The 141,660-nt window shown below is 32.9% G+C and overlaps 15 protein-coding genes and 2 non-coding genes across 31 annotated transcripts; 2 read left to right on the forward strand and 15 right to left on the reverse strand.

The window, feature by feature from the left end:
• The first annotated feature begins 1,401 nt into the window (after window positions 1-1,401).
• Window positions 1,402-2,219, forward strand: LOC131612822 (uncharacterized). Of its 3 annotated transcripts, none has more exons than XM_058884572.1 (2): window positions 1,402-1,506; window positions 1,819-2,219. In XM_058884572.1, the coding sequence occupies exon 2, from the start codon at window positions 1,822-1,824 to the stop codon at window positions 2,032-2,034; it is 213 nt and encodes a 70-aa protein (XP_058740555.1). In that variant the 5' UTR covers window positions 1,402-1,506; window positions 1,819-1,821; the 3' UTR covers window positions 2,035-2,219. The 3 variants fall into 3 exon arrangements, with proteins under 3 accessions (XP_058740555.1, XP_058740554.1, XP_058740556.1); XM_058884571.1 differs by having other exon boundaries at window positions 1,405-1,506; window positions 1,816-2,219; XM_058884573.1 differs by having other exon boundaries at window positions 1,474-1,528; window positions 1,816-2,219.
• A 1,933-nt stretch (window positions 2,220-4,152) lies between these two features.
• LOC131612823 (large ribosomal subunit protein eL22z) lies at window positions 4,153-5,573 on the forward strand. The gene is made up of 3 exons (XM_058884574.1): window positions 4,153-4,273; window positions 4,599-4,850; window positions 5,237-5,573. The coding sequence occupies exons 2-3, from the start codon at window positions 4,621-4,623 to the stop codon at window positions 5,379-5,381; spliced, it is 375 nt and encodes a 124-aa protein (XP_058740557.1). The 5' UTR covers window positions 4,153-4,273; window positions 4,599-4,620; the 3' UTR covers window positions 5,382-5,573.
• A 5,530-nt stretch (window positions 5,574-11,103) lies between these two features.
• LOC131610575 (large ribosomal subunit protein eL22z-like) lies at window positions 11,104-12,958 on the reverse strand. Its single transcript, XM_058882549.1, has 3 exons — window positions 12,829-12,958; window positions 12,249-12,494; window positions 11,104-11,390 (listed from the first exon to the last, which is right to left on the reverse strand). The coding sequence occupies exons 2-3, from the start codon at window positions 12,476-12,478 to the stop codon at window positions 11,246-11,248; spliced, it is 375 nt and encodes a 124-aa protein (XP_058738532.1). The 5' UTR covers window positions 12,479-12,494; window positions 12,829-12,958; the 3' UTR covers window positions 11,104-11,245.
• Window positions 12,959-17,346: 4,388 nt separating this feature from the next.
• LOC131612824 (uncharacterized) lies at window positions 17,347-20,450 on the reverse strand. 6 transcript variants are annotated; one of them, XR_009287484.1, is made up of 7 exons: window positions 19,969-20,076; window positions 19,431-19,560; window positions 19,174-19,294; window positions 18,954-19,067; window positions 18,772-18,865; window positions 17,982-18,663; window positions 17,347-17,869 (listed from the first exon to the last, which is right to left on the reverse strand). XR_009287484.1 is itself a non-coding variant. In XM_058884576.1 (6 exons), exons 2-5 carry the CDS (start codon window positions 19,189-19,191, stop codon window positions 18,623-18,625), a joined length of 267 nt encoding a protein of 88 aa, XP_058740559.1. In that variant the 5' UTR covers window positions 19,192-19,294; window positions 19,431-20,070; the 3' UTR covers window positions 17,347-17,869; window positions 17,982-18,622. The 6 variants fall into 6 exon arrangements, 2 of the variants coding, with proteins under 2 accessions (XP_058740559.1, XP_058740558.1); XR_009287485.1 differs by having other exon boundaries at window positions 18,947-19,067; XR_009287486.1 differs by having other exon boundaries at window positions 17,982-18,206; window positions 18,472-18,663; window positions 18,954-19,294.
• Window positions 19,721-19,854, reverse strand: LOC131615437 (small nucleolar RNA snoR127). Its single transcript, XR_009287849.1, has one exon. It is a non-coding gene; the product is annotated as a small nucleolar RNA snoR127 (small nucleolar RNA).
• An 8,202-nt stretch (window positions 20,451-28,652) lies between the features above and the next one.
• Window positions 28,653-34,876, reverse strand: LOC131610576 (E3 ubiquitin-protein ligase RFI2). Its single transcript, XM_058882550.1, has 6 exons — window positions 34,441-34,876; window positions 33,912-34,084; window positions 32,611-32,669; window positions 30,754-30,779; window positions 30,285-30,669; window positions 28,653-29,418 (listed from the first exon to the last, which is right to left on the reverse strand). Exons 1-6 carry the CDS (start codon window positions 34,580-34,582, stop codon window positions 28,956-28,958), a joined length of 1,248 nt encoding a protein of 415 aa, XP_058738533.1. The 5' UTR covers window positions 34,583-34,876; the 3' UTR covers window positions 28,653-28,955.
• Window positions 34,877-40,325: 5,449 nt separating this feature from the next.
• Window positions 40,326-43,182, reverse strand: LOC131610577 (uncharacterized). Its single transcript, XM_058882551.1, has 13 exons — window positions 42,914-43,182; window positions 42,684-42,821; window positions 42,515-42,596; window positions 42,274-42,350; window positions 42,050-42,168; window positions 41,852-41,969; window positions 41,618-41,734; window positions 41,414-41,505; window positions 41,244-41,310; window positions 41,081-41,162; window positions 40,893-40,984; window positions 40,659-40,802; window positions 40,326-40,483 (listed from the first exon to the last, which is right to left on the reverse strand). Exons 1-13 carry the CDS (start codon window positions 43,040-43,042, stop codon window positions 40,337-40,339), a joined length of 1,404 nt encoding a protein of 467 aa, XP_058738534.1. The 5' UTR covers window positions 43,043-43,182; the 3' UTR covers window positions 40,326-40,336.
• A 353-nt stretch (window positions 43,183-43,535) lies between these two features.
• Window positions 43,536-46,319, reverse strand: LOC131610579 (uncharacterized). 3 transcript variants are annotated; one of them, XM_058882553.1, is made up of 6 exons: window positions 46,196-46,308; window positions 44,944-45,072; window positions 44,688-44,826; window positions 44,495-44,608; window positions 44,310-44,403; window positions 43,880-44,201 (listed from the first exon to the last, which is right to left on the reverse strand). In XM_058882553.1, the coding sequence occupies exons 2-6, from the start codon at window positions 45,006-45,008 to the stop codon at window positions 44,038-44,040; spliced, it is 576 nt and encodes a 191-aa protein (XP_058738536.1). In that variant the 5' UTR covers window positions 45,009-45,072; window positions 46,196-46,308; the 3' UTR covers window positions 43,880-44,037. The 3 variants fall into 3 exon arrangements, with proteins under 3 accessions (XP_058738537.1, XP_058738536.1, XP_058738535.1); XM_058882552.1 differs by having other exon boundaries at window positions 43,883-44,201; window positions 46,204-46,319; XM_058882554.1 differs by lacking the exon at window positions 46,196-46,308 and having other exon boundaries at window positions 43,536-44,201; window positions 44,719-44,846.
• Window positions 45,413-45,546, reverse strand: LOC131615438 (small nucleolar RNA snoR127). Its single transcript, XR_009287850.1, has one exon. It is a non-coding gene; the product is annotated as a small nucleolar RNA snoR127 (small nucleolar RNA).
• A 4,766-nt stretch (window positions 46,320-51,085) lies between the features above and the next one.
• On the reverse strand, window positions 51,086-55,253 carry LOC131610580 (F-actin-capping protein subunit alpha). Of its 2 annotated transcripts, XM_058882557.1 has the most exons (11): window positions 55,030-55,253; window positions 54,833-54,948; window positions 54,557-54,646; window positions 53,425-53,489; window positions 52,457-52,618; window positions 52,251-52,329; window positions 52,087-52,164; window positions 51,824-51,898; window positions 51,709-51,744; window positions 51,510-51,624; window positions 51,086-51,451 (listed from the first exon to the last, which is right to left on the reverse strand). In XM_058882557.1, exons 1-10 carry the CDS (start codon window positions 55,136-55,138, stop codon window positions 51,517-51,519), a joined length of 918 nt encoding a protein of 305 aa, XP_058738540.1. In that variant the 5' UTR covers window positions 55,139-55,253; the 3' UTR covers window positions 51,086-51,451; window positions 51,510-51,516. The 2 variants fall into 2 exon arrangements, with proteins under 2 accessions (XP_058738540.1, XP_058738539.1); XM_058882556.1 differs by having other exon boundaries at window positions 51,086-51,624; window positions 55,030-55,251.
• A 1,548-nt stretch (window positions 55,254-56,801) lies between these two features.
• Window positions 56,802-61,731, reverse strand: LOC131610582 (uncharacterized). Its single transcript, XM_058882558.1, has 7 exons — window positions 61,348-61,731; window positions 61,133-61,251; window positions 60,529-60,594; window positions 60,232-60,429; window positions 58,929-59,047; window positions 57,916-58,021; window positions 56,802-57,599 (listed from the first exon to the last, which is right to left on the reverse strand). Exons 1-7 carry the CDS (start codon window positions 61,580-61,582, stop codon window positions 57,054-57,056), a joined length of 1,389 nt encoding a protein of 462 aa, XP_058738541.1. The 5' UTR covers window positions 61,583-61,731; the 3' UTR covers window positions 56,802-57,053.
• Window positions 61,732-65,943: 4,212 nt separating this feature from the next.
• LOC131610583 (uncharacterized) lies at window positions 65,944-71,423 on the reverse strand. Of its 5 annotated transcripts, XM_058882559.1 has the most exons (8): window positions 70,913-71,421; window positions 70,492-70,569; window positions 70,262-70,404; window positions 70,071-70,141; window positions 69,869-69,985; window positions 68,925-69,020; window positions 66,453-66,545; window positions 65,944-66,343 (listed from the first exon to the last, which is right to left on the reverse strand). In XM_058882559.1, exons 1-8 carry the CDS (start codon window positions 71,336-71,338, stop codon window positions 66,261-66,263), a joined length of 1,107 nt encoding a protein of 368 aa, XP_058738542.1. In that variant the 5' UTR covers window positions 71,339-71,421; the 3' UTR covers window positions 65,944-66,260. The 5 variants fall into 5 exon arrangements, 4 of the variants coding, with proteins under 4 accessions (XP_058738542.1, XP_058738543.1, XP_058738544.1 ...); XM_058882560.1 differs by lacking the exon at window positions 69,869-69,985 and having other exon boundaries at window positions 70,913-71,420; XR_009286534.1 differs by lacking the exon at window positions 65,944-66,343 and having other exon boundaries at window positions 69,869-69,906.
• A 6,087-nt stretch (window positions 71,424-77,510) lies between these two features.
• On the reverse strand, window positions 77,511-82,295 carry LOC131610584 (ATP-dependent Clp protease proteolytic subunit-related protein 3, chloroplastic). Its single transcript, XM_058882563.1, has 10 exons — window positions 81,921-82,295; window positions 81,549-81,653; window positions 81,301-81,423; window positions 81,079-81,138; window positions 80,496-80,592; window positions 80,331-80,404; window positions 79,622-79,675; window positions 79,441-79,524; window positions 79,086-79,207; window positions 77,511-77,780 (listed from the first exon to the last, which is right to left on the reverse strand). The coding sequence occupies exons 1-9, from the start codon at window positions 82,200-82,202 to the stop codon at window positions 79,115-79,117; spliced, it is 972 nt and encodes a 323-aa protein (XP_058738546.1). The 5' UTR covers window positions 82,203-82,295; the 3' UTR covers window positions 77,511-77,780; window positions 79,086-79,114.
• Window positions 82,296-97,360: 15,065 nt separating this feature from the next.
• LOC131612826 (protein RALF-like 33) lies at window positions 97,361-98,046 on the reverse strand. Its single transcript, XM_058884577.1, has one exon. The coding sequence runs from the start codon at window positions 97,970-97,972 to the stop codon at window positions 97,595-97,597; it is 378 nt and encodes a 125-aa protein (XP_058740560.1). The 5' UTR covers window positions 97,973-98,046; the 3' UTR covers window positions 97,361-97,594.
• An 11,433-nt stretch (window positions 98,047-109,479) lies between these two features.
• Window positions 109,480-114,573, reverse strand: LOC131610586 (uncharacterized). Its single transcript, XM_058882564.1, has 11 exons — window positions 114,291-114,573; window positions 114,034-114,153; window positions 113,837-113,945; window positions 112,730-112,981; window positions 112,549-112,661; window positions 112,293-112,357; window positions 111,289-111,539; window positions 111,056-111,212; window positions 110,762-110,802; window positions 110,503-110,677; window positions 109,480-109,775 (listed from the first exon to the last, which is right to left on the reverse strand). Exons 1-10 carry the CDS (start codon window positions 114,393-114,395, stop codon window positions 110,538-110,540), a joined length of 1,353 nt encoding a protein of 450 aa, XP_058738547.1. The 5' UTR covers window positions 114,396-114,573; the 3' UTR covers window positions 109,480-109,775; window positions 110,503-110,537.
• Window positions 114,574-117,604: 3,031 nt separating this feature from the next.
• Window positions 117,605-119,375, reverse strand: LOC131612827 (heavy metal-associated isoprenylated plant protein 36-like). The gene is made up of 3 exons (XM_058884579.1): window positions 119,087-119,375; window positions 118,909-118,984; window positions 117,605-118,824 (listed from the first exon to the last, which is right to left on the reverse strand). The coding sequence occupies exons 1-3, from the start codon at window positions 119,180-119,182 to the stop codon at window positions 117,839-117,841; spliced, it is 1,158 nt and encodes a 385-aa protein (XP_058740562.1). The 5' UTR covers window positions 119,183-119,375; the 3' UTR covers window positions 117,605-117,838.
• Window positions 119,376-131,472: 12,097 nt separating this feature from the next.
• On the reverse strand, window positions 131,473-136,682 carry LOC131610587 (respiratory burst oxidase homolog protein B-like). The gene is made up of 9 exons (XM_058882565.1): window positions 135,962-136,682; window positions 135,494-135,653; window positions 134,783-134,831; window positions 134,230-134,343; window positions 133,309-134,124; window positions 132,881-133,195; window positions 132,677-132,750; window positions 132,021-132,535; window positions 131,473-131,865 (listed from the first exon to the last, which is right to left on the reverse strand). Exons 1-9 carry the CDS (start codon window positions 136,494-136,496, stop codon window positions 131,756-131,758), a joined length of 2,688 nt encoding a protein of 895 aa, XP_058738548.1. The 5' UTR covers window positions 136,497-136,682; the 3' UTR covers window positions 131,473-131,755.
• Between the last annotated feature and the right edge of the window lie 4,978 nt (window positions 136,683-141,660).

Below are 141,660 nucleotides of genomic sequence, written 5' to 3' on the forward strand. Positions count from 1 at the left end.
ATATTTACGTATGGGAAAAAATATATTAACTATTCAAATATTTTTATATGCAAAAAATATAAAGGTAAGAAGTTTTTAAATCAAACAAATGCGTGTTCAAAATTATAATAAAATTTTAATAAATTGGAACAACTTTACTATTGATCCAACTTTATTACGAGCAAAATGAATATTAATATTTAAAAATATTTTTTAACGGGACATGAAGTTACTTAATGTTGATTATTAACGGGACATGGAGTTACTGATCAAAATATTTTTTATTAACGCGATATGAAGTTACTGATCAAAATATTTTTTTAACAGGACATGAAGTTACTTAATGTTGATTATTTATTTCCCAAATAATGATTATTAATTTTAATTCAAAAAAATTTATATTTAAAAAAATGTACATCTAATATTAAAAAAAAATGTACATCTGAAACGGAAGATGAAGTTATTGATCAAAATATTAATTATTAATGGGACATGAAGTTACTGATCAAAATATATTGCGGATAACTTGACATTTTTTATTAAAAAATATATATCTGAAACAAATACGCTTTCCGTACCAGAATCCGTGTCTGAAACGGAAGATGAAGTTATTGATCAAAATATTGATTATTAATGGGACATGAAGTTACAGATCAAAATATATTGCGGATAACTTGACATTTTTTATTAAAAAATATATATATGAAGCAAATACGCTTTCCATACCAGAACCCGTGTCTGAAACAGAAGATGAAGTTATTGATCAAAATATTGATTATTAATGGGACATGAAGTTACTGATCAAAATATATTGCGGATAACTTGACATTTTTTATTAAAAAATATATATCTGAAACAAATACGTTTTCCGTACCAGAACCCGTGTCTGAAACGGAAGATGAAGTTATTTATCAAAATATTGATTATTAATGGGACATGAAGTTACTGATCAAAATATATTGCGGATAACTTGACATTTTTTATTAAAAAATATATATCTGAAAAAAATACGCTTTCCGTTCCAAAACCCGTGTCTGAAACGGAAGATGAAGTTATTGATCAAAATATTGATTATTAATAAGACATGAAGTTACTGATCAAAATATATTGCGGATAACTTGACATTTTTTATTAAAAAATATATATCTGAAACAAATACGCTTTCCGTACCAGAACCTCGTGTCTGAAACGGAAGATGAAGTTATTTATCAAAATATTGATTATTAATGGGACATGAAGTTACTGATCAAAATATATTGCGGATAAAATTAAAAAATATATATCTGAAACAAATACGCTTTCCGTACCAGAACCCGTGCGAACGCACAGGTTTGTCACTAGTTTTACAAAAGGGTGTATAAATAAACAACTAAAGATTGCAAATAGTAAAATAAAAATTCAAGCATGTAAAATTACCAGGTAAGCCCAATACATGACCCAATCTCAAATTCACGGTAAGTATCCATCTAAGCTGCTTCATCTCCCTTCGCAGCACTCGCCGCCGGTTTTCTCAGAATCCATCGAACGGTAACTCTCTTTCCATTCTCTGGTATGTTTACCGTTACCTCTATTTCTTCAACAAGAAAAACGATTCTGCTAGTTCTTTTCCTTTTTCTTTTTTAATCAATTTATTGTAATACTTCGTATTTGAATCTATCAGTTCTGTATGATTATATTTATGTTAGTCAAAATCACGATCTTGCTGTTTCTAATTAGTTTTTCTCAATTTAATATTTTAGTTGCTGCAATTTATTTGTACAATTTGTGATTGTTGCATTGCCTGCAAAGTGTTTGATAAAATGCGTGTTTTGGTGATATGGTTTTTCAAACTGGTAGGAGGAAATGAAGAAAGGAGTGCATCCACAGAAGCAGTGGATATCGTATGTTACTCAATCTGGTAGGTTGATGCATGTGATGATGACAAAGATACATCCTGTTGGTAAAGTCTATCATTTTCGTGCTAAGCGTCAAATGGCTGAAAGTTTGGGACAAATTGCCAAGTTCAGACGTCGTTTCGGCTTGGAAAATCCTGAGGCCGCCGCTGAAAAGAAATGACTTTTTTACTGTCTCATTAAGGGAGATTTGGTTTTGTATTTCATGCAAGTTTATTTTGGAAAATACCAAGGAAAATGGTCATGGTCTGAAGTAGTTTTTGTTTATTTCAGTATCTGGCATATCTGGTTGAACTACAGATATGTTTTCATTTTCAATTCAATATTAATTGATCTTTTAACTGTTTAGACAGCTTCACGTTATGTTTCTTGGTGCTAACACTTTTATGCACTGTGAACTAGCAAATAACTGCAATCAATTGAATTATCATGTCTGGTGTCGCCCCCTTAAATGAAAATGCCTTTGTCTTAACCCTTGAAGGCTAATCATCATGGGAAACATGTAGGAGGAGGGTCACTCGTATTGTATTATGTTAATGACTTGTCGTGGAGTTTTCTTTCTGTGCTTATCAGATAACCCACCAAGGCTGGGCTAATTCTGCAGTAATGTAAAGCTTTAATGCCGATCTGACTTGCTAATGTAGGTTTTGTTTGAATTGATGGAATTAGATAGAGCGGCATGAGATTGAATGAAATGATATTTTATTGTTTTGATCATTTAAAATTGGATGGAGTGGAACATAATGGAATGATGTGGATTTCATTGCATTTCATCACTTGCCACCTTATCTCTTTCCCCTCGATTTGGGTGGAACATAGAATTTTTTTTGTTTCGTCCTAAAATTTCAAGTTCCATTATGTTTCATTTCGCAATGCTATTTTTTCATTCTACTTTGTTCATATTAAGATAGTCAAACATATTCTATAGAAAGTTCATGAGGTCCATTGCTGTCATGAGAAGGGGATGCAGTGAGAATGGAAGGTTTGCAAATGTTTCAGAACCAGACAATGGGCTGTTAACATACAATATAATATAATGATTGATACGAAGAAGATGCAATATGGGTGAAGATTGAAATGTTCCCATTTGGATTTAGGATTGTTTTGTGAATAAGAAATGAAATCTTGTGGGATCTTTTAACAAGTTTGCTGGATATTTGAATATATGAGTAAGATGGTCTAATGCAATTCATGTATAATTTCTTAAGTTTTCATCAGTCAAAAAGATATCAAGTTTTAGTCAAAGTTTTAGAAATTGGTAAATAAAACAAAGGAACTTGAAGATTTGATGTTGTGATTTAAAAATTTGAAGATTTGATGTTGTGATTTAAAAATTTGAAGGTGTGAAAGTGTAAAAGTTCACCTGGTCCTGGTCTTCTGTTAATGTTTTTTTTAGTCTTGATCAACTTGTGAAAAGCTCTAGCTTAGGTTTTAGGTTTTGAGTTGAGTCCGTATAAAAGTTATGTTTGATTGTTAAAGGTTGTTGGGTTGATTATGTATTAAAAATAAGTTGTTAAGAATTTTTTTTTGGATTGATCTTGTGAAAAGCTCAAGATTGTTTTAAATGGAAATCTCAAAAGAAAACTCTTGCGGGACTCGAGTAGACTAAGTGGTTAGGTCAAACTACTATAATTATCTAGTGTGATATCTCTATTTCTTCTCTCATTATTTTATATTGTTTATATTAGTTCGCAGCTTATCTCTCTGACTGCTATCTTTCCGCTTCTAGATCTATGTTTTCTTATTTCTTGTAAAAATAAATATTTTAATAACAAAAATTTCTATAAACCAAATTTTTCTTTTAAAATTAAATATTACAATTCATCATCTCCTTTTATATTTGAAGTCACTTGATCATATAAATGTATAATTTCTTAATAGGCTGGGGAATGGGTACATTTAGCCCCATACAATAAAGAGTATGCACTCTAATAGCGGGCCAAACTATAGGATAAAGTCGAAAGAGCCTGCCCAAGTGAACAGTTTGAAGTTTCTAAACGGTAATACCAAATCAAAATATTTTGGTTTGGCTTGATTCCGAATAAATTGAATCGATTCTATTTAGTGGGAGTGACTTTTGCTATAATTTGATTTAGTTCAATTTGGTTTGTTTATTAAACTAAAGCATGAACAATCCTAGTTGCACATATAAATTTTATTGGTACGAAATATGTGTCACTTTTTCTCTTATGAAATATGTTTTATTTTATAAAAAAAAAAAAGGCGTGTATATAGAAAAGAGAAGTGCTAAGAGTAAAATATAAATATAACCATATAAATAACTAGGTGAGCCCAATATATGACCCGATATCAAACCCACCATATAGATAACAAATACAAACCCTAAATATCTATCTAAGCTGCTCTCATCTCCGTTCGCAGTCTTCGCCGCCGGTTGAACGGTAGCCCTCTTTCTCTTCTCTGTTTAGAGTAGCATCTAATTCTCAACGAGAACAGTGTTTTTGCTCAGTTTTATAATAATTTTTTTACGAATTTCTTGTCATACTTCATATTTGAATCTGCTAGTTGAATAATATTAGATTATTCGACTGAAATTTGAATCTGCTTTGTAAGATTAGATTTATGGACCGAAATTTGAATCCCACGTTGAATTTCAATTGATTTTAGTTAAATTTATATGAACCCTACATTGTGATAATTTTTTGATAGTACGAGAAATGAGAAGAGTATGAATGTTAATATTTTGTTTTGGATGTTATGATTCAGATTTGCAAAAAGAGAAGGAAAAATGAGTCGGGCTAGTGCAGCTGGTGCCAAGGGAAAGAAGAAGGGTGCAACCTTCACCATTGACTGTGCTAAGCCAGTTGAAGACAAGATCATGGACATTGCTTCCCTTGAGAAGTTTCTTCAAGAGAGGATCAAGGTCGGTGGCAAAGCCGGCGCTCTTGGTGATTCTGTCACTGTTACCAGGGAGAAATCCAAGATCACTGTTACCTCTGACAGTAATTTCTCCAAACGGTAATTTCTTTTCCAACCGTGATTTTATGTTGCGTTTGTTTATATATTAAACTCTTGCATTTATTTAATGTTGAATCATTGTTGAACTATGTTCTGCTTTGATTTTATAAGCTACCATTGATCTGTGGCTAGTTTAGATAATCAAGTAGGTTGAAGTAATTGAGTTTATTGGATCATTGCTTTGTTAGATTACATTTTGGAATGCTTTAGGCTTGTTATAGTCTATTGCACTAATCTTTTCTCCTGGCGATTGGTTACCTCCTTGTAATTGATTTTTTTTCTGTTGTGTTAGCAAAACTAATTCATTGAAGGATATCTGGTTGGCCAAATGAGTGCTTTCTTGAATTTACCTCGCAATTATATGTTTTATATCTCATTTGTTGCAGATACTTGAAATACTTGACAAAGAAGTACTTGAAGAAGCATAATGTCAGGGATTGGCTGCGAGTGATTGCTTCAAACAAAGACAGGAATATCTATGAGTTGAGATATTTCAACATTGCTGAAAACGAAGGAGAGGAAGAGGATTGATTGTATGGTTAATTTATTTCTGAGAGCTGTATTTTCTTTTGACAATTACAAGTATTGTATGAGATATAATGCACTGTTTAGACTTTGTGCAATTTAACAGTTTTGATTATTTAATGGTTGTGTCACTCTTTAAGAATTCAGAATGGTTGTGTCACTCTTTAAGAATTAAGAATGCAGTTTTCATTTTATTCAGTTGTTTTCATCTTTAATACAGATGCTGTGCAATTGAAATTATTTTACTCAATTAGCTATCTTTATTTTTCACATGTTGATTTAGAATAATTTTATGATGTTAGGAGCAACATCTTTCTGCTAATTTCATATACATGGAATTTCTTTTGTTTTTATGTGAGGAGCTAGTTTTTCTGTATATTCATATTGTGATTGGATAAGCTGTCTATAGTTACATTTTAAAAATTTATCTATCAATTTCTTATCTTTTTCTCACTTTTTAGATAGGAGCTAGGTCCTCTAAATATAGTGTGAACATGAATGAGGGTAGCTAAAATTCTGGTGTGACTATTTGCCTTCATGCAATTGTTGATTTGTCTCAGTGTGTCTTAACTATTTTCTCATAATTCATCAAATTTTATCTGTCCATAATCTGTAGTGTTATATAACAACCCTTTAATATTAATACTATTTTGGCTATTCTAAATATTTATTTATTTCCCCAATCAATCTTAATTTCAGTTGATTACTTCAAATTCCCGTTAACTATGTCTTCTTTTATGTACTTTTTTAAATGTGTTGCAACACTTGAGGAATTCAAGAAAAAATATTGCTTGAAAGAACATGGTTTTTCAAATATGGATTTTTAAGAAAAGAAATATTGATAATGAATAGATGAATAGTGCACCTTATAGAATGGAAAAACACTATAAAAGTTCAAAAATGCTTTTCAGATTTTGAAAATGTATTTCCTGACACATCATAAAATTAAGATGTTATTAAGAAAACGAGTAAATTGTATATTTAAGGTGTTTTGGGATATTTTTGTATTTTCACGCAGTGTATTAAGAAATTCTCACATGAAATGTAGGCTTAATACATGTTTTAGTCAACTTAATTTAATGTTCCACTTTAAATACCTTCCTTCCATCAATTTCTAGCAAAAAAAAAAAAAGGATGTACAATAAGACTTAAGATTCAAATATGATTCAATATTTAGGTTTTTAAAAGTTTTAAAGTTGACTTGATTTTTAAGAAGTTTTGAAGTTACAACGATATTTAAAAAATCCTATATTATGCATACGGCGTTGTTTTTGTTATTGAGATCGAATTATATAATCGAGTTATCCGATTTTATTTGGTTGATCATGCACTTTATAGAATGTAAATGAGCATGATATTCCTCATATGTTATGACAAAGCTAAAAAAAATTAATGAATCCTATAATCCGTAAGTAATACTGTCACAATACAGAAATATAATGCTCAAGTATTCTTCAGAGTTCAGATGTACTACCTACCTTTTGAGATAATCAAATGCTCTAATTCGGATACTTTTTAAAAATACTACAATCGCTTTCATGAAAAATAACTCAAGTATGATAGTTTTGACAAAGTTTACAATAGAGAAAATAAGGTTGGCCACAGAAAGTGGAACAGGAAATGGGGCCACAGAGAATCACCTTCACACCCCATTGATCCTAACTAATTAGTGCTGAGTGCATGACTAAAGAAGACAGCTGGCATAGGAGTGCACTACTAAAGGACAGCTGGCATAGGAGAGAGAAAGTAGATCTCAGACTACATATAGGAGAAGAATTAGTACCATCAGTATGCATGATTTGAGTGAAGAAATTCCCTAGGAGAGTCAGGCCTCTCGAAGTGCCTATTTTCATCTTTTTCCTTTCCTTTTTCATGCTACTATGTAGCAGCTAGATCCCGTTTGAACTCTAGCTCTTAATAACAATCAAATATTCCCCTTTAATTCTCTGTTTTACTGTTTTATTCGTATTCTATGCTAAATTGATCCTATCAATTTGGTATCTAGAGCCTTGGTTACGTTTATCTACTGAATGGTCATTACCTACTGAATGTTCATTACACAAAGCATTATGGAAAACAGAGTCAACACAATCGAACAGAGGATGGATAGCGTCGAAGGAACTATGGCACAAATTTGTGAGTTGGTGTTGGAGCAACAAGCACGACCGCAGGTGACGGTGGAGCAGATTAGACAACTGATTCAAGAGCGACCTGCTCGAAATCGTAGACGAAATGGGAGAGGTTACGAGGAGGAAGAGGACGATAAAGGTAGTGACCGGAGTACGTTGTCAAGGGAGTCACGACCACGTCACAACCGTCTTGGAGGTGGAACCGGTCCCTGATTCTTCGGAAGTAGGCGGAGGTTGGAGATTCCACTCTTCAAAGGAGACGATCCATATGGTGATGAGAAGAACGAGGTGGTGATGAGAAGAGGAGCCCCATGGAAGGATAGAGGAGGAAGTGTAAAATTCAAGGACCCCGGTGATTTTAATGGAGCCAGGAAGGACATGGAAAAAGGGGGTCCAGTTACCCATGATAAGTTTAGGGGTAGAAGGTTAAACCCAGTTGAATTAGAGGAACACAGTAAGAAAGACTTGTGTTTCAAATCTGGTGACAAATGGAATAGGGAGCGTGTTTGTAAGTTCAAGCACAAGAAGTTAATGTTATGTGAAGGGAGCAGTGAGGAAGAGGCGGAAAAAGAAGTGATGACTGACCATAAGGTTGAGAAAGATGATGGAGAAGAATTGAAAACCTTGAAATTGTCCTTGCAAAGTAAAGAAGGGGTCACTTTCAACAAGTCCTTCAAGGTGTGGTGTGTGATAGGGGAAAGAAAGGGGCTGACTTTAATTGACTCAGGAGCCACAAGTAATTTCATAGCTTCTGGGTTAGTGACTGAGTTGAAGTTGAAATTGGTGGATACTCATGTGTATGTGATAGAAGTGGGAAATGGAGACAAGGTCAGAAATCAAGGTGTGTGTGAAGGGTTGAAATTTCAGATTCAAGGAGTGGAATTTCAACAACATTTCTTCTTGATGGAGTTGGAAGGATCAGAGATGGTACTAGGCACGGACTGGTTAGCCAACTTGGGTAATATTGAAGCAAATTTTGGGAAACTCTGTTTGAAATGGGAAGTGGCAGGGGAGAAGTATAACATACAGGGTGACCTTTCCTTATGCAACCGAAAAGCTTCATGGAAGGCCATGTTGAAGGCTCTAGCAAATGAAGGAGTAGGTTTCTACGTGCAGTCACTGAAAGGGAGTAGGATTAAGGGTCCAAAGGTGGAAACCTCATCTGAATGGGATACACTTTTGAAAAAATTTGAGGATGTTTTTAGCATGCCTGCTGGTTTACCACTTAAGAGAGAGCATGACCATGCGACTGTGCGGAAAAATGGTGTCACTGTTCCAAACCTGAGACCGTACATGAACCCTTTTTACCAAAAAAATGAAATAGAAAAGATAATCAAAGAAATGCTACAAGCAGGGATAGATACCATCATGGTGGTGGTGGACAGGCTTACTAAATATGCTTACTTCTTAACGGTGATTCATCCCTATACAACCAAATACATAGCTGAATTATTTGTCAAGGAGGTAGTGAGACTGCATGGATCCCCTAGTTCCATAGTGTTTGAGAGAGACAAAGTGTTTTTGAGTAGTTTCTGGTCAGAGTTATTTAAGCAAGCTCGAACAAAACAGAAAAATAGTAGTGCATATCACCCTCAGTCTGATGGACAAGTTGAAGTGATCAATCGATGTGTGGAGACATTTTTTAGGTGTTTGACAGGGTTGAAACAGAAGCAATGGCCTAGATGGTTATCATGGGCAGAGTATTGGTATAATACTAAGTACCATGCTTCTCTGAAAAGTACTCCTTTTGAAGCACTTTATGGTAGAGTCCCTCCCACTTTAATCAGAGGTGATGCACACCCTTCAGCAGTTGAGGAAGTTAATAATCTGACAGCTGAAAGGAATGAAATGATCAAGAAGATGCAAGAGCAATTACTGAAGGCTCAAGGTCAGATGAGGACACATGCTAATAAATATAGAAGGGAGGTAAAGTATGACTTGGGAGACATGGTCTATCTGAAAATAGCACCATACAAGCTCAAGAAGTTGGCCAAAAGAGTTAACCAGAAACTGAGCCCTAGGTATTATGGGCCTTATGAAGTAATACAAAAGATAGGCGCAGTGGCCTATAAATTGAAGCTGCCAGAAGACACTAGATTCCATCCAGTGTTCCATGCATCCTTACTTAAAAAAGTCGTAGGTCCGAATACAATATCTCAACCCTTACTAGCTTGTATGAATGAGGATTGGTGTCTGGAACCAGGTCCTGAAGAAGCTTTGGACACTGGAAGAAATGCACAAGGGGAAGTAGAGGTGTTGGTCAAATGGAAAGGTTTGCCAGAATTTAAAAATTCATTGGAAGCAGTGGGCATACTAAGGAAAGAATGTCCTGGATTCCTCCTTGAGGTCAAGGAGAGTTTTGAAGGGGGAGGAATTGATAGTTTTGACAAAGTTTACAATAGAGAAAATAAGGGTGGGGCCACAGAAAGTGGAGCAGGAAATGGGGCCACAGAGAATCACCTTCACACCCCATTGATCCTAACTAATTAGTGCTGAGTGCATGACTAAAGAGGACAATTGGCATAGGAGTGCACTACTAAAGGACAGCTGGCATAGGAGAGAGAAAGTAGATCTCAGACTACATATAGGAGAAGAATTAGTACCATCAGTATGCATGATTTGAGTGAAGAAATTCCCTAGGAGAGTCAGGCCTCTCGAAGTGCCTATTTTCATCTTTTTCCTTTCCTTTTTCATGCATCTGTGTAGCAGCTAGATCCTGTTTGAACTCTAGCTCTTAATAACAATCAAATATTCCCCTTTAATTCTCTGTTTTACTGTTTTATTCGTATTCTATGCTAAATTGATCCTATCAAAGTACTCTTCCGATCCAATACCAATATCTTCATTATTCTTTTTTCTTGTAAAAAATGGTATCCCTGCACACAAAGACTATTCCCTCAAGTAAAGACAATGATATCTCTGCACATCATTCTGCACGCAAAGACCAATCCCTCTGATCTAGGAACATAACGAGCAAGCTCTTCCTCAATCTTTTATTAGTTAAAATACAAAAAACCTACTAGACTTATATTATATACACACAATTTAGACCACTTTTATAAGAGAATAATTTTATAATAGAAGATAACAAGTTAAAAATAATGTATAAGAATATACATTGCTAGATCTACCCCAAAAAAGTATATATTGATAGTTAATCTATTTTTTCAGTCGGAAATTACAGAAAACGGAAAAATGGATATGTAATGCAAACACTTATAGTTCATTAATAAGAGTTGTAAAATGAAAATTTAAGTATACTAGAATTTGATTCAATATAAGAATTGAAAAATGAAAATTTAAGTATACTAGAATTTGATTCAATATAGGAAATACGGAATATCAAATACAATAAAAGTCAAGATTAAAATTGCTCAATATTCAGGTTAATTCAATTTCATTCAAGGTATGTGTATGCTATTTATGAGATGGACACATAACTGAAATTACCATAAATTATTTTTCAGTTGTTAAAAGAACCAAATATTATATGGGATTGGTCAATTGAAAAGTTAGCATAATTGTTATAGTTTGTAATCTGAAACAAAATGCAAATAAGAAACACAGCAACCGGTATAAACACAGAAAACAACACAGAATAAAATGAAAACTGTATTCTGAATTTCATAAATGGCAACACAATTAAAACTGTTAAACTGCAACAAAGATGGATCATAACTCAAGCAATACTTATACATGCCAAAAGAAACACTAGCTCTAGGAAATAAGTTGATCATACAATTAATCTTCCTCTTCTCCCTCGTTCTCGGCAATGTTGAAGTACCTCAACTCATAGATGTTTCTATCTTTGTTTGAGGCAATCACTCTGAGCCAATCACGAACATTGTGCTTCTTCAAGTACTTTTTTGTCAGGTACTTCAAATACCTGCACCATTTGTTATGGAAATCAAAATGAATTAATCCAAATACATAGACAACATGATGTATCCCAGCATCTGGCTAGTTTGTAAAAGTACTTAGAATATATAAAACATAAAGTGTGCTGGAAATTCAAGAGCCTACATCAGATAACATGGATTTAGAACAACCACCAACTAAAGAAATTTCGAGTATCAGTGGTGAGAAAAAAGAGAAAAGGGATTAAAACATACACTATAACATCCAATAATCCAAGATAGTCCAATAATCCAAGTCACTTAATTATCTTAACTAGTCACAAAAAAATTGTTAACTTATTAAATCAAAGATAAACTAGACCACCCTCCCTTGAGGAGCGTTCAAATCCCACTAATAGCACTCGCCTCCCTTGCTATCTAAGGTCATCAACCTGCCTCCCTTGCTATCTAAGGTCATCAACCTGCCTCCCTTGCTAACTAAGGTCATCTAACTACAGTTAGAAAAACAATCCTATTCTATCTTCTATAATCTGCCTGCGTAATAAAAGATACCTTGCGTAATTTAAATCAAGATAGAAAAACATAAATCAAGGTAAAAGATGAAAAATTAGCTCAATACACGAGACACTACACAAGCATGAAAAGAGTAAGTGAATTTGGGCATATGGATTGAAGACAGTAAATTGATGTGGGGGCCAAAAGAATTCCAACTTGTAATCTCTCAATTCTAATAGTACTCGTCATTTTCTATTAACCCTTAAAAATATCACAGAAGATATAGTTCAACAATGATTCAAAGTATACATAAACACAACAGCTTTAGTATATTAACACAACAGAGATAAATTACAGTTGTAATTGTAAACAATCATTAACAATAGAATTACCTCTTCGAAAAGTTGCTGTCAGAGGTAACAGTAATCTTGGATTTCTCCCTGGTAACAGTGACAGAATCACCAAGAGCGCCGGCTTTGCCACCGACCTTGATCCTCTCTTGAAGAAACTTCTCAAGGGAAGCAATGTCCATGATCTTGTCTTCAACTGGCTTAGCACAGTCAATGGTGAAGGTTGCGCCCTTCTTCTTTCCCTTGGCACCAGCTGCACTAGTCCGACTCATTTTTACTTGTAAATCTCTGAATCAACACATCCAAAACAACAGATAAACATTCATACTCTTCTCATTTCTCATATCATCAAAGAATTATCACAATGTAGGGTTCATATAAATTTAACTAAAATCAATTGAAATTCACTGGGGGATTCAAATTTCGGTCAATAAATCTAATCTTACATAACTAGCAGATTCAAATTTCAGTCAATAAATCTAATCTTATAAAACTAGCAGATTCAAAAATGAAGTATAACAAGAAATTAGTAGAAAAATCTTATAAAAATGGGCAGAATCACTGTCCTCGTTGAAGAAATAGATGCAATTGTAAACAGAGTAGAAGAGAGAGAGAGTGTTACCGTTCAACCGGCGGCGATGACTGCGAACGGAGATGAGAGCAGCTTAGATAGATATTTAGGGTTTGTATTTGTTATGTATATTGGTGGGTTTGATATCGGGTCATATATTGGGCTCACTTAGTATTTCTATATGGTTAAATTATGACTTTACTTGTTGCACTCTTCTTTTTATTTTATACACTCCCTTTTGTAAAATAAAATACGGCGCAAATACATTTATACCCCCTGTTTCCCTAACGGAAGCACTTTTCTTCTTCAAAATTTGAGTTTTTTCGGAGATACATCTAGGGAAGTATTTTATATTGGAAAGCATTCGGGAAATCTCCTAAATAATTCAGTTAAAAAAAAGGTTTCGTAGATGTATCTACGGAACAAATCAACGTAAAATTAAAATAAGGCGCTTCCGGAGATACACCTCCGAAAGCAGAAGGGAAAATTTGGCAACGCACATGGTGTGTGAGAAACTTATAAGGTAAATAAAATAATCTCTTTCAAAAACTTTTTCTCAAAGTATTTTTTTTTTTGTTATTACTGAATTTGACTTTTTTGTATTTGCAGGGAGAAGTATTAATTTTAGTTTTCACAGACTTATAAACTTTCTTAATTTGATTGAAGTTTCTATTTCATATTTGCTCATTGTTTTTTGGAGTAAATGTTGCAAAACTTCCTCTTAAAATCGCTCCACTTAAGTATGAGTTATCAAGTGGATCGTTTTTGCCATAGCTTTACTATGAAGAAAATGGTCAAGGGAGACTCATTCATCCTAGAATCATGGAAAAAATTGTTTGCTCCATTGGTTATCCCTCTTTAATTAGTCACTACGTACTCATGTCATCACCCACCTTTATTGAGTAAGGTGGGGTTACCTTGGGAGTGTCAAACCCAATAGGGCGACATGACTTCAAGTTTGTACAAGTGCGTTTGGCCTGTATTGGGTGAGCTAAGACTCTGCTATATAGCTTACAATTCTCTAATGTGTTTAACCTTCCTTCCTTTCATGGGTAATCTCGTCTTAGGGCCCAATAAATTTATATCAATACACAGCCCCTCATGCATGAGGGCTTAGAAAAGGTGAAGTGATTTGATCCGAGCAAATGTAATTTATTTTTGGGAGAGACTAAGATAGTTGAGTCCTTCGAGCAAGACTTCAAGCTGAGTCCCTCAAACGAGACTTTAAGTTGAGTCCCCCCAGACGAGACTTTAAGTTGAATTTCTCAGGAAAGACTTTAAGTTGAGTTCCTCAGACGAGAATTTAAGTTAAGTCTCTCGGGCAAGACTTTAAGTTGAGTTCAATAAAATAAATGCGGAAGTAAAATTATATAATTACCTCTAGCCATTGTTACGCACTGCTCTTTGGCGTACTTATACTAACATAAAAAAATAAACATCATACATCTAAAAAAATTAATCTCATGCAGGATAATTTAAGGAGAATTAAGGAACACAAACACCTTATTTCCTTCCTCTTAATTAATAATTCGTCGGCTTCCGACAGGCTCAAACTGCTAACAGACTTATTTTTACCTTCTCGAATATGTGGCCACTGGGAGCATGTGGTGATCTCCTCGCTATGGTTTCAAGATGACTTAAGGTTTAGGTCAATTTTACCATGTCTCACGGTGGACGCAATTTTATTTGCTAAAAAAAGTACAACGAGATAATCCTATGTTTGTGTGGTTGCTTTATGTGTTTATGATATTTAGACAACACATAAGGCTTGCTCATCTAGAGTGACCATAGGGCTAGCTCACGTATGTATTTTCTTAATGGAAAATTTTAGACCGACGTATTTTAAGAGGCCTTCTTGGGCCTAGGTTACTAAGTGGAGCAGTTTTGCTCTAGCTCCACTACCAATAAAATAGTCAAGGGAAACTCATCTTTCTAGAATCATAAAGGAAACAATTTCCTTGATTGACTGGCCCTCCTCAGTTAGACATGCACCCACGTCATCACCCATATTTATTGGGTGGGTGAGGTTACCTTGGGCGGCCTGAATCTAATAGGGGTGGGTGTGTTTGGCTTGTACTAGGATAGTTAAGGCTCCGTTGTGTAGCTCACTTTGGTCAGTGTGTGTTAGCCTTCCTTCCTTTCATGGGTTATCCCCTCTTAATTATAATTATAATTTACACATAAACTAAAAACGAAACAAATATTTTTATTATTTAACTAGTTAAGAAAAGGTCAATCCTAGGTTACTTATTAGTTAAAGGTATAGTAATAAAAAAATGAGCATTTATCTTTTAATTTTTATTTTGTAGTACAGTAAAGACTAAAAACAAATACCAGTATCTTTTATTTTAAAATCACTTATACCGAAAATTTTTCAGCAATAACCATGTTTTTTAATTAAATTCCTTCAGTAACCAAGTTTTTCCATCATGTAGTTAAATAACCAGATTTGGCTCTGGTTTTAAGTGGCGGCCCCATATGAGATGACACATGCATTAAAATTTTAAATGGTGGCACCGTATGAGATGGCACATGCATTAAAATTTTTAGTGGTGGCGCCATATGAGATGGCGCATAGGTTTGGAGGATTCAACTCATGTGATCCTAATTGTTTTATTTTTTAATCTATTTAAATAATACTAAAAAATTAATTAAGAAAAATTAAAAACAACTATTTAGACTTTTCACACAGATTAAGAAAAATAATAATTGTTGTATGAAAATGAGAAATTATGAAGGTTTTTACAAAATTATCCTTCATTAATGACATGTGGAAGATAAATTTATATAATTGAAAGGAGAGAGAATAATAAATATTTAAGGATATAATAGGAAAAATAGCATTAATTATTCATTGGAATTGTAAAGCGACTTATATTAAAATACAATTTTTTTTCCAAAATGACTTATAATAAAAAACGGAGGGAGTATAACCATTATATTCGGGGAATAAAATTACATATAATTTAATTGCCCTGTGGTTGCAAACGATCATCGATTCTGCACCCCCTGTGTTACCCTAATTCGTTGTCCCCTACTTAAATGAGGTTCCTGTTGTGTTTGGGTCGAGGGCCCTTGTTGTCCCCTACCCCTATGAGGTTCGTGGTGTATTTGGGTCGAGGGCCCTCGTTGTCCCCTATCCCTATGAAGTTCCTGTTGTGTTTGGGTTGAGGGCCCTAGGAGGTCAATGCGATCAGGGTCCATGTAATCCGTCAGCCCACTAAATAGTCTTGAACATCCACTGTCAAAAAGTAAGTTGCACATGTCCTCAAAGTTTGGTCGTGTTGGTGGGGGGTATGTGTATGGTTGGTTGGGGTTTCGCTAGTACTGGTCAATTAAATTAGGAGGGTAAAAAGCGAATGTTTCTTGTGTTTGGTAGTCATATATATTTGTTGGGTGCTACGATGTTGTGATGTTTATATTTATGTTGGGTATCTTAGGTCATATTCCTCATGTTAGCCCAAGTCGGGGATAAGTTGAGATTTGGAGGGGCCTATATCAGGTTGTTGGTTGTATGATCTTTGTGTCTTGGTATTGTGTTTGCGTGTGTGGCATGTATTGGTCTTGGAGTTATGGTTGGGTGTTTGTGGATCAGTAACGTTGTTGTGTTGGTTGGGTGGGGGATGTGTGTTAGGCTTGTTTTTTGGTGGTGGATGTATGTTGGGTTTGTTGTTGGGTGGTGTATGTGTGTTGGGCATTTGATGACAATGCAACTCGTGTGCGTGGGTCGATCAAATACCTCGGGTGAGACAGAAACTGCTGAGGTTTAGTAATCGATTTGTACCACCTCATATAATTTTGAGTTGGTTTCATTTCATAGGGTGCGACGGAGAATTGTAGAACATGTTGACGACGCCTCTTCCACATTCGACATCATTCGGGAGCACATTGTTTTCAATTGGTAAAATTCCATTGGGCGTCAACCCTAAGAATATGCCATGGTTCCAAACACGTTAGGGGCATGAGATTTCTTTATGCATGCCGAAATGCAGTTTGACACGGCCATTATGGTGCATCTCCATAACGTTGAACCGTATGATCCTCATTTTTGCAGTCCAAACTTCTGCATCTTTGGGGTTGGGTTGATGGTCCAGACTCATATATGATCTCCAAATAAACTTATGATCAAGGACCTCTTAAGATGCTCCATAGAACGTATGTTTCAAAATTTCATTTTAATCGGGGATTTGGTAGCCGAGAAACAAACACACCCATATCTTTTGAAAATCATGTTAAATGACATGAAGAGAAAATTAGAGAGAAAGTGAGAAGAGATGTGAAGAATGGTGGAGGAATGGAGGTGTTACTTATAAAAAAAATGTAGTGTTACTTACGCTTATACGCCATATGAGATGACGCCTCTTCACAAAACTTGTATGCATACGCCATTTCATATAGCGTCTTGGCTATGCATACGCCATTTCATATAGCGCCTCAATTGTTTTTTTAATGCATGCGTCATATGAGATGTCACTACCACTTAAAACCATAACCAAATCTGACTATTTGGGTAAATAATGAAAAAAAATTGGTTATTAAAGAAATTTAATTAAAAAACATAGTTATTGCTGGAAAATTTTCACTTATACCATTGCAATAGCAATAGATTTTTAGTTGTCTGAAGCGGGATTCTAAAATATAATTTTCAATGACACAACCACTTGATTAAAAAATAGAAGCTGAATTTTAAAACCATTTTCTTTTATTTTCAATGACACAGCCACTTAATTCTTACACAGAAGATGAATTTAAAAATCACTTATACCATACCTCAGCATTTTAAAACCACTTAATTCAAAAATATGCCCACAACCATTATACCATAGCGCAATAGAATTTAAAACCACTTTAATGTATAAGATTAGAATCATCATTTCTCAAACACCAAACACTTTTTCGCCACACCAGATAAAAAACAGCATGCACAGCCATTATGTTTAAAGTTCAAAGCTTTCAATATATGCCCCAATTGGTCCAACATCCCTGCTAATACAGCCCAAAATAGGATCTCGGCGAAGATCACGTACAGTAAGACGCCTGCTCTCGTTGAATGCCAAACTTTAATGAAGACGTGCTCTTGGATCCAATAGACCTGTTGACAAAACACATTAAACATCGACAAATATTATATTGATAATAATTAAATCCCACCAGAGTTGTTGTTAATATAATTGAATTGTTATTCAAGGCACTGGTGATCTTACGTTTGTTTCAACTACGGTTCATGCATTGTATCCAAGACTTCAGGAACCAAAGTAAAGAAAATCAGTTAAGATGAATGTATATGTTTATTTTGAGGGCCATCATAATAACACCCAGTAATAAATCCTGCAAAGATACCTCCAGCTGCCATGACATAGACAAGCATGTCATTCATGCCAATCCTTTTAAGGAGGGATGAACAATAACTTTAATCCACAAATATCAACCTGCAATGATAGAGTACAATTTCAAAATCATATAATGCTATGGTATGGTATAAGTGGTTATAATTTCTTTTATTAAGGTAGGTAGCATAGCATATCTTTTATTTTAAAACCTTTATAATAGCATTGCCAAGATGATAGAAATCTTGAAATATTAGCGGTCACAAGATGATAGAAATCTTGAAATATTAGCGGTCACAAGATGAATTCTAAAATAATATTTTCAATGACAGGAAGTGTGCCTCAGCATTTGGATAGACACTCATACAGTAAACTATATCATCTTGGGAAGCTTGTCAAGAAGTTTTCGAAACACGGTCTGATAGTAGAGGTTGGTTCTTTGGTAGCAAATACAATGGAAGAAAACAAGGAACAGAGAATGCAATTCCTAGACACAGTAATGCCAGCGCCACAACCCATCAAGCTTTGTAGGGTATACCCAACAGTAGTTCATCGCATACTGTTGTATCAACAGAAGAAAATAAGAACAAGGAAAATTAGCAATGAAGCATGAGAAACAACAATTACTCACTTCAAAATTCTTAGTACATATTATGCATAATATTACCTATGTTAAAAATAATAAATTTCCTCTCGGGTACATGCTGTTTTGCAGGGAACCCCTCGGGCTCCACAGTTACTAATACTAAATGAGCTTCATCCTGAAAAATCAGTCAAGGTTGTATAAATAAAGCATAATAAATTTTAGCCCGGCAAATTTTGGAGTAAGACTTCATACTCACATTGTACCTGATCACTATGGGTTTTAAAAATTAGCTTTTCAGTGTTGAGCAATCTCCTACTATTGTTCAGCACAACATCTGATTTGTTTCTCTTCAATTGTAACGAAAAGCTAGCGGGTATCTATAATATATTTCGTGTATGTATGTTTATAGAGGTAAGATCGTCTGTCAAGAATTGAAAGAAGACATGATATAATTCATATACATCCAGACGCCGGATACAATACCTTCACTTCATACCACATTTTAGGTTTCAGACCTTGTAGTTGATAAAAGCAAGAGCCACCTTATAACGGCAGAGTTTCTCTCCATAGCTCTTCTCCAACTTTCAAATTGTTGTCCTCAACCCTATTGTAATAATAATAATCAAGCGACCACTATAATAATAAAGTAATAAAGTTAAAAACACAGATTTATGATTTGAAAGTCCAAACCACAAATCAAGAAGATGAAGACATGATTGAGGATTTTTATACACACTCACATATTTCCAAAGCAAAGAGTTGGACTCTTTAATGATGATAACGAGAACGTAAAGCAAAATAATCATATTGCACAGATAAATGGCGGAATAATGCGACAATGAAGACGTCACCCAAATCAACAACTCAAACCTGCAAAACTTCATCTATTTCAGTATACATTGAACCATTTCAAATTAGATAGAATTTAATATAGCAAGAGACTCATTATGAACCAAAATGCTACCAGATATCAAATGTTAGTGAGGGTAAGTAGAAACTTCTCAAGTAAACACAAAAAAACGCAACTGATTCTGGTCAGGAATAGAAAAACCAATCTCTTTGTTTATCATCAGAGAAATGCGCTTCAACATGATCGAAACAAATAAAGCTGGATGCGTCATGGAGCACAATAATGTCTGATTTGGCTAATTCACATCATTCCAGAACCAGGTAGGAGACTTTTATATCAAAATTTACTATAGAATTGAATCAAGATTCACCATTCATTTAGATCTTCGAAAATGACAGAAAGTAAACAGAGAAGAGAAGGAGGGTTACAGTTGAAGAGAACCGGCGGTAGAGCTGCGAACGGAGATGAGAACAACTTAAATAGATATTTAGGGTTTAGGATTGGGTCATATATTTGAATCTAATGTCTGAGTTTTCATAATAATAACCGTCACTTTGTTTATAAAAATATTTATTTTATTTTATTAAAAAAATATAATATAATACTTTCTCCATCTTCTTCAATATAATATAATATAAAATTACCATCCAGAAAAAATACATAATACACCATCGTAATTCATCTGCTTTGTTCAGCACAATAGACATAAAATCTTAATTTCTAAACCCTGATTTCTAAGACTTGTTACATACCTGAATGTGTATTTTAGGTTCTGCTTTAAACTTCCCTTCTCTGTCATGGTCGGAAGAAACTTATTACAACAATTTGATGGAAGTAAGGAAGAAATTTGCTACAACAATTTCATGGAAGTGTATTTCTGGGTTCAACGGGATTGTGTTTGTTAAATGTTTTAAAGTTTAAGGATGTTATAATAATTTTGCAATAATAAAAAAATAAATCTCTTTAATTTATAAATCAAATTTCTAAATAAGCATCGTATGCGGTTTTTTGCCACATCAACGTTTCCAAAAGGGAAAACTGGGAGTAAGAACTAAAAAAAATAAAAAAATAAAAATTAGTATAGGGACTCATTTGTTTGATTTGAAGAAGTCATGATCAATTTTATGAGTTGATCAAAATACGAGGACTAAAAGTATATTTATGTCAAAAAAAATAAAGATAAAAAAGGAAGAAAAAATAATAAGATATAAATCTACTTTTAATATAATAAAGTAGATGACATATGAAATCCTATAATTATCCCTCTAATCACCAATTTGAGGGTGATAAACGGGGACATAGATGTAATTGCATCTCCTTTAATACTTTAATTAATAAATAAATTTTTTAATCATTTGATAACCTTTCAATTATCCATTTTTTCCCATCATTATTACTAACGTGATGCCCTTTTTTTGGAATTGTACAATCTTCCTTGGAATACAGCAAAACCTAACTTTGCAACCATTCACATACCAAATTAATTGTCTTTTTCCTTTAAGCAATTTATCGATGCATTTTCATTGGGTCATGCACACATAGAGCCAAGTGAAGTCTGCATAGTTTCAAATTTGCAAACCCTTTCCCATTCCCCTCGTTCAATTTCGTTTGCCTCTTCAATCCTATAATAACTGCATAATGCAAACCCTCATCCAACATCAACCACCCTAAACCCTATTATTTTTCATATCTGATTAAATCAACTTCTTCTTTGTTTCCCATTCCTCTTCCTTTTCTCTCTATTATCCCTTTTCCCCATATTACAGTATCTCAATGTGTTTCTCATTATATTTGTCTAATTGGGAGTTTTGAATGTTGTTACAATTTCAATGTTTACTTCGGTTATTTAGGGAAGTCCAAATTTGTTGAAACATAGATCTTCTAATCATGTTTAGTTTCAACTACTAACATGCTTTTTCTAACATTTTCGCTATGTTTGCAGATCAAAACAGGTTCAATGTCGATCACAAATTTTTTCTAAACGTTTTTTATTTTCATCATCTTCAAGTTCAAACCAAACCGGGATCGTTGTTTCCGATTTCTTGGAAACATTCACACACCCTATATTTCTTTTCCTATTCTCTATTTTTTTCAAGAACCCTACAATTGAATGGATATTAGGGTTGGCATGTGACCTGCCAAAACACACTTTAAGAGATTATATAAACCTCACAGTGCACATCTTGAATCAGTATGTGACAAAAGAGTTTTCGTTCATGAAAAGAAAAAGCAGCGATTTGAATACATTGTAAATGAGGTATTTCTTAATTCATTATTATTATCATATTTAATAAACTTGATATGTATGATAAATAAGAAATTTTGTTCTTTTGCACTTTCAGAATCTAACTACACCGGATGATACAAATGTTGTAACAAGTGGAATATAAGTTGGAGTTATCAACTGTAAGTCAATAAGTTACTATATAGAAATTTAATGTTGAACACTATTTGTATACCCATTTATTTAACTATTTTCTTTCAATTTTTAGCAAACTTTGTCTGCGTGAGGAGAAAACAGTCCTGAATGTAACAGTGCGATAACTCCGTCCAAAGTTGTTTCAAATGGGGAAAAAGATAAACATGTTAATTGTATATCATACGGAGCAAATCAATTTGTTGGTACCAAAGCAACGAAGAAAGTGAAGGTTAAGCCAAAGAACTGATAACATTCAAATTGCATTTGGATTAAGGCTTATGTTTGGGTAGCCATCAATTAGGAGGGTGTTTAATATAGAAAATTTTCATAACTTTGGTTTGACTATTTTGAAGTACATGAATGACTTACTGTTAAATATCATTTGGTTGTTATTTCTGGCATTTTAGAATGTTAGATTTAATGTATTTTGGATCATTTGCTTTTATTGTTGTTTGAGGATCTTTTTAGTTAATTATTAATATTTGCATTTATCTTAATATATCAGTAGAATTGTTTGTTCATATTTTTTTGTAAATGCAATTCGAATTATGATATTATCCATATGTTAAAGTTATCTGTGATATTTCATTTACTGTTATATTCATTGTAATACTTAGGAAAGTAGATGTCAATGCATCAGATTTGAATAACTAATATGTTGCAACATTGTATGATCTATGAAATGATTACAGTTGCTATTGTAAATTTAGTTACTACAATGTAGAATAGAATTCTCCATTTATACTATGTTATCTTGAATATTATGAATGAAATGATTATAAATTATAATCCGTGAGTTTGTTTGGGACACTTTGGTAAATAGGGTTTATTGATTTTGAGTGCAACACTTTAGTCAAAACAATTTAGAATATAATTCTCCATTATACTATATTATCTTGAATATTATGTATGAAATGATCATAATTATAACCTTTGGTTAAGAGAAAATGGGAAAAACCAGTTTCTAGATGGTTTAGGATTTAAATATGGAGATAGAAGATTTTATTTGTATAAAAATTTTATGATAGTTTTTTCTACTTATTGATATTATTGATATTAGCTACTCATACTTATGCTAAATAGACGGTTGAATAAGAGAATGTTGTGTACTTGAATTGTCAGTCTAATGCAATAATTTTAGTTATGTTTGCAGGTTTCTTTTTGGTATATAATTTTATTTGTAATTTTGTAGTTTGGATTTAGGAAGTGTAAGAATAAGTTTGGTTATACATCTGACCTTAAGTTTTGATGATAACTTTATATGTTATCTTAAATAACAATTGTATACACTGACGGTCATTTTCTTGCAAAATATTATAAATGAGAATAAGACAACTTTTTTTTATCAACTCTAACAAATTTATTCTAATTATTATTGCAGCTAGAGGTGTCAATTTAAGAGGCCAATTAATTTGGGCCCCAGCCCTATAATAAAGGGGCCTAAAAGAAATCAATGAATACTAAGCCCTCAAATACATAGGCCCCAAAGTTAAAAGGCCCCAAAATTTTAAAGAGGGCCATAAGGCCCCAAATTAAAATAAAAAATTTAATTTGAAAAATAAAATAATTCAAAATTCAAAAAATAATAACTTTTAAATTAAAAATTAAAAAAGTAAAAAAAATATATTAAAAATTATAAAAATTATATTAAAAGTAAATAAAATATTAAAAAATTATAAAATTATATTAAAAAGTAAAAAAAATATATTAAAAAAAAAGTAAAAAATATATTAAAAAGGTAAAAAAACTATATTAAAAAGTATTAAATATTTCAAATTCTATTCAATTATGTGACTTGTTAGTGTATATATATATATATATATATATATATATATATATATATATATATATATATATATATATATATATATATATATATATATATATATATATATATATATATATATATATATATATATATATATATATATATATATATATAATAGCATCAAAATAAAAAGTATTTATTATTATAATATGTTCCTAGAACTTGAAGCACGAATACAATTATCATAAAGGTCGAGACAGAACTGAATTCAAAATGTTGCTAATGGCAAATTATGCAAGAGTCTTCACACACCACAATCTTGTTTTTCACTTTTCTCAATTCCATTACTTTGTCACATAGACCCGTGAAAACAATTGGAACATTGTTAGAAGGAAATTTTTTTATATAAAGAGACAAACCCATGATTTTGTTACCATTTCCAAGTGTAAGAGTCTCTTTGTTGCATATCAAAATTGAGTCTCCGTGCTACAAGAAATGGATTAAGTATGGAGTCTTTGTGTTTTTCTTTTTTTTTGAATAAAATAAGGCCCTCTCAATGGGGCCAAAAAAAAATGCATTAGTTAAAGGGCCTAAAATTTTAGGCCCTAAAATAAATCTCAATAATTAGGGGCTTAATATATTGGGGCTTTAGTGGGGTCAAATAGTTAGGGCTTTTAATTATGGGGCTTATTTGACAGCTCTAATTGCAGCTGCCATTTTTATTTTTTCAAGGGATTAAAAATGTGCATTCCTTCCAACAATTTTATTCTAATTATTATGGCAGATGTCATTTTTAATTTCTCAACGGAATATAAATGTGCAACAATTATCGTAGCTTTTAAAACAACACCGATTACAATTGGGGATTGTTTTTAAGAACATCAATTTACAAGATATCAATTTTCATTAATTTAAATAATCAATTTACAAGATTTTTTAAGACTGCGTTAATGTTTCTAATCTAATATATTTATTATTTAAGATTTTTTAAATATTTTCTTCCTTTATTTCAAATGGGTGCATTAATGTTTCTAATCAAATATAATTATTATTAGATTTTCTAAATACTTTTTTCTTTTATATAATCATCCTATTTTATAATTTTTTATTATTGCTATTTCAAATAAAAATATGACTGGTGTCCAAGATTATAAACGAATAATATGTTCAAACTGATCCAATTAAACAATTATTTTTAATTTTGTGAGATAAATATGTGTTATTAATAACTATGTTTACATTTATTTTCTATTAGATAATAAAATCATATAATATTAATAGAATTCATAAATTTATAATAGAGAAAAATTTAAAAATTATAGGCATGCCCGACGGGCCGAACCTATTTTTGTGACGGGCCGACAAAATATTTACTTAAATTGAACGGATGTTAGAGATCATATGTTTAATGACTTCCGAATCACTATAGTATATAACTTTTAAATTACTACACAAATTTAACAACATAATATTATTCAATTCATTAAATCTAATCAAATTATTAAATCAATATGAGTAATTCTTTAAATTTTCAATGCAGAGATAAAACTTATATTTTGATTTTATTCAAATTATTTTATAATAATTAATTTTATATTTTGATTTGGTCTTAACAATATGCAAATCATATTTACACTTATTAATATGCAAATCATATTTACACTTATTAATATACTAACTAGCCCATGATTTAAAATATCTTGACTTTTAATAATTATAGTTATAATATATTTATTTTGGGAAAGATAGTATATTAATTTTTAACGATAACATTTGTTTTTATATTAAAAAAATCAGATCATTTATATTATATTTATTATTTGTTATAATAATAAATATATTCATTCATTACTGTAATAAATCTATACATTAGTATTTTTCAACTATTTAAAAAAAATGAAAAAAGAGGTACTTTTTATTATAAAATAATTATCTTATTTTTAATAAAGACTAAGAGAAGTGATTTATTTATATAATTTTTTAATTATAATATTCATTTCAATTACATAAACTTTATTCTCTCTCTTTTTTTTTAACCTTTTTATTATAATATTCATTTGAATTGAAATATAATTCATACATATTAATTGTCAAATTTTATTAATATTTTAGACTATTGATTTACCCAATACATTGTTTCACTACTTTTATACCATTGTTTCACATTTTACTGTGTGTCATAACAACCGTAGAAAAATATCATTTATTTTGTATTAAATAGAATGAAATCTTTTTATGTCATATTTTTTTATCTCATTGAATAGTATATTTTTTATTTCATTAATCAGTATATTAATTGTAATATAATTAATAGTGTATATTAATTTTCAATTTTTATTAATATTTTGGTCTATTGATAAATTTTCAATGCAGATAAAAATGTTCTTCAGTTATATTATTTATATTTTACTTTTAAATCTACTAAGAAGGTAAATGCCTACCATATTTATTTTCATTTCCTAATTAAAACTAATATAATGATGACATTTATTTTCATATTAAAAAAATTAGATTATTTATATTATATTCATTATTTGTTATTGTAATAAATATATTCATTGATTACTGGAATAAATCTATTCATTAACATTTTCCAACTATTTAAAAAAAAGAAAAGAGAGGTACTTTTAATTTAAAATAATTATCTTATTTTTAATAAAGACTAAGAGAAGTGATTTATTTAATATAATTTTTTTAATTATAATATTCTATTCAATTACATAAATTTTATTCACTTTTTTTTATTATAATATTCATTTGAATTACATAAATTCCATTCTATATATTTTATTATGTATTTTTTTCAAAAAAATGCCTAAATTGATCAATTTACTTTAAAAAAGTGTTAGTTACGACTATATCAAAAAAATAGATTATCAAGACGATTGAATTTATAATTATTTTTTAGAAGAAAATGTTTTAAATTTATAAGAAATTTCTTATAAAAACAAAAATTTATTATTCTTTTTGCATTTTATACACATTTTTAACCATTGCTATATTATATTAATTTGCTATTTATAACGACATTGTAAGAACCGTGCGAACGCACGGGTAAAATGATTTATTTTTTTATTTTATTTTTCTATTAATATATATTTTTTGACGGGGCAAAGCTACTAAATTTGTATATATTTTATTTACATTTTTACCCATTATTACATTATATTTATTTACTATTGATAGATGACTACTTAATTATTTCCTTTATTTTTTATTTTTCATAAGTAAATATTAACCTATAAGTGAAAACGATTTCAAATGCTTATAATAAGATAGGGTACGAGTGACAACGAACAAAATTTGGACAAAAAATTTGGTACCTGTTACCAAATCAAATAAATATATATTTATTTATCATTTATAACATTGTGCAATCTGTGCGAACGCACGGATAAATGATTAGTAATGATAGATTTATAACGATATTGTATGATTCGTACGAACGCGTTCGCACGGGTAAATGACTACTAATGATATATTTATAACAATATTGTATGATTCGTACGAACGCACAGGTAGCTGATTACTCATGATAGATTTATAACGATATTGTATGATTCGTTCGATCGCACGGGTAGATGACTGCTTAAGTATTTCATTTATTTTTTCTACTAAAGTATATATTTATAACTATATTAAATTAATATTTATATGACAATTATAATTTCAAATATTTTTTCTTTTAAATTTACATATTTTTTATATATATTTATTAATCATCATTATATATTTATTTATTTATTATTTATATCGACTTTGCGTGACCCGTGCGAACGCACGGGTCCTTTACTAGTTATAAATTAAAATGCTATTTAAAATAACGTTTGAAAAATAAGCTATAAGCTAACAAATTAAATTATACGTTCGTGATAAAAAAACCTTTAACAAACAGATCAAAATTACTATTTAAGCTTATAAGCTATATGTTATCAGACTACAAAACTGTAACAAATACTCCCTCCATCCCAAATTATAAGAGAAATTCATTTTTTAGATTCATTGAATAATTAGTGTATCTGGTCTTTATATAGACCAGATACATTAATTATTAAATGAATCAAAAAATGAATTTCTCTTATAATTTGGGACAGAGGGAATATAATAGTACCTTAATATAAAATTTAAATATATGTCTTAACAAGAACAATTTTATTTTAATAATTGATCAAATAAATTTGAAAAAAACAAATATGCAAAAAAAAAAAAAAGAAGAGAAGTTGAAATTTTCAAATTTTAATTTTAGAATTCTTTTTGTATGTAAGATTAGTAGAAAAATCGCTTGAAAATAAATCACTCCTTTCAATGTTTTTCCGCTGCCTTAGATCATTCTATACAAAACTTTACTCTGATTTTACATAAGACCCCAACTTTACTCTGATTTTACATGATGCCTTAGATCATTCTATACAAAATTTTATTCTAATTTTACATTAGATCATTCTATACAAAACTTTACTTTGATTTTACATAAGACCTCGCAAGTAGACACTTTACTTTGATTTTACATAAGACCTAGCAAGTAGACGGTACACTTGATTTCTTTGAATCAGCCGCAACCCGAATACAAAACTTTCAATGTTTTTTCAAAATAGATATCATTTTCAATTTGAAATCAATATTGACTTTTTACCCTTCTAAATGTATCATATAATTAAGAACTTATAACTTATATATTATATCCCAAATTGCATTTATAAAAAAAAAAACACATTGATAACTTATAAAAAAAATAATTTGGTAAAATTCATATTCCCTTTAATCTACTTCTTACATTTTTTAATACATTTAAACAATATTTTAAAGCTGGTAAAAAACTAGCGACATTTGCAATGAAATGGCGAGAGATAATTTTAAAGCGCATTCTCACAAGACATTTGCATGAGAGCTAAGATAAGGAAAGTAAATCGATTACGCACTACAAATCCAATTACTGCATATTCACTCGATTGATAACTTGAGAAGACAACGCCTCAATATTTCTTTACAAAACCTGATATTCCATCTAGATATCATCTTATTTTATGCCCTCCAAAGCATTAAACCAGAGGAGGCCAATGTTCATTCACAACGCCCCGTAGCTGCCAGAAAGATCAATTCCATGGCCAGCCAGAGTATATATAGAGTCTAAGATCACACCAGCCAGGCCAAAGCATTATGTAACATTTTTTAAGCATAAATAAATTTTGATTCACCATAATAATGGTAGTTTGGTATTAACAAGTGTGTCACCAATTTTGTGAAGATGTTCTGTCTGAATCACTCCTTAATCGATAGCTAGAAGATATGAAACCTGGGTCTGACCTGCTGGCAGTCTGATGGTATGCTCTCCAACTTGATTCTCTACCAACTTGGCTTAATGACGATGAAGGCAAGTGATCTCTTTCCCATGCATGTAACTGATTTGGAAGACGGGTTTCTTCATGAAAATTGCGTCCTCCTGGGACATAAACATAGCTAGCACTTTGGTCTGGTGCTGAGGCCAACGATGCCAATGAAGCTAACCCACTGTGACCGTTGGATCTTCGAGCGCTAGAAGCAACAGGTGCCCGTACTGTGGTAGAATTTGGAGGTTGCTGTTGTTGATAGTATGCTTGAAGCGCCTGGACTCTATCACGGGCACGAGCATTGATTCCTGGATAAGGAGGAATCATGGAAGATGCAGCAGAGTTCCCAGCTCGAGTAATAGTACTGCAAAATTACACACCTCAGGTATCAAACTACCAGTCAGCAAAGTTGCTCACTTTCATCTAAATATTATTTTGGTACACCCAAATATATCCCCTTTATTTTTTAGTTTTTATAAAAAATATATTTTGTTTTTAATCGTCGCAAATATACATTAAACATTTTATCTTAATCCCTTCAATACTGACTGAATAAGGACTGAAATTAATATTCTACACATGGAATAAAAAGAATATTACACATTACATATACTAAAAAATCAAAAAAGTATATATTTGCAAACATTAAAAACGAAAAGAAAAAAAAAACATTTTTATAGGATTAAAATAAGTTTAGGTGGTTTGAACATGTAAAGAAAAAAAAACATGTAAAGAGAAGACCTATAGATCATGTTAAGGAGAATAGACCAGATGGTTTGAACATGTAAATAGAAGACCTATAGATCATGTTAAGGAGAATAGACCAGATGGAAATGAGTCTGACAAGTATAGGTAGAGAAAGACCTAAAAATACTATAAGAGAAACTATTACGAAAGATCTTGATAAACAATTCGGATAGAAACATCGTCTTGGATAGAACATGGCGTATGACTTAATTTGATCCATGTAGCCGATACCACTTAGTGGGATAAGGCTTGTTTGTTGTTGTATTTTTATAGGATTAAAAGCAAAAAGTGGTATATTTACAGGGACCAACAATATATTTAAGTCATTGATCTATTAGTTTAATTTAATCCACTTTCACTAGACAGGCTATCGGTGCATGTTGTATAATATGATTAGTTTCATGAAGTTACATTGAGGCTCAAGCAATATATTGCTGCAAACTTAAAAGCATCCTAGCAAGGTACAGGAATTTAAAGAGATACCTGTGTCCTACAGGGAACGGATGCATATAAGATCCGGATCTAGGGACCTCTGAACCACCCCTGACCGACCTTTGAGTACTTTGTGATACTGAGGGCTGATCAGCAGCACCGAGATGGCTGCTGCCAGAAGAGAAATGGGAGGAATGGTGATCCCAACTGTGATAATGAAAAACCACCGCCGGAATTGTGTAGGATGTTGACATGTCGCCATGTGTAGGTGGACCACTCCAGTGATTGAAATTAGAAACTTCTGAAACAGTTCCACCAGAGTTGGAGGTGGAGGGATGTATTGGTCCAACATAAGCAATATATGGACAAGGATGATTACCAGAAGACAAAGCTGAATGCTCGGAAAACATAGCATGTGGTCCCAGTGCATCATGATCTGCAATCAAAATTTCAGTCAACATAGAACTGTCAAATGCAAGTTGACGAAAGGGAGGGTAGTATACAGGTAAAAGAATCTTACACGCAGCTGATGCAAATTCCCGTTCTCTGTAAAAACAATACAAGCATAACATGAGTTACCATTTCATTAAAAAAAATGGTAAGTCCCCAATCCATAACATTTACATACTAATAAAATGACGACCAATCTTTTCTTTCAACAAGTCCAAGAGAGATCGTGATTTTGCTCCACAAATAATAGTTATATATTAGTTACGAAACCACCCATAACATTCTAAGCAAATCTTATTTTGGAAATAACCAGCAATGTCATTTAATAATAGTTTGAGGACCAGAACAGTTTTGAAACGCAACTTAACATTCTAAACTCTAAACTAATCAACTTCAGATACTACTTTCAATGGAAAAAATGCAAGAGATATATAATAAAACCAATACCATTCATGCATAGCACTTAGACTCCTTTTTTGTTTTACTAAATAGAATGAGATGTTTCATTACAATAAAAAAGGGATGCCTTGACACAAGAGCTGTAGTTAGTGCCAGTAGGAGGTTTCAGCTTCTTTTCTCAAATATGCAAATGTAAGGCTGCCTATAATAGATCCGAAATGGATATGTCCTTCCGTTGGCCCTTGCAATGGCGGGAGCTTCATAGCACAAAGTTGCATTTTATTTCATTACAGGAAAAGAGGATTACAAGCAATGAAGATAAGATATATCATTACACCTTTTTTTATTTTATGTACTAAATAAGATTTTCAAATTGCGAAATTCTACCCAAACTCATATCTATAACCTGTATTGAAAGTCTAAAGATTATCTTTCCCATACACTAATTAAGAAAGAATACTGTTGGATTGAGCACTTACACTAGACATACACCATAGTTGTTATTTGACGCATAACTTGTTCTACTTAAGTCTATCGTCAAGAACCACATTCTCATCTAACTTTGGCCTTACCCATGCCTTGCCAAGGCAAAATGCTGGCTGACCACAACCAACAATCTTCCTCCCAGCACCTACCTCAAGAGTTTGGGCCAAAGGATGCTGGCTTAGAATCAATGACTCCCTTTTTACTTCATGTTTATGCTATTACAGCCTACAGGCATTGAACTCGAGTCAAGACATTAGCTATAATACCACTCTTTGGATCAAACGGTTACTACTAAGCTAACATAACCCTTCTTACAGACATCCCATTATATTTTGGCAGTTCCCAACAAAACTAGACCGGTCTATTATGTATATAATTCTGAAGTGTATTGACTTACAGTCTGTTAGAAACTCAGTTCTCTATTGATCATAATTCTGTTGTAACCGAATTTCTGTTTTCATTGATTAAGAGTTAGTTACAAGGGATTGCATTTATAGTAGCAATCCTGTAACCTGCAGTAGCAGGTTACCTAGCCTTAGTGACTTACAACTGCCAGTCACATTCTAATAGCTATCTTACTCTAATACAGTCTTACACAAAAGAAGAAGGGAAACTCTGTAGGATCAGCATAGCACATAACATTTCCAGCTCTACTAATGTTGTTCTCTTCAAATTCTTGATACTTTTCTCCAAGCATTCTTAGGCTTTTCCTACTTTTCATCTTATCTCCTAATTCTTATCTTAATCTAAAATATATCTGAATTCTAAAATTTATTTGGTAATGATATTAATATCACCAATAGCTTTAGCCACATTGGACTTCATTAACCTAATCCAGTTCCAAGTTAAGTAACAAGTGGTATAACTAACACTCAAGAGTGCAATTGTATCTTAGAACTGGCCTTCACAAAAAGTCCTATGCATGTTATCGCATAGGCAAGACACTTCAAAGCACAAAAGACTAACACCAATAGGAATTTGGACAGAGATTAGTCTGCAATCTGCATGCATATTTTAGTATGTTTTCAAGTTGTAAGCTTACTCGTATGAAGATGGAAGGTGGGTAAAGTTACCAAATGGGCACCAGTGAACTCCCATGGACTGCAGAAAAAAAATTTGGAAATCAAAGTTTAGTCAAAATGGTAGACAAAACATATTTATACTCACAAAAATGAAAATGAAAATAAACAAGATGATTCCATTTAAAGCAGACAATCCAATCTTGAAATTCTCAGTTCCAAAACTATCAAACATTAGAAAGAAAAATAAAATTGGAAAGATTTAAGAACTACTTGGCCTGTTAATAAGCGGAAGAGGAAGTCAAACAGTATTAGGTCCAAATTTAGGCTAAATACATTTTTACTTTTGCTTAGGCCGGAAGAAGTAAATGGTATAAAAATAATAATTAATCAGTAGGATTAGTTTACACATTTGGGAGATTTGAACTTTGAAGGAAAAAGCATAGGAATGAATAAGGCAACAGAAGAGAGAGAGAGAGTTAGGATTCACAACAGGTCAAAGATAATGAACTACTATTTTGAGTGGATAAATGCTTGCGACATACAGTTTTTCTCCAACTCAGATAGCACTCAATCTTTTATTTTTGCCTCCAGAATACTTTTCATAAAAATATGATGTATGTGCTGGAGTAGGCATAGCTAAGTGCTACCTGCTATCCTAAAATAACAATTTTGGGCAAAACCCTTTCAGAAATCAAGCAGTGTTTGTTAAAATTTCTTACTTACTCGTACATCTATGTAAAATAAGTGTGCAATGTTATTTAAAAAAAATTGTAACTCAGTAGAGGTTAGGATGGAATGAGATTAATCTCTAGAACAAATGACATAGAACAAATGATGACTAGAACAAATGACATGTTGCCAATTCATAGATAACACAGTTTCGTAAAGCTGTTCTGATACATATTTTGTACCAGCCAAGTTCAGTAATAGTAGCCCACCAATGTGTCACAACTTGCATGGTAAGGTGGTTACTTTACCCTTGCATTCGCTAAGGAATTGGATTGGCCTTATGGCCCTCTTTAGTGTTCTTCTCATGGTTGTGCTTCACCCCGATATAATTTGGTTTCTGTTATTACTTTTCCTACTCAGGAAAATTCTATATTAGCAAATGAAGGGGAAAATGCTATTCTTTAGAGGGTATAGAATCTTTCAACTTCGGAAACAATAACACACAACACATACGCAATAAATAAGTTTGCAGACATCAAAATCATATAGAACAAAACAAAACAAACACATAATATCTATCACAACTGTTTATCATATAAGACACTGCGAAAACGCCAGGAACAAGTATAATAACAGCCACAGTTTCTATTACCAGTTCAGAATAGCCAAGATCAAATGCATCCTCTTCACGTGTCCAATCATCCATATTGAACTCTGGATGTGATGATCTGCTGCTGGTACCATAAAGCCACTGACCTTTCTCAACCTTCCGACAATTAGGACATTGCATTGCTCCTTTTGCATTGAAAGCCGAACCAATGCAATCTAAAACCATTAAAGAATAAAATAATAAGCATAACAATAACAATATGATGAGCTCGCTCACATGCAGAAATCAGCTATCACTATCAGCTATGCGTTTGTTAAAAGTCGAAAAACAATAAAACACCTACTAGTTGTACAATCGGATTCAAACCAGAGCCATTAAAGCTAATAAAATCACAACTACACAATTAATAAATTACGAGAGTTAATAATTCAGAAACATCGTCAACACAAAACGTTCATCAGTGATGAAAATTAAAATTCAGATCTAAAAAAACCAAATCAATTAACGATAACAGTTAAAATGCAGCATCGAATCGAAGCAGAGCAAGATGAAGAATCAATGAAACCGTTACCGAGATGAAATTGATGACCGCATTGAAGCTTAGTGAAGGATCTACCACCGTGATCGGAAACAATCTCGAGGCAGATTGAGCAAAAAACGGAATCAAACGATTTGCGTGTATCTCGATCATCGTCACCGATTGCAAGATCCATCGTTGAAATTCAAAAACCTAGAAAATTATCGCATCGAAACGCTACGAAGAAGGGTTTGTGATTGCGTTGTGATGTGTGAGAATTAGTTAGAATTTAGAAGGAAAAGTGAAAGAGAGTGTATTAAAGGTTAGATAGATCTAAATAGTTTCTTAGTTTTTTCCTTTCGGTTGAGATGAAAGTAGATAAATGAGAGAAAGAGAGAGGACGAAGTTTATTTTGCTTTGGGAATTGGGATTAGTTTTTGGATGTCAGCAAAATATTCTCTCGTTGTTTTCTTTCTCTCTCTTCTTTCTATTTCTTAGTTGGATGGTAGTAACTACGAAAATTTTCAAGCAACGTATATTCACGTCAGGTCTTAATTTTACAATACACGCTTTCATTTAACTCGTTTTTATTTTATTTTATTTTCCCATAGTTTTTTAAGGAAAGTTTATGAATTTAACTGAAATAATTGTTAGTTAATTAAAATAATTAGGGATGTTTTTAGGTGGGGTTGAATTTATTCAAAATCATGACTCAACTCATACATGGCATACCGGTTTGGATGAGGAAAAATAATCATCAAAGATATTATTTGGTCAATTTGGATAAAACTATAAATTTATGAGTTGGATTGAGTTGTGAATTATCCAAATTTTTTTCCTTTTTTTCCTTATATAATTATAAATTTTAATTCACATTTTTTTAATAAATAATTCAGCATGTTACCTCTATTTTGTTAAACATCAAATATATAAATATGTAATAAAATTCATCATAAACATGTTCGAAAAAAATAAAGTTGCATTACAATAATAGATAAAAGTGTATAAAATACTTGTAACTTACAAAAATTAGCATTAAAATAGTCAAAATGAGGAATCCGAAATTAGTTAATAGCATCCTTACAAAATAAAATATGTTCAAAAGGTTGTCACTGAAACAGTTAATATTAAAGATATCAGAGTTATCACTCATCGAATTAAAAAAAAAAAGAGGCAAAAAAATAGTCACTCAATAACTTATGGATTTTGTAAGTTGGATGTGGGCCTAATTATTTTGAATGATTTTCCATTTTTAAAACTCGTATTCACCCAATAACTCGACCTAACTCATTTTATTGGGTTGGCTTTGGTGAGTTTTTGAGTTTATCCAACTCAAGTACACCCTTAACTTCAATTAAAAAGGTTAAAATGTTTGACTTTTATTTTAATTTCTTTTAAAGTAATACAATTAAATTCTTATGATGCATTGGTAGTATAATTTTTTTTACACTACATAGCAATTAAACTCAAAACTTATAGAGATTTAAAATTATAGTTGTTCTTTTCAGAAGTACTATGATGATTACTAACACCGGATTCATCACCAACAAACACATTTTTCTCTCGGGACTTTTTCTATAGCACTGTTAAGTGAGCAAAATCCAGGCTCTTATACTAACCAAAGGTGAGAAAAGCACAAGAAAAGGGGTTGAGTTATGTTAGATTTTTCTTTCTTTTGTAAGACACTCTTAATAGACTTTGAACACAAGGTCTAGAATTTGACTGTTTGCAGCGGATAAAACAAGTTCAGAGTTAGAGAGTAAAAAAAAAATAGAGACACAAGCACTTTATCATGTTTTCTCCCATAAAATGAGAGTAGTTCAATCCCATTGAACTTCCAAGAAATTTCGCTGGAATCATTTTTTATTACAACTATTCAAACACACAAGCAAGAGACTTCAAATGCTCAAACACACGAATAAGAGACTTATAATGCTCAAGGACACAAGCAAGAGACTTCACATGCTCAAGCACAAAGGAAAGAGACTTCTAACAATCTATCATAATCAGATAAAAGATTGTTTGGATATTACACTTGATATACAATCAAAGGTATAAACAAAATACAACTCAATAAGACTCTTAAGACTTAAGAATTTCTAAGATATACAAATGATAAAAAGTTCTAAGTTAAACTTGTGCTTTTGATTTGACAAAGCAACAACTCTTTAGATTGTCAAAGATTCGTTATTTTTCTTCAAGTCTTCAGCTCCTTATATAGAGAGACAAAAAAGAGTCGTTGAAGAAAAGAGCTTGCACAAGAGAGTCTTAGAGAAGCTTGATCATATATGTTGGAATGTTTCTTGATATGGATAATGTCGTTGAAAATACATTCGAATTTTCTTTGCTTCAAAAGGAATTATTTGTTACATACATAATGTTTGTGCATATTTTTGCTTGACTTTATACGTGGTCAAAAGAATACAAAATAACATCTGAGTCTGATAATGACATTTTAGAGTGTTCTTGATCCTTGTGTTGACCTGCTTCAGAGTCCGAGTTTTTAGAGTTTAGATGTTATTTTCTGATCCTTCAGAGTCTGGATCTTTCGAGGTTGACTTTTTTTAGACTTTGGTCTTCAGAAGTTGACCTCATCCAGAGTCTGAGTCTCAGGTTGTGATCCTTGAGATTCAGGATATTTTAGCATATCTTTAAATGTTCTTTTTCCGTAGAAGTGCATAGTTATATCATAATTTTTAGTCTTTGGTCTTGCACATTTTAACATATATTAGTATATCCAACTATTCTTTAAATACTTTGTTATCATCAAAACCTTAAGAATATGTTACAAACCCATTTTGTTCCAACAGATGGTTCACAAGGATTTAGTAACTGGTTTTCCAAATTTAAATTTTGAAAAATATGGATTAAGTGATGCGTTCTAGAAGGGTAAACAAGTAAATGTCTCCTTTAAATATAAAAATATTGTTTATACAAATATACCTTTACACCAGATGCATAAGGATCTCTTTGGCCCATCCAAAACCATTAGTTTTGGCATAATCTACTCTTGCTTTACATGGACGGTTTTTCTATCAGAAGTGTTTGTTGTCTTTCAAAAGTTAACCAAGGTTAACCAAGACGAAAAAGGACTAAACATTACATAAATTTGAAACAATTATTGTGGTAAATTTGAAAGTGTGGATTTTGAGAAATACTGTAATGATAACGGAATCCAGAATACTTGTTCTTTTCTACAGACTCCCCAAAAAATCCGGGTAATGGAGCGGAAGAATAGATTCTTGAAGAGCTAGCAAGAATGATGCTCAATAAGACTAACCTTCCTAAGTACTTTTAGACTGATACTACGTGATGAATAATGTCTTGATAATACCAATTCTAAAATAATTTCCCTATGTATACAAATGAAGAAAACCTAATATTTTTCACCTCCATGTGTTCAGATGCAAATGTTTTGTTTTGTACAACATGAAGGATAATATTATAAAATTTGACGTTAGAGTGGATGAAGGTCTATTTTTAGGATATTCCACTTCTTATAAAGCTTTTAGAATCTTCAATAAAAGAATCATGTCTATAGAAAAATCAATTCAAGTTAGCTTTGATAAGTCTAACCTAAAATCAATAGAGATAAATATCTCTAGAAGACAAAGATTAATATAAAGATCAAGATACAGATCGAGACAAGTATCAAGATAAAGATCAATATAAATAACAAAATCAAAGTCAAATAAAAGATCATCAAAAAAAACTTTAAATATTGATCACTAGGATCATCCCATAGAATGGAGAATGATAAAATATCATCCAAGCTTAATGAAAATGGAAATGTTTTAAAAAAATAAATTAAAACTCGTTATGAAAGGGTAAAATCAACAAAAAGACATAGATTTCTATGAAACATATGCTCTTGTAGTTATATTAGAGGCCATAATAATGCTCTTAGCCTTATCAAGTATTTTTGATTTAAAATTTTACCAAATGGATGCAAATAGTGCATTTTTGAACGGTTACATTCAAAAGGAAATGTAGGTTGATCAACCTTTTGATTTTCTAAATTCTTCTTTCCCTAATCACGTGTTTAAGGTGAAAAAGGCTCTTTGCAGTTTAAAACAAGCTCCTCAAGCTTAGTAGAAACAGTTGAGCAAGTTTCTACAAGAAAATAATTTTCAAAGAGGAAAGTTGATACAACTCTCTTTAATAAGAAAACCAAGCATGACATTTTACTTATAAAACTTTATTCGATGATATTATTTTTGGTGCTACTAACGAGTCATTGTGTAAAGAATTTTCTAATATGATGCAGAATGAATTTGAAATGTCTATGATGGAAGAATTTCAGTAATTTCTTGAATTGCATATTCACAATCAAAGAAAGGTACTTTCAACAATTCAGTAATTTCTTGAATTGCATATTCACAGTCAAAGAGAGGTACTTTCAATAATCAAACAAAATACTGTAAAGAACGACTAATGAGATTTGACATGGATAAAGAAAATCCAATCTCAACCCCGACGAGTATGTCATGCAATTCAGATAAGAACGAATAAGGTAAATCAGTAGAAGGAAACAAATATCGATGTATGATATACTCTCTCTTTTATGTTACACCATCTCGTCCTAATGTCATGTATGATGTCTATTTTGTGTCCGTTTTGAAACAAACTCCAAAGAATCATATATGACTACGGTCAAACATTTTATGAGGTATCTTACTAGCACACCATTTATGAGTTTATGGTACCACAAAGAGACAAATTGTACTTTAGTTGAGTACTCTAATTTTGATTTCAATGGTGCAAATTGGATCGAAAAAATATCAGTGTATGTATCAATTGCTTGACAACTCGTCTCTTGGCATAGAAAGAAACAAGCAAGTGTTACACTATCCAAAGCTGAAGCAGAATACGTCGTTGCCAGTAATTGTTGTGCGGAAGTTATCTTGATGAAACAACTAAGTGATTACATAGTCAATCTCGACACTCTCCTGATAAAATACGACAACTCTAGCACCATAAATCTCATGAAAATTTAGATACTTCAATCTTGGACTTAACACATTAATTTTTTTAGACACCATTTTATTAGGGATCATGTTGGAAAAGAAAATTCCGTAATTGAATTAATGTCCTCATATAATCAACGAGTAGATATCTACCATATAAGAATATTAATGGTTCTAAAAAACCATTTCTTGCCCCTTTCCTAAACTAGCTCCGCGTTTGCAAATTTGGGGCAATTTGAGTCTTTTGCCATACTTGTTTTTACAAAACTTCTTAAAGAAAATTATTTTCCATAAGAGCAGCTAGGAATCTGATCTTTGTGCATGTGTTATTTTTTTCCGTCTTTTTGATTATGTCAAAGAAAGAGAAATATACTCTTGAAAGAAGTAAAATATATTCTCTTTCAGTGAAAGGAGTTTAACTGCTCCTAATCTTTACCCGTCATTTTTTTCCTTTACCACTTCCTTGAGTCATACTTCCGTTAAGCTATAAATATTCAACTTGTTGTATCGCATAACTAACTTTGCATAAAATACAGAACATAAAATGTAATTCTCTGTCCCTCCTTCATTTTTTGTTTCCGAAGATAATAGTTATCATTTCTCAATCACCAAATACTTGTTTACTACCCCGGATCCAACAATTTTTTAATATCCAAATTATTATTACATTGCAATCAAGCATTCCATTCGAGATCGACGCAAAAACCAAGTACACAAGCCAATGAAATAGTTGAAACAGCTAGTGGCTTTTCAAATTTTACATATCAACAAAATTCTAATTTCCAATACATAAAACATATTAAAATTGACATTACTAAATAACAAATATCGATAAATCAATTCAATTGGCAGATATGTAGAGACATTTGAATGCAGGGGCGCAAATTTCAACCCATGACATGTCACTTATTAGACAAAAAAACAAGACCACATTCAGCAATCAATAAATAAAAAACAGCATGCACATTCATCATTTTGAAAGTTCAAAGCTTCCAATATATGCCCAATTGGTGCAAAATGCCTGCTATGACAGCCCAGAATAGGATCTCGGCGAAGATCACGTACAGTAAGATACCTAGTTTCGTTGAATGCCAAACTCTAATGAAGACATGCTCTTGGATCCAATAGACCTGTTTACAAAACACATTAAACATCGATAATAATACTAATCATGTTCTACTGATGTGTTGTTCTCAATATAACTTTGTTGTTGGTGATCTTATGTTTGTGTCAACTACGGTTTGTGTATCGTATCCAAGAGTTCTTGAACCAAAGTATATAGAAAATCAGTTAAGATGAATGTACCAGTGTATTTTGAGGGTTGTCATAATACCACCCATTGATGAATCCTGCAAAGATTCCCTCAGCTGCCATGACAAAGACAAACATGGCATTCATCCCGATCCATTTGAGAGGGACGAACAATAGTTTTAATCCAAAAATATCAACCTGCGATGACATGGTACAATTTCTAAATCAACCCAAATGACAAATGCGAAAAATAACCATCGGAGGGAAACATTATTTCCAGAAATATACCATCACATAGAAGGCTGAAAAAACTAATGCCGCTGCACCAGATGTTACGCAAACATAGCTCAGTGAGTACAACTGTTTATTCAAAGGAATGGCTGCAGTAAATGGAAGAGAGGAAAGAAAAATGGGAAGCGTTCAGATTTTTTGGTTGCATATTAAGTTCCAACCAATGCTAAGGTAAGATTTCCTACCGTGGGTGAAATGAAGAACAAATCCTAAAGTAAGGAGAGATAAGCCGATGAGAATCCATTGCTTCAATCTAGAAAGATGATCCTGAAATCAGAAAAGTGAAAAAGTGAGCAGAAGTTACGATTCCAAGCAGTGATTGTGAATACTTTGAGTTACAGATTTTACCTGCAGGTGTATGAGTACGTGTCCGAAATGCAATCCGATGATCGTGGATAGAATGGCCGATATTGAGCTGCAGATGCGATTGATATTACTCTAAGGAATATGCTCAACAAAAGGGGAGTATTTATAATCATATTAAAGTCTATAGTGCCATGTTTGGGATTTCTGCAGACCTTAAAATTCCTTCTGGTTCAAAAGGAGCATAACACCATGCAGGAGCAGTTTTTTTAAAAGGCCCTTCATACGGAGGTTTCACGGTACAAGCCTGCAGGACTTAGATAAAAGGCAATAAGTGTTTGTAATTACCGCAAACCATAAAAAGTGATTCATTCAAATTCTTTAGTAAAAAGAGCATCTAGGAGAAATTAGCAACACACTTCTGATCTCCTCCAAGCTGGCTTCTTATACACATGGTTAATTCCGAGCATCACTCTGTCAATATATCCCACAGCATTACAAGGAGGGTCAAGTTTCCCTCGGACGTCACAGGACACCTAAAAATCGGCTGAGAAAACAAATTAGAGTGAGTTGAAAAGAGAGGGAAAATATATTCCCATTTCATGTTCAAGTAATCATAGGGAGAAAAACAAGAGGCAGGAACCGAAGCTTACGGTGAAAGTTGTGCCGTTATATATGCTGTCTGGGTTATGGACAGTGAATTGCCAGTCTGGAACATGTATTCCATAAAGTAAAGCCATGTAAACTATAAGTATACACGCCGCTACTAGCCTGAAATTGTAATTGACAGAATACTAAAATAAAGCAGATCAAACTGGCAATCAAACAAAAACATGCCATTACAGACTAACCAATGCCAATAGTACAGCTTAAATATTGAGAGGTTTGTGCATTCCGGATCATCTCTGGCTTGCCTACTTCTTGAAACTATCTCCACGAGCGCCACGACCAAATATGCTAGAGCAATTCTCTGAGTACAAACACAAGATTTATCTTTTTCTAACGTCATTATATCGAAAAACCTGTCCTATACCCTACCAAAACAAGCACAAAAAAGGGGATAAATTTTAATCACCTGAAGAATACCACACCATCTTATGTGTTTTATGTCAACTCCATATGATAGATGGTCAGGAGCATGTGAGAAACCACCTTCATCATTACAGTCATTCATCACAATAAAAACAAAGCATAATGATGTTGTCTTTCACAACCACAGAGATGTCTTGTTAAAAGAATTCTCAAGATTCAATTATTATAGCACATTTCAACAGAGTAACTTTCACAAGACCAATATCAATGGTTGAAAAACTAACCTTGTAAGAGCAGACCCCAGAAGAGGAGTTTCAGTGTTCTTACTATCACCTTTTTAACAGCTATAAGTTTATGTGGTATTTTCTGGCACATAAAATAGAAGACATAAACAAATAAAAGAACCGGTTTAAACCAAAGAAGAAGAAATAAATTGAAGCATTCTTAGCCAACCTTGAGAGAAAGTGGAATGGCCATTCCTACAATGAACAAAAAGAAAGGCATAACAAAATCAGCAAGATGGCAGCCATTCCACGGTGCATGACCAATCACTGGCCATTGATCTCCAGCATCATCAACCAAGATCATAAGCTGCAACCAACAGACATCATCAAAACCTGGTAATGCAAATTAAATGAGATTTATTGTTGGGAATTTAAAAACTAGACTCATGGAAAAAGTACCGCAACAGTGAGGCCCCGGAAGATGTCAAGCGAAGCAACTCGCTTTGGCTTTTTTGGAAGTGCTTTTGCTGAAACTGGCTCTGCTTCTGAAACAACATGGACACTGTGCTCGTCATTGATTTCAGCCATACTCTTTTATTTACTCTTTTTTTACTCAGAAGTTGCTAAGATTGAACATGAACACACTGTTACTTCAAGCAAGCAAGTGAGATATTAATATTAGACACACATGTTCTTTTGGCTCTCCAAAAGAACATGCTTGATTGATATAATAATAATGATAATATCATCATAGATTTTGTGTGTTGATAATATATAAAAAATATATATAGATAATGTGTTATTAAGTTTTTATCCATTAAAAAAAATATTAGATAGCTGTCATAGAAAAATGGCATACTGCACATGTATCTTGTCCACATGGCTAAACAAGACTCTTCAACGATTAGGATGCACTTCAACGTCTAAAATACTCATTTCAAGTAAAAAAAGAAACAAAACAAACAAGGAAATAAATAGGAAAAAACCTGAAAAATAGTGTATCAGACAAAAGTGTGGGAGAAGAAGACAAAGAGGGAGAAGAAAAGATTATGTGAAAAATGGAAAAGATTGAGCTAGTAATTAGTACTCAATGAGTTATTAGAATTTAATGAAAATTATTAGTATTTAATAAGAGTTTTAATTCTTTTGAATCTGTTTTAAGGTAGGGTAAAAATACATTGACAAAGATTTTCAGACTAAGAATAAAACCACAATTTCTGTAACTTCCGCCAAACTGCCATGAATGGCGGCCGCCATGGCACCACAATACAACTTTTCCATGGCACTATATTGAATTTGGCGCGGATGTGACACTTTGACGACACTGTTGAGAGTCCCAAAAGACCCAAGCTTCATATTATGGATGAGTTGACTTAGATTGAGAGAAAAGATAACTAATGTAATGAAATGCTAAAATATCAGAGTAATAGTTGTTACATTATAATAACCGAAGGCAAAAATAGAAAACTTGAAATATCAGTGGTCAGATGAATTCCAAAATTATATCTTAAATGACATGCAGTGTGCCTCAGCATTTGGATAGACAATACTCATACAAAAACTATATCATCTTGGGAAGCCTGTCAAGAAGTTTTCGAAACACGGTCTGACTGTAGCACTTGGTTCTTTGGTAGCAAATACAATGGAAGAAAAGAAGGAACGGCGAATGCAATTCCGAGACACAGGAGTGCCAGTGCCACCACCCACCAAGCTTTGTAGGGTATGCCCAGCAATAGTTCATCGCACACTGTTATACCAACAGAAGAACAATAGAACAGGGAAAATTAGCAATGAAGCATGAGAAACAGCAATTACTAACTTCAAAATTCTTAATACATACTATGCATAATATTACCTATGTTAAAAATAATAAATTTCCTCTCGGGTACATGCGGTTTTGCAGGAAACCCCTCTGGCTCCACAGTTACTAATACTAAATGGGTTGCATCCTGAATTAAGTCAAGTCAAGGTTGTAAGAATAAAGCATAACAAAGTTAAGCCCGAGAAAGTTTGGAGTAAGACTTCATACTAACATTGCACCTGATCGCTGTAGGTCTTAAAAATGAGCTTTTCAGTGTTGAGCAATCTCCTGTTATTGTTCAGTACAACATCTGACTTGTTTCTCTTCAATTGTAAGGAAAAGCTAGCGGGTATCTGTATTATATTTCGTGTATGTTAGTTTCAAGAGGAAAGATTTTCCGCAAAGAACTGAAAGAAGACATAATATACATACAGTTGCTGGATATGATATCTTCACTTCATACCACGTTTGGGGTTTCAGACCTTGTAGTTGATAAAAGCAAGAGCCACCACGTAACGGCAGAGTTTCTCTCCATAGCTCTTCTCCAACTTTCAAAATTTTGTCCTCGGCCCTATAATAATAAACCGACCACTATAATAATCAAGTTAATAACACATATTTCTGATTTGTAAGTCCAAACTACAGATCAATAAGATGAAAACATAATTGAAGATTTTTATACACTCACATATTTCCAAAGCAAAGGGTTGGACCCTTTATGATGATGAAGAGAATGTATAGCAGAATAACCATATTGCACAGGTAAATGGTAGAATGATATGAGAATTAAGATGTCATCTAAATCATCAATTCAAACCTGCAAAAGTTCATCTATTTCAGCACACATGGAACCATTTCAAATAGGACAGAATTTAATATAGCAAGAGACTCATTATCTATGAAGCATGGACACCGGAAACACGACACCGACAGTGACACGTCGACATGGGTAATAATTTGAAAATATGAATGAATTAAACGCAATCACAAGTGTCGATGTCGGTTTCAAACACTGACACACTTTTTTCAGGTGTGTAGGTGCTTCAGAGCTCATTATGAACCAAAATGCTACCAGACATCAAATGTAGATAAGAGTAAATAAAAAAGGTACTTATCTTCCTATCTTTAGAGAAAGAAAAGTGTTATAGTTAACTGGCTCTGGTCAGGAATAGAAAAACCAATCTCTTAGTTTATCATCAGAGAAATGCGCTTCAACATGATCCAAGCAAATAAAGTTGGTTGCATCATGGAGCACATTATTGTCTGATTTGGCTAATTAACATCATTCCAGAGCCAGATAGGAAAGGAAGCCTTACAATCCAATTCACTCTTAGTTCAAAATAGTTACAGATTATTATAGAAGTAGAACTGAATGAAGATCCATCATATGCATACATAATAGTTGATAGAATGACAAACACTATTTTTCATTGCAACCTAATTACAAGTTTAACCGATAATTACTTTCTTAAAACGTTTTACATATCATTTGCATACATAATAGTAGTTGATAGAATAACAAACACTGTTTTCCATTGCTACCTAATTCCAAATGTTAAAAATCATAAATATAAACATTTATGCAGCATTCTTCAAGAATTTGCATCAATTATATGGTGTTTTCCAACTAAGGTTGAGTATGAATTCATAATTCCGTAACTATATTGGATAAAAAATACACATTTTGCAAAAATAAGAACGGTACTAATAATACATAACCATAGATATAGATCCAAAGGGGAAAATGCGCAGTTTTAGCGCTGAATTGCGTTGCGGAGTGAAGTTCTTCTCCGACGCAATTGACTGATGTGTTGTACTTTGCAGAGGCGGCTATCGCGGCCGCAAATCGCGCTGGAATCGCATCGTCGCGCGCGCTACAGTGCGACACCGAACTAGTAGAGACGACGGAAAGAAAATCGCAGAGGAAAAGATGAACAGACTTTCTCACCGGTTATGGCGGCCGATGACCAAATCCGTTGCGTTTACCAGCCAGTTGCGTTCAGTGTGACTCAAACTTGTTTGTGATTAAGGCCAAAAATAAAAAATAAATGAGTTTAACGATAGGACACTTACTGTAAAATTATTACACATTACACATTCATCCAATTAAACACATTCATTAGAATACGAGGTTAAAGGTAGTGCACTGACAGTGTAAAAAAATTTTACACTGTCATCCAATAGAAACAAATCGTTTTGCTATGTCATATAAGTTTTTTTAAAATTACAGTTTGACTTGTCCTGATTCATGGTCGTGACAGTGTAAAACTTTTTTACACGGTCAGTGCATAACCCATTTTCTCTTAGAATATTTCAAAATGGAAAATCATATAAATATTTAAAAATTTGTATTTTGACGGATACTTGGTTGTTATTGATTGAAAATATAAAAATAATTTAAAGTGCACTATCCTTTTTCTCAAAATAAATATCTCAATATTAGAAAATTTTGATCAACATTTGCTACCCTTAGATTTAGTTGGAAGTGGATACCATTTAATAATATTTTATTTTAAAATAAATTAAAATTTAAAAATGATTTACATTAAAAATATCAGTATCCAACCAAAATTTATGGATATTAAAAATTTCAAATTCGTAAAATTGAAGAAAATTATAGACAAATTCTTAGGATTGAGTTTTTTATAACAATAAAAGATTTATTCATAAGAATTAAATAATTAGGAGACAATTTATCTGTAGTATTAGCCTTGGTTTTATCTAAATTTATTTGGGTTTAACAAAATTCGAAACTCTTTCTAACCAAATCTTCGATTCACTATTAAGAGTTTCTCTTACAACTATGTGCACCGTTTTGTTACCTACCCGTTAGGGGTGGTAAACGGGCATGTCCGCCCCGCAAAAGTCCGCGAAAAAACGGGACGGGACGGAGCAAGCATATTTGATTGTGTGGGTCTAAATTCTTGCCCCGCACCGCAAAAAAGTGAGGGCGGGGCGGGAAAAGCCCGCGGGCATTGAACCTTTTAGGCTTAAAAATAATAAAATTGTATAAAAAAGTTAAGGCCCGCAAAAGCCCGCAAAAAAAAGGGGCAGGGCGGACACATTAAAGGGAGCAAGCCTAAAAGCTTGTCTTGTCCCGTGTAAAAGTGCGGGCAAAACAGGCTTTCCCCACGGATCGGGCCCGTTTTGCCACCCCTACTTCCCCTTTTGTGTGGGTGGGTTTTGACTTTTTGAAATTTTTCCCTTCTTTATCGTTTTGCATATCATACCCCCATTGAGTTCTGGATTTTTCGTAACCGTTAAGGGCTTTTACAATTGATGTTTCCACGATTTTTTGCAGAGCAACCGCTTTCGCAAGGTTCATATTGTCATTTACGATGTTGTTGTGACTGTTGATTGTAATAGGTTCGCCTAAAGAAAATAATGCGTCCCTTTTTGAGATAAAAAGTTGGTCGAATAAGGAGAAGAGCTTTAAGAAAATAACGCGTCCCCTTTTAAAGAAAAAAATCTCATTGTTTTGGAGCAAGATGTTACTTATGTCATTGTTGGCAAAGAGAGATTCATTCCTAAGGAGAGTGAGTCCATCCCGCCAAAAACTTAGATTTTATCATGTGCAATTCTTTGTTTGTATCTTGAGTTGTTTATGTAATGATGCCCCTTTGAGGATTTTCTGGTTAATGTATCTGCACCCCCTTTAATGTTTTCGACAAGTTTCATATAAGATTTTGTTCACCTTTCAAAAAAATTGTATCATTTGAATATTCCTAATAGTTTCGAGGCCCAAAGCGAGCTCGTGGTCGCATAATATTGTTTCAAAAGGAATAATTTTTCATAAGATGAAAAAAATGCCTTTGGGATGCAATTTTACCACAAATGGTATGATGATACCTCGGAGGATGCAACCATACCCCTTGAGGGCCCGCCCAATGATATTCCAGAGGGTGCAATGGTACCCTGAAGGACGTAGTGATACCCCGAAGGGTGCAATGGTACCTTGAAGGACGTTGTGATGCCCTGAAGGGTGCAATAAATTTTCATTAACTTAGCAAAGTGTAATCTTAGTAAATAGGGGGGCTCATTTATGACTTTGGCTTGCGTCGAGGATAAAATCACCATATTTCTTTTATTGATAAGTCGAGTCAAAAATACAAATTGTGGTGGTATGATTCGTTGCCTTATTATCTTGATAACATAAAAACTTTGTTGTAATAATACCTCAGATTAATTAAGTTTCAATACCAGAGGATGGAGTTGACATCCAATTCTTCCAACATATAGGCAGCATGTGTTCGTCTTTCTTATATGTTGTAAAGTCCTTCCTAATTGGGTGTACTTTCTAATTCTAATTGGTGTCACGAACTACCTGAGTACCAGACCACCCTTCTTTATGTCCATTGTGGCTACTTGCGAGTTGTATCTCCTTGCGGCTCTTTTTTATTTCTCGTACCCTTGAACGCAGGTGATCTCTTGTGCTTTATTGAGTAGATCTGCAACACAAAATTTTCCTCTTTAGGTACATAAATTACATCAACAAAATTGTAGTGTTTTGCCAAGTGATAAATGATAAATGCATTGTGTTTCTTGCTTGTTTTCTTTCTGTTTTCATGTGTGTTTTCATCTTTTTAATTCGAGTTTATGTGTTTTTGTCTTCTTTTTATGATTCCTAGTAATGAGAGGGTAACTGACCTAATCATAGTGAAAAAGGCCAAGGATTTCACAAAAATGGGCTCTTCCGATACAAAATTCCTGAGACCAACACAGTTTGGTCGTGTCCCATGACACGGTCCCTATTATCCCTTGGAGCCATCCCCGTAGAAGAAAGTCGAGATTAAATTGGTCGTATCAACTCCCCAGACAATTATGAATTTTTTGATTTTTGAATGTTTTTGTGAGTTGTAGGCTTCCATAACCTCCCTAGGATTTTATGTTAGTGAGTTATGGTGATTAAGCTCAAAATAATTGGCAATTAGTGGTGATTTATGACTTAATTTAGTATAGATAAGGGATTAGAGCTTAGCATAAGGATGACCTATCATCCATTACATTTGCTAATTTGCTAATTTTCTCTTGTTATTTGCTTCCATCTTTGAAGCTTTAGTTATAGCTTGCTCTTTTAATTGCTCTCTACTTTGGTATATTAATCTTGTCTTTTTCATTTCAAGTTATTATTCGATCTAGTTTTACTTGCTTTACTTTATTGTTATTTCAATTTACTTGCAATATCTTACAATTATTTGATTGTTGTTTGTCTCACCATGTGTGAGCAATCCTATAAGGACAAGGGATTGTGAGATCTTATCTTATGACAACCCTTATTGATGCATCCATATTGTATTACAAGAACCTTAAGCTTATTTTTATTTTAGAATTTGAGTTTCAATAAACACGTCTATGTCGGTTGCAAAAGCAAAGGCAACATAGACACGATCATGATCTAAAAGGATATGCATCGATGTCTGATCGTGGATTGTAAATAGTAGAGTAGCGAGACGCCTATCGTGACAAGGCGAGATCAAGCTTAATGTTACGCACCTGAACATAGTTGTGATAGTTAGAGAGTTGGCGATACTGATGAAGATTGAGTCGGTTTAACGATATTGAGTTGCAGTCTAACATGGTTAAATCGAGCTTGGTCCAAGTATCTGCACTATATGCATTTAGAGGGACGACGATCAAAGTCCTCATTAAATTTCTAGAAAGTATAAGCAAAGTTTAAAAGATTAAATTATAGAGTTTTTCACGTGTGTGTTTTTTTTTTTCAACTAGAGTTGTTGACATGTGTATTTTCAAGTTTCAACCATGACAAAAAGTCAACCTGAGCACAAATATTATAATGTAGGAAATGAAGGAATAAAGAAAATATTGTTATAATATTTGGGTTATGTATTATCATTTAAAGTTTTTCTTACATATAATTTATATGAAATATTTTTATCAAGCACTGCACAATAGTGTTTGATTAAATTATTAAGTGGCCTTATTATAATTTAAATATTATTAATAATTAAGTTAAAGTTCATTCTTTGTTGAAATAGTCACATATATTATAAATAAATATTTTATTAAAATATATAATAGTTTAATAATAATATATTTTCTAAAATTGATATACACATATTTATTTGATAGTATAAATTGAAATATATAAATATATATTATACAAATATATAGTATGAGTATGAGGCAGGGTACTAAGATATCTAAACCCGATAGCCGAACACTTTAGTGAATAATTTTGTCCCTAGTCATTTATTAAATTTTTATCTTACTTTCTTTACATGTATTCGCTATATAAAAATTCAATTGTCATCCTTATAAACAATGCACATAAAAAATTACTCGGATGATTAAGAAAAAGTAAAACAGTGTTATTTTGAAAAATGTCTCCATCGGATTTTGGAAAATTATTTTCATGAAACATCTAAAAACACTCTTAAAACATTTGTTGTCCCTTTCAAACCAGAATAAACTGCTAGTCATTTGTTTTAAATTAGTAAATAAACAAGTGCATGTTTGTTTAAAATGATTTTAGACCTTTCTTTTATATCTCTTACCATTCAAATATTTATATTACTTTAAAACCATTCATTCGATAAATTTATGTTGCTTTGAAATCCATTGCCCTCCAAGATCATGGTGTTCACTGACCTCTTCTCTTTATTAGGCCAACAATGCTTGGAGAACTGCTCCTCTTGTAACAACAAAACCGACAGTCCAAAGGAGCTACTGGTCTTCAAGATCTCCATCTTCCTCCTATTATTCTCCCTTGGTTGGGTCTTGGGGTGCCAAGCAAAAACCAGCCCCGGCAACAAGGACACCAGCAAAGCAAAATGATATTGTTAATTCAGTCAATTAAGTTACTCTACAAATTTGCAAAAGCTTATATATAATACTGAAGTGAAAACAAAAGTTATAGTGTAAAACAGTGATCCGTTACATTGCTAATGCTAAGTGACACCATTGGTTTCAAAACAATGTCAAACAACCTCCAGATTTTCTTCTAAAAAACCTGCTTTCTTGCTGCATTCTTAATTGTACCCATAAAAACTTCAATGGCTTGAGACATGTGTAACTCTTTACTGCTATACAAACAACGTCAAAAAGAATTACAGTACACTGGCACAGGGGACTCAGACAAGGGAGTGCGCTACAGAAAGCAAATGAGTGAAAAGAAAGTAACCCTAAGAATGATTGATAACTGACTTGATCAATTACATATGATGAATAACTGAATATATGGAGAATTTGTCGCCGTGTTCGACCAGACACAACCTCTATTGTTGTGTATGTGTGTATGTATTTACTTTCCAATGCCAAGTTCTTTTGAGATGTCTCTTGTCAAGCTAAATTGCAAAGTGTTGTGCCATGGAAATAAGGTGCGGGTGACTGGAAGCTTCCTCCGAAGATCCTGCAATTAATTATAATCAAAAGGCTTCAAAAATCAACACTACCCTAGGCTTAACAGAAATATGGGATGATATAATGGAGGTACCTTGAAAGTAGAATCAGGAAGATTTAGATATGAAGCCTGTCAAGTTATGGTCATTAGCAATGTTAACAAGAAAAAAGAGAGAATTATCCGAGCAGCAAGAATTCAAATTCAGAACCTCAAGAGAAGCAAGGTATTCTGTTTCATGGTGCCGAATAATGCTTGATATGGCAAGCGCACAATCCTCGGGGGCCTGAAAAAAAATGAAACATGAATAAATAATTGTTGTCTTTCTATAAATTCCATTTATATTCATAACTATAACTATATGTTATCATTTATACAAATGAGATTGCCAAAATATATGGGTGAACAAATAACTCGCTGATACATTAACACTTAATAAAATGAAAAATCAAAGAATGCTGATTTATGGTTAACCTGAAAAAGAGTTGCATCTTTGCATTCATGTTTTGTATCTAACTGCACATTTCCCTCCTCAAAATAATGGGCACCAACCTAAAAATAGGATAAAAATGATTGTTAACAAAAAGCTGTAAAGTATATCATTCAAATCAATGCATCAAATATTTACATAATATCACCTGCAGTTTCCCTTTTACTTCCACTGTTTGTTGTTCATCTTTGAAATCAATATTCCAAACTGAACACCAACTCCCATTGCTATAAATAAAAGCCAAAGAAAAAGTATACCAACATTATTAATACATTTCCTTACTGTATAACTAGTTAAATAGAAAGCAGCCGTCAAGAAGAACAGTTCAAACTTCATTCAACTAAACTCACACACCAGAAATTTTGTGGGCTATGCCTAGAAGCAGAAATCACTACGGCAAGCTCAAAATCAGAACCCGGTCCCTCTGCATCCTTTCCATTTACACAGTAGACAGAGCAGACACCTTTTGGATAAACTTCTTCAACATATTTAAGTATCTCAGCATCCAGACTGAATCTGCAATAAACAAATCCTGTGTTATGCAAGCAATAAAGTGTGAGAAAGATATCATATAGGCATGTGAAACTCAAGCTACTTTATTCAAGCGGTCAATATAGTTTTTTTTAATGAGAACGTATGTACAGCCAAATGCTCTCTCATTTTCTCTCAAAGTATTGATAAAAGAAAAGTTATTGTTCCAATTTACCTGTCGTTTAAAAGTCAAATTTTAATTATTGTATTCGGCAATTCAGTGTATCCTTATTTTAATCAAAAGAATTAATACAACAGAATTATGGAGAAATAAAATATTTGAGAGAAAAGATATATTTAAAAAATAAACAATTTAAATATAAATAAAAACATTAATTATATTTCTTAATCTGGGTGAGTCTCGGTCACTATCAATGGCATGAGTCTCCGGCTCACTTCTTGACCACAATAGGGTATACATTCTCAACAGAACAATTGTCAATATCCATAATTCATGATAGGACCTTGTAACTAACCCCCATCTAGTGGGAAAACTGAAAAGACTTGGGTAGTGGTTGTTTGTAGTGAAGATTGAAGAAGAAATTTCCTTAGTCAATCTACTGTGGACAATTTTGAAAGTCTGAGTCTATGCTGCTAAACATTGAGGATTAATAAATTACTAGCAACAGAAAATAAGAAGTTTATTTGAAAAGCAAATAAATTCATTGAAATCAAACACGAAGCTGTGTTTCACTAAAAAAACATTGTGCAGCTTACTTCGGTGAAGGACTAAACTAAAATCAAATAATCAGACATAAAACATTTCAATCATGCCAATTGCCGAGTATTACCGAAATTCTTCAATGTATGCAGATGCAAGTTCTTCATCCAGTGCAGGTCTCACCTCTTCACAAACCTGAAACATTTATTACAGTCATAAAACAACTGAACACAAAACAACTTACCGCAAATGCACTTGAGCCTACTTGTGACTAATGTCTTATTTGGCTACAATACCAAATCTTCATGTTTTGCTTTATCTCTTTACTTCCAACTATGATTTCTTTTAATTTAAATGTTTTAACAGAAAACGGACGTTCCACGTTCCAACAAGCAAGTTCAATAAGCAGAAAATTGAACCTTATAATACTTTCTTCACATACAAACGCATTATGTATAACCTTTGATTTGCTCCACCTTTATTTTACGATAAATGAATTGATGAAATAAAAAAGCAGCAAGTACGATAAGGTTCCTGTTTATTTAACCCAAACCTCAAGAAAGCTAAGTTAAGTGGAACTAAGGTCGGTATATACACAACTAAACTTATGTATCTTAACCATGCTGGTGTCCTAAAACAGATTTTTAAGAAATAGACTAGGGGCCTGTTTAAATTGACATAATTGAGCTTATCAACTGGCATAAGGTTTGTGATTCTATTTGGGAGAACTTTTGAAAACAACTAATTACATTTTTCATAAATTTTTTTCAGCATATTTTCACCAACATAGCTTATGAAAACAGCATGTAACATACACAAAAACAATCTAATTTAATTTTATCTTTTGTTATAGAAATAGCTTATGTACGCTTACACACAAGGACTTGTTCAGATAAGCGCTTTTGCTATATATTGCAAATAAGTTGTTTATCCAAATATGATTATTTTGGCTGATCCACCAAGGCTGATATAGAAAGAGAATGTAACTTAGTGCATGTTTGGATTCAGAAGATTTAAAACTATTGATTTTGCATATTTGGAGGTTTTTCAAGTAGGATTAATTTTGCTTCTAAAACTGATTCTAACTTGAAGCTAGAATTTATAACTCAAGTCTCCAAATCGATTTTTACACTCAAAGGTATTATTCAACTCACTTTCACATGAATTTACCTTAACATAAATCATTTTACTTGAAACTCATTTTAAACTAAAATCATTTCAATCAAAACCAATTTTCACCATAGAATCAAACACAGACTCACTTGTTTAACATGGTCAACTGTTGCTACTTGAGCAGTTCTAGGATCAAGAAACGCATTCTCCTCAAGCTCACCAAAGGAAGTAACCAGCACCTGCATGCAGGTTCCACAAATCAGTGATCTGTGAAAGAAACTACACATTGATTCATCATTCATACAATCATAGATACATAAACATAACACCGATCCAATTAACTGAAAAACAATACAATTAAAAAAATACGAAACCCTAGAAATTCAAAAAACAAGTTAGTTACAAGATGAGAGAAAGTTAGTTACGTCTCCGCTTCGGTCCGGCATTGGAAGAACAATGAAGTGCGATTTGTTGTAAAGAGGAAACGCTTCGGAAGCAGCTTCGTTGAACACACCATCGTCGTTGAGAATGGATTTCACATCTGAAGAAAAAACGGTTGAGTAAATTGAATTGTGAAAATCGAATAGAAAGGATTGGAAATGCGAGGAAGAAGAAAGAGAACCTTTGGCAACGTATTGAATTTCTCCGGGAGGGGAGTTGAGAAGAAACCATTTCGCGATTTCGACTTTTTGCTTCTCGCTGAGTTCAGATTCTTCTTCTTCTTCTGCCATTAACACAGTCTTAGAGGAAATGGAAAAAACAGAGAGTTACTTTTATTTTATTTTATTATTTTAGGGAAAAAAATCAAAGTATGAATGGAACTGAAGAATGAAGATCTGGTATCGAAATCTTGCATATATTTTTGAACGGTGGATTAGAGAAGGTTTGTAAATCAGGACCGTTGAGCATATGGGGTCCATTTAATGGGCCTAAGATAGATTAAATAATTAATAATAATTATAATTAATAATAAATAAACAAGTTTTGTCATTGGTTGTTGTGTGAATGTAGTGAGTGTGATCTGTAAAGTTTATGTTTGCCTGCCATGGAGTCCTACTTCTGTTCTGATCAAATTATTTTGGTCGACAATCACGCTTAATATTCTGTTCTACTTTATTGTTCAGTGAATCAATTGACAGAACTTACAAAGGTATAAAATTGGTTAGAAAATTATAAAATGAAATAAAAATATAGTTACATCACGATCTGAGTTTTTTGCAATCAGATGTATATGGATCATTCAATTTTCAAAGTGGAGATAATGAAAACTATGTTTAGGGCATTTGCTTTTTTTATTAACAAAATATAATATCTAAAGTTTAATGGATATGCATTGACAGTGTAAAATAGTTTTACACTGTCATCCAATAGAAAACAACCAATTTACCATGTCATTAAAACTTTTTAAAGATAAAAGTGTGATGGAATTGAATACATGGTTGTGATTGATTGACAGTGTAAAACTATTTTACACTGTCAGTGCATTACCCATTTTCTCTAATATCTAACTTAAAATACTTTAAATTTTATTTAAAGTCATAATATCATATGAATACAAAATATCTATAATAATGACTGATATTTGTCTACAACCAAAAAATAAAAAGAATAATATTTGTCCAAAAATCAGTTAGAGGTACGGTTAAATTTATTTTTTGTCCAAAATAAAGAGACAATTTGTTACCATAGAATATTTAGACCAAAATAAAAAGAGACAATAAAAATATTTTTTTGTCCAAAATAAAGAGACAATTTGTTACCATAGAATATTTAGACCAAAATAAAAAGAGACAATAAAAATAGTTTGAGAATTGTCATTTGAACACCAAAAATTTGACACCGTATACCAGATATTGGCTATACATTAATCAGAGATTGGCTGCACTCAAAATTTAAGACTACACTACTCCAATTCAACTGCCATACCACTATAATTTTCAATACCAGCGCCAATTCACTTGGCACCTGTGCCGCGCGTCGTTTGAATTTTTTTTGGTTTGAAAGTGAGATAGATTGGAAAAAAATTTAAAACATGGATTAGTTTGGGAATAAAATTGAAAATAGAGTTTAATAGTCATACACTGTCAGTGTAAAATTTTTTACACTATCAATGCATCACAACCACTCAATTATATTACTTTTTAAAAAATTAAAATAAGAGTCAAACAATTTCAACAAATTAACGGTTGTGATTCACTAACAGTATAAAACTTCTTTACACCGTCAGTGTATTACAATTAAATTCTTGAAAATATGGGTTATTTGAGTAAAAAATTCAGTTTTTGATCGACTTTTGTAATATTTAGGTAATATTCAAAAAAATATCTGATTGATAATTTTTTCAAGAAACTAAGACCAAAAAAATGCATTCAAGAGAGAAATAATCATAGTAACTAAAATAAAAGAAGACCAAAAATAGGTTAAGCCTAATAATAAAATATCACTTATTTCCTAAGTCAATGACCAATGCAACTTTTTCATGGTTTCATCGCGCATTAGGGACCAAGTGCAACCATATGATTCTACACTGCCTGCCTCTCAGAGTAATCATTACCAAACAGTCAAACTAATAAATTGACTATTTTAGTTACAAATTCTAATCAACTCCACTACGTTCAACTGTTTATCTAACAAAATTTACACAATCTACAGACTGTAATTCCACTGCTTCAATACATGAGCATCGAATAACTGGTTCCATGCATTTAAGGGACGTGTCTCTCTAAAGCCAGCAGAGTCCTTAGTTTCATTGTTACTCATAAATAATCCTCTGGCAGCAAAAGACATTAGTTCCATCTGATCCATATAACCACGCATCCTGTATGAGAAACCAACTTTCTTACTAGGAGACTGCTGATGCTGTTGAGAAACACCTGCATTTTGGAGGACAACTGGTTCTGGGGTCTGCATGGAATCATCATCAGCAGAAGATATAAAGTTATCCATTCCAAATAATTCCCAATCAACCTGCTGCAAGATTCCCGATGCCCGTTCCATGCTGTGTGGGGAGTGGTCTTTTAACCGCATTTCTGTTTCCATTGCTATACTGTCGACCTGGGCTTTCAGTTCATGCAACCGGTCACCAATTCTTGCCGCTACTGCATCATAAAGCCTTTTTCTTGGCACATCCGGGCCTTTCTCCATGTTGAGTATATCGTCAAAATTGATAGGATCGCCTACGATTACAGTAACCTAAACAATCCAGGCAAGTCAAAACAATAAGATTTAAGCTGAAAATACAATCAAAATTATCACATAAATAAAATAGAAGCGACGCCATGCAGAATCTGAATTCAGTCAGAACTAAAATTAACATGTTCTTCGAGGCAGTTAAAAGCAGACCCAAAACCAAGGGACAAAGAGAGCGGCATTACATTAAAAGCTAGAAATTTGGCCCCATCAATTATTTTAAACTTTGGAAGGGTCATAGACTGACAAAGGCTGTATTATTTCACTGATTTCCTATGTATTGATTGAATAGTTCAAAAAATGGGTCAAAAGTACGTACCCTCTTTCCAATTCTTGGAATGCTGGCACCTATTGGCATAATCTCCTGCATCCCTGTATGTACGAACGGGATAACAACAGGCATGCTATCTCCATCCAGGATAAACCTGATGAGGAAATTTACATTAGGAAATCTGTATTGTTCCATTGAAACATCAAATAGTAGAAACAAAGAAATGTAAAAAGTGAAAAATATTTAGAAATGAATCAATCTAAAGTTATTCTGTACTGGGAAATTACCATCACATTATGCCTGCCGCATATATACATATATACATAAATGGTTCCAAGTTTATTGAGTTATATAATACTAAAGAATAACATAACTGTGCATATCAGTTATAGATCTAAACATTGAAAAGGTTCAAGTTTATTGAGTTATTGGTTCCATTCAACTTCCTCCTTGAGTTAAGGTTATTTAAGAAAATAACAAAAATGTCGGTAAGTTTTGATAATACAGATACAATCTACTTCACTTTAAGAATTTATCAGCACTGTAACAACATAAGATATGTTGCATTAAAATACATGGTAAGGATAGGGGATATAAGGGTAGCTAGCGGGTTGGTTGGGGGAGTTAATGGGGTGACAAGGAGCCGAAGGTTTGATCCTCACCCTCAACATAAAAACTAACAATACTAACATTTGTCGTTTCAAATATATATAAAATTAGAGCCAGTATATAAAAAAAAAAAAACAAGTAGTGATTAATTTCAGAAATCGGTCATTAAAATATTGATTTGATTTAATACAAATAAAAGGACCAGAACAAACAATTAGGACAAAACTATTAAATTTTGCAATTCTGAATTTACAACGGGAAGAACTTCAACCCTTTGTAGAGAACAAACAATGTCTTTAGTCAACAATTTAATTATAATACTAAAGAATAAGGAAATAATTTTGCTATGAAACACACAAATTTTAAGAACTAACAACTACAATGACCTGGAATGGGCAAATTTTCTGTTAGTATTCTATTTCAAAATACTGTAGAAGATTGTTAGTTGTTACCTGGCAACACCTCTCTTGCAAGAGCCCATGGTTTTTCCACCGTCTCGAGAGCGACTACCTTCTGGGAATATGTGGACCCAACCACCATTGTTCAATTTAGAAAGAGCCATATCCATTCCCTACAGCAGAGATTAAGTAGATGAAATTAAAGTAGCATATATGTAGACAAGTTTCACATTGGAGGGATTGAAACCATATGTCCCTTTTCATATCTGTACGATAAAAATTTGCCTTCCTTACTCAAATATCAAAATTACATTATCCCTTATTTGTTCATTTTCTATTTTTCCGAGTTAAATTTCCATTGGAATGATTGCTAACATTTTTTACTATGATGAGGAGCTGCTTTCATTAGAGGGACAAAAAACGAATAGTAAAACAGATGATTACCATCCAGTTTGGATAGGTCAGCGGAAAGCAAGAGAGGAAGGGAATTATTCAACTGATACAAAATGATACAAAGGCTTTTGTTTGATGCTACTACAGAAAGCAGCGCCTCGAGATAAATTTAATAATTCAAGTCATAGCATAATAAAATAGTGTTATTAATAGCGGATTGCGGAAATGAGAAATAGCAGATAGCATGGCAGAAGCCGCAAAGAGGTTGAAATATAAATATTTGTATATAAAATAAAGTATGTTGCACACAAATAAAAGCTGCATAAACATAAATTAAAAAATTAATTGACATAAAACTCAAAATCTCAATATTTCAAACTAATAGAGCATGATGCATAGTTGCATACATTGCAGCAGAAAGCCAAAAACAGAAATTAAAAGTGACTTAAATCTCAAAATTTAAATAGTTCAAAATAACTAATAAGTGATAGTTCTAACTACCAATAAAAGATCTAATTAATCTCCTCTTCTCCAACATAATCATTATCCTCATTTTCAGCATATCCTTCAACTAAAGGTTTTGTACTTATTAATTTTTAAAAGATTTGGCCACCACTTCAGGTTTTGTAATTTTTTAATGTTTTAAAATGTCTGGCCACCGCTAAACACACAACTCTACTATTCTTAGGTACCTTTTAAACAATGCATCAAAATGTGCCGCTATTTGATATAGTGGAGTTGAAATATCGTATTGGCTCCCCCAAATTCCGATACATAATAGCGGTATAGAGGGGATATATCAGTTTTTAACAACACTGCTCCAAAAGCCACGTTATTGACAGAAGTTATTCATTATAATAGATTATTAAGCCTCATTTTGGATGATAAGATTGTTTTAGAACTAATCACCAAATATTAACAAATGTTGTCCAAGGTTATCAACAAATGTTCATTGGATCCATACCTCCTGATAAATTCCATCGCCCCTAGAAAGCGGCAAGACTTTAACCGATCGAAAGAATGCAGAAGTTACAGGGTTTTTAAAACATCTATCAGTTGCACAAAGTGTCCATCTGAGGTTTCTAGCATCCAAAAGAACTTGTGGAGGAAGTAGTGAAGCAATAACAAGTGGATCATCCATGGAGGCAACATGGTTGCTGACCTGAAAATTTAAAATTAAAAGCAAACAAGTCAAACTAAGAAAAAAACTAAACCCATCGATATTCATTTAGCACAATGCAGGGCTTGTAAGAGCACACACCGTAAGAAGAGGCTTTCCTTTAGGTCTTTCCAGCAATGCAGAGTGCAGTTTTTCCAATCCATACACCTGTTACTCCCATACATATAGCACTCAGATCAAATATCCAAGGAAGCACATACAATTCAAAAAGAGTAATCCGTGCAATGCCATATTTGTGAGACACTTATTTATACTTTTAGCTGTATTTTTCCATTTCTTCTTTTAAAACAATGCCAAACTTCCATACCAATGTTCAGAGAAAATCACAAAATATAAGACAAATTGCTGCATTTTTTTTTCCATCTCTACAAAGCTATGAAGTACAAACAGACACATACACGGACAACAGACACAACACCAGTAATAATTTGAAAATTGATTAAACTATATGTAATCACAAGTGTCTGTGTCGTATCAGCGTCAGACACGTCATTTTTCAGAGGTGTTGGTGCTAAAGAGCTACAATGACTCATGCTAACGTTGAAAGCATTGTTCAAGTTCAGGTTTACAAATTGTGATTACATATTCTAAAACTTTGAGCGGTGTCTAATAATTTTCAGAACTCGCCGTATCCTGGTGTCAACTATGAGAGAAGCATATAGTTGAATAATAATCATATTCATACCTGAACGCGGTTTAATCCGTTCATAAAAACGTGACAAACATTTCCAAGAATCGGAACAGCAACAGCTTGCATCATACGAAGAATAACTGACTCTTCTTCGGAACTAAAATCCCTACTCACTGTAGAAACATATGCATAAAAATTAAATCGAGTGCAAAACCTATTACCGTACATGAAATTTGAATTTCGAGAAAACAGGTGATTAAATGGAGTACCTCGTTTACGATAGAAAGAGGTGGAAGAAGGCAACGCATCTCTACGAAAATCGCGAAATCTGTTGAGCCATCGCTGAAGAGTGGAGGAGAAATAACCGTCGGCGTGAAGGAAGACGGTATGGTGATGGCGGCGGCGCCAATGTCGGTCGACGGCGACTCTGAAACGGTCCCTGAGCTGTAACTGCAGGGATCGCGCTTTGTTCTTCCAAACATCACCGAGATCGAGACGGTGCATCGGAGGCGAAAGTTGAACAAGTAGCAAGGCGCGAGTTTACGGTACGCAGCAAAATCTACGATGCTGGTTGATTTGTGTTTCTGAGGGGTCAGCCATTGCCGCCGTTTGCCTTGGAGAAGAATTACTTCGAGAGTTTTTTAGATTATTTAATTAATTATAGTAGTATTAGATTAGATTAGACTCTCTTTTTTTTGGGTTGATTCAAATTAGACTTTTTTTAATTACTTTTTTGGAATTAATTTTTAACTTCTTTAGAAATGTCATAAGTTATTATGTTCTGTTAGAGTCTCTTTAGTCAAAATAGTGATTGGTTATGATAATTTATAATTGATGGTTAATTTTAAATAGTTTATAACGTAAAGTTGACATTGATAGCTGATAAATTAATTTAAATGATTGATAAACTTAACAGTTCAACTAACTTATAAATTTATAAATATAAAATTATAAATTTATAAATGTAAAATGAAATAAAAGATACTTAATATATAATTATTTTAATTAAATTAAAATAAATTATAAATTATAAATTATAAAAATGAGTTTTTATTAAATAGTAAGGAGGAAAATACATAACTTGTTGTTCTCATTATAATTTTTTTTATATATTTATTTATTTTAAGTTATCTGATATATTAAAATACGAAAAAAAAAAATTTTTAATAATATCATTATTTATTTTTTTCAATTCACTTGATTACTTCACTAATTGAATTTTTTTAATTAAACATATTAGTCAACAAAATTTCTCAAATAATTAAGTTTTTTCATTAATTTTTAAACTATTCATGTTTTAAGCAAACAAAATTTTACAACATAAAACACTAGTCAATTGAATTGACGCCTATATTGAACAAATTAGAGGTTTAGCCAATTAAGTTAACATCTTTTATATGTCAAGTCAATTTAATTGGTGTCTATGTATCAACAATAATAAGAGGAGGCGTAAATCCATCTGGGTTTAATGTTTTGCAAGTTTTTTTAGTTAAAATAATGAACTCATTAAAAATTGAATATAGACTAATAATATTTAATTTAAATCGAATTACATATGATAATATTTTTTCCACTAACAAAAACGACTTGTTTGATCATATATGTCACTGACTCCACAATTCTTACGTACACTTTCTCGTACATGTCTATGTTAATTTACCCGAGGTCTTTGATACGGGGTCATTGGAGCATTATCATCACCAAATTCCCTAAGAAGTTATTGTAATTCTATGTAGTCTTGTGTCTACATTGGCGCATTGCCATAATTGAGTTCGTTGCCCATGTCAACGTAGTTGGGTTGTGTTCTTTGGGTTGATGGAGTTATTGGTGATCGGTTTGGTTAATTGAATCGCGACATTGGTGTGAATGTTTCGTTGAGGAAAGGAGAAATGGTTGTAATGGTGTTTGGTAGCCATATGTTTGTTGGATGTGTTGGTATTGTGATGTTAGGGTGTTTTGGCTATGGTAGAAAATGTTGGTGTCATATGTTATTTGGGTGTTTCGGCTATGGTAGGAGAATATGCTGGCGGCTTATGTTTGTTGGGTGTTTTGATAGTAATTGTGTTGTTGTTAGTGGTATGGATATGCTCTTGGTTTTGGGGTTGGGTGAGGGGCATGTATTGGTTGAGGGTTTGTGTGTTTATGTATTAGTAAATTTGTTAGGTAAGGTACTGTGTGAAGTGATTTGGTAATTTTATTAGGGGTTAGATGTTGTAGCTTGTTGTGTGTAAATGGTTTAGCGTGGGTCGTAATGTTACCTCATATTTTCGACACAAACGAATGGGAGGATTAATTATAATCTTGTAGTCATCTGATGTTAAACATATCACAAAAATGCATCATAAGGATGTTAAACGACAAATGTATACAACATGTGAAGATTACTGGCTTCTTGAAACCATCAACTAAAGAACGAAAATGAAACACTCACTCTAATCCATATGGTTGATGGATTACTGGTTATATGCTTCTTGAAACCATCAACTAAAGAACGAAAATGAAACACTCACTCTAATCCATATGGTTGATGGAGTTGCAACTCATTTTGGGTATTGCCTGTTAATATGACCATAAGAGGAAGACGGGATATACTCTGTAGATTAAAGTCTTTCCTCATCGAATTCAGATAAAGGTCAGGATTATTCCAAACACTTCAACCTTACAAGCTTCGTGCTTGGGGGTTTATGCAATTTTTATGTCTTCAAGTCGGGCTTGCAGGTGTTTAAACATTACATCCATATAGGTTTCGTGTGCCACAAACTTTTTCTCTTAAAGATCCGGAGATGTCGGGTTGGGCTGGATAAACCTAACACCAGGAAGGTTCAAGTACTCAGGTTGGACAAGTTGGATGCCATGATAAACACCCATCCATAACGATGAAGGAAGATATAAAGACATGCGCATCAGTTATGATATTATGGATGAGACCGTTACGGCTGCTGATCAGTGCATCTTGATGCACATTCTTCTACTATTGTAATTAGGCATTTCTATAGTTTTTTATTATTTTTACTTAGCTTGTTTTGATATTTAATTTTATTTCCGACTTTATTTGATTTTCGTACTTTATTTTCAGCAAAAATAGTTAATTGATACTACTATCTTTTATTGTTCATACCATAACTGGAGCTACGAGATGTCGTTTTGCGCGTTTTGATATGAGTTAGAAAGCTAATAGAAAGAGATACAAGCTTTATGTTGAAGCCAAAAGCTTATTCGGAGTGCAAAAGACTCGAATAAATCGTATTAGTTTCAGTCTTTAGAAAATAACTAGTTTTGGACTGGTTTTTATGTTTTCCGACCGGTTAGGATTAGAACCTGAATTCCTTGTCTCCTTTAAGCTAAGTCAGTCGCGGTACTGCTCACTCTCTCCTACTTACGTAATTTTTCTTTGTGCTAGACCATTCATGAAGAACTAATTCTTACAGTTAATTTGCTTAATCGTGTTTCCATCAGATTTTGAGGTTTTTACTTTTGTCAATTCAATTTTGTTTCTCTTTCAATTTTGTTCTTTGAAATTCAATTGCTTCATTTGTTATTTCCTGGAATAGTTTTGATTTAATTGGTATGATTACATCCCTAACTATAATCGCTTTTGACGTAGCTTTATCGTTAAATTGCATATGTTAAAATTGTGTTTTCTCAGTTCCTGGTTGTTTTAATTTGTTTGCTTTTTTCGGAAAATAAAAATGTCAATCAATTTTATATCCATTGCGCTTGTTAATCGATATTGGGATTGAATAGAGTACGAAGTCGCTTATGAAATTGGTAAGGTAGAATCCATGATAAGTCAAAAACTGAATCAGTAGATTGACTAGTTCATAAAATTATGTTAATCATTTGAAATTCTGTTTTAGATAACAATCAAACACCCCCCCCCCCCCCCCTAATTGTTTCAATTGTTGGTTACAATAATCAAGAGTCCTTGCGATACAACTCGAGTGTCGCTTCCCTAACTACAAATTTTTAATTATTCGTTTTTGACCCGTGTACGACAACAAATCAACTGCTAAGAGTGTTATTGAATTAAAAAGATGATGCAGGTAAAATTTTGGACCACCAACAATCATTCATCTCTCCCAAAAATTCGACAAATATCAAATTCATTATGTTTTGTGATCTCTCCTGACCAGCCTCGAGGGATCAATTAGATGATGTTTATTTGAAATAACAAGCATGTTTCTTAAAAATAAAAAAAAAGTGTAGCCTTGTGATAGTAGGATATAGCACTCATTAGATAGTTCTTTATATTGGGACTAAGTTGGTAATAGTGTTTTGGTAATTTAATTGATTTTATTTTTACAAATAAATACCTATTTTCAAAAAAAGTGAAAAATATTAAATTGACAATTAAATATTGCATATTTTATTGATTTTATATAAAAACTAAATTCTTTGTTATTTAGTTTTTTTTGGAAATCTTGGTATCCGGCCTTGCGACTGACTAATTCAAGATGGACCAATCCCACCGTCCACTAGCGGGGGCCCATGGACCTTGAGAGGAGCACACTCTCAAGACCCAAGCCTCCACCACTAGGCCAACCCTTGGGGGTTTTCTTTGTTATTTAGTTATTAGTAGACTATAGATCCTCTCCTTCCCTCCTTTTCTCTCCTTCACTAAAAATAAGTATAATAGAATTAGTGATATTAAAAAAATATTGATAAAATGAAGGGAAAAAATATTAAAATGAGATAAAGAGAAAAATGTGAAGAAAATAGTTGGAGAGAACAAATTGAAGAAGAAGATCTAACTTCCTTGTTAGTAATTGAATTATACATTTTTAAAGTGTGATACATACAATAGTTAAATATAAGAAAATTGATGCTTTGAAGACTTCGAGACTATGAGAGTGTTGAAGATGGAATTGACGAGTATGTAAATCATATGGAGGATGATTTTTTCGAAGGTGGATTGAATAATATCATAGATATCTAAAATAGTAGTTTTACAGTATGATTACTAATGTAGATTTAGATATCTATCAAATAATTGAACACATCCATCAATTTGACCTCTCAAATCCGAGGAAATCCCCTAATCAATCTGTACTGCGATCTAGCTTTCCATCATCTGTGTGAATCCCCTAATCAATCTGCACCGTGATCTAGCTTTCCATCATCTGTGTAACCTTTTGCGAATCTTCATATGTATAAGCTGGTAACGACGGTGTTGAGCATAGCATCAGCATATGAATATTTGATAATTTTGACTCTTAGAACCCACATTCAAGATGTTAACATCAACAGCAACCTCTCCAAAATCATCTACAAGAAAGGAAGTATCGATGACACAAGCAATGAAGTCATCCTTTTGGAAACAAAATATTTGAAGCTTTAAACCATAGGTTTCAGTCACTGGAAAACAAGATCAAACCTTCATATATAGTTCTTGCAACTTTTACATAGTCTGGTATTAGATCTCTGTATATGATTCCATTAGGCCTAGCATCCAGCACTACCAGAACCCCTACGAGAAATTAATTTTTGAAGCTATAGATTAATTATCCAAGCATCAAAAGTTGAGAGCAGTTAAACACAGTCCTTGCAATTTTTACATAGTTTGGCATTTTTAATTTTAAATTAGAATTTATACTAAATATAAGCAACATATCAATGACCTATATACAGTCATCTGTGGCACGGCAAATAACATGATATGAATAACCGATAATCATGTCAACATGGAATTATTATGGATACTGTACTACAGAAGTTAATCTTCCATGTTACATAGAAATATACATTTACATATTCACGTGATGTGTGAAGGACACAAAACAAGAAGAAAAAAGGATTTAAAAAAAGTGATTGTTTGTGTTATACTGTTCAAATCTGTATAATTGTACAAATAAACAAGGTTAGGAGAATCCATTTGTGAAGTTCAAAGAATATCACCAACTAGCTAGCAAACTATACATTAAATAAGGACAACTATCAAGATTCAAGATGGCATCAAGGCTCTAAGACAGCACTTAATTGCACATTTGTAGTTTAGACTTTAGACCAAGTCCTTGAGTCCTTTTGCGTTATTCTCTTGGGATTAAGATGGCTCAATTGGAGTCAGGTAATGATATCCTATCTTAGAGGAAGCATACTGACAGGAACTGAAGCTGAGATGGGATTAGGAAGCCGGACAACGGAGTTTGATTACGAGCTGTATTTGCAGGGGGAAATTGTGTCAGAGAAGAGATCTGTCTGTCCAATAGCAATAGCCATACCCTAGATTTCCTAAGGTAAAAGACACCCCCTTCAGCTCTCCCCACCCTCCACATATTCATGTTCCCTTGCACAATTCTCAGCATCTGTATTTTTAATTACCGTAATGTGGAAAGGTCTCTTGTGAAAGACTTCTTCCCCAGACAGATTGGATGGTAGCCAAACTTCAAATCCAGCTTAAAAAACAACTGCTCCACCTAATTCATTGAACAATTCTTAAACTATCAGATTCTGAGGGCTTGATAGTTCACAAACAGACTCAATTTCCCATCTTTCTTTTTTTACGAGAATAAGTGTGCTGGAATAAGGGCTAGACTTGGTCTTATCATCTCCCATGGCTAACATATTATGCACATACTTCAATTTCTGCCTTGTGACTTGTGACAATAAGGATACCTATAAGGTTGAATTTTGAGAACATAAGCTCCCTCTTTCAAGACTATTGCATGGTCTGATAGTCACATTCCCTTTTTGGTGAGACTAGATTAGTCTCTTTAACCAACTTCCTATAGTCTACTAGAAGCTCCTTGATGCTATTAGGCACTGAACAGAACTCATCATTCCTCTTGGAATTTGGGTCAAGTTTAACACAACCCCAACAGTTAGCTCACGGATCTCAGAGAAGGGTTGGTAGCAAAAGTCAAAAGATGCTAATCTAAAAACCAAATGGGGCATTTGAACTAGAAAAGGCAGTTGACAGATGTAATGTCATAGGTGGTTAAGGAGGAAGTGCTCGAGCATCATGAGAAGAATCCCCGTAGCAAAGCTTAATTAATAGTTTAATACAAGCCTACCAAAAATCAAAGGGGCAAAAAGAAAGGAAAAAAAGGGAGAAAAGTGCTATAAGTCTGGGGAGTCAGAGAGATGCGAGGCAATGAATTCGAGAATGAACTGCATATTCTCTTCAATGATTTCTCCAACATGAATGTTCTTCTCTACCGTGATGGCATTAATCATCATAGCTTGGTCAATTATCCATGCAACTGCAAGACTAAGGGGTCATAAAACTAGTTTGTGCAATGTGGTTAGATTTAAGTTAAGAGGACACTTTGCAAGTAACCACAATTACCACAACAGTATATTAAAGATGATGCAATAAGGGAATATAACACTGCAAAGAATCAGATTCCTCTTTTACACAGAAGATTGAAATTTTAGGCTCCATATAAGCCAGTTACTCAATGAATTTAACAAGAGGAGTTTAGTGGTAAGAGTATGATTTTGTAACCTCGGGGGATAGAGTTCAAATCCTCTCGGAGACAGTTGTAAAATGGTCATTAATGTCCTTTTAACTAGTAATTTATCTCTTCCCCAGTTTTATTTATTTCTTTAAAAAGTACTACAACACCTAATCCAAAACTGAAAAATAGGAAAAATCAGCACCAGATAACATTGCTTACCTCCATACTTGAGGCTCATATCTCTAAGGTATCAATATAAATTTTCAAAAGGACACAAATCACAACAATAATAAAAATCTTTGCACATGTTAATGACTCTTTGCGTGATGGATAGGTTGATTCAATTACTGATCATAAAATTTAACACAAAACTTAAGAGTATGTCAATGCACAAAACTTATGAAAAGCAAACAAACTTAATGCAGTTATGATAACTTTACGGAGGGTACCTGGTGCCACCCAAGATTTAGACGAACGGTCAGGCAAAGGAGCCAGCCAGAGAATATTTCGCAAGTTCATTGAATCATCATATGTCACATTGGAACCTGGAAGAATTGGAAAGATCTATCACAACTTTAAAAAGTTGAGAATTTAAAGAAAATACAACAATAAATTTACGTTTATAGCATTTGCAAGAACCTCTTAACATTGGCAAGAAAAAGTTCTGTCCTCTCTCTTTGATGGATATGTTAGTTGAGGGATATAGACTTTGCTGGTTAGTTAGGATTAGTTGTAACAGAGATAGTCAGAGGTAACAAAGGTAGTATTTTTAAGAGAATCGGGGCCTTAGGTCACAGATTTTGTGATAGGGACATGGATACTCTGAGGTATTGAAGTCCAACATTGAATAGTATGAGATGATCTGTAGATTATTTCAGTGACGTGAATCTTCCTCCTTGACAGCTATTCAGTGAGGGTTTCCCTAATTCTAGGATGTTGATGATCTTGATCAAGATTATTTATGACTTATGTAGTTAGAGGTAGACTATATGACAACTAGCTTAGAAGGCAGAGCTTTCCGGTTCTTGCATGCTTATGATATTGGCTAGGATTAGTTATGACTGACGTAGTTAGAAGTAGATTATGATGTACATAAATAATAGGAAGGGGTGATAGGGCGTGATGCTATTCATTTTGAAAAAAAAATTGGATCCTTTTGGCAGCGAAATTGCTGATCCTCAAAGATTTATGAGTTGTATTTGAAATCGAGGAATTCACTCCTCTTTCTAGTTCTAGTTATAAAATACAAGACCTCCATCACTCCCCAACTAGTCCTAACACACTAGTGAGGCCTAAATCCTCTTACTTTAAGGTGGGAAAGACATCGTGACTCTTTCTTAAATTATTCTCATTATATCTCATCTAATTTCACCTTTCTCTTGCATAAACTTACTAAAGCCGTGTTGACTTTCCATTTCCCACACCAGGTGCCTCCAAAAATTACAAAGCAATCTAAAAAGATCCAGAGAACATAACACAACAGAATTTCCAAAGCAGGACCTACTAGTACCTACATTTTTTAAGCTTATCAGAGATGAAAGAAAATTGAACTAAGCATAAGATAACATCTGAAAATGTGGTGATAGCAAATGTACCTATCTGACAATAGCCCATGTTGTACGGAAACACTTGTTTATTATATGCCGGGAATTCCCTTGCATGGAATCTGCCAAATATAAATAAATTGCATTCTTAACTCAACTAAGATAAACATTTCAACAAAGTGAGCTATATATAATCATCAGAGAAAAGTATCTGCATCACTAACTAATACTTATCAACATACAAGATACCAAGTCTTCCAGAATCTCTGGTTAGAAAGAGATGACCATGGAATAGATCAAATCTGCTCAAGGCAACATCAAACCCAACAGAAGGACCCCGATCAACAATGAGGTCAAACAAAAACTGCATATACATGTTCAGTTCCTGCAATCATATAAAGACAAATGCAGCATCACTATCAGCACCCTCTCCTTCACCCATCGAAACTATTTTTGAGAATTGAGAACAAACCTCAGAAATAAAGCGTCTTCCATATGGAGTTCTGGTGAGCTGGCATCGGTTTTTGCTTGATCCCTCAATACTAGGTACCTGCAATTCGTAAGTATCCAGCAATTTAGTTCCTCAAATTTACAAAATAACAAATTAGTTGTACAACAACCACAACAATTAAGTCTCCGCCATAATGTTCTATTCAGAATCATGTTTCTATTCAAATCGTTAATCTAGAGACCTTTCTTAATAATTTCTTTTATAGTCTTTCTAGGTATTCCTCTACCTCTAACGGTCAGAGATCATTTTACTCTACTTGCCATTTCGAAGATTTGAGGACAGTTCAATTCAATTACAATTTACAGAACTAGAATAGTGATTTAATCTATCATAACAAATAGCGTAAGTATAATTGTAAATAGCTATTAGGTTTGTAACTAACTGGGATGACGGTTGGGTCAAGAAGGCGATGAATGGCGGCAGGATCACCACTGGAATCAACTGCGAGACGAGCAAGTTCCAAAACGGATTCTGGCGGCCACCAAATCATATCATTCTCGTGTCTCCGATTTGGTACGACGAGTTCGGTCCGGAACAATTTCCGATGACGAGGAGAATCGGTAACGGTTGGAGAAAACGGGACGAGAAATTTGAGGCATGAGTTGAGTTTGCGTGCTATGACGGGATTGACGGGTTTGGAGAGAGGTTTGGGGCCGAGAAGGGATAGTAAGTCGGAGGGAGTGGCTTTTGGGATTGAGATGGAGGAAGATGGAAGAGGAAGAGGGTTAGGATTTGAAGAGAAAGATGAAGATGATGTAACGGAAAATGAGAGGAAAAGCGCGAATCCAAAAACTGAGGAATGTCTCATTGGGATTCACCCGGTAAAAGAGCAGAGCACCACCTCACTCACACTGTTTTAGGCCATGTATTTTATTGCCGTTTTTCAAATAAATTAAAATTAGAGAAGATATATTACATTTCTCCCCCTCCAAATGGTTGCACTTTTTTTGGATCCATTTTAGAGATATAAAATTAATTCAGAGTCATTTTGAAGAATGATTTTAAGAAATGATTTTAAGGTATTTGGGTGATAAAAAGTAGAATTAGAATTATTTTATTTGAAGTTAGAATTAGTAAATTCTATCTCTAAAATTGATTGGATTGTAACTTTATAATTTTTTTGAGTTATTGAATTGATGAAATGTGTCGGAATATATAGTGGAAAGAAATGATATGAGATTTTATTGTTTGAATATTTGAAACATAAAAACTAAAGAGATTTAGGTTATATAAAATAATATTGAAATTTATAAATAGTTAATTTGGGTAAAAGTAAAAAACAAAACTAAGATTCTACATTATTTTATCATTTATATTTTTATTTAAAAAGTTCTAGTCCTTATATAAATTATTTATAAAAAACAATTTTAAAATCTTATATTTAAAATTAGGGTGAAATTCGCTTTACCTCTTAGTAATATATATTTTTTAGTTATCCCTGTTAAAAAAATGTATTTGAATTACCTTCATAAGCGTATAAATTTAACACCAAATCTGAGGGAAATCAAACAAAAAAATGTTACAGGAAATAAACTTTACACCTATGGGGCAAAAGATATAGTATTTTCATATTTTACGGGGTGTTTGAAAAAAAATACAGGGAAAAACGAATTTCGCCTATAATACACTTTTTATTTTTTGTATATTTAACCCTTAAAATTAAAAAACCTCATATATGTTGAAATTTTGATTTCTCTATAACAGATGGAGCGATCTATTGTTATATTTAATCACTTCTAATTAAATCGGTGTGAAGATAAAACCAATTCGTCTAATGGTCATTAATCCCTTCAGATTAAATCGGCATGAAGGTAAAATCGTTATGTCTAATGGTCACTTCCTCCCATACTAACAATTTTGATAAATATGTTGCTCTTTGTTGTTAAATTATAATACCTTGTGTCGAAAGATTTGATTTTATTTAGAAGTGTGAAAACAGTTTGTTACACACAGATTTGTTTTAGATCTAGATAGATTTAATTTAGATTTAAAATAGACTAGATTTGATTTAGTTCCAAATTAGGTATTTTTGACTTTTATAGTTTTGGGCTTTAACTCAGGAAGCAAGCTAACATAAATTTATAAATAGGGAGTAACCCTTAATATCTAGTAATCAAGTCAAAAGGTTGTATTTACAGAATTTGCAGTTGCTAGTGAATAACAAGTTTTCCACAGTTTGTGGGCAGAGAGTTACTCTGCAGTAACATTAATCTATTTTCTTCTTTAAATTTCTGTTCTCTTTTAATTATTATCGTGTGGTGATAACAATCTTGTTCATCAAGATTGATAGAAATTCATCACAGGGTTTTGGTGGGTTTCCAACATCTGGTATCAAGGGCTCCGGTTTATCAATCAAGGGAAGAAGAAGAAAATTACGATGGTGGTGAATTATAAGAATGGAAATTATCCAGCAAGTCTACCAATTAGATAACTATGAGAATTGGTTCTATTCATGTGTCAAGGTCTTTGGGATCTTGTAAAGGATGGAGTAGAAGAACTTGAAGAAGACGCTTCAGCAGAAGTAATAGAAGAACACGAAGAATTAGAGAAGAAGAGTTATAAAGCACTCTTTATAATTCATCAATGTCTAAGTCCAGACAACTTCGAAAAGGTTAGTGACTATGAATCTGCAAAAGAAGCTTGGGAGATTCTTGAAAAATATTTTGGAGACGCTGATAAGGTGAAAGAGGTGAGGTTACAAACTCACAAAAGAACGTATGAACTGCTTCAGATGGAAGATAATGAAAGCATAACTAACTTATTCACTAGGGTTGCGAAACTAGTGAATCAAATCAAGATATGTGGAGAAACGTTAACAACAAGAGTAGTTGTTTCAAAGATCTTAAGGTCTTTGGCCCCTAAGTTCGACCACGTGGTGGTAGCCATAGAAGAGTCAAAGGATTTGTCGAAATTGACAAAGGAATAGCTTCAAGGGACGCTTGAATCTCATGAACAACGAATGGCTGGAAGAGTAACAAGCATGTCGAATAGTGATGTGGCTTTGCATGTTCAATCGACAAACAAAGGCAAAGGAAGTTGGAATGAAAATAAAGGTAGAGGTGGCTACAACAATTCGACAGGTCGAAGTCAGCAAGAAAGAAACTGGTCTAATAAAAAAATCCTCATACCAAAGCAACCAAAGAGGTGGTGGTCGAAAGCCTGACAAGAGTCACATTCAGTATTTCAATTGTCAGAAGTATGGTCACTATTCTACAAAGTGTCTAGAAAAGAATAAGGACCAAGAAAGTGATGCAAAGTTTGCAAAATAATAAGAAGAAGAAGAGATGATGTTGACAGTCACAACAAAAGATGAAGATAAATTCAAGGACCAATGGTACTTGGATTCGGGATGCTCATCACACATGTCTAGAAGGAAAGATTGGTTTGTCAACATAAAGCCCTCAATGAAGAACATGGTGAAATTCGCAAATAACAATACTTTAGCAGCTGAAGGTATTGGAGACGTACTAATTATGAGAAAAGATGGAAAAAGGTCAGTAATTTCCAATATGTTGTACATACCAGGCATGAAAAGCAACTTGCTAAGCATTGGACAGTTGGTCGAAAAGAACTACAAAGTATCCATCTAATACAAGATGATGAGAGTCATCGACGCAGGTGGAAAGTTAATCTTGAATGCCCCTATATCTCAAAATAGAACCTTCAAGATCTAACTCGATGTGATGGAGCACAAGTGCCTTTCGGCTGCAGCTAGCAAAGATGAATGGATGTGGCACTATCGACTAGGTCATCTCAACTTCAAAGACATCAAAGACTTGAAAAGAAAGAATATGGTTTCAGGACTGCCAGAAATCGACATTCCAAATGAGGTATGTGAGGAATGTGTGCAGGCGAAGCAGCACAATAATAACTTTATCAAGGATGCATGAAATAAGTCGAAGGATATTCTCGAAATCATATACTCTGATGTATGTGGTCCTATCCAGGGGGATTCGAATGGAGGTAACAAATACTTTGTTACATTCATATACGATTTTAGTTGAAAATTGTGGACTTACATGATTAAGAAGAAAAGTGAAATGATCGAGGTATTTGTCAAGTTCAAATCGATGGTCAAAAGACAAAGTGGGACAAAGCTCAAGGTTCTGAGAAGTGATGGTGGTGGAGAATATGTGTCGAAAGACTTCGACATATTATGTGAGAAAGAATAGATTGTGCATGAGGTGGTGTCACCCTACACTCCACAACAGAATGGAATCGCAGAAAAGAAGAATCGAACCATCATGAATATGGTGAGAAGTATGTTGAACAGAAAGCATTTACGTAAAGATTTTAGGGTGAAGCAGTGTCGACCACAACATATATTCTGAACAGATGTGCGACGAAGAAGTTAGAAGGAATTACTCCAAAAGAATGTTGGTCTGCTGTAAAGCCTAGCTTGAGTCATCTGAAGGTATTGTGATCTATAGCACATAGACATGTGCCAGATCAGTTGAAAAGAAAACTTGATGACAAGTCGATTCAGATGATCCTAATAGGATATCATTCGACTGGAGGTTACAAGTTGTTTGACCCAATGAATAAGAAAGTTGTGATCAGCAAAGGCGTGATCATAAATGAACTTAAATAATGGGATTAGACTGAAAAATGTCAAGAAAGGTTCAGTGGGAATCTTACTCGAAGAACCAGAAACTCAAGTCGAAAGAGAAGTTCGACAAGAGGAGGTTAAAGATCAACCAAATACAAGCTGACCTCAGAGAACTAGACACATGCCTGCAAGGTTGCAAGAATGTGTGATACATCAGATGATGTAGTCAATGATGAAGGTGAGTTGGTACATTACGCCTTCTACGCATATGTCGAACCCGTTAATGCAACTGAGGCATTGAAGGATTCAAAGTGGGTGAAAGCTATGAATGATGAAGTGAAGTCCATCGAAGACAACAATACTTGGCCACTTGTCGAATTGCCTCAAGGCAAGATGGCAATTGATGTGAAGTGGGTATACAAGGTGAAGTGTAATCTCAAAGGAGAAGTGACTCGACACAAGGCAAGGCTTGTGGCGAAAGGATTTCTTCAAAAAGAAGGAATTGACTTTGATGAAGTATTTGCACATGTAGCCAGGATCGAAACAATCAAGTTGGTTGTTGGTCTAGTAGAAATAAACAGTTGGCACGTATGTCAGATGGACGTGAAGTCTGCATTTCTAAATGGACCCATTAGACGAAGAAGTCTATGTTGCACAACCAGTTGGGTTTGTGAAACAAGGCGAAGAGAGAAAGGTGTACAGACTATATAAAGCTATGTATGGATTGAAACAAGCTCCAAGAGCTTGGAATAAGAAAATCGACGGTTTCCTAAGGGAGAAGGAATTTGTGAAGTGCACAACTGAGCATGGAGTATATGTAAGAAGAAACAATAGTGAATTGCTTATATTATGCCTCTATGTCGATCATTTATTGATAACAGGTAGCTGCAAGTAAGAGATCGAAAACTTCAAAGGTGATCTCAGCAAGGAATTCGAAATGTCAGATCTGGACAACATTTCATATTTCCTTGGTATCGAATTCTACAAGAGTAGTATAGGCTTGATGATGCATCAAAGAAGATATGTGAGTGAAATTCTCAAGAGATTTGAGATGGAAGACTGCAATTCGACTTCGACACCTGCTGAAACAAAACTGCAACTGTCGAAGAACCCAGATGAAGATGATGTCGACCCAACCCAATATAGAAGACTTATTGGGTCACTAAGATACCTTTGTCACACAAAGCCTAACTTAGCATACAGTGTAGGTATGGTAAGTATATTCATGTAAAAACCAAAGGTATCACACCTAGCAGCGGCGAAGAGGATACTGAAGTATCTAAAAGGAACGCTCAACTATGGCATTTTATTTCATGCAGCTGATAAAGGAAAAGAATGCAAGTTAGTTGGGTACACTGATTTGATTTGGTGTAGTGATGTTGAGGATCGAAAATTCACGGCAGGTTAAGTGTTTATGCTAGGTGGTGCACCGGTTGCTTGAAGTTTGAGAAAGGAACCAGTCGTGGCATTATCATCATGTGAAGCAGAGTACATAGTTGCTTCTCTTTGTGCATGTCAAGCAACATGGATGGTGAACTTGGTCGAAGAGATAACAGGTAAAGATCATGGAGCAATTACCATGAAGATCGACAGCATGTCAGCTATCAACCTGGCGAAGAACCCGATAGCGCATGGTCGAAGCAAGCACATCGAAATGAGGTTCCATTATCTTCAAGAGCAGGTAGCAGATGGGAAGATGAACTTGAAACACTGCAGAATTGAGAATCAGATTGCAGATATCATGACGAAGGAAGTGTTGGTTAAAGTGTTCAGAAGACTAAGAGCTATGATGAACATAGATAGCTTAGACACAATGAATTAGGTGGTGTGTTAAATTATAATTCTCTGTGTCGAAAGATTTGATTTTGTTTAGAAGTGTGAAAACAATTTGTTACACACATATTTGTTTTAAATTTAGATAGATTTAATTTAGATTTAAAATAGATTATATTTGATTTAGTTCCAAAATAAGTATTTTGAGCTTTTTATAGTTTTGGATTTTGGCTTAGGAAGCAAACTAATCCAAATCTATAAATAGGGAGTAACCCTCATTATTTAGTAATCAAGTCTATTAAATTGTATTTAATTTGCAGATACAAGTGAATAACAAAGTTTTCTACAGTTTATGGACAAAGTGTTACTCTCCTAATCTCTTTTCTTCTTTAAATTTCTTTTTTCTTTTCATTGTTATCGTGTGGTGATAACAATCTTGTTCATCAAGATTGATAGAAATTTATCATAGGTTTTGGTGGGTTTCCAACATTTGTAACCAACCATCCTAAGTTGGTGTTGATTAGTTTTTCAGCTAAGGTTTCTCAATTTAAATGATTGGGATAAACCACCACTTAATGTGTTATGGTTAAAGCTTTGCGGTTCAATGAATTGTTGAACATCTTAAAACTTATGAATGAAAAAGAAAGTAAGTCTGAAATGAAAGAATGTGAAAGACAAGACGAATATGATCATAAGCAAACCATACACTATAATGACCACATAGATGAATGATCACACTATTGTTTTCTTGTTTGATCAGTCATGCCTTCTGTGGAATAGAGCTTTTTTGATAACTACAGTTTTCACTTTTCAGTGAACAGGTGCGTAACATCCCTAGGAGCCCTGGATAGTTTTGAAAATGTTGAAAAAATATAAGAAAATCAGAAATCTCCTACACATGGCATTAGGGTCCGGGTACATCTCTAACCTGCACAATACAGCAACACAAAACTTCATATCAGAACCCACACCAAAAAAACGTGATCACCATGCTCTTGACATTCTTTAGAAAAAAAACAAATTATGAAAAGAATAGCATGCCAGAGAAAATTAAAAGCTATAATCTGTTTATCAAGTGGACAAGAATACCAAGCTGTAACTAGGGTGTTCTAAGAACATGCCAAGATATAATAGAGACTAGATACACATCATCACATTGCAATGATTCTATTCACTAGATGTGCCAAAATGGGTTACATTCATTAGATAAACCAAAATGGATTATCTTAAACTTGGCAAGTTATTTAAAGCAGAAGGGTGGTATTTATTATGTTAGTTATTTTATTTTTTAGGATAAATAGAGAAAGAAAAGGGAAAATGTTTATGGGATGATTGAGTTGTTATGGGAGGGAGAGATTAAGTTCTCTAATTCTAGGAAGGGAGAGACCAAGAGTCAAATTTTTTTATAGAAATTGTCTATTAACAGTATACTATCTATTTCCTTAGTTTATGTGGGAGCTCTGTGATAGAAACTGGTTCTTTATAAAATAGAATTGGAACAATTTCTGATATTTATTGATACCAACAGAATTACAGTACAGAGAATAACACCCAAATCACACATGATAGATAACACTAGGATAATTGTTCTCCAAGGTTTCGAGAACCTTGGCCTCTCTCCTTCCCAAATGTTCGAGAGTTGGGTCTCTCTCCCGCTAACCACTCAATAATTCAAAGATAACCCATTTAATACTATCACCTGTCCACTTCCTATTCATGCTTCCTAATAGCCAACATAACCAGCACATTTGTTTATTAAAAAGTAACTGACAGACTCTAAAACCATGACTGCCACAAAACTGACCAAAGTCTGTTCTGTTCTTATCTGCCCCATAATATTCTCTAATGAGAGGTCTAACATTCTGCACTATCTATAGTCTGTGTAATTGTGTTTCTGTTGTGAACATATTCTGCGATCACTGAAGTCACTTTCTGTGATTACTTTGACATCCGTTACTAACAAAAAGTTGAAAAAGTTCAACAGAGAAGTTGACTTTAAACAAAGTAGTTCCTCTGTGAACCAAATGTTCCCTAATATGTCTCCCGATATCCCTACTTTTCACTTTACCTACAATTTAAACAAAGATTCAATAATCGAAACCATTAAAATATTATGTAGCAAGCCCCTTTAGACTCCATCTATCAAAACAGAGACAGCATCATTCGTTGAATATGACAATAAATATACATTCCAGAATTTGCAGTAACATTGAGAGGAAGATAACTGACTTACATGAGCAAGATATGTATCCAAAAGAGGAACTAAAATCTATTTTCAACTTTAACACCAGAAGCAGTACCATTTTCCCGGTCTTCTCGAACACTCATAAGCTTCTCCTGGCCACGCCAAAGAATCTGGAAACAGTGTGTTCCAACATTGGTCAGCAAAACATGTTTGAGAACATAGACTGAAGAAGATAATCTACTAAGAGCCTATTCATTTTTACTTTTTTTAACATGATTTTAAAATTTAAGGTGAAGTAATTTATCCTACAAATTTTGAAAATAGATTTTTTAGAATAAGTGATATTTTTCAAAAAAAAAATTGAAACAAACAGACTCTTAACCCAATGTAAATAAACACTTACTTTGTCAATGACCCCAAATTCCTTTGCCAATGACGGGCCCATGTAATATGATCTCTGCATTACCTTAGCAACTTTCTCCACAGACTAGTAGTTTAGAGAATAAGCAAAATATAAAATATTAGATCCTCCTTCATGTGTGTTGAATAAATATGATATGTAATACTTAATGCATGATACTCACATTTCCCGTATGTTTGGCCAGTAGTTCAACTAAAGTGTCCCTGTTACATATCACCTGAAAATTTTGGAGTACAGGCAAAGATTTCATACATAGACATAGTAGGACATCTAGGTTTAAACACAAGAACATCAGGAGTGAAGAAATAGAGATAGATGTGCCGGTTTAAGAAAGATTAAAGAGATGGATGTATCTTTGAAAGAAAGATGTTCAGGTTCAATTTTGGAGTCAAACTAAAGAATAGAAACTACACATGGAAGTGAAAAAGAATGGTCCATTCCAAATATATGGGGGATATCTAAGACTGGAATATCTGAGTGAATATAAATCGCAAGTCCTGAACAAGAAAGGTGCTACTGCTACAATTCACATTTACCATCTGATTATGGAAATTGAGTTTAGATATTAAGAAGAAAAAAAATGAAAATATGCTTCAGATATAGTAAGGAATTACATCTAGATATTGTATATTTGAAATGAAATATGAAACTTCTGGTCACTAAGTGAAATGACTAAAAAAATCTAACATAAACAACGTATCAATAAGAAACTATTATTGATAAGAAAATTAGTCACATTAAAATAGTATGGCAGTATAATATGAACACACCAATTGCCAGACAACACGAGAAGGAAAAAAAAAAAAACAAAAACACAACCAAACTTTATCATTCCTAATAAAAAGCAGTGTAGCAAAATAAGTTTGACTAACCTCCTTTGCATGAATAAGAATATCAGATGCAGGTCTCAACCCAATTGGTGGAACACGAGGCTGCTGAATCATGGCTGAAACAGTAACCAGTAGAAAAGTATCAAATTTGTGAAGAATCAAAGGACTATAAGCAAAAACATAGACACAATTGGGTCCAAACGGTACCTTTTGCATGGGGTGTCATAAAGCGTTTGCCAGGAGTCCCTGCTGAAAGTAGTAAACATGCATGACCAATAGCAAGACCAATAGCCACAGTGTGTATCTGCTCAGGGCACAAAAGCCAAATACGTGGGACAGGATATTTTCAAATGTAATCAAAGAGAATACTAAATCGCTTAAAAAAGGATATGAACAATTGCACATGATTCTGAGCAGACAAATAATTAACCTAATTTCCAATAGTATCAATTAATTAATACATTACTCAGATTAAGTCAAAAACAAATTCAAGGTTGTATGCTACTTAAAATTTAACTGTGGAACTAAAAAGAATGCATGCAACTATTCTAAGCATAAGTTACTGAGTCACCATGCTACCAGCAGCGTGAATCATATGTACAACAGCCCAATAGTTAATGGGATGATGTCCAAATCATCATAATTACATTATGTTTCACAGTTTCCATAAACCAAAGCAACCCACAATATCGTCTCATCGTATGACTGCCATGTACAATCATCACCGTCAACAAGAAATACAAGTAAATAATCATTTGAAGTGCGGAATTGTCAATGGGAAGAAACAAACCACGGTTTTCATCTGCATCAATGCATCATAAATGGCAAAACCTTCTGTCTCCATTGCCACCTGAAGTCGAGAACAACAAATAATTGAGATAGGAAAGTGAGAAACAAGGAGGGAGGCAGACATTCTTATCTTACAGAGATAGTGAACCATACAAAGCATGTGTCCAAGTGCAGACAGAACATCAAACATTTCAATTTAAAAAGCAAGTTGTTAGCCAATTACCGTTTCTCCATCTGCCCGTGTAGTCCCGCTGGAGTTTATGTAAACATATATCGGTGCTTTAGGATCCATCCACTGCAAGAACATAAGCTCCGCAATGACAAGCTCTGTGACAGCCGGCACCAACTGATAGGTAGAAACTAAAAACAGTCAATAACAGTTTGTACAAATTGAATTATAAAAATAGTATTAATCAATTGAAAGCACTAAGAGGGATAATACATAAACCAAATGCATAAATGAACACTTACAGGCATGCCAATGTAAACAATCCGACCATCGAGCAGCAATGAAGGCAGGTCAGGTGGTGGCCTTCTGGGGCGGCGCTGATGGTTGGATGAAGCATAACTTTCAATCTATTTCAACCACACAAGATAAGGATAATTGAAATCAATGCATAGAATATGTGATAATTAACCAGAGTTTACTCAATCTATAATCATCATCATTAAAAATATTTGACTTCAATCGTAACTACTTCCAAAATTAAACTCTATTAAATATATCTAACATGAAACAATAAACTATATCAACAACACAAAGCATACGATAATTTCTAATTTTCAATTTCTAACATGAAATAGAATCTAATCGAATGAACACAAAATGGATGAAAATTTTACTTCAGCGGGAGTGGCCATGAGTTGAGGGGAATCGAAAATGTCCAATAAAGGAAGATTATCGGGATTGGAGGCAGGTTTGAGGAGAGTCTCAGGGGAAGAAGCGGCGACGGAAGCGAGTTTGGAGAGAAAGGGGTCATTAGGGTTGAAAGGGGGCATGGGGATTTTGGATTTTCCTATTGCATTAAGGGTTCTAAGAGTTTTCAATCTTGTTGGAGGAGAGTAAGATGGGGAAGCGGGCATGGAAGTAGGCATGGATATTGGTGCTCGGAAACATGTAGCCATGGTGAACTTCACCGGAGTGTTGTTGCAGTTGCGCACACGATACTGTAACTGAAAAAAAATGCAGGAGATATTATAGAGAGGATAAATGGGACGAGAAATTGTGCGAGTGTTTTGTTTTTGTCTACTTAAAAGTACAAAATTGATATTTTAACTATTTTACAATATATTTACTCTATGAAAAAAAATCAAATAACCAACTTTAAAAAAAAAATTATCCAAAAAATTAGATTTTGGAAAAAATTACCTGGATAACCAGGTTTGGGAGGTATCCTACATATAGCAGCCACCTCCCATGGCGCCATAGTGTAAAAGCTTGCTCATATGCGCCACCTGGGGTGGCGCCTTAGTATATGGGGAAACTTTAAGCCACCTCAGGTGGCGTCAATGTTGTCCAATTTTTTTTTTTGTTTTTTGTTTTAATATTTAAAAAAAAAACCTACTAAATAAATAATTAGAATTGCGGAAATATATATTAATGATATAAGACGATGTATTACAACTGGAAATACGGAAAGAAAAAAAACATTACAAATGCGAGAAATACGGGAAAAACATTACAAATATGGGAAAAACATTACAAATACGGAAAATACGCGAAAAACATTACAAATACGGAAAATACGCGAAAAACATTACAAATACGAAAAATACGGGAATATATTTTTAAAAAACATTAAAATTATTCTAATCTTGACCCTTATGACCGCCAGTTCCGCAAGAAGGCGTTGTTCGGATCCGTTGGGAAGGTGGTCGACAACCCCCCTAGTCCTTGGATGTTCTCGTTGTGTTTGGGTAGGTGGGCCTCGGATTAGCCTCTCCATGCGCTCGTTGGACATGCAGTCTTCAATCCTACTATCAAAGAGTCGGGTCCCCATGCCCTCATAGATTTGTCGTGGTGGTGGGGTCGCCTCGTATGGCTGGTAAAACTCAGCGCTTGAGTTGCCTTGGAAAAAAGGCATTGTTTGTCGGGGTGTGGTGTAGCCATATTGTTGTTGTTGTGATTGTTGGGAGCTATGGTAAAGTGACGAGTGCGGGATCATTGACTCGTTTGGGTCGTATTCGTCATTTGGGCCCATGTCGGGGTTGGGTTGGCTAGTGGAGGGGCCCACATCGTGGTGCTGTTGGGTGAAGCCCCATGAGTGATGTTGGTTGGGTTGCCTAGTGGAGGGGCCCGCGTCGTGGTGCTGTTGGGTGAAGCCCCAGGACTGTTGTTGGCTGGGTTGATTTTGGTAGGGCGTTTGATGCTTTTCACGGTAAGGGTGTTCGGAGGTCTGATGGTGTTGGTACTGTGCTTGGTGAAAGCTATGTTGGCTTGGTTGGCTTGGTTGGCTTGGTTGACGTTGTTGATCCTGTTGGCATTGTTGGGGTGGTTGTTGGTTGTATTGCTGTTGGCGGGGGTCGTGTAAGTAGTAAGGATTAGACACATACATTTAAAGGGTTGTGACTGATCTATACCAATTCACGTAATCTTCAGTTGGATACATCGGGAGTTGGGCAACAGGGAATTGGAGCAGATGGCGGCGACGCTGCTTCCACATCTCACAAAATCCAGGTGCGAATAATCGATAATCTTGGTGATCCCATTGGTGATTCACTCTTTTCAGATGCCAACAACCCAAATCAGTGGGGGGATTCGGGGTTGGTTGATGCATGCCAAATTGGGGTCTCACACAGTCAGCATGTTGCATCTCGATAATGTTGAACCTTATGATAGGTGTCACCGCAGTCCAAACTTCTTGGTCACGGGCGTTGGGCTCATGTTCGAGCCCTAAGTACGGTCTCCAATTAAACTGCATAGGAAAAAAGAATATAATATATTATTTGGAAGATGGTTTGTAATACATATATACGCATCATAAAAAAGTTTAGTGGTAATACATCTTGAGCTCGGAGGTGATCCAATAGTTGTCGATACATATAATATGCAAGTGTCGTCGTATGCGTTCTTACAAAGAGATTGATATGACATGGCCAAAACGGCAGACCCCCAACTATACTTTCTGATTTTGCCGATGCTATCAAATAAACTTAAATAAAAAAAGTTGACAGTGTTACCTGTCGACTCTGGAAATAAGAGGTTACCAAACATTAACATGATATAAACCTTAGTTTTAAGGAAAATTTGCTCCTCAGTAGAGTTGTCGTCCAACTTATGTTCGTCATAATAATCTCTAAGGGAAGCTAGACTGATACCCTGGCCTCTTGAACCTTGAACTGTCACAACCAGGTCCTTTTCCAACACCTTCTCACATAGTTCATTTGCATGTTGAACACTTCCATTAACAGCCTTCCCATCAATGGGCTGACCAAGCAACATATAGACATCCTCCAGAGTTATTGTACACTTACCTGTTGGAAGATGAAACGTGTGGGTTTCACGCCTCCATCGCTCTTGTAACGCAAGTATGAATTTTCGGTCGATGGTGTTGTTGTCAATTTTGATGACATGTCCGAAGCCACATGCTTGTAGATACGGAACAATCCTCTCGTCAGGTTCAACATAGGTGTGAGAACGGCAACGTAATCACTGGACATCCTAAAAAGCACGTATAAATAGATTAATGTCATGATCATATAAGTATAGATGTTTAGAAGAAAATAAGTATGAACTTACAAATTTCTCCAAGTTCGCCCTAGTTCCTCTGTGCTTTTCACCCAAGGTTAGAAGTTGGGCCATTTTTAAGAACTCTGAAACTTGATGTGAAATTGAAAAATATAAGTGTTTGTGAAGATGATAGATGAAATGTTGATGAAAAATGAGTTTTCTATCAGAGTATTTATAGTGGGGATGGTTAATGCTGATGTCTATTGCATGACAACTAAGTGGCAAGCATGCATGTGATACATATATTAAAGTAATATAAAATAGGGTTCACATGCATTCAGAGTATAAAATTATAAAATAGGGGTCACATGCAATAGACTAGGCGTGCATGCATACAATGTTTTGTGCAGGGCTAAGTGTAGTCTGCAAAATAGACTAGGCGCATGCATAAAGTTATAAAATAGGGATGCATGCGTGTCAGGATAGTCTGCATGGTGCAGGTATAGGGTCGCATGCATGTATGATAGATTGCATGTTACATGTATATCACATGCATAAGAATAGGCCAAATTAGGATTTTCGCGTGGGGACCACAATTAATACATATACGCCACCCCAGGTGGCGCCATAGTGCATAAATTAGGGCAAAAATGGACTAGTGCGCCACCCCAGGTGGCGCCTTCCTGTTAGAGAATTGCACTAATGCGCCACCCCAGGTGGAGCCTGCTTGGTGCAGATATTTTTTTTTGTTTTTCTCTCCTAGAGTTTGCTGTTTGAATACGTAACTCAGTATGACCGAAAATAATTAGTGTATAGTATGCGCAACTCAGTATGGCTGTGTCTGGTCAAGTCGAATGTGCAACAATGTCATGTATACCTCAAATCAACTATACACGTCTGTGACGATACAAGCATGCATCTCATCAACTTTTTCTGCATGTGAGTGTACAGTAAGCAGATTACAAATAATTTTTTTTTGTTTTTTCTCTCCTAGGGTTTGTTGTTTGAATACGTAACTCAGTATGACCGAAAATAATTAGTGTACAATATGCGCAACTCAGTATGGCTGTGTCTGGTCAAGTCGACTGTGCAACAATGTCATGCATACCTCAAATCAACTATACACGTCTGTGACGATACAAGCATGCATCTCATCAACTTTTTCCGCATGTGAGTGTACAGTAAACAGATTACAAATAATTTTTTTTAGGGTTCACCAATTGTTCGTATGCATAAAGGAAGCCACTTATGTGAAAAATTGCACATCTCATTACACACTCAACAATGGTCTCTCCGTAATACATTATCAACACTAGAGGTGTCAATTTATGGGGCCAATTAATTTGAGCCCTAGCCCCATAATAATGGGGCCTAAAAAAAATTCAAAAATAATAGGCCCTTAAACACATAGGGCCCAAACTTAAAAGGCCCCAAAATTTAAAAGAGGGCCATTAGGCCCCAAATCAAATTAAACTAAAATTTTAATTTAAAAAATAAAATAATAAGAAATTCAAAAAATAATAACTTTTAAACAAAATAAATATATTAAAATTTATAATTAAATAAAAAGTTTTTAAAAAAAAATTAAAAAATTGCGTTAACAAAATTGCACTTTCTTCATCCCGATCTCGAAGGTGCGAACAATTTACTTATTTATTTTTTAATTTTTTCGTCTTAATTATTTATAATATAATTTTGATTTTGATTTTTTTTGTAGACTAAGAAGAATCCAGACGCTGTAAAATCCACTCTCACCAATCTCGCTTTTGGAAACGTAATAGCAGCAGCTGCTCGTAATTATCAAAAGGTTGATATTTTTTTTTTTAAATTTTCAGCTTCACAAATTCATAAATTAATTGACTCAAACATTCCTTGTTTCTTATTTTATATATCCAAATGTTATCTTTGCTTGATTTGTTAATTACATTGTATGATATTAATAACTTAAGTTTTATATCCAAGAATTGGTCTCTGTTAATTACCATATATTTTCACATGCAACCTAAAATTTACCATATATATATATATTACAAATTACAAATGATTAATAGATTTAGAAACTTTGTTTGGAGATAAATGATTAGTGTGTAAAACATAGACTTGTTACCGTTAATACTATTTTACAAATTACAAGAGTAATAATCCATATTGGAATTAGAAATGAAATTTTTGAAACAAAATAAGGCCCCTCAATAGGGCCCAAAAATATCACATTAATTAAGGGGCCTAAAATTATGGGGCCTAAAAAATTTCTCATTAACAAAGGGCTTAATAAAGTAGGGTTTTAGTGGGGCTAAAAAATTGGGGCTTTCAAAATTTGGGCTTATTTGACAGCTCTAATCAACACTGAGGTTACACGGTTTTCTTTAAACAGAAAAGCAAATATAAGTTACTTCAAAAAGAGATTAGAAACGAAGCTTGCACTAGGTGATGTATTCCAAATTTTTTACCAATATCGATTTCTTTGTGGGAACAACCCGGTCAAGTTTATCCAAGTTGAGGTCAAAGATGATGAAGACCTGCAGAATATGTTTTCCAATCATGAGTATTCTAGTTACGAGTCCATAAAGATGTATGTTACTCTACTAGAAGTTCAACCCCCACAATTGGTGGAGTCAAAAGTCATTGATTCACTAGTCGACGAGCAAGCAGAGGTCGACGTCGTAGATGAAGAAGAAGAAGCACCGGAGATAGAAGTTGATCACTTGATCAACGAGGAATATGAAGACGAATAGGATGTTGTTGGGCCACCAGATCAAGTGTATATGCCTCCAACGCACATGAGGAACTTGAAATTGGATGGGGATGAATCATTGTCTGATATTTTCTATGATCCATACACTCAAACAAATGCACAGTTAAAAGAAGGAGACAAATTTAGTCCAAGGGAGGAATGTATCATGGCCATAAAAAGATTTCATATGGCAAACAATGTTGATTTTAAAGTTGATTGTGCCAATGTTGAGAGGTACAAAATTAAGTGTAGAAACCCTGATTGTGGATTCAGGTTGGCTGCATTATACAGGAAGAGAAGTGATTCATGGGTGATAGGATCTATTTCCCAAGATCACACATGTGTTAACACAAATGGCCCTTGGTTGTACGAAAAATAAAAGGGGACCTTGTTGATGGCTGTGGCACAAGACGGAAATAGTAAAATTTTTCCTGTTGCGTTCGCTCTTGTGGAAGGAGAAACTGCTGGAGGTTGGGGTTTCTTTCTCATAAATCTTCGGACACACGTTGCCCCCCAACCTGGGCCCTATTTGATTTCAGATAGGCATGCTTCCATAGAGAGTGCGTACAACAATCCAGCAAACGGTTGGCAAAACCCACCTTCAACGCATGTTTACTATATTCGACATATCACACAAAATTTCATGCGAGAGATAAGGGATAAGGTTTTTCGAAAGACTCTTGTCAATGCTGGATATGCATTAACTCAACCGACGTTCCAATATTATCGACATGAAATCGTATTGTCAAATCCAGATGCAGGCAGATGGATAGATAATCTAGCTAGAGAGAAATGAACCAGATCCTATGACAACGGGCAGCGATTGGGGCACATGACTACAAATCTTGTGGAGTCTATGAACGGAGTATTTAAGGGCATCAGACACCTTTCGATTACTGCCTTGGTGCAAGCAACCTACTATAGGATGGCTTCTCTTTTCGCAAGAAGAGGTGAGCGGTGGAGTGCAGTTTTAGAATCCGGACAAGTATCCAGCAAAACCTGCGTCAAATTCATGAAAGAACAATTTGCCAAAGCAAACAACCACAATGTTACATCTTTTGACCAATTCAACCGGACCTTCAGTGTCAAAGAAACAATTGACCATAACGAGGGCCTTCCGAGACAACAATACAGGGTTCTTACAGACGAAGGGTGGTGCGACTGCGGAAAGTTTCAAGCCTTTCGCATGCCTTGCTCTCATGTAATAGCAACATGTTTGTATGCGCACCAAGATCCCTTAGCACTTTTATCTCCCATTTACAAGACGGAGACCTTGCTCGGAGTGTACAACAATGCATTTCAAGTGATGGCAAAGGAGGATTATTGGCCTGCGTATGAGGGGGACATGGTTTGGCGTAATGACAACATGCAGCGGAAGAAAAGAGGTCGACCCAACAGCACACGCATCAGAATCGAAATGGATGATCATGAGAAAATGGTAAGAAAGTGTGGCATATGTCGTCAAGTCGGGCACAATAAAAATACCTGTCCTAATCGTGGAGCAACCTCCACCAACAATTAATTGTATGTCATATGTTTGTACTACTTATGTTTTTGTAGTTGTATTTGTACTACTTATGTATTTATATCTGTATTTGTACTACTTATGTATTTGTATTATCTTTTATTAAATCAAATACTATTTCACGTATTTGTACTATCTTTTATTAAATCAACTAGTTATGTATTTGTATTATCTTTAATTAAATCAAGTACTCATGTATTTGTCTTCTAGTGAAGCTGTCTTCATGTCCCATATTGTCAGTCTATATTTTGGACAGTCAAATACACATGCTTTCGTCTAGTTCCATTAAGTCAGGGGTTGATCAGTGTGCTTGCATTTATCATACAAGTTAGGCGTGCTTGTAAACAGTATGCAGCGGTACTCCTTTTCTACCCACTACTATTATAAATTAGGGGTTCCTAGGGTTGAATGCATACACAGAAACACAAACACCAAACACAAACACAACAATGAAAGTTCGCATTAGGCCAGACAAATCGCACCGGAAATCAGAGCCCCCGCCACCAAAGAAGCGTCTTGACTATGAACCAGAGTACCCCAGAAGGAACGGGCATGTCATATACTCTCCCGTCAAACACCCATGTCAGTAATGTTTTGGAATATCAATTTTGTGGCCCAACTCAAGAGGACTCTCTTGAGGTTTTTGGAAGGGGAGTACCAACCCGACGAAGAGATAAGAAGTATCAAGAGGATTAGAACAAGGGGTGGTGTTGTGATCGGAGAAAGGGAACGTTGGTGGGAGAATGTGGAATACGATGTGGATCACACTCGAATGATGCATGGAACAGATGACATTGTTTTAACCGTTGTAATTTCTTAGATGTTTTAGTTTTCTTATTTTCTGTAAGTGACTTTCAATGTACCTTTTAATTAATGAATGAATGTTTTCTATCAATATCCTTTTTTCCTTGACAACACACCGGTTAAATTCATGGAGAGAATGTTCCAAAATTTCATTTTAATCGGCGGTTTTACTGCAGAGAAAAATACATGGCCATCTCTCTTAAAAATCGGCAAGTCAGCATGGCAGCAAAAATGGAAGAAAATGTGAGAAACGACTGAGAGAATATGTGGAAAAATATCCTAACACATAGGAGCCACCCCATATGGCTCCTATGTACAAAATTTGTACATAGGCGACACTCACACAAAACCCTAATTTCCGCTAACACTATGGCGCCATCTGGGGTGGCGCATATGAACAAAAATTAACACTATAGCGCCATGGGAGGTGGCTCCTATGTGTAGGACACCTCCCAAACCTGGTTACCCAGTTAATTTCTCCCAAAACCTGGTTTTTTGGGTAATTTTTTTTAAAGTTGGTTATTTGCATTTTTTTCTTTAGTCTATAGATAATTTCATACAAAAAGAATTCAAATAATTCATACAAAAAGAATTATAAATAGTTAATGAACTTTAACCTCAAACATAGCAGGTTTGGGAGAGGAAGAAGAGATACATGACCAGGTTTGATGGTTCTTCATCGATGGTGATGAGTGTTTAAATTGAGGGTGTGAGGGTTAAATCGAGTGACTTTACAATTCTCAAAAGGTATTTGAAAACTTAAAAGTTTTGCACGGATTAGTTGAATATAATGATGGAATTGTCATAAAAAATGAAAAAACTTTCTACCTTATGTAGAGTTTATTTCTCAAATTAAAAAAAAAAGTTAAAAAATAATAAGTAAAATATAAAATGCCCATGAAATTAAATTAAATAATAAGGGTTTTTTAGATTTAATTATGTGGATTACGAGGGAATCAACCTTAAAAAGTAATGAGAAAACAAGGGTTTGTTTTCTACTCCAACTGAACACTATGCTCATCCTCTCTTCCATTTCGATACAAAGCTAAACGACTACGCTCATTATCTCTTCCATTTTGATGCAAGTGTTTGGTTTCTACTCCAGCTGAAGATTGCGCTCATTCTTTCTTCAATTTTGATACTAGGGTTTGTTTTCTACTTAACGACTACTCTCATTCTATGATGTTTGCTTCTTACTAAGCTCTTTCTATGTTTGCTTCTTTTATGAGTATTGTGTAATTTGTTAACAGGTAATATAGATGAATTAGAGCTCCGTCATGAGTGATCAGGAAAGACTGACTTACTAACATTGAGAAAGATGTATTGACCCATATTTTTTCATTCCTAAGTCCGAATGATGTTATGGCTACAAGCCTGCTAGCAAAAGAGTGGAAAAACCATTGGAAGTTAACTCTCAAAATATTTGAGTTAAATGATGAATAACACTTAACTCTAGGATTGATATACCAGCCTAATGATCAACTTCCACTTATTCAAATAATCCAAAATTGAAGGGACTTGTTCCTCACTATGAATAATTTAGGAAATCAAATTTCTTTCAAACCCTCGCTGTAACAATTTTTTTGTAAAATGACTCTTGTGCTCACTCATTGTTTGAGTCAAGATGAAATTTGCCAAACAGTTAGAGATTGGGCAATCTCTGCAATGAGGCCCAATCTCATACATCTTTATCTCCAATTCAATTACTTTGACAAATATCGGTTTGTGATTCCGCCAACTTTGCAACTTTGTACGAACCTGCGATGTTTGAGGTTAAAGTTCATTAACTAATTAAAGTTCTTTTTGTATGAATTATTTGAATTCTATACAAAATGACTTGACAACAAGCAAAAAGTATTGCTAAAAGCAATAAATGTTGCAGTGAAACTTAAATTGTTTTTAACTGATGTTGTTTCTAATGAAGAACTTGAACACATTATATTTAATCTCGACCATTTATGTTTAAATAGAAGGGCTAATATTTATTCATACCATATATATATATATATATATATATATATATATATATATATATATGTATATATATGAGAATGACTTTTTTATATGAGAATGTGAGAATGAATCTGAACCATTGGATTTTAAAATAAATGATGGAGATTATAAGTGGATCTTTTTTTCTCTCTCCTACATCATTAAAATAAATGATGTAGGAGAGAGAAAAAAAGATCCATACATAATCTCCACCATTTATTTTAAAATTCAATTGTTCAGATTCATTCTCACATTATCATATAAATATGGCATTCTCATATGATATGCCCTAATATATATATATATATATATATATATATATATATATATATATATATATATATATATATATATATATATATATATATATATATATATATATATATATATATATATATATATATATATATATATAGTCTGAGTATGGGGCAGGGTGGGTACTAAGGTGGCTATACCCGCACCTATACCCGCTTATTTAAATATGTAATTACCCGAGCATGTACTCATTTTTGCGGGTTTTTATCCTACCCACAGTGGATATTTTTGTGGGTTCCCACTGAGGATGGGCTAAATTGCCATCCTTATTTGTTATCATGTCTATCTAAATTAGATAACATTTACTTCAGTTAAGTAATAACACATTGAATAAATACAATAAATGGTTAAATATATTTGTGATCCTCCTAAATATCTCATATTTTACTTTTAATCCTTCAAGAAATTTCCTTCAAAGAATGGTCATTCTAAAAAATTTATCCAGACTTTTGGTCCCTCCTGCTAAAATCATCGCTAATTTTGTCGTTAAGTTGCAAGAGGGACTAAATGTTTGTTTGAAGACAAAATAATATTAAGTTCAAATATCAAAAGGAAGGAAAATGCTTCTCAACACAAAGTATCAAGAGATATCTCAAGTGGATCAAATATGCTCTAAGTTATTGAATTACAATGATGGAAATAGACATTAATCAAGATGATAAAAGGTTGAAGTCAAATCTCATTCAAGTATCAAGATTACAAAAGATATTGAATGTTGATTTAAGAGGAATTGAGAATGTTGCAAAGTTATTTAATTATAAATCATAGTATGTATATCCTTAGATGTTTCGAAAATCATTCATCTTTTTTATCTCAGATGTTTTTAAACATCCATACATCAATACCTTGCATGCCAAATCTTTTGAGAAATTATTTTTCAAGTTACACAACAATGTAACCAATTACACTCTACTTGTAACTAGTTATATGTTCAAATTTTATTAGTTTTTTGAAAACTAATGAAGGTGTAACCAGTTACACTATTTATGTAACTTGTTACACAATCTGCAACTTTGAAAATTTATAAACGTGCAGAATTATATAATATATTATTTCATCAACCATTGTTATTCTAAAAACATGCAAACTTTCATGAAACATCTACCAACATGTACAATTGTTCCAAGATGTTTCATAAGGTGTATAGAAGGCAACAATCATTCAAATTTATAACTTACCTCTTTCACTCAAGTTTAAACAACAATTCAACTCTATTTTAAGAGTTTTTCTCTATCCATCACCTTGAAACTTTTTTTTTGCATAAATTGTCATCATTACAAAAAAAAAATGAGCATTTTAAGATTATTATATTTGAATTGAACATTGAATGATAAGTCAATTTTCTATATAGGAATTGGTTCAAGAACAAGTGAACAACAACATATTCATATTTGTTCAAAGAATTGTATTTGATCACCAAGTGTGTGGTGACTTGATTTGTAATAGAAAGTATCATGCTTTCTAAGTGTTGTAAACATAAAGCAAGTGCTTTTTGGTTCATGTGAGAATCATCATAGTGGTTGATAGTTTATGAAAAGGTCCTTTGAATTTAGTTGATTCAAAGTCCATCATAGGTTTATTGTCTGTATGTTAAAAGATTGTAGGATAGTCTTGGTGTGAGGTTGTAGAAAGATCTAACATGGTGAATTTCTTCATGGGGTATGGAGCGACTGAATTACTCTTGTTTGGAAAGGGGAACGAGGATATATCTTTGTGTTCTTTAATGTTTTTGCATTTTATTTTTCTGCAATATTGTTCTATGTCCATGCACTTTATTCCAGAAAAAATAAAAGATATCGAACATCTGCAAAATAACAAGAAAAGTTCATAAAATCTAATTCACCCTCTTAAATTGCACTCTAAACTTACATATTTTTACTAAACATGATGAAAATCTTACAAACAACTATTTTATATATTTTATGGTTTATAATTTGCCTCACTCATTTGTGTGCCTATATGCATAACTTTTACAAAATATACTATAAAAAAATATTGAAAAATCATCATTTAAGATTAATGATGGCAAAAGTGTTCGATCCGTCCATTTTGGCCCCACTTTTTCGCGGGGAAGATTAAAGTTTTTAAGCCCTCACCCTATAATATGTCAGCTCCGCCTCGTCCCATTTTTTAAGCCCTTAGTTTCTAAAAAGGTGTAATGCTCGCGAACCCGCCTTGCCCCACCTTCATTTTTTTGCAGGGCATGCCAAGGTTTTAGACTTGCACCCTCAACAATACTCGTCCTGCCCTGCTAAATTTTCTTGCAGGCTTTTGATGGATGGGTCTAAATAGGGCAAACATGATTGTTTGCCACCCCCTAACTAGGATATACCAATCCACCAAACTTGTAGGATTCGAGATGGATGGACTTATTTACTAATTTTAATTTTTAATTTTTCTTCTACTATTTTTTCTAGGCGGAAGTCTGTCAACCAATACCAACATATACCTTTTAAGTCAATTTTTTTTATATTTTAGCTATTTTTTTTACTATTTTATGTGCCAATATGCCATGATTATGATAGATATAAAACTGTAGTATGTCAGACAGATGCCCAATAACGGAAATGTTTCATTGTCAATATAAAGTCATAAGGTATTGTAGGCACAATGCACACGCTACCTCAAGATCCATTCTCAATCTACACCACATACGACTATTCGTCGTTGGATATCATTAAGCGGTTCCCCACATAACACGCTGAAAAGTAGGGGAATTTATAACCCCTCCTCATATATAAAGGGTCACACGAAGGATCTGAGATATGTTATAATTATAATTTACTTCAATACTATTTTTCAATAACTGACTTGAACGTTAGAGTGTAATTCTTGCTGCAAGTATGATCGATCCATAAACACTTTTGTGATGACAACTTTGGCATCGGTTCCCCACAATTTCAAGGAGGGTGCATTTGATAAACACGCATGTGAAAATATCAAATTTTGAACATGTTGTCATTTTCAATTGGCCTAGTAACACTTACACAAATAAATGGGAGGAGAAAGTGGGCCTTGTGGTGGATTCAAACCCACCCACCTACCCATACTCATATCTCAATAGTCATAAATCAAATGTCACAATAGCACAAAGTAAAGTAAATTACACTTCTAGTTCCAAACCAAATAAAATGTGTTAGGTTATGAATATAATTGCTGACCAAACTCTTTCAACCAATGAATTAAAATGATGAACAAACACAAATGATAGGATAAAGTCATTAGGTAAGTAGATAAATTTTTACCAAATCACTATCAACCTTCCATTCCACATTAACAATTTCAATTCTTTAATATGGGTCCCATCTCTACATCCAATGGAATCACGCCTCTTGAAACCACATTACATTACAAAGAAATTTCACTACGTGCTTCCCATTTAGAAAAAAGATACATAAATAGTAGTATAATTTGTGGGCCTTTTAATTAAATATTATACAAACACAATTTGGCAAGGGGACCACAATTAATTTGGACCGAGTAAGAACTTGGTAACCATCATTATTACCAACCAACCACTAAAATATATAAAAAGTAGTAGGAAAATAATAACTATTTTTCTAAAAATAAATAATAATATTTTGATAAAATTCCCTGCCGGCAACTTGGCATAAACCAAAACTTACATCATTTGCGTAGAATTGCAAATATCAATCTTTTGAATGAGATCAATGTTTTAAAAATTGGATTAGAGAATAAATCGTGGATCAAAGTTCAACTGATTAAATTGATCAAGGTTCAATTGATTAAATTGTACAAGGTTCAATTGATTAAATTGTTGTTGAACTGTATATTAAATTTAAACAAAGAAAAATTAAATAAATCTATTATTAAATATCTTAATAAAATTAATTTATATCATAATTTATAGAATAAAATTTTTAAACAAATATAATACTAATAAACAAGCTTAAATAAGAATGCAATGTAAAACTCAATAACAAATCAAAAAATTAATTAAGGATCAATATTTTTATATTTGTTCTAATTCTGTAACTTAAAGTCACATGTTCTTTATCTGCACGATTTCCTCGTCTATTTTAAGACCAACATGACTCATCCATGTCCATAAACACTATATTATTTATTCTCTTTATATTTGTATTTAGCTTGTCTCATGTTTTTCAATTTTATTCTTTATCTTTCATTCATCTATACAATTTTAAATATTTGTCATAATTAATTTTTATATTTAAAAAAAACAAAGGAAATTAAATATATAAAAAAATTAATTTAAGTTTTTGAACCATTTGGTTCAGCAAAACTGATCTCAATTTTGCATTTGTAATTGGAGCGGTTTTATGGCAAATTTGTAGCCCTAGCAGTTTATTATCAATTTTGCATTTGGAATTGAAGCGGTTTTATTGTAATTTTGTAGTTTATTATCAATTTTGCACTTGTAATTGAAGTGGTTTTATCGCAATTTTGTAGACCTAGCGGTTTATTTGTCCAAACCAAATCAAATTAGACTACAGTTCCAAGTTGACCAACTTAACCTACCGGTTCAATTCTATTTTTAAAACACTAATTACAATAGATCGTTGTCTATCTATGCGTAATTACATAAATTAATCTCTTGAATCAAAAAGATCACAATGGACATTAAAGTTGTACCGTAAACTTAAGAGTGCAATTTCAAACCTAAGACTTCTCGTCAATTTCAACCATGATAAATCTCTATGAATTAACTCAATTAAACTTTTTGGTAAAAAAGATCATTGAGTACTAATTGAATTCGCAATCCTTCAAAACCAAGTTTGTTTTTAATTAATTCCATCATTACCCCCACCAACACTCTTCACATATACTTTATTTATGTAAGCATGGAAAGCAAAGCATTATATGCTTATGCCACCACATAAAGCAAAGCATTTAAACTTTTATCAAGTTAAGGTAACGGTAGTAGCTAGCTACTATTTCAAATCAAATTTTCGAAAACCAAATCTTCTAGATTCAATAAATAAATTTAAAAAAAATTAAAAATTCAGTAAATAACAAAGAAACGGTAACAACACAAAAAACAATATACAATACAATAAATTAATTAATTTAATTATCATTCATACATCATGAATACGACAATACATTACAGTCACACATTCACCAACACGCTGGCATACACAGCTGTAGACAACGCGTAACAACGTAATCATAATAATAATAATAAATAAAATAAATAAATAAAAAATATATTTATCTTATAAATTATAATTATATTTTTACCAATTTTTTTAAACTATTAATAACAACAAATAAATAATTAATTGATGATAATGTAATTAACAATAATTAACAATAATCAACAACTGTAAATAGCATAGTATTTTCATAAAAGAGTCACAACTCACAACAGTGACCCACAAATAAAAAGGATTAAACATCCACATATTAAAAGTATATAAAAAAAAATTCACAACCAAACTTAATTAATACTTAATTATTATTATTTTTTCAAAAATTGAAAAAAAAAATAATAATCAACTCCTGCACCTCGTAATGGCACTGCATCCACGGCTGTAAGGGTTGGCCTGAGCACCGGGACGGCAGTTATAGTAAGAAGCACCACGGCGAGAGCATGGCACAGTGTTCCTCTGAAGCGCACCATAGCTGATGTACTTAGTTGTTGCTAAAATACGCCTGCTGATCTCGCTGTCGAACTGAAACTCTTCTTCGCCTTGCTGCAACATGCAATCGGCGATGGTGCCTTCGCAGGTTGTTTTCGTTTGGTGAATCCATTCCATTCCGAGGTTGAATCCTCCGGCGGTTACTGTCGGCGGTGAGATCGTTAGTGTTAATAAGACGGTGGCGCAAATCACGAGGAGGAGGTGTGAATAGAAACGCGGTGGTGGTGCCATTTTGAGTTTGAGAAAAGTTTGTTGTTTTGGTTGTGTGCTGAAGAAAATGGGTTGATAAAGGACAGAGGTTTAGAAGCAGAGCATTAATGTCTTATTTAAAAGACTAGAGTGTTGAAAAATGACACTCGAATTCAGTTTATTTACGTCAATGCCATTTTTATAAACTTTTTTTTCATCTAACATAATGATATTCATTCAAATATTTCATATATGCCAATACCATTATTTACGTCAATGCCATTCTTATAAACTTTTTTTTCATCTAACATAATGATATTCATTCAAATATTTCATATATGCCAATACCATTATTTTTGTATTAATTATTAGCCAATACCATTATTTTCAATGACTTTATATCCATTAAAAATATTAATGGGTTATGAAGCTAATAAAATACTGTATACTACAAGTATATCATATCTATTTGATATAATTGTATCAAAAATCACAAGAAAATATGACAAATATTTGTCATTAATAATATAAATATATACATGATACAAATATTTAGGTTACTCTTTCACTTTACAAAATAAAAATTTTAAAATATGACAAAGTATTTGTCATTAAATAATTTTTAAAATATTAGAAAATAACAGCACTAAAATGTATGCATAAAAATTGTGGAACCAAAATATGTCATTTTTTATAGGGACTAAAATTCAAATTTAAGATATTTAAAGGACAAAAACATATTAAACCAAATAAGAAATAGGTACATAATTAATATATTAATATATTTTAGCGATATTCTTTTCCAATTTATAAAAAGTATCAAAATAATTTTATTCCTTTCAAACTTATAATTTTAAGTTTTATAAAAATAAGAAAACAACAATTTCAAATTAAAACAAATAAACTTATCTAAAATAAATGTATGATACACATTAAATATATTATTTTATAACTACTTAATAAATTATTTATGATATTTTTGTTTTTTCTATTTTAAATTATAATATAACATCTAAAATTATAAGATGATAGGGCTTTGGCCCTCCTTTATACCAAAAAAAAAAATTATAAGATAATATATCATATATTTGACACCATTGGACTCTAGCTCTTTTATGTTTTTTTAATAAATGTTTATCAAATTCTGGCATATCTTATGCCTTATTTTAAAGTTTAAAAATAAATATACAACGGGAATAATGTATTCTTTTAAAATTATTTAGGTTATTAATAAAGAAATAAATGAGACAACTATCTATATATTACACAAAAAAGCATAAGTAATTTATGAACGGAATGACATTAAAATTATATGTTAATATTAAACATTCATAATTATTTTATGATCACCAAAGCAAAATTATTATATAAATATTTTAATCTTTTTTACTAATTGTGTGATCATGAATGGAAATAAAAATTATAATAGAATGAAACATAAAATAAGAAGTACATAAAATTATATGCTAATATTAAACATCCATAATCATTTTATGATCACCAAAACAAAATTATTATATAAATATTTTAATTTTTTTACTGTGATCATGAATGGAAATAGAAATTATAATAGAATGAAACATAAAATAAGAAGTATATAAAAGGAAAAGAAATCAATAAAAAATTGGATTAAAAAGTGGAACCAATAAGACAATAAATACTATAACATATTAAGACTTACTTAATGATATTCAAGTTTAAATTTAGGACAAATTAAATAAATTATTTTATACTATTTTTATTTATAGTAGTTTTATGATCATTATTACATTTTATTTTTAATAAAATTAGATCCTTTATTATGATAATTACTTTCTCATTCTAAAAAATTACATTTTCTGACACTTAAGTAGGAAATTGGATCCCGCGGCGGTGCTTTCTACTTCTATGTTTGCGGCCAATAATAACAATAAATGAATTATTTCAACTGAATAATAAATTTAATATTGTATATTTTTAATGATTTTTTTTTATGATATATCATTAATAAAGTTTAGTTATATGTTTAGCTTATAATTTTATAAGTTTAGGCAGATTAAAAATAAAAGTTCTAAGAGATTAAAAATATATTTCATTTTTATTACATTTTAAAAATAAATGCGCGTAATACTACAGTATAGGGATGACAATGGGGCGAGTTAAGGGTGAATTTAAGCACACCCAGACTCGCACCCGTCACTCAGACCCGCCTCTGCCTCCAAATTCGGCCGGGACTAATATTTGTTCCCCGCCCCTGCCCCTAACAAGAAACGGGTTTCCCCGTACCCGCCCGAATAAAATTTAATTTTTTTTTTATAAAAATAAAAACCAATAATTAAAATAAATACTTTATTATTTTAAAAGAATTTTTTATGTTTGATTTTTTTATTTAAATTGTATTTTAAAAAAATAATAATAATAAATCTAATAAACAAGATATTGTAACATTAAAAAATGTAAATGAGTAATAAAACTATTAAAAGTAAATGAATTAAATTAAATTTAGTTGGCGGATGCGGGTGCAGGGCGGATACTAGCATCACCCGCCCCACACCCGTAAATAAAAATTGGGTTTTCCCCGCACCCACCCCTGGTTAAACCGGGTTTTCCCGCTAATTTCGGGGCGGGGACGACGGATTTATTTTACGAACGCACGAGTATCCATACCAAAATCCGTGCAAACCACATGGTTATTATATCTTTTGTATAATTATAAAAATAAAAATAAAAATATTTTAAATAATGTATGAATTCGAACACAGACAAAACGTATTTATTTATGTTACTAAAGAAAATAAAAATAAATATATTTAAAATAATGTATGAATTCAAACACAAGAAATATGAGTTGTTTTTTAATTATTTAGGTTACTAATTAATATTTTTATTTTGAAATTATTTTAATTTAAAATACAATATTTTTTAAGATATTTATGGAAAATTGAAAAATATATATTATTGATGTAAAACAATTTTGTTTTTGTTTTAAGAATGTGTCTTTTTAAAAAAAATTAATAATCTCTTTTAGTAAAACAATTTTGTTTTTCTTATTTACATTTCTACTACATTTTCAAACAAAAACGTGTGTATCACACTAGTATCTGTGCGAACGCACGGGTATTCCACTAGTTTAAAATACACCAAAAGTTATTTTTGTAATTTACAATTGTGAGGGGTGTATTTTATTTATCTGCAATTAATTAAATAGAATTATGACATGTGTATGTGTATATTTCAAAAGGTTTATGTAGTTAAAATGTTTGCTTAGTTAGTGAGCAGGAAGTGCTACAGCACAGGGCCCCAAATTTTAGGGGCCCCAAATTTTTAAAAGGTCCAATATTTTTTCCGTAAATATTAATTGAAATAAATAAAATATTATAATAAAAATTCAATAAATCAAAAAATGCTATAATAAAAACTCAATACATACAAAAATTGAGATAGATCAAAATTCAAAATAATTTTAATTAAATAGATTATTGATTAATACATAAATGTAACTTTTATGTGTCTTTTTTAATTATTATAGTTGTATTTATATTTTAAATTTGGGCCTATTTTCAAAATTAGAACGGGACCTCTGCGTTGATTGGGCCGGCCCTGTTAGTGAGTTGTGTGATTTTTATAATTATTATAACTCTTAAAGTGTCAATTATGTTAACAATCAACTATAAGAATAGTGATTTTTAATGAGGAGATGAGAGAGGAAGAGAATGAGAGAGAATAATTATTAAGGGTAAAAAATGGGGAACATGTATTATTTATATATTCAAGAGGTATACTACTATATACATTTACATTGAGTGAAGTATAAGTAACAAACACAAAAATAGAAAAACCTACCGCTGCAATCGGTTACAGCCCCAAAATAACCAATTACAAGGCAAATTACAAGTGTAATTGGTTACAGACAGAGTGTAATCGATTACCAAACAATCTTGTTTCAGTTGTAACAGGTTACACCCAATGTGTAACCGGTTACTCAACGAGTCTATTTGAGTTATAATCGGTTACAATCACACAATAATCGGTGACAGACACTTGAATTATACTTTTCACTCAATGCACTGTCTTAATTCACGTGCTCCAAGTCTTCAATGGGGAACATTTATTATTGATATACCCAATGAAGATTCAATGAAACACAAGAAATGAGGGTTTGAATTGGGTTTCGTGAGAAAAAACTTTTTCGATCACCTAGAAACAAACAACACAAAAGCAACAATGATAAATAACACAAGTGATTTTATTCTGGTTCACCGTTAACAAGACTACTTCCAGTCCACCCACCAAGATGATTTTGCCTTAACAACAAGGATTTAATCCAATAATCAATTCCATGATTACAACCACAAAGACTACATGTCAATGTCTTCTCAAGGCTTCATACTATACCTTAGTCCCTCAAGGAAATCAACTCAAAGACAAACAATCAATGACATCTCGAGTATTTTGACTAAACTTAATCACTCAAGGAACTTTAGCCAGCTGGTTAAATACAATGTTTATGTATATACAAAAATTGCTTCTACAAAAACAGATTACACAAAATTGAGCTTTAAAATACAACACTTTATATGATTTAAAATGTAAAACTTCCAAGTGTTTCTCTCTTTGTTGTTATTGAAGATCTTCTTAACACTAGCTCTTTTTCTTCTTGTTGAATATTCCTCTTTGCTTCCATTTGTATAATGTTAGTTTGTTTCTTCAATTGCATGTATTTCCTATTGTATATCTTCACTTATCTTCATTACATCTTTGTTCATCTTCGTACATATTCTTTGATTCTTCGTGTTATACATCTTTCTTCATCTTCATAAATATTCTTTGCTTCTTCATGTTGTACATCTTTCTTGAATTCTTGCACACATATTTTCTTCTTCTTGAGTGTATCTTTGTTGGTTAAGCTTCACACTCATATTATCAACTTTCTCGAGTGTATCATATTTTTACAGCTTCATACATAATTGCTCACATGTTTTCTTCTCCTTATTTGTATCTCTGTTTGTACCGTTTCACACTATATTTTCTCTCTTTCTCCTTATGTTTTTCATTCTTTCAAGTTTTGTTTTTATAGAAGAAAATAGATTCGTTGGAGAATAAAATAAAGATTAATCACAAAAAGTATAGCTATTAGAGACGTTAGCTAGTACTAGACTAGCGTGGCGGTAGCAGCACTAGGATAAGTGATGAGACGTGATACGATGTTGGTGCCAAGTACACTCCTTTATCCAAATTTTCACGAAAGTGGATAGGATATTATACTGTAGTCACGCACTCTTCTTTTTTTATGAGATTCTTAACAGAGGCTTCTGATAAGTAATGATAAAGCTTGATCTGAGTTTAGAGTTGCTTTCAATTATCTTCTTGAGTCACAGGCTTCTGGTATAAGTTGTTGAAGTTTGATCAGAGTGTCTTTGGAGCTTTTGAGAATGCTGAGACTTCAGAGTCTTGAATTAGAGTCATTTTAGATATGATATTTTCTTGATATGACTTGACGCTTTGAGATACAGATTCGCTTGTAAACACATTATGTATTCAACATTGATTCAGAGTGCAGATTAGTGTCCAAAATTCAGAGTTTCTTGTTAGAGTCCAGAACTTTCGCCAGTCCATATTCCACAACTTGCATGCTCATAGTCTAGAACTAATTATCAAATCTTGCACATTTAAAAAATCATTATAATACAAAATTGTTCTCCTTACATTGAATACTTGTTATCACAAAAATCAAGGATAAATTGCAAAACTAAACTTGCTCCAACACCCAAGAGGTGTATATATACATTTACATTAAGTAAGGTACAAGTGACAAACAAAAAAATAGAAAAACCTACAGCTATAGCCGGTTACAGCCCTGAATTAACCAGTTACAAGGTAAATTACCACAAGAGTAACGGGTTACCGATAAAGTATATGTAAGTACAAGCCTATACTCACCAAGGAGTTTTCGATTCATGGCAAACATCATAAGTGAACCAATACAAAAATCACAAGTGAATGACTCAAGGAAAAAGAAAGTTTCTGGATACCCAAGACAATATAGGTCCACCTACCATGTGGCCAGGTCAACCTATGAAGCTCCAATTACTCAGCATATGGTTTTGCATCAGTTAGGCCGACTCAGCAAATCATGAGGTCGACTCAAAATCAAAGCAAACAAAGAAGATTCACTCATGTCACTGTTAGGTCGACCTAGCCATGCTCCTAGGTCGACCTAAATTGAAGATATTTACTCATGTCACTGTTAGGGCGACTCACCCACGCTCCTAGGTCGACCTAAACTGAAGAGATTTACTAGTGTTGCTATTAGGTCGACTCACCCACATCCCTAGGTCGACCTAAACTGAAGAAAACTCCCAAAAACGTGTTTTAACTGATATTAGGTCGACCCAAACCCCTACCAGGTCGACCCAACTGGCAACAATCACAACTTGGCTTAATATGCTCCATTTAGGTCGACCTAATCAATGAAGTAGGTCAACCTATCTCCTCAAAAATTGCCAAATTGTGTGTGTGTTCTGCATCAACATACCAGCTCATATATATATCTTTTTCTGTTAATTATTAATCTTCAACACCAACAACTGAAAGATACACAAAGGCTTCTCATCTTCGTTCTTCTTCTCAACTCCAACACAACTACACACAATCATTCTTGCATTGAGGGTTTACGATCAAGTTCGATAACGTCCATGGAAAGGAATTGAAGATTCCTAGTGGGTGAAGATTTGTGGGGTTTTTGGTGAATAAAATCTGTGGATTTTGTCCTCCAAGATTGGTGAATTTTGGGGGTTTTTGTCAAGAGGCTTTATCAAAGATTCAGCTGAGTGTGAAGATTCAAGAACAAGGGTTCAAGCAATTCAAGACACTGCAGAAGGGGAATCAAAGTGAATCTCTTTGAAGACACTTGATCTGGCTCAAGATTAAGGGGAAGAAGATTCAAAGGATCAACATATTCGGTTTATCATTATCGCTTTGTTATCTTCTTTGTATAAACTGTTTTCAATCATAATGAAAGACATCCCAATTCCCGTTTGGAATTGGGGGCAGATGTAGTCGTAGCGAGGACGATCGACGAACTGCTTGAACAAATATCGTGTTCTTATCGCTTTTATCTTTTCGCTTACGTTTCGCTTATTTCTGGTTATAATTGCAAATTGATCATTAATCCTTAACTATGCTTGCTTCTCCCATGTGCAATGAGATTCTTAGCAAGGTTTATAGCAGAAACATTGCCATCCTTGAGCGTTACAGCCTCACCCTTTTCATTGCACAACTCCTTCAATAAATTCATCAACCATACGACTTGACACACACACATAGAAATTGTAATATACTCGGCCTTACAGGAACATAATGCCACTACCAATTCCTTCTTCGAACACCGTGAGATTGGTACTTCTCTAAATATAAAGATGTATTTAGCAATGGATTTTCTGTCATCTTTATCTCCGCACCATTTAGAATCGGTATATTCAAGTAAATTTCACTTTTTGCCCTTTTCCATTACGGGAAACAAAATTATGCAGCGTATAGAACCTTTAACATATCTTAGGATCCTCTTGATTGTTGCCAAGTGATACACCTTCGGTCTCTCCAAGAATCTACTCATAATTCTGAAACTAAAAGCCAAATTTAGTATTGTGTTACACAAGTACCGTAAAGATCCAATTAACCTCCGATACTGATTTCGATTAATATACTGCTCATGTTCATTCTTTGATAGTTACAACCTTGGTTCAACATGATTAATGGCAATGTTACAATGTTCCATTTCGAATTTTTTCAAAATTTCAAGAGCATACATTCTTTGGTGTGTGACCAGTCCCTTCTTGGACTTGTGAAACTCAATGACAAGGAAGTATATTATGAGGCTTAGGTCGGTCATCTCAAATTCCTTCATAACCTCAACCTTGAACTCAAAAAATGAAGCCTCCGTCGCTGTCCATAATTAACGAATTTTCCACATTGAGCAAGATAATTATCATCTCTTCATTAGCATCCTTCTTCACATACACACATTTGTTGAAGCCTATATATTTTAAGAAACCATATATCCTCTTGTTAGAAGCTCATGGAGCTTGTTTCAATCCATACAAAGCCTTTTTCAATCTATGGAGCTTTGATTCATGGTTTTTCACAGTGAAACCATGAGGTTGCTCCACATATTCCTCCTCTTCCAACGGTCCATTCAAAAATGAATATTTGACGCCCCATTTGATAAATGAACCATTTATTGTTGTCTATAATCCTAACAACCAATCAAATGGTTTCAATTCTTGCTAGCGATGCGAGTACTTCCTCAATATCTATTCCCTCCTTTTACAAAAATCCTTTAGCTACCAACTTAGCTTTGTGCTACACATCCTCTCCTTTGTGATGTGTCTTGACTTTGTACACTATTTCACACCTATAGGCTTTTTCCCTTAAGGAAAATCAATTAGCTCCCAAGTCTTGTTCTTCTTAATCGATTACAACTCCTCTTTCATAGCACAAATCCATTTTGGATCACTCAAAGCCTCCTCCATTTTAACGGGTTCAGATATGGCCATGAATGCAAAATGGATGAAGTCACCATCATCAGTAACTTTGTTATCCTAGAAAAGATCACAAACTTGGAGTCTTGCAGGCAAACCTCTTTGCCTTGTTGATCTTCTCCCATTTTCTTCAATCCAGGCTTCAACGATAGCTGATTCTACACTTTCAAACATTGCAAGAACAACTTTTTCATTGGTGTAAGCGGTTATAGCTTGTTGGTAATCGGTTACAGGTTGTTGCAACTCCTTTATTTCGTAAAAAACGACGTCCCTATTGATCACCGACCTTCTATTTGTTGCATCATACAACTGGTAACCACCAGTAAAGTGATACCCTACAAGTATCATCTGATCTCCCTTGTCATCCAATTCCATTCGAAGTTGATATAACACATTCTGATATGCCATGAAACCAAACAATATCAAGTGACCCGTGTTCGGTTTAAATTTTTATCAGGATTCCTTCGGTGTGATATTTTCAAGGTATTTTATTGGACATTTATTCAGCAAATAAGTGGTTGTGGAGACAACTTCTCCCTAAAATTCGTTCGACAAGTTTTTTTCCCTTTAGCAAGCTCCTTACTGTGTTCATGATAAAGCGATTCTTTCTTTCAGCAACACTGTTTTGTTGCGATGTATAAGGAGACACTACTTCGTGTACAATGCCCTCTTGATCACAAAACTTCCCAAAATCATTTAAGATAGATTCACCTCTACCATTCGTTTTGAGAACTTTGATTTTGAGATCGCTTTGCCTTTCAACCATGGACTTGAACTTCTTAATCACCTCAAGTACCTCATCTTTTCTCTTGATTAGGTACCCCATATTTTTTTATTATGATCATTAATGAATGTGTGATATATCCATTGCCACCAATATGATCAACTTGCATCAGTTCACATACATCTCAATGCACCACCTCAAGATGACACTTGGTTCTACAACCTGCATCTTTGTTGAATGCCCCCTTATGTTTCTTTGCTTGCACATATTCTTCACAAATTCCAGTTGGTATGTTGATCAATGGTAGCCCCGTTACCATCTTGTTCTTTTGCAAAACGTTGAGATCTTATAAATTAAGATGCTCAAGCTTATAATGCCATATCCACTCTTATCTACTAGCCATTGTAGCAAGACACCTATGTTTCGTAACCTTCAATTCAACCTCGAAGGTTCTATTTGGATCCATAGGAGCCTTTAGGTCCTAAACTCGTTTGCGTTCATAACGCATAACGCCTTGTTCTCCATATGAATCTTGTAACCCTTCTCAAGTAATTGGCTAATAGAATATTCAAAAATATATATTTGTATCCACCCTGATTTTACCAAACAAGAAAGGGTGTATCATAAAGCACGTCTCTAAAATACTCTCTGAGACATGATTGGATTTCCTAGGTCCATATCGATCTAAAACTTGTATAAACATAGGTTTCCCTCATCTTGTTAGCACAATGCACACATAATGTCTCAATACGCATATCTCACTTCTGTCTACTTCAACGACGAGAAACCCCTATTGAATTTAAATTCATAAAGATTACTCGTCTAGTAATTCTAAAATCCATACTAGAGAATTTGTACTCAGGCAATCGAAGAGTTATAAAACTCTATTATCATTCACCCTTGATTGACAACGAATGGAAGAGATATTGTTCAACAAGTTTAAGCCGAAGACGAGTGAAGATTTAACTGTTTTGTGGAGTACATTTCACCGTTACGCAACAAAAGATCTGATCGAGGTAGATGCGAAGATTGTGAGAACGACTAAAGATATTATAAAGATGTTAAAACATCATCAATCATCGCTTGATGATGAAATGTAATGTTAATGTTACGTCAATGATTATCTCCATAATGTTACGTTTTTAATATATGTTTTAACAATGAGTGGTGTTAATTTATATTAGCTTTTAACATTTGTTTTTGCTTATATTTTTGGTTTATCAAACACAATTTTCAAAAATACAGTTTTGAAGTTTTTCTGAAGTTTTGATGCGTCATTTCCATATTTGAAAGGCATTTTGAACATTTTACAAGGGTCCAAAAACACCTCTAATAGTGGGAAAAATAATACCCTTATTTATTTAGAACAATTGTCAAGTATTTTTTCATTTTATATTGAGTTGAGTTTCTATATCAAGCCGTCTAGTCTAGGATCAATCAATAAACTAGTATTAACAAGAGGCATGAAGCTACCAAGATAATTAATTAAACCCGAAACATTGTCACATCTACAGGTGAGAGTAGTTTTTTAAAAATAATAATAAATACACAATAAGTTAATTAAAAATATACTTACTAAAAAATAAAGATAAGAAATTCAGAAATAAAAAGGATTTACTAATCTAAAATTGTAAAAAGTAGATAAAAATTGGCCAAGAAATCATTTCAATCATAACTTAAATTTAGATTTTTCTTATTCATACTTGATCCCAATAACTTGATTTAGGCTTTAGCTCACTTACATTTTCCCTGATAGGTGTTTACGCGTTCAAGTTCCGAAGCTTCCTTTCATTTCGGTATTTCCAGCTGCTAACTAACCAAATGATTAAACAAATCCGACTAACTTATTTTTTATGAATAAGTTGAGAGAAATGTCCACTATCTACCAAACCACGAAATGACAATGTCAAAAACAACACTTTTATGTTATTTTTTAATCACCACACTTTGATTTATTCATTTATGATTGAACGGAGAATGGGTCAGCGGCGGAACAGCCACAGGCCCGCTTTAAAACGTCCTCTTAAATGCTAAAGAAAGAATATGCTATATTTTGCTTTCGGCTAATATATTCTCACTCAAAGTATTTGTTAAAATTTAAATCTATTATCAAATTGGTTATTCACTCATAACAACTTATACAAATAAATAGAATGTCGCAGATTCAAACTTACATCCTTACTATTGAATCTCCTTACACATCTGAGTTGACTTAATGGGACAACGAAACAAAACATAATCTCCAATGCATAAAATAAACAGTCCGTAAATATATAAAATTTGTCAATTTCATCTCAACAATTAAGTAAAGACCAAGGACATGTGTTCATATATTCAAAAAAGACTTTTGGAAGAAAACATATATTCACATGTCAGGGAAATTAGAATACAGAAGAAATCAATGTCAAATCTAGGATTATCTGGAATTTGGTATAAACAGTTGAACGAGTCCAATGTAGTCGAACTCCCATAACTAATATTGGAGGAAATCCTGATTTTCAATTGTAAAATAATATACAAGTAGCTACCTACTTCCTTATCCTTCTGAATGGGTAGTGGCCCAACACAAGTTCTCTGGCCTCCACATTGTCAACCAAACTAGCTGGCAAAAGATGCACCAGAAAGATGTGAGATATGGCATTTAATATATTATATTATTATTATTATTGAGCAACTAAAGAAAAGTCAATATTTTATTCCAGTTCCTATGTTTCATTTGTTCACTTTATTATTTTCTTGCATAAGCTATTTGAAATCGTAGTGTCTTGTGGGAAGGTTGAATCAAATTGAGTATTACTGTATCCCTGTGATCTAAGGAAGCTGAAAATATAGATCTGTTATGACTTAGAAATTAAACTGTTTCAATGTGATTCGAGTGAGTGTACTTTGTAATGAATTTTTGTGGAGCATGGATAAGGGAAGATGCATATGATAAAGAGATATGGTAATAATATATTTGGTATGAGCAATGGTATAGATGCCCATGCAATGTAACAGCAAAAGGAAGAATCGAACTGCTAAATGGTAGACTTAAGGTGCATTTGAATAGACAGATGAAATAAGGATTTATTCAGTGAACGAGTTTAGGGAGTTTAATTTGGGGTTAACTATTAAAATAAGTTGAAAACAAATTATAGACATATCATAAGTTATTTATATAAGCATATCAAAAGATCAAGGTAAGTGCTTATATTATGATATGTGTCAAATGAGTTCTTACGAGAAAATGAACTACTCAATAATTTGAAATTCTAGATAATGGGTTGCTTATCGCAGTCAGAAAGCTGCAAGAGGCAAAGCATTTTACAAGAATAAGCCAGAGCATTTACCCAGATAAAGAGCCATTACAGTAGAGCTCTCTGAATTATTGTTCGTCATAGTATGGCGGTGTCGCCTGAATGTACTGCTCATCCTCATCGGCGTCGTCTTCGTCATCGTCTTCAGCATCTACCCAGTTACTGGGATGATGTTGTGAAATAGTTTGACCATTATTTGTTAACATATCTAGATAAGTGCATAAATTATATCAGTAGCTGAAGAAACAATAAGAGCATCATGCAAGCTCATTAACTAGCCTGGATAACTAACCTTGAGGCTCTTGTACATGATCATTTCCAGTTGGTCGGCAGCTAGATACAAGTCAAGGTAAAGTCAAGTAAAGACTTAAATCCAACATCTATGTCAAACACAGTCCCAACAAAACCTTTTAGCTAACTACTTGCAGGGATACAAAATAGGACACAAATATCATACAACAAAGATGCAAGTAAACAAAAAAATTCTAAAATAATAAAAGACGTAACAGAACTACAATCCAACACATTATGGGTACATGATGCTGAAAATGATAAATATTGAGACAAACAGTAACATCAAGGATACAAATTGGAGTCATTGGGATTATTTCCTGTGGCTAATTTTCCTTTTCTAATTTGCACTGTACTAATCCTTTGAATTTCTCTTTGTTCATTATCATTCAAAGTTGTTCCTTCTTGTGCCTGCCTTTCTTCCATAGCACCAGTATTTTTAGCTGCAGTTGCTGCAAAAATGCAAATGCTGCTGATAATTTAGATCAAAGAAAAATCATACAACTCAATGTTGAAATTTGAAACTACCTGAAAGGTCTGACCAAATACGGGTGTGGTCAGATGGAAGCTCTGATGCGTTCGATCTGCAGTTATCTTGCTGCAATGGAGATCCATTTCTTCCTTCAGTTCGAGCATGTGTATTGTTAGGCACCACTGGAGGTTCTGATGCAGCGCCTTCATGAAGCTGAGATGTTAACATGGTTGCCAGTACAAGGGTAGCATCAAAATTTGAATGGGACCCATCTTCCAAACCAAATTTAGGTGCCATGAGAATTGGTCTGCTTGCAAGCGCAGTGTCATTCAAGAATAAAGATTAACAATACATCATAACTATTAAAGACAACAATCAAACAACCAAATATTATTTCGGAAGGTGAAGTCGGTGCTATGGATAAATTGACAGTATAAAGTCTGTTATGTATTGGTTCAAACATAGACAAGTAATCTTTGTTTCTCTTCGTGATTTGGCCTATAGTTTTGTTTGCTATACCATCAGGACTATCCCAAGTTTCTCTCAAATGATTCTAATTCTATTTATATTTTTTCCTGTGTAACACCTCAATTGTAACATTATCACCGCTGCAAGTCTGCAACATTGTGTTTATTTATTTTCCTATTACCACTCAAAATTCAGTTCCATACAACATTTCATGCAAACTACTTGGATCTTATGGTTGACATTTTCCTCTATCTCTTGTCACTTTAAAGTTTAAATAATGGAACCAACCAAGGTACTCACGACATGAGATTTGCGGTATTGTTTGTTCTCCATTTTTCAGCTCTACGTTGGAGCTTATTTGTCAGTCATTTTCGAAACTTGCACTCCATATACTGTTATTTACTTCTGCTTAGGTATAGACCATGTACAGGGGTTTTCCTTCATATCCCTAACTTCCCATTTATATCTTCTCTCAACTTTCGAACTAAAAATATATCAACTGACAAAATAAATATATTCTGACACCATTTCTAGGATATGTTTGATATAGATGTAAGCAAGAACAAAGATACGGGCTCAAAGTTCATCTTACTCGCCAGTTTTCTCAAAATGTAAATGGATATCAATTTCACAGCCCTCGCAAAATGAAAGAAATGCCTGCAGTTTGGTGATAAAAACATCAGATACATTCCTAAAAGGTTTAAATCAAACTTAGAACGGGAGAAAGATAGAATAACAGACATTATGGAAAATGTGATCAGAATCGTAATATCATGGGACAGCAATCTCTGTCGAAATCGTAAAAACTCAAATATCCCATTGTAGTAAAAAGACTTGGTTAACTGTACCTTTAATTCTTTTACACTGAAAGTCACATCTACTGGGTCCCCAGTATGAACATACTGCAAAAACTCCTCTTTAGGGTCTATCCAGAGTTGGGTGTGTAGCAATGAATCATTGTCTGCCATAACAAAATTGTTGGCATAAGTATACTGCCAATCATAATACCAACAGAAGCATATTTGTTACCTTTGGTTGGGTCAATATAACTTCGAAGTTCAACGGCCTTTCCACCAATTTCATTTGCAGAATCAGGAGGTACGGAAGCAGGTTCTGTTGCAATGATAGTGATTTCTTGAAGAGATGACTGAAAATTAGCAAGTAACCTGTTTAGATCTCGAGGCCTCACGACAAAGTTGCTTGGAAATTTTTGCCTGTCAAGGGACAAGTGCTGAATGTCAGGTTCTACATTGCAAGTAATCCAATAGGTTTTTCTCATACCTGCAGTTAACAAATAAATTTTTTTTTTTAATTCACAATAGGGAAACACGCACACATACAGTGTTGAATGGTGAGAAAATAGAAGCTTAAATGATAGAGATGCCTAGCATGGTAGCACCGTTTACATAGTAACCTGGCCCAAATATTACTAGATATTCTAGTTCATTTTAGGGTATGTTTCGATGGAGGGGGAGGGGGTTAAAAATGAATTAAGAGTGATGATTGAAGTGTTATCGTATGATCATCTATCATGTTGTTCTTTCAATTTTCTTTAAAATATCAAATATATTTTAAAACCCTTCACAATCCAACTCTCAAATACACCCTAAAGAAAATATTGCTACTGAATAATTTTAAAACTTTCACATGTGACAGATTTCGAAATAGCCAAAACGAGTTATATCGAGTGGTCGGCTTTAACTGATCCTTGAGCAGCTAACAAAATGATAGAAACCGGTACCAAAATACAAATTAATGGTAGAAAGTGACTTTTATTTATGGCAGGATATGTTTACAACAGACACATAATTACGAACACTATAGAGAATACATAATACACAGATAAACTAACACAAAAATACCGGATCTCACTATGACATCTCATACAATGCCACTCTAAAAACAAATGTGTTAACACCCAACAAACCTAGAAAAAACTGTCATATTATCAGTATTTAAATTCTATCTCATGTTGGATTCCAAGTAGAAAGGGTTACAAACTCGGTTAAAAAAGAAACTACAAAATCAAGTTTGTTACATAAGACAAGTAAATGGTTAACCCTGAACCTAATACATAACATTTTACTTATTGACCAACAACTAGAGATTTCCAATGAATCAAACTAAGCAACTTACCACTGTAACAATCTAGAATCCACTCAACTTTCGGAGCATCCGGCTCCGGTAACTTCACTGTCAAATGATCAATATTTGCAATAGGTGTCCTAAGAACAGCACAAACAGCCTAATCAAAGTATATTAGTCAGAATTCTTCAATTACAAACACAATTCAAAATCGCGTAAAATGATAAACGAGAAAAGACCATTCTAACCTTCAGAAGCACGCTACATTGCACGGGAATATTGGAAACCGTGTATACGTCAAAGAAGCTGGGTTTGAAATTGATGGATTGATATGCAGACCGTGATGAATTGATAGTGTGGAAAAGAAGCTGCGACAAATCAAAAGCAATAAAATAAGTGATTACTGCTAGGTTTTCACTGAAGTAGAAAATAATGAAAATATGCTTCCAAAACCCTAATTCGGAGTAGAAAGTGAGAGAGTATTGAAGATGAATGTTAGTGTTACCTGAGAAGAAGAAGCTTGAAATGAGAGCTCGTTTCCGATACGTGCGAGGCACGTGATGCATCTTGCAAAGGTTTTGAGAGAGTTATCGCTCAACGTGAACTCCATTTCTACGGTATAGGATCTCGCTCTCTGAACTGAACTGACGCAGTGTGGCGGGAAGAAGAAGGGGGAAATTGTGATTACGTGTTAGGGTACCAAATTCGATATCTACCGCTACCGTTTTTTTTCTCAATATTTTTAAATTTTTCTCGATTTTGTTGTGTAATAACTGTTTACTTCCTGTATGCCAAAGAAATTGATTCATCATTCATTTATACTATTTGTTTTAAAATCAATAATTCCTTTCAATTTAATGATATAACATTAATTACACTATGTTATATAGTTTTTTTTTACAAAATTTTTTTTCCCTTCACTTTCATTTGATTTGGGGTTCAGTTTGATCCCTTAATTTTTAAAAAATTCAAATAACTCCTTTATCTATTAAAATGGTATCTTGTAAGTCTTTTCTGTTTATTTTATGGAAAAAGAAGTTTGGAACTGCTTGCGTGACATATGACGTGGAGGTTGAGCTTCATCTCCTTCAATAAAAGGGTATTTTGCTTCAGCAAAGTCATGAAATCTAGAGTCTGAAGAAATTGGGGGCTAGGGTTAGATTGAAAGCAACAATTTTATCGTCTGAAGAAATTGGGATTAGGGTTTTCCAGAAATCCAGAGTCATGAAATCATCGACTTGTTCTTCCTTTATGTTACAAGGAAGCCATGAAAGTTTGAACTTCCAGCTTTGTATGATTTCGAATCTGCCATGGAAATCGGTTTGTCATTGTGGAGATAAAGCCATTCAACGAAGGACAAAGACGGCTAAGAGTTTTGGAAGACAATTTTGGGATGTCCTCATTTGAAGGTATGTTATTTGTTCACAGATTATTGGTTTTTAGGTTAAAGAAATTGAATATCAATCTATGTGATAAGTAGGAATCTGTGCATTATGGGTGTAGGTTTTTCGAATGGTTTTTGGAGGAAGCTGAAGATAACAATGGGCAAATTATGATGGTTATATTGGAAAAGCTTGAAAAGGATACAAAAGATTTACAAATGGATGTTGTCAAAGTTATATTGTCAATTGAAGAAATAAGGAAAAATACTAATCAAATTCCAAGGCAGTTAAATAAGATGATGAAATTGGAAAAATGTTGTAGCTTGATGATTGTGATTATTTTCTTGGTTCTGTGTTTTTTTAAGGTTTAGGTGCTTGTTTGTTATTTATGATTTTGTACCAGTTGTACCTAATGATATACCAGTCATCATATGTAATTTTGAACAACTTGAAAGCGAATATTTGTTTAGTTATGATGTACCAGATATGTCTTGTAATTTTGAACAACTTGAATGCATCATTTTGTTTAGTTATAATGTACCAGTTTGAAGTTATTTTTACCATTTATTGTGTTATTTAATTGACAATATAATAATAAATTTGAGTTGATAGACATGTTCCAAATAGACAATAAAACCGGTTTGATCTTGTAATTTTGAACAACTTGAAGATTACATAAGACATTGATAGACATGTTCCAAATAGACATGTTCAAAATATTGTACATAAACCCAAAAGAGGTTCCAAACCCTAATGATCTTGAACATTGTACATAAACTCAAAAATACTAAATATCCAAAACATAAACCAGGAAATACATGCCAAAAGTGGTTCCAAAAACTTACAGAATACATATAAAAAACGGTCTAAACATTATTTTTGGATGTGGTTCTCTTTGTTGGGGTTGTCCAGGTGGTACCCAAGGAGTTGGTGCCATTTCCCAGGCCATTACATATGTTGACTTTGCAGCCTTCTAGATAGCATCCTTTAACATTTTACCAGGGCCCTTCTTCCTAAAGTTGTTGTAAAGGTGCCTCACACAGAACCTTTGTTCAACACCTGGCAAAAGTTCATCCATGGCTGGTAGTAGACCCTGCAAAAACAACAAACAATATCACATCACAATATAAATCATAACATAAAATAAGGGTTTATGTAGACATGTTTATGTAAACACCTTTTGTTGGTCTGAGATGAACGTGTATGTCAGACATTCTTCTTTATCTCCTACAACTGCAAAGACCAACTATCTCTATTCTCTCCTTCTACAACTGCAAAGGCAACTAAGAGCATCTAATCATTTGGATCCCTGCCTATTACAGCCAGAATCTGCCCACCACGTAGCCCTTTTTAAAAACATTCATCTAGACCTATGATATGTCTAAATAACTTGAAACTTTCCTTACATGCTGCAAAGCAAACATACAATCTTTTGAAATATGGTCTTAGGTTATCTAAACCTTCTGAAACTAGATCAACATTAAGCTTCATAGTGGATCCTGGGTTAGCTCTTAACAACTCATGACAATAGTCATATATCTTTGTGTAATCCCCTAAGAAAGATCCATCAACCATATCTCTAACTTTAAATCTTGCCCTTATAGCCTTGGTCTTATTAACACCCTCATTTCACTTCCTTTGAGTCTTTGCCTTTATATCATTTATCTTCATCCTTGGGTTGAATTCTCTTGCTTAGCCATTTAATGGTCATCAATTTCATATTATAGTCTCTACTGCACTCATGCTTGTCAATCAACTTCCTTAATTGCCATGATTCTTCATTTGACAATTTGGCACAATAAGCTTCCCATTGACAACCATCCTTGCATTTAAATCCTCGCACTCACTTTGTCATTCTTTGTGAACTTCCGATTTCTCTCACTTTGGACGACATATGATGTTATGGTTTTCTTGAAGTCATCCTTTGCCCTAAAGTACACTCCAACTTTCCATTTGAAACACCTTAGAGAAATCACTCGAGGCCTCGAAGGCAAACACGAGGGTTGGATTGTGGAACCAGTAGGCATCTGGATCGAGAGGGTCAATAAAATCATCTTTAATCATTGTGTAATTTTTTTAAATAATATTATAATTTAATCTTTTCTATTTAATATATATTTTTTTTGTTAAAGTAAGTTTAAAAAAAAACAACATAGGAGTCAACATGTGTGGCGCATGCTCCTAACGTATAGTAAATACGTCATGTTCATTGGCATGACATATGTGCATGAACCACAACACATGGCGTCTTAATGAAAATCAAAATAAATGCACCACATGCATTGGCACATTCTCTACGTATCAAATTTTTTTAATTTAAAAAATAATTAGTTTGATAATATATTTAAAAACATATAAAAATGGTTATTTAAAAAAAAATTCAAATAATCAAAATATGCTTTAGTTTGTTCATGAACAAATTAAAATCAAAATCTCTTAAAATTACATAGCAGATTTGAAGTATTATTCCATAGAAAGGATATTTTAGGCATATATAGCCTAACATTAGAAAACATATCCCACTTCCCCCACTCCACAATAGGAGTAACCTCATATTTTTCAGTAAGCTAATGCATTAACATTAGCGAACACCACTAATTACCAACCAACTAATTAATTACAAAGAAAGTTAGTTATGGTGGTTGCAATTCACCTCCTAGATATTATAATATCACATAACTGAACAAGCATTAGGATTTTCATCACTAAATAATTCAAATGAATGTGACCGGCGTGACGGTGCAATATAAGCATAAGTTTCCGAGTCAGAATCATTACTCTGATGCGCATGAGTATACGAATATGGTTGCGACGACGTCGTACAATACGATGCACCGTATCTCATCGAAGGAGCATACGCCGTATGAAAGCTGTTTCCACCACACCCCGCAGTAGGAGATGCTGGCGCATGACCATGATAATGCGGTGGGTATTGATTCCGTGGAGGACTTTCATTCGGTGGGCCCACAAATGAAACATGTCCTGGGCCCGGACCTTGGCCCGGCCCATTACCATAAGGCCCATTACCTTGCATCTGATTCTGATTCCAATCACCAGAAGGTTGTTCGAAAGTAACATTTAAACCTTCGTTATTCCCTTTTTGCCCTCTGTAAAAAGCTCTATTCCTCATATATCCACCGTCGGTTCCTCCTCCATTCTCCACCGCAACTGTAACTCTTTTCTCCGCAACCGGTAACTGGTTACCGTTACCGCCGGGGAAATGCATAACGTGTCTCACCTCCGGCTTTATTTCCTGGAATTGTACACTTCCTCTTCCGGTTGGCCATCCTCCTTCACTAATTCTTGTCACGTTAATATTACCACCACCACCTCCGCCACCGCCACCGCCACCGCCATCAGAATTTCTGGTGTCTTGAACAACAACCTTAACAGCTTCGTTTTCGTTACCGTCGGTTTGGTTTCCTTCTTCACTGCTATCTCCGTCGCTTTGTTTCTGATCCGTGTTCTGATTATTCTCTGGCTTAGGTTTCTTCTTTTTCTTCTTCTTTTTCTTTTTCTTCTTGATTGGTTCTGTATCCGGCCATAACTCCGCTCGTTTTCCAGTTTGCGCGAGTATCTTGATCAGTGTATCAGTGTCTACAGTTCCCATTACTACAACCTTTTGTTGCTTCAAATCAATTGTAGTTTGATAAACACCTGAAATTAAAGTGTAAGATTGAAGGAAAGAAAAATAAATTGAAACTTTTGAATATTATAGTATTAGTTATTAGTTATTATTACCATCTATGCTCTGGAGGACTTTTTTGACTTTTCTCATGCAGCCTTGACAATGAATGGAGACTCTTAACACACAGCACTGATATGAAAGAGTCATAATCAATAATCAAGAAGATAAGAATAAGTTTCTAGAAAGATCTATATGCATGCATGTAGAAGAAAGAATGTAAGATTGAATTACCTTGCACATGAGAGATTGTAACTGCTGTTCTTCAGGTGGTGGTGGTCCTTCGTGAAGAACTACTAGTTCGGGTCTTGTTTCTGTTGTTGGTTCCATTTAGAATGGAGTAGTAGAAGAAGAGTAGTTTGATTTGATGCTAGAAATGGTGGTTATTAAGAATAAGGCTTTATTTTGGTATATATAAAAAGTGATTACTTGTTTAGAAATTCCTGGATGTTTCGGGAATAACATAAATTTATCATTACCATCGCCTTAACATTGTAGTAAGAGAAGTCTACGTACACATAGATTCGTGCTTGTTTGTGTGGCTAGAGATGAAGATATTCAGTGTTGTTCAATTTTCTTTTGATATGAAATCCTCCACTTGTACACTAAAAACCTTATCAATATAGCATCAGATGCTGCTTCAACTTTTTTTCTTTCTTCTTTTGCCATTTACAATCAGCACTAGATATACCTCTTGAATGTGGAATATTTGTGGGTTATTTTATAAAAATAGTTTTTCAATATTTGGCAAGACAGATGCATTTAGACATAGTTGTTAAAGAAAACAATCCATGGTTTGACAAGTTTTACTTGGAAAATTTTAATTAGGCCTTGCATGACATAATTTTGTTTGGTATAAGTCTTGTTGGTTATATTTTTAGATGGGGATACGGGGACTTGTATTGTACTTAGGGCAAGCAAATACATTTAACGTTCACTTAGGATTTGGTAAAACTAACTCGGAACTCATTCTTATTAGAAACATTTTTTTTGCCAAAATCATTGTTCTACAACGGTGAGATATGACACCGTTAATACCAACAGTGGCGATCAACGAGTCACACCAGAGATGCATGTCGTTATAGAAGAATTACGTTTGCAAACCAACATTTTGTATCTCCAGCAACCTTCCTTTGAAGGAAAACATCTCACAATAGCACATTATTGCTATCAACACTTAAATGACGATAATAGGCGTCATCGACTCCCTGAAGTGAAAGATAATGTCTGATATGTTAAAGGATGATGCTTTAAAGCAGTATATGAACCTGCCTAGATCCTCGATAACCACTTACCAAGACCTCTTGAAGAAGTTGATTCTTCTGTTCTTATTGAAAAAACATTGAAGGGTCTCAACAACCAGTTTGTTCAATGTTCGCTGGAGACACTCTGAATCTTTAAAAAAGTATCTAACTAGGTTCAACGAGACGAACATCAAGGTGATCCATCCCAACCAAGAAATGTTTGTGGTAGTTTTCTAAAATAGTATGAAATTCATACATTTCAACGAGTCTCTCGCCTAAAAGATTGCAACCTCCATGGCAAAGATTATTTCACAGACTAAAAGCTACATAGAGGAAGAAGAAAGCAATGCGGAGAAGAATTCCCGAGACGTAAAAGAATATGACGATGGGTGTCTAATTCCTTTCAACAGTAAAGTAGAAGCCATTACAAATCGCTCATTTGTGACAAGGCGACTGTTAAACACAACTAGAAGTATACAAAGTGTTATACACTTAACACTAATCCAGAGCAAATCTGACAGAAAATATTTCACTTTTGTCAGCATATTACCATATTATAAAGTCTAAACCAACGAGTTACATGCTTTTGCAGCGTATCACGTTCTTTTAGAAACTTGTAAAAGTCCATCTATTTACAAAGATAAGTTTTTTTCTTAGTTGACTCTGAGACACTTTCGTCGTCTCATAATCAACTATTCAATTTTCTAAGTCGGACATCGATTATACCCTTTCAGCATAAAATCGATGTCTAAATGGCACTACATTTATAGAGAACATATATTTTAAAAATAGAAATATCGAAACAAAATAAACATTCTTGTTATTCATCATTATTATAAAAAATGCATGAGGTATGTCAATTTGACAGTCCTCATGTCTTAGATCTTAAGGAGTCTACTCGAACATCTATAACAATATATAAAGAGGATATGGATATTTGGACTGACCTATTTTTCTTCCAAAATTACCCTTTAACTACTCTTATATTTACTATAGAGTTATATATAACTACTTACACAATATAAAGAGATGGAACCGATTGTGAAACCATTTTATGAGGCAACCGTTTTCTTAAGCACGGTGAAATTGACGTGAGAGAAAATAGTCACTGTTTTCATTCTGGAACAACTTTTTTACCGGCACCGTACAACACTACACACATGAAGATATACCTTCTTCTTTTTGCTACGGGCCTACAGTAATCAATTTCTCTCTCAAACACTCTTTTAAATTTATATTTACTTATTCATTTGTTTTACTCTATGAATTTGGTTATTTTCTCTTTATTTTTTTCCATGACTTAGTTACTTCATACCTCCATAATTTTTTTTAGCAACAAAAAACGTATTTTGTAGGAACACATAGAAATTCATTGTCCTATATTATCTTATTAAAATTTAACTCTTTCGTTTCAGTTCCATTTATATATATCATGTGTAATAATTTTTTTTTGGTAATATCATGTGTAATAAACTTTGTAATATGTAATATGATAAATATAATGAATAAACTGCAATCAGACCCAATAAATTGCTATCTAACTCCTTTAATGAATAGTAAAGAAAAAATTACATGTAAGAAATCTTGATTTTTTGGTACTCAAGAGAGAAAGTTTTGTTCATGAAGTAGTTTCTTAATTAAAAATTGCCGGAAAATGTCTGCCCATTCAACCGGCAGTTAGACAAAAATGTATCTCTACTTAAATCACCTCGAATCGTTAATTTGAAATGTTTTAAAATTGGGTTTTAAGTCTTTTCAATTTCATGGTAACATACCCGTCATTGATTTCCAGGAAAGATGAGGGGTTGAAGAAATCAGGGAAAAACGATGAATTGGGACTAAAATTGAAACTTTTTAGTGAATGAATTTGAGTATATTTGGATTTTAATGGGAAATTGGAAGAAAAAAAAATTCTGGAAAATTAGTATTAGTTTAGTGGATGCAAGAAATAAAAGAATAATAAAAAGGAAGATGAATTTTGTTGTATTGTTGTGTTGGTCATAGGATGCTTTTTGAATTTGATTTTATGTTTCAATTTCTTTTCATGCTAACAAAAATCTCATTATGATTGGTTGGTTTATGAATAATTATGATAGAATGAAGAAACCACATGGAAAAAGAACAAGGCATGACTTAGTGAGGGATGATTGTAAGGGTGACCGTGCGTCCGTGCGATATTTTTCAACAGAACGAAAATGCTAGCATGTCTGTAAAACGGACAAAGGTTACAATGCAGTGAAGAATTCAACATAGATCTGCAATTTATATTTATATATGTATATAGTTTGAAAATATACTTCTATTTTAACTCTTATGTAAAGTTTATATTGCTATTTATGATTACTTTCCTCCAATTTATCTTTTCAATTCATGTTTAATTTTAATTATAAATGGTTACTTTATAAGAATTGTTGTAGAGAGAGATAGGCTAATTTATTTCTTCACATTTCATCTTGATATGTTTTTAAAAAATTAAACAATTACCAAATTACTTTAGTGCATACTAATGGTAATTGATTCATTTGGAATAGTCTTCTAATCCAATTTATTATGTGCTCTATTGTTCTTTTACTAATTTGTAATTAAAGTAGATCAACTATTTAAGAATTTATTATTTTAGTTATATTTTATTATTTTAATATTTTAATTTAATAGAAAAGAGAAAATTTCCATAAATCTTTAATGAGAAAGTACACACTTTATTTAGCATTCAAGAGAGAGATAGAGAGAGAAAACACTTTGTTTACCATAAGAGAGAGTACACACTTTGTTTAGCATGAGAGAGAACACTTTGTTTACCATTCAAGTTCTAGAAGTATAATATATTTAAGAAAGTTTAATTATCTCAATCTACATTTTGCTCTTCCAAAATAGGTTTTTGAGAGCATTTTTTATAATGTTACTCGGACTTTGTTATTAAATTACTTAAGTATGGTGAAAAAGTGAACATTATCTTTTTATTTTTAATAAACATGTTCAAATAATATTCTTTTTTATAAAGAAATATATGCGAAAAACATAATAAAATACATACACGCATTTGTGAAATAAAAGATGTGGACATACGGACACGGGAGTTAAGTGAGTTTAGACGAATATGTCTTTGTTTAAACACATTTGAAAATTAAAAATAAATGCATATAATTGACTTCTCTTTAATACCTATTTATTTGGTTCATTTTCAGGTGATGTTATTAACTATTATACAATTCATCTATTTATTTTTAATTTCTATCCCCAAATTTATATGAATATTTTAAATTAAAATCAAAATGAAATAAAAAAATATGTTTGTGTTTTGACGTTGTGCACATTAAAAAAGCGGACAAACGGGCACGAGAGTGCCCGTTTGAACGCTAGTATTAATAATAATGATAATAAAAGTAATATTCCAAACTAAAACCTGAAATGTAATGAATTATATTATTAAAACTTGCTCCAATGAGACTTCAAAGCACAACAAGTAAATATAAAACACGGAAAAGTAAACCAAAAAATATGGTGATATGTAAATAATGAAATGTGTCCCAAAATTAAGGTTTACAAGAGTATTTGTAGGCCTAAGTCAATAATGATGAGCTTATATTCATGTAAATAGGCCATAAAGATAAAAGAAACCAGCTAAAACGGTTGAGAAATGAAGAGGCAAGAAAAAATAGTAGATAAAGAATGAAATTTGGTTATGGTTGGCCCTATTACGACCATTAATGTTGGCTACAAGCAGGTGGTAATGCTGGGTACAACCAGTAATTATAGCAATGAGCATGTGGTAATGATTGCTACGACCAATAATGATGGCTAAAAGAAGATTGTAACACCCTCTGCTTTTATGTATTAGAGGCTCCCATTATGGCTAGTAATGCTTGCTATGGCCAGGTTGTAAAGGGCTTTAGTTTTTTGTACTAGAGACATTCTCTTTGTGCAACCTTTATGTATTCTACCCTGTTTTGCTTCCAACTTGCTCTGTCTTGTCTTCTTTCATGTGAAGCACCTAAACCACAAAGAAAAATGAAGAAACGAAAGTAAAACGTACAAAAATGAGTATCAAACTACTAGAAATTAAGTCTAAAAAAACTCCCGAAAACAAGTCAAAATGCCAATGATCAAATCCTCTCAAACTTGAATCATTGTCTGTCCTCAAGAAATTTATTATAATAGGAAGATCAGGGTTAAGCAAATTTTTCTTAAGAAAACTCGAAGGGATTCATGTAAGGTACTCACTTCTAATCCACGTTCTGCCTTAGCCTAGGTTTAGATCATTCAGTACTCGCCTTAGCTCAAATCTCTCATGAAAATGCATATTAAAGCCTCCATCAAAGCTAAAAAAAATTTGTCATAGTTTTGACTATAAGTCTACTCACCTACTGTCTTTTCTTCAAAACACAATTGTGATAAATTCAAAGGAAATTTTTTTACACTCTTTCATAATTCATACTTTGTGATTATTAGAGCTGGGCAAGGCTTTTACTTTGGATTCGTATAACTTTTAAGCATTATGGATCAATTCGCCTTTAGGATAAGCATTTGGGAGAGGGTTACCCAACTTAGTAAACACAATTGCCTTTTACTACCCTTACTTATTATTTCTTTTTACTAAGTCAGCTCTGTTAGCATAGAAGGTGCAAATATCACATTATGTAAGACCATCAAATTATGAATTTTAGAAAAAAGCATTAAATCAATATCTAATCGGGAGGCTCTAGGTGTTTGGATAAGAACGGTAGCTAACCTTTTCTCAAAGTCCTTAAACCTAAGCCTTACTTCTCACAAACTAACTTTTTTTTTCACACAGTGCATTAAATCAAAAAAATTATATTTTTTCAATTTTAATGATTCATTAGCACATATAAATTTTCACTGCAGCATATATGACAACACACAGAAACATACAGACAAAATAAAATAAAGAAACAAACTAAATAACTAAAAAGCATATAGAATTCACCAATAATTAAACAAAACATTGTCCCTAATGTAAATACTAAAAGATAAGGAAGAGATAAAGCTCGCAATATTTTATGACAGAGGCAGTGAAAAACAAATTTGACTCTGTTGCCCCGCTTCTATGCTTTACCACACTTTTGATCAACATTTGTTCACGCACATCGTTTGGTAAGAGGTGGATATGCTATTTGATGTTCAACTTCTTTTTATTCAAACAAAAATAAATATACAAGCAAAAATAAATCATACAATTTTGTGGTTTGTCCCCCATACATCACTTCTTTAAGGTAATTAGCTTAACCATTTTCACCTCCAATCAGGTGCTTCCTTAAGGCTAGAGTTAGTGCACCTGACCACTTTTGGGTTCCTTTTCAGGTTCTTAACCTTTTTATCCACCCATTTCTTAAGAGATGGTTTATACCCAAGATGTAGCAATTTTTGTGGATCTATATACTTGCAGGTATGAATCTGATGATGTTGATGATAATCTTAGTGTTTTGATGAAGACTAAATTGATGATTGTTGAAGTCAGTGATGATATCTTTCCAACTCTTTGATAACGGTGATTAACTTGAAGATATCTCAAGCCTCTTCACGTAGAAATTCAAGGTTCCAATAAAGTGGTTATATGATTGACATGTATGTCAAAGGAACTTGAAAACTTTAGAGTTACAAAAGAGATGAAAAGCTCATTTGCTTAATGAGATTAATGAAGTTCGTGTATCTAATGCATAAAAGGGAAATCTCTATGTGATTTTGTTGCTTGTCTCTTAAGCTTTACTTTGAATGTAGTTTATATTTGAGTCACCTCTTCAATTGTGCATCTTTTAGGATCGAATTTTGGATTCATATTTTAGCATGCATAATTTAAACTCTTTGTGTTTGAGTATTAACATTATGCTTTAAGTCAATTAATCAAGTTTTTGGAACAAGAATCATAGTTGAAATTGATTTAAGTCATGCCAAAAGTAAAATCTGAAAACATATTAAAAAACTTGAATTTTTGAGATTTTGGTTGTGTGATTCAAACCACACAATCCCTTTAGTCAAATCAAACAAGGAAGGGAAGAATTAGGATTTTGTGTGAGCTTGTGAGTTGAATCATAACTTTCACTTGATTCAAATCATGCACTATGTGAGTCAAATAACAGTTTATACATAAGTCGAAACGCAAGTCCTTCTTCAGCTTCTGCCAAGTTTGAGTTGAATCAAGACCAAATAGTGACTCGAATTAGAACATGTATGAGTCATATCATGCTATAGGCTTGACTCGAATCACGGAAAAATGGGTTTCTCTTTAAGTGCATAACTTGTTCTTCATTAATTTTCCACTTGACTCAAATAACCAAATGTTCTTGACTCGAATTAAACATGATTTTATTCACTATTTTTGTGCTTCATCTCCAACACCTATACATCATTTTCCTTCTCAAAATCTTTCAAAAATGTTATAAAATATACACTTTTTTTGATGATTTAAAAACTCACAAACCACTTGTTCTTTCACTTTCAAAAGAGTTTTCAATCTTTCTTGAACACTTGTAAGCATTTTTTTTCATCTTCCATCTCATTCCTTTTCCATTGTTGCATAGATCTAAATCTTATATTTGAAGATTCGTGATTTATTGAGGAAATATGTTTTTGGATTTAACATTTCTTTGAAGATTTGTTTAAGATTTTTGAGAATTGCAAGGGTGTGTGGTGTTGTGACTGGTTCTGACAATTCTACTGAAAAAGAAAAAGATTCTTCTCTCATGGTTAAGATACAGACAGTGTAGGAGTTCTTTTCGATTTTCAGAAAGACCAACACTTAAGATACCAGCGGAATTGTGTGGAAATTACCGCAAATGAGGACTAATGAGCAGGTTATTGCGGCTGAAAGATTCTAAAAGCGATATCGAGTAAGATTTTGCATAAAGTTCAATTTGTGGAGCTGTGTACAAGTCATGATCCAAAAAAGAAGAAATTGAATTTTTAGTGTTTAATTTTAGACTAGTGATTGTATGAACTCTTGTAATATTGTTACAAATCATATTGAAAGACCGACAAATTTTCAATGGAAAACCACTTGAGATTGGATTAAGCAAAAAGTAAGGACGAACTTTCCAAACCACTATAAACCATGGTGTAATATATTCTCTCTCTTTATCTGTCTCTCTCTCTCTCACGTTTAATTTTATAGTTAATTGCATGATTAAATTATTTCTATTGCTTTCTAGAATTGCATGCTGATATAATTTTGAGTTAATAGCAATTTACTACATAAGTTATATATTTTGTTAGAATTGGTAATTCAACCTTGTCTTAGTGTGGAATAAGTCTGGACACTTTGATACTAGAATCTTGTAAGTAATTGAAAATTATTTGATAACACTTCTTGTGGAAATAAACAACTTTACAATACAAATAGTTTGTAAATTTGATTTTATTCAATAGTTCGATTTGATACATTGTAAAGTGATTAAGTACATTTAGAATCTCTTTATATAAGCATATTCTATTTTACGTAAAATTTGCTTCAATCACGTAAAATGAACTCTATTTTTAAAGCCTTGATAAAAACCTTTTCAAACAATTTTTTTAACTTGGGAGGTCTATTCACCCTCTCTAGACTATTCTTAGTTCATATTCTCACCCAACAATTGGTATCAGAGCCTAGTTTTTTTATTAGGTCTAAGAAATTCAAAAGTTTGAGAATATGGGTGACGACGATCTAAAAGGAGCGTATAATAGAGCACCACTTTTTATAAGAAAAAATTATGCTTATTAAAAGGATAACATGTATGTTTACTTAATGTGAGTTGACAAGAATCTGTGGGTACCAATCATCGACAAGCCTTTTATCCTTAAAAATGAAGTCGATGAGTCTGTTAATAAAAAAAAATTACTTACCTCTCTATACCATAAGTGACGAGCAACGTGTTGCTGCTCATACCGTAATAGAAGAGACATGTCGTACGATTCTCAAAAAATGATGTTGTTGTTCCACAAGTCCGCTTTCATACTCTTGTTGTGCATCCATCACATGTTGAACTTGTAAAGCTCCTTATCATAGGCCTTGACGCGAAATAACCTTACCATCGCGTCCTCAACTACAAACTACTAATAAAAAATAATAATTTTCGACAAATTTGCAATACAAACAACATCAGATGAATCTAACTCAAGACCTATGGTGGCTAAAAAATTAATATTTCCGAAAGTCTTATACTAAAGAGTAAAGACATCCGCTTAAGAAAATTTGACTATCAAATGTCTTTAATACAAGATTTTCGGTCTTTAATTTGCAATGAATCGAATAACTTTAGTGTAAGTTCTCTGATGAATTACATTAAAAAATGATTGGAATGACAGCATACTAGAAAGACTTCTAGTACTAATATATGGACCAAACATCTTCAATTTTCTTCTATTTCTTTCAACTTACAACACGGGACTAAACAACTTCAAAACAAAATGAGAAAAAAATAAAAAAAATTCAAACTTATTGTACAAGAGTATAAGAATCAACTTGTGTAAATCCTAGTAGAGAAAATAATTGTTGGAATGTAGAGTTAAACTTCCCCACTTTGATGACCTTGATGGGATATTTCATGTGGGCCGAACCTTGTTGAGAGTTTATGAAGATCCAATATCCTTTATCATTACTAGCGTTCAAACGGACACTCTCGTGCCCGTTTGTCCGCTTTTTTAATGTGCACAACGTCAAAACACAAACATATTTTTTTATTTCATTTTGATTTTAATTTAAAATATTCATATAAATTTGGGGATAGAAATTAAAAATAAATAGATGAATTGTATAATAGTTAATAACATCACCTGAAAATGAACCAAATAAATAGGTATTAAAGAGAAGTCAATTATATGCATTTATTTTTAATTTTCAAATGTGTTTAAACAAAGACATATTCGTCTAAACTCACTTAACTCCCGTGTCCGTATGTCCACATCTTTTATTTCACAAATGCGTGTATGTATTTTATTATGTTTTTCGCATATATTTCTTTATAAAAAAGAATATTATTTGAACATGTTTATTAAAAATAAAAAGATAATGTTCACTTTTTCACCATACTTAAGTAATTTAATAACAAAGTCCGAGTAACATTATAAAAAATGCTCTCAAAAACCTATTTTGGAAGAGCAAAATGTAGATTGAGATAATTAAACTTTCTTAAATATATTATACTTCTAGAACTTGAATGGTAAACAAAGTGTTCTCTCTCATGCTAAACAAAGTGTGTACTCTCTCTTATGGTAAACAAAGTGTTTTCTCTCTCTATCTCTCTCTTGAATGCTAAATAAAGTGTGTACTTTCTCATTAAAGATTTATGGAAATTTTCTCTTTTCTATTAAATTAAAATATTAAAATAATAAAATATAACTAAAATAATAAATTCTTAAATAGTTGATCTACTTTAATTACAAATTAGTAAAAGAACAATAGAGCACATAATAAATTGGATTAGAAGACTATTCCAAATGAATCAATTACCATTAGTATGCACTAAAGTAATTTGGTAATTGTTTAATTTTTTAAAAACATATCAAGATGAAATGTGAAGAAATAAATTAGCCTATCTCTCTCTACAACAATTCTTATAAAGTAACCATTTATAATTAAAATTAAACATGAATTGAAAAGATAAATTGGAGGAAAGTAATCATAAATAGCAATATAAACTTTACATAAGAGTTAAAATAGAAGTATATTTTCAAACTATATACATATATAAATATAAATTGCAGATCTATGTTGAATTCTTCACTGCATTGTAACCTTTGTCCGTTTTACAGACATGCTAGCATTTTCGTTCTGTTGAAAAATATCGCACGGACGCACGGTCACCCTTACAATCATCCCTCACTAAGTCATGCCTTGTTCTTTTTCCATGTGGTTTCTTCATTCTATCATAATTATTCATAAACCAACCAATCATAATGAGATTTTTGTTAGCATGAAAAGAAATTGAAACATAAAATCAAATTCAAAAAGCATCCTATGACCAACACAACAATACAACAAAATTCATCTTCCTTTTTATTATTCTTTTATTTCTTGCATCCACTAAACTAATACTAATTTTCCAGAATTTTTTTTTCTTCCAATTTCCCATTAAAATCCAAATATACTCAAATTCATTCACTAAAAAGTTTCAATTTTAGTCCCAATTCATCGTTTTTCCCTGATTTCTTCAACCCCTCATCTTTCCTGGAAATCAATGACGGGTATGTTACCATGAAATTGAAAAGACTTAAAACCCAATTTTAAAACATTTCAAATTAACGATTCGAGGTGATTTAAGTAGAGATACATTTTTGTCTAACTGCCGGTTGAATGGGCAGACATTTTCCGGCAATTTTTAATTAAGAAACTACTTCATGAACAAAACTTTCTCTCTTGAGTACCAAAAAATCAAGATTTCTTACATGTAATTTTTTCTTTACTATTCATTAAAGGAGTTAGATAGCAATTTATTGGGTCTGATTGCAGTTTATTCATTATATTTATCATATTACATATTACAAAGTTTATTACACATGATATTACCAAAAAAAAATTATTACACATGATATATATAAATGGAACTGAAACGAAAGAGTTAAATTTTAATAAGATAATATAGGACAATGAATTTCTATGTGTTCCTACAAAATACGTTTTTTGTTGCTAAAAAAAATTATGGAGGTATGAAGTAACTAAGTCATGGAAAAAAATACAGAGAAAATAACCAAATTCATAGAGTAAAACAAATGAATAAGTAAATATAAATTTAAAAGAGTGTTTGAGAGAGAAATTGATTACTGTAGGCCCGTAGCAAAAAGAAGAAGGTATATCTTCATGTGTGTAGTGTTGTACGGTGCCGGTAAAAAAGTTGTTCCAGAATGAAAACAGTGACTATTTTCTCTCACGTCAATTTCACCGTGCTTAAGAAAACGGTTGCCTCATAAAATGGTTTCACAATCGGTTCCATCTCTTTATATTGTGTAAGTAGTTATATATAACTCTATAGTAAATATAAGAGTAGTTAAAGGGTAATTTTGGAAGAAAAATAGGTCAGTCCAAATATCCATATCCTCTTTATATATTGTTATAGATGTCATGTAAACTACTATATATATATATATATATATATGTAAGTGTATTTAGTAACAAAAACAAAGGATGGGGTGAGAATTATATCAAAAGATACTTATTTTTTATCAATAAGGGTTTCCAAAATATATGAATCTTCCAAGTATATAAACGATGATGTAATTGCATAAATAAATAGATAACACAAATCCAACTTTGGTTTTGTAGCAATGTGCATTGCAGTTAAAACTTTTTATAAGTAAAATATTTGGAGGCTGATGCTGTAGGAATTGTTCCTTCTATTTTTTCGTTGTAGTTGTTTTCTTTTTCGGGCTTAGGCCCTCATCAGTATCAAAAAAAAAAAAATTTGGATTTGAATAAATCAAAGAGTTTATTACGTGTTACCATAATCATCATAATTTGATGATTTCTTTGATCCTATTATATCTAACATGACTTCACTTTACATTAAAGTGAATGCAACGAATATACACACGTATATATAACTTTATGAATCGAATGCTAGCTAGCTGCTTATCTACCTCTACAAAACTAAAAAAAAATTGCAGCAAACTACATATAAATAATGTTCCTTCACTACTTAGGTTACTATTGAAGAAAAAAATAACAGAGAATCTAAAAATTCTCTTTATGAAACTCAAATTTAGTGTTGGTTTTCCTTGAAAAATCAAGAGAAAGACTTTTAAGTTGTCCAACCAATCCAGCAGCCCCACAGTAAAAAACACCTGAAATAATTATAAAATGATCGTTAGTATCATCGTGAGTTAGGGTTCGAATCCTAGTATTGACGTCTAGTTGAGCTAAGATTTACCGACAGAGATAGGTAAAAAAATTTAACAATTGATTGAATAAAGAGCAATAATGCAAGATTGATACTTACCAACTCTTTTGCCAGGATGTTTGAGAGCTGTATGTTTAAACACAGTACGCCAATTTGGTCTTGCAAAATGTGATTTAACTCTTGTTCCAGAAATGATATCAACACCACTCTTGGCATGGTGAAGAGACTGAAGCATTGTGATTAAAGCTGATCTAGCATCTCCTTCTTCATACACACTTGTGCAATAGTTATGAAGTTCAATTAATCCATCTTTATCATAATCTGCAATTTCATCCATCACACCTTTAAACCATTCAAAGGAACCTTGTTCACGAGTGACCCAATAGAAATAGGCTCTGCTTGTGGCAAATGGTTTTCTTTTGTTGTTTCTAACACCACTTTCTACTACTCCTTGTTCTATGTCTTTCTGTTGTTTCATGTTGTTTAGCACATCTTTTAATATGCTTATCAATGGGGTTGCACCAATTCCTAAACCTACGAGAAGGATTACTTCGTAGTCTTTGTAGTCTTGTGCTGGTGCTCCATATGGACCATCGATCAATAGCTTTGGCATCCTGCAATTTCATTTCTATTAGAATCCATTTAAATCACGGACACCAGACACGACATTGGCACATCGACCAGATGAATTTTTTAATTAGTTTTTATTTTATTTTAAAATTAACATGAATAAGACAATGTCAAAGATATCTAACCTTGGTATGTTGTTGCCTTGTAACACATCAGCTCTTAGAAGACCACTTTGGTCACCACTTGCTGGCTGGCATGCCTGCATCAAATCGTGTGGATAAAGTAATCAGCATTTACATCATTAATGAACATATTTAAGAAAATGCACAACACTAGTACAACATTAGCATTGAATTTCTCTTAATTAAGTAAAAAAAATGTATACATACCCTGGCAAAAACAGCCTTCAATTGTGATGTCCAGTCACCCAAAGTCCTAATGTGAACACTAACATAATCATCTCCAGGGGCTGATGTAATAGAGAAAGGATGCCATTGAAATGGAGATACATCTGAGCAATTAACAAAAATATATTGTCCACTATGGTATTTAAATCCTTGTGGTTTCGACACATGCAACGCCAACACGTTTCCAGGGTACACTGCAACCTTTAAAATCTTGACACTTTTGTTGCCAGATCTTAAAGCACGAAGTAGTCGCTCGCATGCGTATATAATCATAGGAATGGCAAGATACATCCAAGTCTGTGACAATGAAATTTGGCACAACCAAATTTAGAGAACAATAGTATGTAATTCAAATTAAAGAGACCAAAAGTGGTATTAATTATGCAAGAAGAGGATTGTGCAGTGCATACCGTTTTCTTGTACCATTTCTTGGAGAGATATAACTTGTATCCATGGAGAATAAGAAGACCATAGACAATGACAAAGAGGTGGTGAGAATACCAAAATGCATTAAAACCAGTGAGCTTTTTCAAAGCTTTGGGGAGTTTAAGTTGGTTTCTTCTGAACCAAGGTTGGGCCAAAGTAAAAGCTATAGCCATAAGCACTATCATGATTATACCACTCCAACCCTCAATACCTTTTACAAACCACCAATAGTTGTTGGGCCTAACATCCCCAAAAAATGGCTTCATGGGTATATATTCTGCATCTGTTGCATGTAATAGCCTTGGGAAATCACATGTTAAATGCGAAATAGCATGTAACCCAACACCAATAGCAATGCCAAAAGCTATGACCTTGTGAAAGTTGATGTTATCATCAAAGGGAACAGCAACTCCTAATTTGGTTTTGGTCCTAAGCCAAGTGATGGTGTTTCTACAAACAGGTAATAAAATCAAAGCCATGTTGAATTTGAGAGTTTCAGCAGCACCTTTTGCTGTTGTGACACAATAGCCCATGACATGAAACACAGCACGGTTTTTGTATTGGATGAATTTCCATGTGAAAAGTCCAGCACAAATTGCAATCCAAAGTGCTACAATCCAAATTCTTTTCCAATTGTCTTCAATGAAGTAGTTCAATGATCGAAAACCACGTTTAATAGGATTGTGCTCTTTGGTGGGAACTAGCTTTTGGCTCAACATTTGACTCAAAACTCTACTATCTGTGTGCATGTGAGTTGATTGTGCTGGAGCTTGCAAAAGAAGCATTTCCAAGTTGTGTACCTGCATATGAATTATGCCACACAGAGAAAAATATATAAGAATAATGTGAAGAAAAAAAAAACTTCACACATACATTGATTCCTAATAATTAAACTTCATACAAACCTCAATAAATCCAAGGTTATCTGGATCTAACTCCTCCATGATTAGAGCAGCATATTCTTCTGCGCGGTCTTGTAATTTTGACAGCTTGTTAGCAGAAGCACTTAAGGTAATAATCTGTAAAAACACAATATAAAACAATGTTCATATATATAACTCCAAAAGTTTCTTGCCAAATGAGTATTAAACTAAATCACTATTAGATTGTAAACATAACTTTAATGAATTATCAGTTACAAATTATTCTACTTATATTATAGATCATTTGATACATTTTTTTTATTCCCCAAGATTATAAGAATTGCCCTTTTTAAATTAAATAATACATCACATCAGAATATTGCTTTCTGTCATTTTTCATGAGCACATTGGACAATTTTCATAAACATTAAGAAAACTTAGTATTGTAATTGATGTGTATATTTTTTTCCACCTTTGTAAATCAATTTTTATTTATAGATAGATTAATTCAATATTTATTTTTTATTTTAAAATTTAAAAATAAATAAAAATAAATTTTAAAAAATAAATAAATGCATGTAATATAAATACCGACCTCTCTAACTTCGTCTTCGGAAATTCGTCCATCAGCATTTTTGTCCACCCTGGCATGATTAAAAATAATTAATTATTTTTGAAAAGCATTAAAAATAATTAATCAAGATAAGGAGTGGGTGTAGACCCAATCAAAATTCAATAATGTTGACATTTGGCTTTTCAATTTTATTGACTAAGATATACGCGTATTATATATATTATTATTTTCTTGTTTCTTATATAGCTGCTAATTTTGATTCAATTCTTTAACAACTCCTTGACTCGTTCTTTTCCTTAAAGGGGCAACCAAATCCTTCGTTATTTTCCATTCGACTACTATATACTAAATTTTTCCAAGGTTGAAGAATCTATATATTAATATTAAAAGTAAGTATTTAAATTCAATTCCACAAACCCCACAAAACAAAATATCACCACTTTCTTTCTTCTAGTACGTATCCGTCCCCATCATCATAAATAATGCAATTTCTTTCTATTCTACACATACTTTCCACACTCAAATAATCAAAAACAACACAATAATAGTACGATCACTCCTTTTTCACATGTTCACATGATAAAACCACCGAGTGCGCCATTCATTTTCTCATCTCTGATAGTGACAACTAATTCCACATTAAATGATTTCTCTTAATTAACTAAAACACATCCTAAGCAAATCATTATTTTCATTAATTAACAATAATTAAATGAGTTTTCGATTTCTTACATGTCAAAGAAAGTTTGCAATCTTGAATCAAAACTCTGATCCGTAATCTGTTCCCAAAATTCCCGCAGTTCATCTTTTGTTATGGAAGCTGATGTTATTCCCCGGCGACGAGATAATGCATCAAACAATTCACCAGCAAAATCCTTTGACTCATTCATACCTATAGTGGATTATAAAATTAACAACATGATTAATTAATTAATTACGTTTATTAATTAATGACTAGTTAGTGCAACTTTTTTATTAAATTTAAATTAAAAAGATGCGTGTTACACTAACTCAGTTGATAGCTCTGCACAGCATCATATATATCAATACAAAGAACTCAGTTAATAGCTGCACAGAACATCGCATGCTCAAGCGGATTCGAACTCATGACATTCACTAGTGCAATTTTAAAAGATCGAATTCTCGACCACTAGATTATTTGAACAAAAAAAATTGAAAAAAATGCAATGGAAAACGTACCAATGCACTGGCTAAAGCGCGTTTTAGGAAGTTTTCCATCAACTTCCAATTCATCGAACCGCTTTTCCACCTGAGACCAACCTCTATCACTTCCAACGGTTTTCGTCATGAACTTAAGTCCTTTCAGTGCACGCGCCGCACCAGATTTCGCTCTATCAACCCTATCGAACTTCTTCGACGACGTCATGCGCTTCAGCTCCTGAGAAACCTGTTTCAGTTTAACGGAAAGCGTCGACGGCCGTTTCTCCAAACGGCTAGCGAGCAGCGCCGTCTCGGAGTCGCCACCGCGGATGTTCTGAACCGAAACGGTGTCGTCGCGGACGTCGAGTGTGATCTCGACGAAATCCTCGACGTCATCGCTGAACCTGGCGCTCTTCTTGCTGCTTTTCTTCTTGATGTTGGAGACTAACGGACCGCTTAGTGGTCCGCTGAGGGAGCCGCTGAAGCCTACTCTCGCGCTTCGAGTGCTTCTGCTTCCTATGCTCTCCGTTTCCGACCATGTTTCGTGATGAAGATTATTCTCTTGAATCTCCATCGATTATAAACAGAAAAAAATGAATAATTATGTAGTAAAATTGAGTTTTGGATTATGAAAGATTGAATAATAATAATAATAAAGTTGAGAGGTGGAGATGAAATGAGGATGAAAATGAGAAGGGAGAGAAAAAAAAAGTGTGTATAAATATAGAGAGAGTAGAAATGATATTGGGAAGATTGAGTATGGTTGGTTGAAAAAAAGAGAGATGAGAGAGAGTCAAAGATGGAGGCAAAAATATTATAATGCGTGTGGGCGCGTTGTTGACGCGCGCATGATAGTTGTTGGATTCAAATTCAAAGGGGTATATAGTGTTGTGTTACTAGATGAATATGAATATGATTGGTTAGTGGTTTGAATAAACCATTAAAGAAGGAAGGAACTACGGTATTTCTATTAGAACAACCTACGTTTTAATTTGTTTATTTGGTCTTGTTTTAGATATGGTTTAATAGTATTTTGATGTTAGTTAAAGTTTATTTCTGTTTTTCCATTCAAAAATTAAAAATGAATGTAGTTGGAGAATGATGATTGTTGAAATAATTGTGTTGATTTATTGAAGAACTAATGATCTTAAAACAATGATGTTAATCTCCGTCATGGTAATGCATACTACAAATAGCACAACAAACTTAAATCAATTCAAAATTAAAAATAAATGTAATAAAAAGTAGAGAATGAGATAATGTATTATATATGAGGATTGCTATTTGTACACTAAGAATCAAACAATTTACATATACACCGTATAGTGTACAACATTTGCATTGGTTCTTTAAGTCAGAAAAAAAGAAAATATTATTAATAATCATTTTAAAAAGTTAAAACCGTATACATATACGGTGTAAGTGTATTGTTTAGTGTAAAAATAATATTCCTCATTATATATCTTAACTATTTAGGTTGATCGCACAAAACAGTGTTTTAATTTGAACAAATATTTATATTAATTTTTAACTCTAAAAAGCATCGTATATTAATATTTTTGTCTAATTATACAAATTTAATGATAAATATTAAAAAAAATTATTGATAATTAATAATTAATATATATAATATATTTTGAAAAAATTAAAGAATTAATATAAAATTATTTCTAAAGGATTGAAATGAATTCGAGATTAATATAAAGACCTATAAGATATTAAACTTTTTAGACATTGACTTTTTTGGAAGGAAGTGGAGGCTAAATTATGGTATTACATCTGTATGGCACTATGGTTTGAAGAAAATTAATTAGGTTAAGTTGAATAGTAATGCCACGAAGCGTCATGCTATGCTAATATGTGCCACTCTAGTGTTTTCTATTAGGCAACAAATTAATTTCCAGCAAATATTTTATGTGGTATAGGATCGCACTATCTATTCAAGTGATAAGGGAGGATATATTGGAATTATTGGTGGCAAATTAACATGTGTTTAATCTTATATAGATATATTGTTTTTTTGGTGAGTTTACACATAGGGTGGCATTGAGTCGTGTTTAAGTATGATGTTTAAATTTTGAGGAAACTGTGTGTGAATGTGAATGAGAAAATTATAGTTTTTATAGAAGAATGAGTAAGTGGGAAAATAACTAAAATAGTGGTAAACACTATGGTTGAGTATGTAATTGGTTAAGTGAGTCAAAATAGTAAAATGTTTATGATATTCTACAATTATCCAAGCATAAGATTTATGATATTCTACAACTATCTAAACATAAGATTTCTAATGTGACGGTTAAATACTTAGGGTTTTAATATGAAGTAAAAAAAAATATTATACGGCAATTTATATATCATATGATCAAAATTAACTTAAACAAAAAACGTGTTTTCAAAATCTAACGTCTAATATTTCATGTTAATTCAAGATAACGGATGCGGAAAAATAGAGGAAGAATTAGTCTTGATGAACATGGTGTTCAAAATCATGAAGTTATATGATATTTCATTTATAGATTATTTAGTTATGCCTACCAAAAACCATTTATTTATAAAAGTCAAATGTCTTTTTCATGAAGTGGCAATCAATTTTCTTTGTATTTCTATTCATTGTAAAAAATAGTGATAATAATGGTTTCTACATAATTTTTTATGACAAAAAAAACCTTAGTATAAATCTTAGTATGAGAAATAGATCACTTTTTCATCAAATAAAAGAAAGAGATAGATGACTTTAATTTTTCAAATTAAATATTGGCCTTAACTCATTTAAATAGACCACTAAAATGTCTAATAGTAGAGATTTTCAACCAATGTTCAGTCTACTAGAAATTGGATAATCCAAGTCTCCAAAACCAAGTTAAGTTAAGAAATGGATACACTCTCAAAATCACATAAGATCTCAGTTGAAATAATCTTTAATTATTCATTAGATGAGGAAGATCATAGAATCTCATAATATATTTTCTACAAGATAGTGGCCCTAAAGAAGGTTTTAGGGCCTATAAACCCAAAATATTATCTATAAAATTTAATGAATCGCTCATACTATACATTATTCTAAAATATTAAATCTCACATTTACAATCAAAATTTATTTGATCATCAGAGTGTTTATAAATACATCCCTGCCACCAGGCGTATTACAAAGGACTATTGTAGTAGAGTTTGTCAATATTATCATCATTGTCAATAATACTTGAAAGAAAATATATCTTACGAAATCATTTGATATTGTCAATGAGAATCATTCTCCAACGTTTAGCCATCACTTCTAGTAAGAGTTTAAAAAGGCTATGGTCCCCCACTCTGTTGTGTACACGCCTGTTTTTATATGGTCTCTTTGTAGCACTTGTAGGTTATTTATTGAAAACTACAAACAGCAAGCAATGAAAAACTCATGTGATCTTGGTTAATTTTTATCAATAAGTCTATTGAATCGCATCAAATCATGCAACTTGGCTGCAGAACTTTGTCACAAGCCTACACATCGTTGGGAGCATTGAAAGACCCGTGAAGATTTATTGTGACAGTAATGCAAATGTGCTCTACTCCAACAATAATATGAATTCTACAAAATCAAAATTTATTAATATCAAATATCTTGTTGTGAAAGAAAAAATTCTAAAGAAGCAAATTTAATAAAACATATAGGGACGGGCTTAAAAAAACAACTTAAAAATTAATTCTTGGACTTTTGGACAAAATCCAACATTCCATAAGTTGTCCTATATAAAGTGTATCTAAACTTTTTAGAACCTTTAATTTTTTTGGCTTTTTAAAAAAAAAATCTTTATATACCATGCAATGAAATAAAATATTTAATATAACTTACTTTTTTACGTATTAAATTATAATATTTGAATTGACTGAACGAATGCGTGAACTTTCGTCATTTCTTATCATCCTTTTTTACTGTTTTAATATATATAATAAATTTTTAACTTTTTAATTTAAAATATTATAATGTGGGATAGATTGTAAGTATGTTTCATTATAGGGTATATTGGAAGTATATTTTTAAAAATGAGGCAACGACATAAAAGAATAAACTTTTTGATATGTAAAGAAAAAATGTAATATCAAGAATTAAGATTGGGTGAATATATACGGGGATCGCAACAACTTTTGAAGTAAGTGAGAAATTACAAACGACTGAGACAATTGATACGACTTTCCATAATCGACTAAATTAACCCATTTGATAGGTTCCATCCCCCTAAAACCTTGCCTAAAGGGAAAGAGAGTAAATGGTGGTAGCATTATTGAGGTATAAATAGAAAGAGTACAAAAACTATAGGAGTGTAAGACCTACTAATAAAGAGTAGGTGAATCATCAGGAGAATCAATTTTAATATTGGGATTCTTCAGCATATTTTTTTGTTTGTCATCACTTCTAGTAAGAGTTTAAAAAGGATATAGTCTCCCGGTCTGTTGTGGACATACCTATTTTTATATGGTCTATTTGTAGCACTTGTAGGTTATTTATTAAAAACTACAAACAACAAGCAATGAAATACTCCTATGATCTTGGTTAATTGTTATCAGTAAGTCTATTGAATCGCATCAAATCATGCAACTTGACGGCATAACTTTGTCACAGGCCTACACACTGTTGGGAGCAGTGAAAAGCCCTTGAAGATTTATTGTGACAATAGTGCATTTGTGCTCTACTCTAACAATAATATGAGTTATAAAAAATCAAAATTTATTAATATCAAGTATCTTGTTGTGAAAGAGAGAGTTTATGAGAAGCAAATTTTGATAGAACATATAGGGACGACTTATTGCTAGCTGACCCACAAACCAAAGGTTGACACCTAAGGCTTTTCATAGGTATGTTGGTCACATAGGTCTTGGTTTTTAGATTGCCTCAGAGTGTGTTTTGATGAGATAATTGAGAATTTTTAAGTAATTCAAAATTCTAAACAATTCAAATGATTCAATTGAATTCATTTATTTTTAAATTCTTTTGTTTGGATGGTGTTAAAATGATTCATTGTTAAATTTTTGGATCATTTTTGTAAATTAAAAAAAAAATATTGGCCAAATTTAAAATATGAATAACAGGGACCAATTTGCATTTTTTTAAAATTTCAAGGAACCAATTTGTAAAATTGGAAAATTATTAGGGACTTATTTGTAATTTTTGAAAATTTTGATGGTAAATTTTTAATTTTCAACTATCTAGCCATTAATAGAAGATACCACCATACTCCCTAAAATGTCCTTTTCTGTTTTTAAATTTACAAAGCATAAAGGTTAAAATGGTCGATTCATAATCCACCTATTTTTCCAACCTTCTCATCATTTCTCATGTTGCCACATGTAATAAACCAATGGTTAAACCACCCTCTCATTTCAACATACTTCCACTTCACTTCTAAATAACTTTTATCTCTCTCTTTAATAAAACCACTTTAGTAAAACCATTGTGGTTTGAATTTCACAATAATTTTTTTTTCAAACATTAAAGTTTTCCCTTTTTTTTCTTTATCATACAAATTCCTTTTTTTTTATATAACATTAATCAATACAGTTGAATTTAAATATTATTATTATTCATTTAAATTTAATAATTCATTTTAAATTTATATTTGTATTTAAATAAATTTTACACTATATAAAATTATTTTTATTTATTTACTATTATTAAAAATATTAATTAATATATTTTTAAAATTTATACGAAATTTTTATTTTGAAATATCAAAAATTCTCTTTTTCTCATGAACCAT

The sequence above is a fragment of the Vicia villosa genome, linkage group LG6 (genome assembly GCF_029867415.1).
Source record: "Vicia villosa cultivar HV-30 ecotype Madison, WI linkage group LG6, Vvil1.0, whole genome shotgun sequence".
Lineage (NCBI taxonomy): Eukaryota > Viridiplantae > Streptophyta > Magnoliopsida > Fabales > Fabaceae > Vicia > Vicia villosa.

What these genes read in the sequence shown, in the direction of transcription:
- LOC131612822 (XM_058884572.1), top strand. Translation starts at nt 1,822, where the DNA reads ATGAAGAAAGGAGTGCATCCACAGAAGCAGTGGATATCGTATGTTACT.
- LOC131612823 (XM_058884574.1), top strand. Translation starts at nt 4,621, where the DNA reads ATGAGTCGGGCTAGTGCAGCTGGTGCCAAGGGAAAGAAGAAGGGTGCA. An exon ending in GACAGTAATTTCTCCAAACG is followed by an intron (nt 4,851 to 5,236) that starts GTAATTTCTTTT and finishes CATTTGTTGCAG; the next exon opens with ATACTTGAAATACTTGACAA.
- LOC131610575 (XM_058882549.1), bottom strand. Translation starts at nt 12,478, where the DNA reads ATGAGTCGGACTAGTGCAGCTGGTGCCAAGGGAAAGAAGAAGGGCGCA. An exon ending in GACAGCAACTTTTCGAAGAG is followed by an intron (nt 11,391 to 12,248) that starts GTAATTCTATTG and finishes CAAATGGTGCAG; the next exon opens with GTATTTGAAGTACCTGACAA.
- LOC131612824 (XM_058884576.1), bottom strand. An exon ending in TTAAAACCCATAGTGATCAG is followed by an intron (nt 18,866 to 18,953) that starts GTACAATGTGAG and finishes CTGATTTTTCAG; the next exon opens with GATGAAGCTCATTTAGTATT. An exon ending in ATTTATTATTTTTAACATAG is followed by an intron (nt 18,664 to 18,771) that starts GTAATATTATGC and finishes TTGATACAACAG; the next exon opens with TATGCGATGAACTACTGTTG.
- LOC131610576 (XM_058882550.1), bottom strand. Translation starts at nt 34,582, where the DNA reads ATGGATCTTGCAATCGGTGACGATGATCGAGATACACGCAAATCGTTT. An exon ending in GGAATTTGCATCAGCTGCGT is followed by an intron (nt 30,670 to 30,753) that starts GTAAGATTCTTT and finishes TTTTGATTGCAG; the next exon opens with ATCATGATGCACTGGGACCA. An exon ending in CCGTTCCCTGTAGGACACAG is followed by an intron (nt 29,419 to 30,284) that starts GTATCTCTTTAA and finishes GTAATTTTGCAG; the next exon opens with TACTATTACTCGAGCTGGGA.
- LOC131610577 (XM_058882551.1), bottom strand. Translation starts at nt 43,042, where the DNA reads ATGGCTGAAATCAATGACGAGCACAGTGTCCATGTTGTTTCAGAAGCA. An exon ending in CCATTCCACTTTCTCTCAAG is followed by an intron (nt 42,597 to 42,683) that starts GTTGGCTAAGAA and finishes TTTATGTGCCAG; the next exon opens with AAAATACCACATAAACTTAT. An exon ending in CAGCTTGGAGGAGATCAGAA is followed by an intron (nt 41,506 to 41,617) that starts GTGTGTTGCTAA and finishes TAAGTCCTGCAG; the next exon opens with GCTTGTACCGTGAAACCTCC.
- LOC131610579 (XM_058882553.1), bottom strand. Translation starts at nt 45,008, where the DNA reads ATGGTTATTCTGCTATACATTCTCTTCATCATCATAAAGGGTCCAACC. An exon ending in TTAAGACCTACAGCGATCAG is followed by an intron (nt 44,404 to 44,494) that starts GTGCAATGTTAG and finishes GACTTAATTCAG; the next exon opens with GATGCAACCCATTTAGTATT. An exon ending in ATTTATTATTTTTAACATAG is followed by an intron (nt 44,202 to 44,309) that starts GTAATATTATGC and finishes TTGGTATAACAG; the next exon opens with TGTGCGATGAACTATTGCTG.
- LOC131610580 (XM_058882557.1), bottom strand. Translation starts at nt 55,138, where the DNA reads ATGGCAGAAGAAGAAGAAGAATCTGAACTCAGCGAGAAGCAAAAAGTC. An exon ending in AAGTAAAAGGGAAACTGCAG is followed by an intron (nt 52,165 to 52,250) that starts GTGATATTATGT and finishes TCCTATTTTTAG; the next exon opens with GTTGGTGCCCATTATTTTGA. An exon ending in TTCCTGATTCTACTTTCAAG is followed by an intron (nt 51,625 to 51,708) that starts GTACCTCCATTA and finishes AATTAATTGCAG; the next exon opens with GATCTTCGGAGGAAGCTTCC.
- LOC131610582 (XM_058882558.1), bottom strand. Translation starts at nt 61,582, where the DNA reads ATGCACCGTCTCGATCTCGGTGATGTTTGGAAGAACAAAGCGCGATCC. An exon ending in AAGGAAAGCCTCTTCTTACG is followed by an intron (nt 60,430 to 60,528) that starts GTGTGTGCTCTT and finishes TTAAATTTTCAG; the next exon opens with GTCAGCAACCATGTTGCCTC. An exon ending in GCGATGGAATTTATCAGGAG is followed by an intron (nt 59,048 to 60,231) that starts GTATGGATCCAA and finishes TCTCTGCTGTAG; the next exon opens with GGAATGGATATGGCTCTTTC.
- LOC131610583 (XM_058882559.1), bottom strand. Translation starts at nt 71,338, where the DNA reads ATGAGACATTCCTCAGTTTTTGGATTCGCGCTTTTCCTCTCATTTTCC. An exon ending in TTGACCCAACCGTCATCCCA is followed by an intron (nt 70,570 to 70,912) that starts GTTAGTTACAAA and finishes TACGAATTGCAG; the next exon opens with GTACCTAGTATTGAGGGATC. An exon ending in TAAATCTTGGGTGGCACCAG is followed by an intron (nt 66,546 to 68,924) that starts GTACCCTCCGTA and finishes AATTTCTCGTAG; the next exon opens with GGGTTCTGGTAGTGCTGGAT.
- LOC131610584 (XM_058882563.1), bottom strand. Translation starts at nt 82,202, where the DNA reads ATGGCTACATGTTTCCGAGCACCAATATCCATGCCTACTTCCATGCCC. An exon ending in TCATGGCCACTCCCGCTGAA is followed by an intron (nt 81,654 to 81,920) that starts GTAAAATTTTCA and finishes TGGTTGAAATAG; the next exon opens with ATTGAAAGTTATGCTTCATC. An exon ending in TGGCCAAACATACGGGAAAT is followed by an intron (nt 79,525 to 79,621) that starts GTGAGTATCATG and finishes CTAAACTACTAG; the next exon opens with TCTGTGGAGAAAGTTGCTAA.
- LOC131612826 (XM_058884577.1), bottom strand. Translation starts at nt 97,972, where the DNA reads ATGGCACCACCACCGCGTTTCTATTCACACCTCCTCCTCGTGATTTGC.
- LOC131610586 (XM_058882564.1), bottom strand. Translation starts at nt 114,395, where the DNA reads ATGGAGTTCACGTTGAGCGATAACTCTCTCAAAACCTTTGCAAGATGC. An exon ending in TTATATTGACCCAACCAAAG is followed by an intron (nt 112,662 to 112,729) that starts GTAACAAATATG and finishes TTGTTATGGCAG; the next exon opens with ACAATGATTCATTGCTACAC. An exon ending in AATCCCAATGACTCCAATTT is followed by an intron (nt 110,803 to 111,055) that starts GTATCCTTGATG and finishes ACTTGTATCTAG; the next exon opens with CTGCCGACCAACTGGAAATG.
- LOC131612827 (XM_058884579.1), bottom strand. Translation starts at nt 119,182, where the DNA reads ATGGAACCAACAACAGAAACAAGACCCGAACTAGTAGTTCTTCACGAA. An exon ending in TACAATCTCTCATGTGCAAG is followed by an intron (nt 118,985 to 119,086) that starts GTAATTCAATCT and finishes CTTTCATATCAG; the next exon opens with TGCTGTGTGTTAAGAGTCTC. An exon ending in AGTCCTCCAGAGCATAGATG is followed by an intron (nt 118,825 to 118,908) that starts GTAATAATAACT and finishes CTTTAATTTCAG; the next exon opens with GTGTTTATCAAACTACAATT.
- LOC131610587 (XM_058882565.1), bottom strand. Translation starts at nt 136,496, where the DNA reads ATGGAGATTCAAGAGAATAATCTTCATCACGAAACATGGTCGGAAACG. An exon ending in GCGCTTTAGCCAGTGCATTG is followed by an intron (nt 135,654 to 135,961) that starts GTACGTTTTCCA and finishes AATCCACTATAG; the next exon opens with GTATGAATGAGTCAAAGGAT. An exon ending in ACATCCTGGCAAAAGAGTTG is followed by an intron (nt 131,866 to 132,020) that starts GTAAGTATCAAT and finishes TAATTATTTCAG; the next exon opens with GTGTTTTTTACTGTGGGGCT.